Consider the following 124,337-nt stretch of genomic DNA (forward strand, 5'->3'; position numbering starts at 1 on the left):
TTATAGTGAGGAGATAGTCTTGTTTAACTTCTAATTAGAGACAAAGATAGCGGGGAAAAGGTAAGATTTCACAGAAGAGTTCGTTCACTAGCTCAAAGGCACANCTTTAAAGTAGAGCATATAAAGTTATATAACATAGAAAATGACTTTCAGTTTCTGGAATTATATATAGTTTCACATGAATTCTCCATCATCTTAGGAAAATATGATATATATCACTTCCATAATTCTATCAAGAGTTAATACCTAATTGCATTCAAAATTTGTTTACTAAAACATGTTATTGTAATTAAGCTTTAGGTCATGTCCACAAGATAGGGAAACATATTTTGGGAAAAAGTAATAAAACGATAGACATTTATAGTGAGGAGATAGTCTTGTTTAACTTCTAATTAGAGACAAAGATAGTGGGGAAAAGGTAAGATTTCACAGAAGAGTTCGTTGACTAGCTCAAAGGCACACAGTAATTGTCGTTTAACTCGAAGTAAAACTCGCATCTTCTCACTCTGAGCTGTTCACTATAGCACAGAGCCTAATATTTAAACACAATATTAAAAATGAGAAAAATTTTAAGATTTCCAGTGGAAAACCATAAATTTGTAATAAAGGGCCACCTGAGTTTTTCTGGTGGAAAAGAAACACAAATAACATTTTATTCTCAAATTCTATAGTTTATAAAGATTCATAATAGGAATAAAGTAATACTTTTAAATAAAAATAAAATGGAAAAACAACACAAATTGTTTGCTATATTTGAAGATATCAAAATTTAGTTTTCAACTTTTTAATCTTTGAGTCATTAGGTGTTTGATATGACAGTCCAGTTAGGACTGAAGGAGAAACAAGAAGGAGGAATAAGAGGGCCAAAGGGAAAGGAAGAAGCTGAGAGAAAAGAGGTTGAAAGAGAACAGATAAATGCTGCAGCCGACGAGAACATATTTAACACTGGGCCACTAGATGGTGATATAATGTAAGGTGCTACCTCGACTTCTTCCTTTTTTTTTTTTTTAAACAAGCTATTTGCTGATTTGTATTAGGTACCAGAGAGTGAGGCCAGGATGAAGCCGAGAGGATACTGCAGAGGTCTCTGGTGCATGTGTATCTGTGTGCCTGTGTGTATTTCTGTACGTGTGTTCTGTCCCGGTGAGACTGCAGCCCTTGTAACTACTTGGTCACCTTTTGCAAGAGGGAATCAGAATAATTGCAACTGAAGGCACATTGTTATCATCTGGTCTCTGGAAGATGCAGTTCCTCACTGCAGATGGGTAATTTTCCTTTTTATCAGGTAAGCTATCCGGTTGTTTCATTACGATGTTAGACATGTTCATTCCAGTTATTCCTTTGGAAAAGGGGCCCATGGAAATACATTTTGGGCAAAGCAGGAAGTCCATTTTTGTCTGTGAATTCTAACCAACTATCCCCCCTCCTCCCTCTCCCCTTTCTCCTCCTCTTCCCTTCCCCCTCCTCTCTCAACCTTCCACTAACTGAAATCAGGTTTGTTTTGCAGTTCAGCATTTTGATACAAGATGCAATTCTTTGGCTTGAAATAGCTTGGAACCCGGCCAGATCATGCCTTTGCTTGCTTTGAACCTTATTCAAGGTCTCCTTTTGAAGCCCCCTCCTTCACTGGTGCTTTAGAACTGGACTAGCTGTGAATAGAGGTCATAGTGTTCTTAAGTAGGGAGCAAAAATTAGATCTCTGTGTTCAGCCCAGGAAGAGACGGCAGTGGGGTTGTTGCTGGATCCTAGCATTGCAGGGGTGTTTAGCCTCCTCAGGCAGAGGCTGGGCTTTTGAGGAGAAATGCCTCATGGCTTGGGCAAGACAGGGCCAGTGATTTATTCCCCTTAACTCCAACTGACCATGCTAAAAAAAGAGAGAGAGAGAGAGAGAGCTTGAGAGAAGTGGGCAAGAATCTTTCTTCTGTAGAATGCTAAATGGGAAATATTGAGTTACTTTTAATTAGACAGAGGTCACTGTCAGCAATGATACTGCAGATGCTGTTCCGTTCCCAGTGTGAACCGTCTTGGTTTTCCAACTGGCACAAGAAATGCCTCTGGGTCGACAGGAGGCTTTTTTAAAGGGCTTCATTATCATGGATTCCCTCCCTCCTACCTGTTTGAGGCGTGTGGTTAACACCACCCTGTACCACGTTTGCTTCTCATATTTCTTATTGTCCCCTTCAGTTCCTCACTGACGGGCATCACTCCTCTTTAATAAATTCGTCCAAAGAGGGTGGTAAGGGCTTTTTATGTGCCTGACGAAACAGCTAAAGCCAAGGCAGGGTAATGTTCTGTCCATATGTGCATGTGACTAAATATTTCTGGGCTGCGGTAGCAAACTTGCAAATTGCCAGCCACTGTTGTTATTACACTTATAAAATGTGGCTGCTTTTTCTATGGATTCACAGGTTCACGTGGTGTTTCTGATGCGCTAGTGTAGTAACAGAACCCATTTCTCTATAAAACACTTTAAATCCTCCCAAGAGGATGTTGCCAGACAGAAATAGGAAAATTCCGTGCTGAGGTTGGTGATTCCTGCTTTAGGAGCAGTGGGGAGCTTACCTTTCATATTGGCTGCAATACCTGGCATGCCAGGGTGATGCAACTGGAGCTTCTGCACGTTCCCTGGGTGTCTGACGCTTTCTTTCCCCTCATCTGTGCATTTGGGGAACAGGATAACTGTGGGGAAAAACTCCCGTAAACCTTCCTCCCGTGGTGGTTGCTTCTGTACTTCCTATCAAACCATCGCACGCACCCCTCTTTAGAAGCAGTGTTGCAATTTAGGCCTTCCACAAAGCTCCTTGAAGAGAATTTTAGATGGTGTCTATTTTAGGAACATAATGTGTAGACAGGAATGGATGGCCACAGAGATTTACGGAAAACAATTTAGTGGAGAGGGTAAAGTAACATTATAAACCACTAGAACAGAGCCGAGTGGCTGGTTATGTATCACACCAACCCAGCAGCAGAATTAGTTTCATTAAACTCACTGCAACTCATTTGAAGACTTTTTTTCTTCCCACTTGACATAGTAGTTCTGTTTTTCCAAGTATCTTTTTAAGCAGCCAGTGCACCCAGAATGTTCATACTGGTGATTTCACAGCCGATACTAATAGTCTCCATTTGCTTGGTCCGACTTGCTGTGATATTTTCTATCTGGAGACTCATTTATTAGGGCAGTTTCCCTTTAAGGCATGGTTGAGAGGGTTTCTCCATCTACCGGAGGGGAGAGGAAGGCACAATTGGAGGCCTAGTTAATTATACAGTATCCAAGAAGGCACTGGGGATCTCAGGCAGAATTCTGCCTTACCAAGCAGAGATACCAGAGAGAAGGAACAGACTAGAGCCCCAGAAGCAAACTCTTTGGCCACCAATAGATGAAAACTCTGGAATTTTGCAGAGGAATCCAGTAAGAAGCATTCTGTCTCCTTGTGTAGAGGGCACTGTCAAGAAACCTGGAGATTCAGGGAGAGGAAAAGCACCTTCACTGGGGATTAAGGGGGAACCTGGGGCTTGTTTGGAGTTACCCCTAACACTCTGCCAACCATACAGTCCTCACCAGTGTATACTGGTGTATGCTTGACACATAATGGCATCCTTCCAAAATTTAGCCTGGAGGGCCCATACCAGGCATCTTTCTCTGTGTAGTTGGAGAGGCCAATCCTGTCACTTCCTTCCTGTAAGTGCCAAGACGTAATCTTCCAGCTACCAGGGAAGGGGAGAGGGTGAAAAGGGGGAGGAGTGAGGGAGAATGGGAATCAGCAATGAAGCTCTTACAATCTTCAACTCAGGTTCAATGGAGCTGTGACTGTGAAGTGATCACTTCCCTTTGAAATTCTGATTGGTCAATTAAGCAATTCCACAGCTCAGTTTAGATTTTATTGGTATAGGGCAGAGGTGGGGAAGAGTTATTATGAGAGTAACTGTGGTCAGAAAAATAGTGAAGCCATATTCCCCCACACTGTGCCTTTCCAACGTTTGGGGGCCATGTTTTGAAGTTCACATTATTCATTATTTTATATAAGAAAGATATATATATAGCATTTATTTTCTACCAGCCACTATTCTAAGCAGCACTTACAAATATTTTCTCATTAGTTCATAGATGAGGAAACCAAGGCGCAGTGAGGTGAAATTAACTTGCCCTTGGTCAGACAGTTTGTTAGTGTCAGAGCCCAAACTTGAGCACAGGCATCTGGCTGCCTTGTCTGAGCTCCTGCCGGTCCTGTCACCAGAGTGATGGTAGAGACACAGCTGACTTAGCCCTGACTCTCAGGACTCAGGGTGGTGCACTCTGTACCTGGTGGCTGTAATTTCATCTCTTTTCTTACATGCCGCAAATTACAAAATACTTTGGTTTAGAATGATTTCCCTAAATCTACTATATTCATTCATTAAAAAGAAATGATAAGTGCCCTCCTGTGGTAAAGGACAGTCCCTCTTCTAGCTGCTGGAATATGGTAAACAAAATTCCTGCCCACAGGGTGATTTCAGTATAGTGATAGAGGTAGGCAATAGACAAATCACTGTGTAATGAAATAATAGTGAATATATGGTATCTGAAGAAAATGTAGCAGGGGAAGGCAATAGTGAGAGCAAGAGGGCCAGGAAGGAAGACAATGCTACTGGACTAAAGAGGTCCATTTGTCTGCTCACAAGACAAGCTCAATAAGACAAGAACGGAGTTTGCAGCACAGAAAGTAAGGGTTTACTTTTCAGAAGTGGTCTTCGCCAGAAGACAGGTGAGCTGATGCTGATGACCTGGCTCCCGGGGGCTTCCCCTTCCTTTCCCGGGGGATGGGTTACATCGTTTATCCTGATGACTAAGGGAGTTAGGGTTGTGCTCGGGTCATGGCTTTTACTGCCTGGTGGGCACTAGGGTGGGGGATAGTTGATCAGTGCATCTGGCCCTGATGTCAGCCATGACTTCTGGTTTTGCCGCTTCTCTGGGCCTGGAGCCGAAACACAACTGAAACCAACTCCAAGTTGACTGAAACTCTGTCCCTAGGGTGAAAAAACCTCAGGCTTTGTTCCTAAGATTGTTTGATGTGGGTCAGAACCTCATTGTCCTGAAGGATTAATACTCAAAGGAGTGGACATACCAGGGAGAAGGAGGCAGGTGAGTCAGGGTGTTGGATGAGGCCAGTTTGAATAGCAGGGAAAGAAAGGAGAAAAGGTCAGAAATGAAGTTTCTATGCTGTTATAAAAAATGCTATTTAGGAGGCACAGAAAGTGATTTTTTTTTTATCTGAATGAGGTGAGAGAAGAGCATTCTGGGCAGAGAACAAGGAGGAAACAGCAAGGCCCCAAAGGGCACAGTGTCTCGCGGGTATAAGGAGTGGCACCTGTTTTATGACCAGTCACGAGAGCAGGCGAAACAGGGGACTGGCCAGACCTGTGGAGTTGGCATGTGTGCTCTAACCAATCCTGGCTCTTACAAAAAACAACTCAAGGAGCAATTTAAGTCTTATATTTAATGGTGACAAGTTCCTAGGTTAAAAAAAAACAGTCATTTTCACACACAAAGTTTTAACAGTTTTTGTAAAGTTCTTTAAAAAGTGCTACGATTCCTGGAATACAGTGAAATGGACTGAAAAGTATTTAAAAGACACTGTTGATGAAGAAAGGTATTTAAAAGACACTGTTGAATGAAATTATTGATTAGATTGATGCAATTATCAGTTGAAATAAAAACAGCCCCCTGTGACCCAGTCGGTCTTCCTTGCACCGGAGGACTTAGCCTGAAATGACTGAAGGGAGAAGGCGCAGAGCACAGCAGATGCTGAGGGTGGGAACCAGTTTGTACGTCCCCTGGAGTGGCCAGGGCCCTGCAGGCCTGACCTTTATGTCTATTTAATATGTTAGTAGGCCTGACCTAACATGTTTGTTAATTTTATTAATATTAATTTGATTTCAAAGTAACGTGGTAAAGTACAAACATTAGCTTTCATTTTTGTCTATATTAAACCTTTTCTTATTATATTTCTGTTTGTTCAAAATTTACGTTGGAATTAATTTTTTTATCTTTTCTGGCTATTTGCTCCCACTCCTTCTCAGTGGCCTACCAACCTGCTGGTTCCTGTCTAGCAAATATGAATTTCTATTCTAATTTAGACCTTGGGTCTTGTTTTATCCCTGTAAGTGGTCAAAAGTCCTTGACCTCTGGTAGGGCCTGTTCCGTGAGAAACAGGTGCTCCTCCTACAATCTTGGCCTTAATTTTGATGAAGTCTCGATCATCTTCAGCTTTATTTTTTTCCTTTGTCACTTGTGTTTTTGATATTATGTATAAGAAACCATTGCCTAATCCAAAGTCATGAAAACTTACTTTTATATTTTTTCTGCAAGTTTTATAGCTTTACCTCTTACATTTAGGTCTGTGGTCCATTCTGAGCCAATTTTTGTGTATAATGTGAGGAAGGGGTCTAACTTCGTTCTTTTCCATATTGGTGTCCAGTTGTCCTAGCACTGTTTGGTTAAAAGGCTGTTCTTCCCCATTGAGTTGCCTTGTTCGTGTTGTTGACTATGCCATATTTATGCGCATGCATGTTTTAGCAAGTTACTTTAGCAATGCATTTATACACCGGGTGCTAGGGACCACTGTATTATTTAGGAAAAGAGCAGTGATAGTCTCCTTTTTTTGAGAATCTGCATAGCTTTACAGTAAGAGAATATTGACCTAAATGCCCTTAACTGTTAAATACTTTTTTGACCTGACTTCATTTCAAAAAATTTTAATTTAAATTATATTCATTTTTTACTCTACTGGAAGTTTAAGATGATAATGATGTGCAGTTCAGTAATGAGCTAATTTTTTAGAGAAAGAGTACTAGTTATTTCGAAGACACATCTGTACTGTATTGTACCTGCTTTCCAAAACTTATGCATAATTATCCACATTCTTTTTGAAATACATTGCTAGTCTGCTTTGTTTCATAAACACCATCGGAGGGAAACCATAGGACTTAACATAGAGGACTTCCATTCAAGTAGCTCTGATTGTTTTATTAGCTTTCTGGGGCTGAGATAACAAAATATAGAATGGATAACTTAAGAAATAGAAAAAATCCAAGATCAAGGTGTTTGCAGGTTTGCTTTCCTCAGAGGCCTGCCTCTCTTCGGGATTACCAATGGCAGCATTCTCAATGTGTCCTCACGTATTTTTTCTGTCTGTGTGTGTGTGCATCCCTAGTGTCTTTTTGTATCCAAATTTCCTCTTCTTATAAGGACAATAGGCAGATTGTAATAGGACCCACTCTAATGGCCTCATTCTACTTTAATCACCACTTTAAAGGCTCTAGCTCCAAATATAGTCACATTCTGAGATATAATGGGTTAGGACTTCGTCATATGAATTTTGAAGGGATCACAATTCAATCCATAGCAGTTGTCTTTGGCTATGCTTATGGCTGCTAAAATAATGAGCATGAAGATTGAAACTGATAAGTCATTTTTGTTGCTAATAAAACTGTTATTATACTATGGTGTTTCTTCATTATTTTATAGCTCCCTCCCACTGGATAATACAGAGTTGTCTGTGTATTTGTTAATAGTCCACTGAAGGCAGTTAATTAGGTTTGTATTAAAGAGGCTTGACGGATAACAAAGTGAACAGAAGTGAAATGGTAGTGACAATGAGATCACTTACACACCTCTAATGTCCTGTTTATATTTATAATCTATGATAAGTTTACTGACCTAAGGCTCATATTTGTTTCAATGAGAAAAGTGACAAAACCATATAAAGTATTGGGTAGTTGCAAGGAACGTGTATATAAAATAATTAATTTCAAAGTACTTTAAAAAGCAACTGAAACAGGGTAATTTAAATATAAAAGCAATGTTTGGAAATTTATTGCATCTCAGACTTGAGGGCCTTAAAATCTAGGCACTGGAAATGGTAAAAGTAAGGAGCATTGTGATAGGCAGCCTAGATTTTGGGTGTTTTGGCAGTTTCTGCAAGGTGCTGCCATCTCCTGAAATGAATCATTTCTGTTGCTTTCAGGATTTTTTTTGATATTAAGGTTGAAAATTAAAATGCTAGGAAGTGAGTATCTGGAATGCTAGGAAGTGAGTATCATTCAAGTTTGGATTATGAACTTGAACTGGGCCCCTTGACTGACAGTCCCACCAAACAAGTTCCCCACGCAGGAAGAGTAATTCCACCCAAACAAAATTGAAAATAGTCTACATACACAATGTTAGTAAAAATCAACCTCCGATTGAGAACACTAAAAAACAAAAACAAACATACCTGTAAATACTACAGGGTGCACATAAATTTTTTAACTATATAAAATAAAAGGAATCAAATTAACAACATCAAGTTATAAACTCACAAATGTTAGCAAATGGAATGACAAGAGTGAATGAACAGTGTTGAGCCAGAGGAGGCAGAGTGGGGCGATGAGGGTAGTCAGTGTATGGAGTTGCATTTGTAGATGTGAATTATCTGTGTTTAGGGTGTAGTGGGAGGAATATGTATGAAGGGAAGTAAATGGTTAATGACAAGGCTTAGATAACAATATCTGGCTGACAGTGACCAGAGGGGAGAGGGGAGGGAATTTCAGGGGAAATAAGGGAGGGATTTAGAGGAACCTATATAAAGGATACATGGACAACAACTGAGAAGGGGGGAAATGGGAGGGAGGGGGGAGGTTGGGGGGTGGGATGGAATGGGAGTAATAGACAGAAAACTGTACTTGAAAAATAATTAAATAAAAAAATTGAGAAAAAAAAACAATATCTGGCTTATTTTAAAGCAGTTATTAATAATTTAAAATAAAAAATGTTGAATAAACAAAAGAAACCAGAGTCCAGGGGTTTTCATTACTTAATCAGAGAGAAGGGAAAACTAAGGGAATTCTGTTACATAAAATATTCCAATCTAAGGAAGTGAGGGAATTTGAAAACCCTGGAAAGGGTTACTTTGAGGCTTGACAAATGCTATCAGGCAGCAGTTTTGATATTACCCTGGAATGTGATATGCCATTTAAAAGGCCAGTGGTATTTTGGCCTATATATGTCAGTTTGGGGGGACAAAACCAGAGAGGCAACAGACTGGTTTCACATCTAGAATACCATAATTTCAGTGGTACCTGGGCTTTGGTATTTCAGGCATCGGGTGATTTGAGAAATCTGAAAGATTACACACCAATTTTTTAAAGCATTTGGAAGATTGTAGGTCAACCTGTATGAATGTAGCCAAGAGTACCTTTTGAAAAAATTCCCCCCAAAAGGAAGTGTAAACATAGTGAGTAAATTAAAAAGAAGTAAGCAAAGAAAAACAAATGAGAGGGGGATCTCCTAAAACTCTCTATGGAATAACAAAGAATGGAATCACAACTCTGTCTTCTCTCGGCCAAACCTTATCTTACTGCTCTCCTTTACTCTTATTATTTTTTTATTCTGAGGCATTTTGTTTTATTCTGTATTTTTTCATTTCATTTCAAACTCTTCTTCTGCTCAGTTGGTTATGTACAAATTTTCCACAGTTGTATTCTTCCTGTATTTGTAGTCTTTGCATAAAGACTTTGCATAAACTCTTTGCATTTGTATACAATGCATAAAGTATATAATCCAAGAAATAAAAAATTATTAACCTGATTTCCACAGCTATTTTCAAAGCATGGTCCACAGACCACCTTGGATTCCCTTGAAACCTTTCAGGGAGTTCACCACATCAAAACAATCTTCATAATTACACACATCTTTGTACCCTTTTCACTATATCGGCATTTGCATTTACGGTGTAAGAACACTTAAAACTCCTAGCCTTAACACCTTAACACTTGTCAAGACCGTAAAACCCAACCTAGTAATAGCCATGGTAATCTTCACTGTCATTCACTCCCTGTATAAATAAGTCAGTAAATTAAATTAAAAGCCAGTTTTACTAAAGAAATGTCTGATGAAGCAGTAAAATGTATTAATACTATTTCATCTAGACATGCAAGTACACATTTTAAGCACTCTGTGTGCTGAAATGGAAAGTACACATAAAAATACCTGTCACATGCCAAAGTATGACAATAGTTGACTCAAAAAGAAAAACAAAACAGGAAAATGTGTGCAATTGTTTGAGGTGCATGCTGAGCTAGCTGCTTTTCTGTGAGGCACATTTTTACTTGAAAGAACGACTAACAGACAAATTTTGGTTATTCAGACTCGGCTATTTGGCAGATGATTTTTGTGAAAATGAATGAAATGAGCCTGTAGTTAAGAAAAATAATGGACAGTATTTGTTACTAATGAGAATGTTTGAACTTTCAAGAGAAGAATACAAATTTTGGAAAACTTGTATCTGTCACCATGAGCTCAACAGCTTCTCAAAACTCAAAGGATATTCTGATGCCATTAAGAGTGATGTTAGCAGATGGATGATGAAATAATGAAATATTTCAACATTTCAAAGATCTACATAATTCAGTCAACTGATATTTTACAAATGAGCAATGGATAATGATACAAAGTCATGCATGGATAATAGATCCATTCAAAGGGCAACATCAATTAATAGATATTAATGTAGTAGAGAGGAGTTTATTGATTGTTTTACAAATTCCACTTGACTATTTTTGGAAGACCATCAGAGATGACTATTCTCAATTATGTGAAAAGGCTATTAAAATTTCTCACCTACATATCTATGTGATGCCAGATTTTCCTCAACAAATGTTAATCATAATAGAATGAATGCAGAAACAGATTTAAGGTAATAGTCATTTTATAAAGAATAATCAGCCCTAGCTGGTGTAGCTCAGTGGATTGAGTGTGGGCCTATGAACCAGAGGATCGTGGTTCAATTCCCAGTCAGAGCACATGCCTAGGTTACGGGCCAGGTCCCCAGTGGGGAGAGGCAGCCACACATTGATATTTCTCTCCTTCTCTCCCCCTCTGGAGATAAATTAAAATCAGAATAATCATTCTTGACTTCATTCAGATGTTGTCATCATTATTTTTACAAAATTCTCAACTTCTTGAAACCTTAAGAAAAGTAATAGATAAAGATCAAGATACTGTGATTCATAAAAAAAAGTAAGGGAATCAAATAATTATCACTGCTGACATGATTACCATTGTGGTGTTAGCTTCTTTTATAGTTCCGTACTTTTTAGTGTATTTACAGAGTTGTACAGCCATCACTGCAACTTGATTTTAGAACATGTCCGTCAAGCTGACAAACAACATAATGCCCATCTGTAGTCACTTCTTACTCCCATTCTCGGCCAGGGGCACCATTATTTAATTTGTCTCTATACACTTGCCTTTTGATATTTCATATGAACGGAATCGTGCAATACATCATCTCTTGCATCTTCTTTCACTTATTAGCATATCTTTGAGGCTCATCCATGCTGCAGCATGTGTCAGCACTTTATTATTTTTAGTTGCCCAGCAATAATCCATTATGATGAACATTTTGTTTATCCATTCACCAATGAATGGATATTTGGAAGGTTTCTATTTTCTGTCTATTATGAATAAGGCTATATGAATATTCCCATACAAGTTTTTATATGTATGTATATTTTCCTTTCCCTTGGTTAGATATTTAGGAGTGAAATTACCAAGTCATAGAATATACTTATGTAAGATCGTGAGAAACTGCTAAAGTGTCTTCCAAAATGGCTGTACCGCTTCACATTCCCACCGGCCATGTATGAGGGTTCCAGTTTCTCCACATTCCCAACAACATTTGTTATTATCTGTCTTTTTGATGATTGTAATTCTGGTGGGTGTGGTGTGGTATCTCACTGTGGATTTTTTCAGTCCTCACCCAAAGATATGTTTGTTGCTTTTATTTTATTTTTTTTCTCACTGTTGAAACTTACAGATATCCCCCACTTTTCCCCTTTGACTTCCTCCACCAAGCCCCTGCCCCACCAAGCCTTCACCACATTGTTGTCTTTGCCTATTGGCTATGCATATATTCATATATGTTCTTTGGCTAATCTTCTCTAGTACTCTCTCCTTTCCTTCCTTCTGAGATCTGTCAGTCTGTCCCATGTATCCATGCCTCTGGTTTTATTTTGTTCATCAGATTCTACATATGAGTGAAATCTTATGGTATTTGTCTTTCTATGGCTGGCTTATTTTGCTTAGCATAATATTCTTCAGATCCATTCGTGCTGTCACAAAGGGTAGGAGATCCTTCTTTTTTTCTGCTGCGTAGAAATCCATTGCGTAAATGTACCACATCATTTTTATCCACTCATCTACTGATGGGCACTTAGGTTGTTTCCAGACCTTGGTTATTGTAAATAACACTGCTATGAACATAGAGGAAGGGGGAGATACAGAGACAGAGAGAAACAGAAACATTGATTTTTGTTTTACTTATCTATGCATTCATTGGCTGACTCTTGCATGGGCTCTGATTGGTGATCCAACATGCAACCCTGAAGTATTTAGAGGGCATTTCAACCAACTGGACTACCCAATCAGGGTATTACTCATATTTTTCAAACAATGTTATAATTTTAGCTTTAATATTTATATCAATGATGTATTTTGAACTAATTTTGTATGGTGTTATGCATGGTTCCAAATTCTTCCTTTTAAATGAAAATGCTTAGTTTTCCAGCACCAATTTTTGAAAAATTATTTTCTCATTGAATTATCTTTTTTGAAAACTGTTGACTAATGTTCTATTAGTTGCTAATTAAAAACTCAACTGATAATAATTCTTATCAGTTATGTTTTCTTATTTATTAAAGAATAAATCAGAATAAGAAGCACTGCTACTTCCATATGTGTGTGTGTATCAGATGTCTAAATATAAAAAAAAACGATTTGGTCACTATAAAATTGAGACCCTCCAACAAATCATCCATTTCACCATAAAATATATTTTACTCTAAAATGTTCTGTATTTTAGCTTTTGATTTTGTTATAGCTGTTGGAGTTTAAACTCTTTTTTTTACTTTATTGATTAATTCAGCAACTATTTATTGCATGCCTTTCTTGAATAAAGCACTCTTCATAGGGAAGAATAAAGGTGTGTGCTGCTCTTGAAGTGCTCATGGATTCAAACAGAAAATGAAACATTCAAAGGTAAATATAATGGGAGGTAAAAGTTAGGTAATGTGAGAGTTGCAGATGAATGTCTGTTCAGATTTAAAGATGATGTGTTTTTTGTTTTGGAAAGATGCCAGTAGATGAAGGGATTAACAGTCTATATGACAGCAAATTTGGATTCACATTGGGCTGTGAAAGTAGTTAGGGGGTTCACAAAGAATAAGCACTAAGCATCTGATTGATGCAATATAATGAAATATATGTAGCTGTTAAGTAGTATGGTCTGTGATAATAATAATTATGAATAACAATATTCATTGTATAAGTGTTCTCATTCTCAAAGTCTCTGGAACATAACCTAAAATCAAGAATTGAATGCAAAAGCTTTTGAACATCCAAATATATTTTTATATTTCTTGTTTCAAAATGAAGCCTAGGTGACCTCACGTATGATTATTTTTTAATGGATTCCCATTAGAAGCAGGTCTTTCAAACCCTGGCATTTGGAAAGAGCAAAGTAGTAGGGAGTAGAAGTTGAGGTGGAGATGGATGAAGATTCCTAGAATCAGGCATTCCCTTCTAGAAAAGAGGGGAAGAGGACAACTAAAAGTTGAAACAAAATATCATTACTGTACACTTGTAAGATATTAAACAACAAGACAGAAAAAGTATATAGTATTTTTAAGAGACTTTTGTCAGTAATTGTAAAAATATCATTGTTCTAGTGATAAACTGCATGAAAAGGCAACTTTGCTGGGTTGTCTTTGAGAAAAGTGATTAAAAGAGCTTTAGGAACTTTGTCTTAACTGAATATCCTTAAATATATTAAAAATAAGAAAGCAAAGAAAAATGACAAAAATCATACTTATATTGAAATTGATAGTCACCAAAAATAGTATAGATAAAAATCCCTATGTGTCTTGTCTGGACAGCTCAGCTGGTTAGAGCATCGTCCCTGTACACTAAGGTTGCAGGTTCAATCCTCAGTCAGGGCACATACAAGAATCAACCAATAAATGCGCAAATAAAGGGAAGAACAAATCAGTCCCTCTCTCTCTGCATCTCTGTCTCTCTCTCTCTTTCTCAAGTCAATCAATCAGTAAATAAATAAATAAAAATAATAGATATCACTTATCTGTGCTTCAGGGAAGCTCTTGCATATCTGTACAAGATCTTTCATCATTGATTCTCAACTTTTACCCAGAATTATGAAAGATCACCACACACAAAAAGTTAAACTTTAGTGTCTATTGATGGTAACAAAACTCTGTCAAAAAGTTTTCTGTGAAAGAATTATAAATACTACCATATATATATATACTTTTAAAAAAGATTATGGTATGAATGTGCATAAGGCATGTATTCAGTATAAAACAAAAGCAGGAGTGGGCAATATAGATTCTTGTGATCTTTAGAATAGCTTTGAACTTGACTTCCGGCAAAGGTTGGTCTGAGTCACATTGCCGTTAGGGTGATGTGTGAGTGATTCAGAATGGTTAACAATGATTTCATGATATCCTGGAGAAACATAGTGATTACACTTCACTGAAATCAATCCAGAGAATATTACTGTTGAATAACTTTTTGCTGATCTAGATGTTGAAATGGACAATAAAAGTTTAAGTGGTATGTAGGAAATGATGGTAATAGCTCTGAGGGATGTAGGAAGCAGAATCACTTTGAAACCTTTAGAAACTGGTTCATTAAGCCAAGAGAGACTCTAATGTGTAAAATTAAGACAAAGTGTGGTATATTGTAAATAAACAACATACAAATAACAAGATATGGAAAACCTAGTCACGAGTTGGTGGAATCAACAAGGCCTTTGTGTTTAACAGGAAGTCAATAACTACATTGTTTCTGATTAATTGCAGGAAGAATTGAAGAAACATGGAATTTTTTCCATGCAAAGATCCATTTTATCATTTCAATCTTTTTTAAATGCCAAATTAATTTGTATAAAGACACAGGCTAAATTTAAAAAGTTGTCCTATTACTAGAAGATGACAGTCATTTGTACTAAGGAAAATGTATGCAAAATTCCAGCATCGTTTCTATGCTATTTTATTGCCATTTTTCTATTGGAGTGTCTAAGCAGATTAGTGATGTTGGGAAGAAATCAGAAAGGAGTAGATGAACAATGCAAATAATTATATAGTATTGATGATACTGGATTGACAACTTTTCATTTTGGTAAAGAGAGAACAAAGGGAGACAGTGCCTGCCTTTAAGTGTATGCAGGTTTGTCTCAAGGAGAATATGCAATTGCATCTTTTATCACAGGAAAGATAGATCACTGGCAATGGGCATATATTGTAGCAAAGGAAAGCTTCATTTGGTTTGTTTCTTTTCTACTTCCAAACATGATTTGATCTGAATTACAACATCAAATGCAGTATAAATTAAAATAATAAAAAACAAAAAGTGTGGCAAAGTTGTTGCTAGGTGCTGAAGTATAATAGTAAATTTTGTTGGACCTTGAGTTTAGCTTTGCACTTCTAACCCCTAAAGGGACAGGGCCAGGGAACATAGTGGCTTACATAGACCATTGTTTACACAGGAAAGCTGGAGATTAAAGGGAGCATACTGCAAGTCTCTGATGGCCTTCTGTCCTCCAGTATGTAATTTAGCATAGTTGCAGTTTAATAGTTACTTTGGTGATTGACTGGCCAATTGTTATTTAATGATCTTTTTTATTTTTTGCTAAGTTATATTCTACTATATCTATGCCTAGCAACTGTAGGCCTATGCCAACTGAATAGAAATTTCTGGTATTCTTACCATGTCCAACTTATTTTCTGGCCCCACTTTGAAACATCTAAAACACTAGATATTTTTATACCAAGATTCTTTGAATTTTGAAGTGCCATATTCTGAATGTTTGTCCTTATTTCTGCCAAAAGATTATATAACATGTAAAGCTGTGACTTTATGTGGAAAATAAATTTGGCACAATTTGATATTATGAGCACAACTTAGTGTCAGCTGCACTAACACTGGTTCCCTCTGGCAGATATGATACAAGAGCTGAGTGATCATTTAAAAGAACTCTTTCAACCTCCCAACTCACTAAGTGGGTCAGAGCTTCCAGGTGTAGGTTGTGCATCTGAGAGACCTATCAGTATACTGTTCTTCTCAAAATCAGTCATTCTCCAAATGTCATTCTTTTTAATGTTTAAGGTGCAATAATAATGGCTGCCTTTTTTCCTGGTAACAATTTTACCCATTTTTTCTAATGTAGAGAGAGCTCTGATATTTCAACTAAATATTTGTCCAAGTGCTTGAAACTATATTAACAACTATTTTTCAGGAAGATTTGTCCTGGAAGGATTCTTTTAGACTATTGTTATGAAAAAGTAGATCACTCTATTTCTCAGTGAGAAAGCATGTATGAACAATAAATGATTAAAATAAAATATCAGCCTTACTGCCTGAATTTCTGGTTTGAAAACAAGAGCACTGAACTGTGGAACAATAAACCCAAATGCAAATGTCAAACTTCCCACAGACTCTCTGAGTGGGAATAGTGTGCTCATCTGTGATGCTTAACTCTCTTGAACCTCCATTTTTTCCTCTGTAAATTAGGCAGTTAAAATCTAAGAACCTTATGAATGAAGCCTTTTTACATTTTTAAAAATTTTGGCCAGGGAACACTGATGAAATTTCAAGAAATAAAAAGACACTCAAGCCAGTATAAGTAAAATCGGTTATGTACTGTATGAATACAAGCGGAAATCCCATTGACCAAAGCACAGCTAAGCCATGAAGAACCTGAACGGGAACTGGGAAGTCAAGAACCAGATCAGAATAGCCCATTTTTTCTCAGCGGCTGCATGCTTGCTTTCTGTTTCTGCTTATCTCTCTTTTCCTGTTTTGGCTGGTGTCCTCTGCTTGCTCATGGCTAGGTATCACTTTCCCAGCTTCAACTTTCGATCACTCAGTTCAGGTTCCCACAACATTCTGACTCACTCAGTCTTACTCCAAGTGTAAATATTCTCCAGAAAGAGAATGGTCTTGGCTCAGCTAAGCTTAGGGGTTGGTTCCCCTGTGGTGTGTCCTCATTTAACCTCTCAGGCTCAGGTCATGGGAATGGGAGGGGAATGGGAGGGATACACACACAGTTGTCTAGGTTCATCTTTCAGTATGAGGTACATGTGGGGCACAATTTCCACAAATATATGAAGGCTGGGAAGTGCCTAAAGTCTGTTCAATCATTCACATTTTATAAATGATGGAATTGAAGGTGAGAGAGATCAAGAAGTTATTTATTGTCACAATTTTATTAAGAATTAGAACAAAATTTGAGCTAGGATATTCTCATTTAAATGTAATGATTGTACCACCAAACTTTCATTAGTAAGAAAATAAATCTCTGGGTTAAAAACAATCTCTTCTGAAACTTATTTATTTATTTATTCGTTCATTTTATTTCATTATTTTTCGAGTACAGTTTTCTGTCTATTACTCTCATCCCACCCCCGTGCTCCCCCCTCCCTCCCATTTCCACCCTTCTTAGTTGTTGTCCATGTATCCTTTATATATGTTCCTCTAAATCCCTCCCCTATTTCCCCTGAAATTCCCTCCCCTCTCCCCTCTGGTCGCTGTCCCCCTGTTCTCTATTTCAATGAATTGAATCATCAATTTATCTTTATGGTTAAAGATAAATTCAAACCAATACTTGCATGAATTAACTAAATTCCTTAGGTACCAAAAGCCTTTCTTTTATATTTGTTAAGGGTGCTTCCCTCAGACCATTCTTCTATACCATTATTTCTCAATATCTGCCCATTGGTAAAGTACAGGCCCTGTGTCCTAATCACCTGGACAGGTTGTGGGCCCAACTTCAGAGCTTTAAAACCCACTCTTGGGGTGGGACCTTAGACTATGCATTTTCAAAGAGCTACCCAGATGATTTTTATGGATGTGGTGGTTTATATCCTCAAAGTTCAGTGTTTATTAGAAAAGTGACAAGCAATATGCCATATAATTTTAGTTCACAAGTCTAAAAATCTACACTTAATTGCAATTTTATGTCACATTCTAGGATTTCTTTCATTTAAGATTTTATTTATTTATGTTTAGAGAGAGTGGAAGGAAAGGAGAAAGAGAAGGAAAGAAATATTGATGTGAGAGAGAAATATCAATTGGTTGCCTTTCATAAATGCCCCAACTGGGGATCGAACTTGCAACCCAGGCACGTACCCGGACCAAGAATCAAACTGGTGACCTTTCACTTTGTGGACAACATCCAGCCAACTGAGCCACATCAGTCAAGGCACACTTTTGGATTTCAGAGAAAGGAGAATTTTAATCTGAATGAATTCTGACAATTTTATTGTGACTGTATGTTTTTATTCTCTTTGTTTGGTGATAACATGCATTCTAGAATAAGATGGGAGAGAAATGGTGTTGCTATCTTATGACCTGTGCACTGAGCAGATGGCCTAGGATAAGCCACTGATTATGAATTCATTCATTCATTTAAAGAAACATTTACCAGACACAGTGTGGCACACATTTTGGTTCAAAAATGTAATTATGCATACATTTTTAGGGGGATTGGAGGAAAATATAGGACTCAAAAGATTGAGTTGATTTAGTTCTTATTGAATATTTGCATGATTTGCCTTTTCCTTAATGCTGAAGTTGCCTTTTCTCCATCCTCTTTGGCGGAAAAACAAATAATGGAGCAGCAGTGAAAAGGGTCTTGACTTGCTTATGCAGCTGGCAAGATTTGTCAGTTGATGAAAATGCCCGGAGTGCTGAGGAATGCCTGAAAATGTAAAAGGACAGTCAGCCCCTGAAAATGTAAATGCCTGAAAATGTAACAGGACAGTCAGCCCCTTCTCTGTAGCTCAGTTAATGTCTTCTACCAGGGCTATTTTGTCCCTAATGCTTTCACAGCCCTGTTTCTAAACTCAAAATGAATCTCAGACTAAATAAAGCATACAATAAATTTAGCACTCATTTCAATCTTCAAATCAGTAGCATCAAAGTCCCCCTTGTAAGGCCCTTCTGCTTTGGTTACTAGGTAGGTTAAAATACGTGAAAGTGCTACGTCTCTAATTTCTAAAACTTGCTAGACAGTTTCTCGAGGTTAAAAAATTCTCGTAGCCAGTNCCTAATGCTTTCACAGCCCTGTTTCTAAACTCAAAATGAACCTCAGACTAAATAAAGCATACAATAAATTTAGCACTCATTTCAATCTTCAAATCAGTAGCATCAAAGTCCCCCTTGTAAGGCCCTTCTGCTTTGGTTACTAGGTAGGTTAAAATACGTGAAAGTGCTACGTCTCTAATTTCTAAAACTTGCTAGACAGTTTCCCGAGGTTAAAAAATTCTTGTAGCCAGTGTTTAAAGGAATTCATGTTAGATTAGTTATATGGGCTTTAAAAAAATGAAAGGAAAAGAAAACCTCTGTTTCGTCTCAGCTGAAAGCAAGCAGTGCCTCTCCTGAAAGAAATGGTTCCTCTCCGACTCTCCGCAGTATCTCTCTAAGGCATCAATGTGTAGCTGCAAGACTGCATTGTATACCTTCCCCCACGAGGGGATCGGGTTAGTGCTTTCCCATGAGAGTCATTGTTCAAGAGTGGACGAAAAATAAAAATATAATGCAGTTTAGCTCATTATGGCCTGAGCTATGCAGTTTAGTTCATGTAGCCTGTGGTGCATAAAATGCTAGCACCTGAAGTAAAAGGTAATTGTAGTTCAAGTAACTTGGGTAAATTGTGTTATCTTAAGCACAAATCTTGGAAAAATGAAATCTTAAACTTGGATTATTTGATTAAGAGTAGCAAATATCAATGTGAATTAACTAATATATAATATAAAATATTACATTTTAGAATTTATAATATGTTTGGGAGATTTTTCTTAAAATATGAGTTTTAATGAACAATTGTCCAAAATATTTGGAGGGCCTGTCAAGTACTTACTACTCTTTTGGGTGTTATTGGAGGTTAAAAAAAGAAAGGTTTGTAACTATGCCAAATGTAGCATATGTACAACATAGGTACATTTTATACAAAAAAGTCTGTCTCCTGCCCAGTGAGTAGTCAATACAGCTGACTCTTGAATAATGTGGGGTTGGGTGTACCAAACGCCCCCTGCAATCAAAAATCCATGTGTAGCTTTTGGATCAACTACTTAAAGCTTAAACTACTAATAGTCTACTGTTGATAGGAAGCCTTACTGATAAACACTTTATTAACATGTATCTTATATGCTATATGTATTAAATACTGTATTACAGTGATTAAAGAATCAGTGTATAAGTGGATCTGAGCAGTACAAACTTGTGTTGTCCAAGGGTCAACTACGTAACCTGTCGACTGTGGTGACTAGGGAAGAGTTCATGGTTGGCCTGTGTTTAGGGAAAGCTAAATGTAGCCAGTTCCCGTTTATCTTCTGGCTTTTGCTAGGAATTTATTGCATCACCTCTGAAACTGAAGGGAAAATATAATGGCTTTCTCTCTCAAGAGTGTATGTAGGTTTATAACGTACAAAGGTGTTTAAGAGCATTTTTCTTTTTATTATATGACTGTCCAGGTTTAGCAGTTTCTCTTTCCCTGTGAAATTTGCATGTATAGGAGAACCTACTGAGTCAAGAGTGAAGTGATAAAATAAAAAAAGGAAAAGGTCATGGACGTGGAAAGATACACACCCAATCCTTAGAAGATAGTTTTACACTGATAATTTTTGTAATAAAATAAACCTGACCAATTAACATGTGAGCAAACAAATATCCTCCATGCTAAGAACTGGGTTTTCAAAACTGTCTATATGAAATTTCTGTTAAAAAGGTGAAGCCAATGTTATTAATAAAAACAGGATTATTTACACATATTGAAGCCATAACAAAATTAGTTGGCCTAATTTGCCCTGCCATTTCATTTTTCCTTTCCTCCAGATATGCCTTCCAAAAAAATGAACTGTGGCTTGAGGGACTTTAGCAACCAATAAATTGGTAGATTAAGATCCAGGCAACCTAAACATATACGAGGTCTGCCCAGGTTTCCAGCCGCATGATATGAACAATAGAGACATTTATTAAAGAAGATACAAGATACAAGAAACAGTGTATATAGGACAATGACACCTCAGTCCCCTTCAAAGCAGGCACCTTGGGACCTCATGCACTTCTTCCAGTCACCACCAGCTACCCCATCTTATTTTCCTGAATTGAACAATCTGAAATCTCTTCCATTTCAAAGGTGATTTAAATTTTGGAAAAAGCCAGAAGTCACTGGGCACCAAATCTGGACTATCTGGGGGTTTTGCCAAAAAACTCTGCATGAGATGGGATGCATGAGAGGACACACTGTCATGATGAAGCTGCCAATCACTGCTTGCCCATAACTGCAGCCTTCTGAATTGTCCAGATAGTTTCTGTGGATGAATGTTAAGATTAACTCAAAATTTGATGCAGAGTAGTTCTACTCAGTCATTTTGAATGCAACAGCCACACAGTACACGTGCTCACTCAATGGTGTCTACTGTCCCCACTGACTAGTGCAGTAACATCGTCATCATTCATCCAGGTGCATTCCAGTCCACTCTCCTCGGCTGCCAGTTTATATCAGTGATGCTAAATTGTTCTCATTACAGTAACGATGGCTGGACTTTTTCCAGACAAACCTAGCATTCCTAAAGAGCTCTGTCTAGCCATCCCTCTACCACACTTCCTGTCAAGAAATATTTATTGTTTCTGATGGGCCTGGAACTGTTTGAGTCTTTTGAAATGGAACTAGGATAACACAGCTTCTTTTGCTGTTCCTTTGTTCCTAGTTCCTTTGCTTTTTTGACTTCAGAGGTGGGTTGATTGAGTTTTAACAAGTTCAGTGTCCTTCGTAGGTAGCACAAAGACAGAGCTTTCAATGCTGGAACAAAAAAAAAAAACCCTTCCACATTTTATCTGAAAACACTGCTTTAGTTACACACTGAAGTTCATAGGAAACATTATTGTCAGCAAGGTTCTTGTTATATTAAGTAAATGTGTTTTTTTCACATATTGTTTCCTTAATCCATCAGACATAGAGCCAAGGAAGTCAAAGGTAGGAGTTTGATTTGTTTCATGGTAACGTACTGAGTTTCTAACCACAAGCATTCATCTGGATACTGTGTGTATAGATGACAGTGAAAATGTATCTCCACTACTTAGAAAAAAAGCTCTTTTACCTGGAAAGAGAGTCCCTACTATGGGCTCTATGACCCAGTTGTAGGACCCGCAAACATAGTACTCACTTCACCTTTGTAAATGGCGTTCTGCCTCTAAGTTTAATGCAAACTAATCCTTAATCGGCTCAAATAACCATAGTTACCTACTCCCCAAAGAAAATGATTCTCTTTTAAAATGGGAAGTTGGATAGTTTCATTAGTTTATTGTGACATCTCTACCATTTGTCAAAATCTGCTTGCCACTGGTTTTAACAGTTACCATTATGCATATTCAAAAAACAAATCCCACCACTGATTTCCCTTCATTATTTAAGCATGTCTTCAAGAATAATTCTGGAATAAGTGAGTTTTCTCTGGCACTACTACCTTACACTCGATCCTCATTCCATCCTTTTAGTCAGTTGCTCCTTGTGTTTGTATAATTTTGTCAGAAAATGCCCACTAAAAATAGTTCATCCACAGGCATCCTTCCACTGAAATGAAGTTCTTACCCAACCCCACAAAAAACCTCTACCTCTTTCCACCAAAAAAGAAATTGGAGACCCTCAGTCTAACCCACTTTGATACTGAGCAATAAGTTAAAGTAAGCAGCAGTCTCTTTAAACTAATTAACACTGATGTATGAAGGACCCGTATACTTCCCAAACAGGAAGAGGCCTGACGGAGGATCTGTTGTGACAGGCACACTGGACATCTGGCGGTGCCTACTCTATACAAACCTGTGATAACCAACAGTTGGTGGGCACTCAGTCCAGGTAGAGGGTGACTTTAACCAAAACCTGTGTACAACACTATTTTGCACTCTGAATTGTCCAGGCAACCCTCACGAAAGTGAAGGGTGAAAGTCATAAAAATAATTAAAAGATAACTGAGACTTTAAGAACACTAATGCTTAGACATCCAGTAAAGATGCTATGGAAGAGAGGTACTATATTGTTCTCAGGAACGAAGTCCAATGGTAGGTGCCAGGAGTCCTGAAAGGGTTTATACTCTGACTGCATCATTTCACCAAAATTGTTATCAAGGTAGATAGTCCCAAAGGGAGAATGTTACCAATTTTCTCTCATTATCTCATAGTTTTTCCTAGCCTGTGTTCTTTTTCTCAATTTTATTTTTCGATTACAGTTTATATTCAATATTACTTTGTATTAGTTTCAGGTGTTCAGGGTGGTCGTTAGATAATCACACGCTAAATGCAACTGCTGGCTCCTGTTTCCTTCACGGGGAATTGTAACAAGTAAGCCCACTTTTCTGCCTCCCATTATTCCCACAGCACTAAAAGGACAAATGCTGACTCAAGCACTATTTCCGCTGGCTGCTACTTATAGCCACAGGGCTCCCACCTTCACCAGCCTTGCCAGCACAAGTGACTCGCATTGCTGAGAGAGGGCAGAAGGAGTAATGGTATTCATTCTGGCTGCATCTTTGTGGGGTCTATATTAAATTACTTTTAGACAGTGGTTTATAAAAAATAATTGCGTGCACTCCTGACATTTCTATAGAGGCAACGGGAGGGTAGGGGTTGTGGGGAAGATGAGCAACAGCAGTGAGTTGGGGGCTGAGGAAAAAGAAAGAAATGGTGACCCAGGAGGTTTGGGGGAAAAAAAAGATGAGCAGCGAGGAAGGAAAGAGTGAGCAGATAAACAAGACCGGCCACCACACATTTTGCTCTCCAAATAATCCCCCTTGCTCAAAACCTGACAAATATACCCCGAATTCAGGCAGTGCCTTCCTCATTCCTAGCTGAACAGGCCTGCGAGGCCTACTTTCGGCTTTTCGTGCCTTTCACTTCCACTCGGGTTTTCAAAATCGGCAACTGCAGACACGGCCATGAGCCCTTGGACTCCTGCTCTTTATATCCTCCCCCAGTGCTGAGACCCACCGAAATAAGATCAGTATCTAACAGGGAAGAGTTCTTTACTAAAGAATTTGACATACATAACTTCTATTTTTAATCCCCTTTGAAATGTTTTATTTATCTATTTTTAGAGAGGGGGTAAGGGAAGGAAACATCAATCCGTTGGCTCTTCCACGCGCCCAACTGGGGACCTGGCCTGCAACCCAGGCACGTGCCCCGACTGGTAAATCGAACCAGCAACCTTTCAGTTCACAGGCCAGCACTCAATCTACTGAGCCACACCAGCCAGAGTGATAACTTCTTTATAATTAAGGCCATTACTCTGGTCTGGATACAAACCAATCATGGTTGTCAAAGCAATTCCCTTAAATTATTCTGAGTAGGATTACCAAGAAGAGACCCTGATTTTCCCAAGGCTTATAGTGTGGGCTATCCATGATCCTCCTGCTTGGAGGACGGTCTTCCCTGCAAGGAAAAAAACATCCTAATGATACCGTGTTCTTCATGGCAGGGCTAAAGGCAGAACTTAATATAGCACCGCATGAGGAAATTTTAGTCACATGTTTAAGAGAAAGTACGTTTTCTTATTATGTGTTTAATCAATTTACTTATCCGGTCATTGATTAGTGGCTTTCACTGACAGGTTAGTTAGCTTCACTGTGTTAACCCCAAAGTCTCAGTGACTGACAAACCTGTTAGTGGCTGCCCTTTGGCTCGGGTGGCTCTGTCCCACGTGTCTTCTTGTTCCAGGACCCAGGCTGAAGGAGCAGCCTCTTTTGACACATGCCATTCTCAGGGCAGAGGGAAAAGAGAAGAGACTGGGTGGCACTACAACATTGCCTTGAAAGTTTCTGTTGGACGGAAGACTGTGTTCTCCCAGTGGAGAAAGCATGTCCCGTAGTCAAACGACAATGGGGCAAGGATGTGCATTGCAGGAACCCCGCCTACCAGGAGAGCATGCAAATCACATAGCAGTTGCTGGAGATGTGCAAATCCCTTCCCGGGAGCAAGTTTTGAGCACACAATGTCTGTCTGGGGAAAGTCCAGCCATTGTTAATATAGTGAAAATGCTTTGTGTGACATCGATGTAACCTGGCAGCCAAGGAGAGTGGACTGGAATGCGCATGCATAAATAATGACAACCTCACTGTACTAGTTAGTGGGGGTGGTAGACACCATTCAGTGAGCATGTGTACTGTGGCCATCACACTCAACATAACTGGGTGAGGAGAGCAACAAATCTCCATCAAATTTTGTGTTAAGCTTGAACATTACTTCGCACAAACTATTCAGATGATTCAGAAGGCCACAGCTTTGGGCACCTGGTGATTGGCAGCTTCGTCACGACAATGCTCCTGCTCATGCAGCGTGTTTTGTGCAGAGTTTTTTGGCCAAACATCAAATCCCCCAGGTGACTCAGTCCCCCTCCAGCCCGGTTTTGGTTGCCCTGAAACTTCTGGCTTTTCCCAAAATAAAAATCACCTTTGAAAGGGAAGAGATTTTAGACCATCAGTGAGATTCAGGAAAATACAATAGGGCAGCTGATGGCTTTTGGGAGACCTGTGTGAAGTCCCAGGGTGTGTACTTTGAAGGGGATTGAAGCATCATTGTCCTACGTGCAATGTTTCTCGTATCTTGTATCTTCTTCAATAAATGTCTCTATTTTTCACATTACATGGCTGGATACCTTCTGGACAGACCTCATGTATCCCACTCGAATATCACCAAGGTTTCCCTTTAGCTGCTTCAAGTCCTTAAGACCACTGCGTGGTGCTTAGTGCATAGGAGTTTTGAGTAAGACTAAGATCCTCGCTGTCAAGGATCTAGCCTCCCAGCCTCTGCTCTGAGATTTTATTGCCTGTCTAGGACACCGCCCTCTCCCTCCCCATCCACAGACCCTCATTACTTGGCTGTTGCAGCTCTATCCCCAGTCTCCCCTTCTCTGGAAACTCTACCATCATATCTCTACTGCATTTAAGATTTTACTAAGAGAAAAGCACAGACTTTAAACAGCTTCCCTTTACTGCTCTACTACAATTCCTGAGCTATTAAAGACCCAAGAATTCAAATTGCTTCGACTGATAAAGGAAAAAATATAAAAAGAGCACACATCAATTTATACTGCAGTAAACGACGTGGCTGCATAATGACTTTCTAATGGCTATGGCTCTCCGTCTAAGTGAGGGCACATACACCTTAGTACTTCATGCTATCAAAGCATCATTTTTACTTCTAAATATGTTAGGTTTAACATATGTCTTACTGGGCTGATTGGTTTTTGGAGTTTGGGATACAAATTGATGTTGTAATAAAGGCATTATCTGAAAATCGGAATTGCACATAAGACTGGACCCAAGGAATTATTTTGCCAAACAAAATTTACCATAGAGCAAAAAAAAAAAATAGGGTTAAAGACATGGTAATATCTACGATAACTAAATTTTGGGTATAATCCCAATATGCCCAGGCCACTGGTTTGGTCCCCAGTCAGGGCCCATGCATGCATCAACCAATGAATGCATAAATAAGTTGAAGAACAAACTGAAGTCTCTCTCTCGCTCTCTCTGTCTCTCTGTCTCTCACCCCCACCCACTTCTCTACCTAAAGAAGAAATCAATACATTACTTGTTTTGAAATATAACTACATTTGTGTAGGAAAGTTCCGCGTGAAGCAAGAGTATAAGCCTGTGGGCTACAACACCATATGCATGGTCAAGCACATTATGGAACTGATTTGAGTACTCTATTTATTTTTTAAATTCATCAAATACTACCTCAAACATTTTTCCAAGCTAGTGTCATATTTAAAGTTAACTTCAACTGATATGACTGGAATATTAGGTTCTATTTTGTTTTTCTAAACCTTTAAATCAATACTTACACAGTGAGGCAAAATAATGCCCTAAATTGCACAGTTTTATTAGTAAAAAAAGTTGTTACTTATTTCTTCATTCCAAATGTGCCTAGAATGCAGTGTTTTATTTTAGTTTAGCATACAGTACATTTTATCATACTGTTTGAGTTAATTTTGCATTAGTATCTGAAGTATAGACCATCTATTCAGCAGAGTAATTAATTGTGTATTCAATTTGAATGAAGTAATTTATTGATATTAGATTGGCAAAGGGAGTAGTGAATTGAATAAATGTTGTAGTTCATAGTTTATTATTAGGGTGTCCTGAAAATGCTTTTAAAATACAGAAATATAGATGTAGATATATGTTAGATATGTGTTCCTATTTTAAGTGTAATCTGCATATAGTATGGAAATTTAGAGGTGGGTAATACAGTTAATAAAGAATGTAAATGTTTTAAATATGTGTGTGAACTATGTTGTTTAGTGAATCCCTAATTATTATACTAAATATGGATATTATTAAAAACTAAATGAAATAAAAAAATTATCATAAACATACCAAACTAAATTATTTCTAGAAAGAAATTTATAAAACAATATTTTTAAGCTTGTGAAAATCTATGTAAAGCAATTCTTTTCTTGGGTATTAAAAAAAGAGTTATGTGAGATCACAACTGTAAGAATAGAGTTGTACCTAGTTATTTTTATTGTTATTGGCAGTCACAGTCTTTTGTAAAGTGGGTGGCAGAAACACCACAAAATCAACTCAAACACTTCTCCACACATTGCCATGCCCAGGTGGTTTATGTCCCCAGGATAGTAAAGGGACTTTACAAGGAGCTGGCATCCTTTCTGGCCGGAGTCTCTATTTTCTCCTCAGCATGAAAATCAACCCCTTTTAAAGATAGAATTTCAGATATATAAATGTTCCCCACCTCAAATTATATGATATAAGGTGGTGAAAATACATGAATATTCTATGATGATGTTACAACTTTAGTGTTGGAAATTTGTAGGGAGATTAAGGGAAAGTTGTAGGAAATTTGGGGGGAGATTAAGTTGGGGCCGGTGTAATAGGTAAAGTGATCTGCTCAGTTGTTAACTAGAAATAACCAGGTTTAACAAAACTTTTAAAAGTTTTAGAAGTAAAATATAAATTGTGGAAATATATTTTATCAGGTTTCAAACCAGCATAATACAATTTCTGTATTTAAATATTATGAGCATTTTTCTGTGTCCTGTTATTCAGATTTTTTAATGGGAGTGCAATTAATGGTGTTATTTATTTTTTTAAGTTTTTTCAATTGTTATTCTATTACAGTTGTCCCACTTTTTGCCCCTTTGCCCTCCCCCAACCCTCCCACCCTCTGCTTTCACAGTCGATTCCCACAATGCTGTCCAAGGGCATGGGTCATTCATACACATTCTTTGACTAGTCCCTTCCCTGCTTTCCACCATTATCCCCATGCACCTTCCCTCTGGTCACTTTCAGTCTGTCCCATGTGGTGCTAGTTTGTTAGTTTATTTTGTTCATGAGGTTCCTCTTATAGGTGAGATCATATGGTAATTATCTTTCACCAACTGGCTTATTTCATTTAACATAATATTCTCTAGTACCATCCATGCTGTTGCAAAGGGTAGAAGTTCCTTCTTTCTTTCTGCTGCATAGTGTTCCATTATGTAAAGGTACCTAGTTTTTTGATCCACTCATTTACTGATAGGTCCTCAGGCCCTTTCCATCACTTAGCTATTGTATATAGCACTGCTGTGAACATGGGGGTGCACAGGTTCTTTGGAACTAGTAACTAAGGATTCTTTTTTAAAAAATTTATTTATCTTTAGAGGGGAAGGGAAGGAGAGAGAAAGAAAAATATCAATGTATGGTTGCTTCTCATGTGTCCCCTGCTAGGAACTAAACCTAGGCATGTACCCTGACTGGGAATCGAACCATGATCCTTTAGTTCGCAGGCCCACACTCAATCCACTGAGCTACACCAACTGGGGCAGTAACTAGGAATTCTTTATTCAGATTTTTTAAGATTGTCTCTATTTCTGCCAAAATATTTCATTTATTAGAGTTGTTTTGCATTTCTCCCAGGAATATAATTCATTGAGTGCATACTAATTTAATATGGTTATTTGTGATATATTTGTGTACATTTTATTTAAAATCATTTAACTATTTAAAATTATTTCAGAATTATTAGAAACTGGAAGGCACTAATTTGGGAATCAGGAAATAAAAGTTCTGATTCCACTTTGATCATTAAGGAGTTGTGTGGCACTGGACAAATCACATATTTATTTGGGAAGTAGAAAGTACACAAATTCTGAACAAGGAGATGTCAAATTTACTTTGTGTGATTCACTTTGTTCTCTATTAAACAGGAGTAATGGATTCGATGATATATTACTTTTCTTTCAGTGTTTGCTTTTTTGTTTTTATGATTTACTTTGATTTTCTTGGAGTAATTCACTTAACATTTCAGAAGTTCAGAGGCTGAGGCCGACTCAATCTTCTGTTCCTAGAAGCTCGTGTTGGAAACTCTCATGGCCGGTTCCACATCCGCATCAGAGTGCTCTTCTTACATTACATACTCTTGTCAGTAAGGACACACTTAAAAGCCACAACCTGTGACAACCTAAGACAGTATATTTAGTTCACTTATGAATTAGTCCATTAGTTTTTTTTCCTTATAAATTTCTTGCGGGGTCAATAAGGCATAAAATAAGAACAATTATCTTAATAGGTCATAATGACAACAGTTGAAGCTTGAATGAAAAGATGAGAGAATTACAAACAAATGAGCAAAATAGAGCCAGAGACACGGAAATAAAGAACAAACTGACAGTGATCAGAGAGCAGGCAAGAGGTGAATAACAAGGGAAAGAAGGGGAAGGCGCAAGTCAAGGAACATGTGTAAAGGACCCATGCACAAGGACAGCAGGGTTGGGGGAGGACTGAATGTGGGAGAAGGGGTTTGGGCAGGACAGGGGAGATTAATGAGGGGGGAAATGGGGACAACTGTAATTGAACAACAATAAAAAATTTAATAAAAAAGAAAAGATGAGAGAATTGTCTCAGCATTGTTGGGGAAGGGGATGAAGAATGGAATTATTATTATTTTTAAATCATCTGGGTTAGGCACCACTAAACTGCTAAATGAGAAAACCATTGCTGCCAGGTCAAATCTAATCTTTTTTTTTTTAAAGATTTTATTTATTTATGTTTAGAGGNGAGGGGGAAGGCGCAAGTCAAGGAACATGTGTAAAGGACCCATGCACAAGGACAGCAGGGTTGGGGGAGGACTGAATGTGGGAGAAGGGGTTTGGGCAGGACAGGGGAGATTAATGAGGGGGGAAATGGGGACAACTGTAATTGAACAACAATAAAAAATTGAATAAAAAAGAAAAGATGAGAGAATTGTCTCAGCATTGTTGGGGAAGGGGATGAAGAATGGAATTATAATTATTATTATTATTATTTTTAAATCATCTGGGTTAGGCACCACTAAACTGCTAAATGAGAAAACCATTGCTGCCAGGTCAAGTCTAATCTTTTTTTTTTAAAGATTTTATTTATTTATGTTTAGAGGGAAAGGGAAGGAGAGAAGGAGAGAAATACCAATGTATGGTTGCCTCTTGTGAGTTCCCTGCTGGGAACTGGCCTGCAACCCAGGGATGTGACCTGACTGGGAATCGAACCATGATCGTGTGGTTCACAGGCCAGCGCTCAATCCACTGAGCTACACCAGCCAGGGCTAGAATGGAATTATTTTTAGACTTTAAAAACAACATCGAATTTGAAGACATTGTTAAATAAAACAAAACAAAAACCCCCCATGTGAAGTAACTAAAAATGTTATTGGCCTCCTAAATCCACAATAGCATCAGAATGCAGAGTTTAGGATGTTGCAAGTCTCTTAAGAAGAAGGGAGACCATCCTGCCTTCTCACATGGATTCTGAACACAAAGATAAAACAGAGGACTAAGACAGATAAGTAACACCTTATAACCTCACAGAAGTGAGTTTGGAGAGCGGGGCTTTGTGTGAAAACCCACAGGGGCTGTTAACCAAACCCCATAGTTAGGCAGACCAACCCACCTAGGCCTGAGTGGTCATGGCCCATACGCTCCTCAAAGACGTAGCATAGTAATTAACATACAAGGTGGAATTTCTTCAAGTACAGAAACGTCACAAGACTAAGACTTCTGTGCAAAATGCTACAGTGAAAATGAAATGTTCCATTCTAAGCTATTACAGATATTTCTGTTTGGGTGGAAATGACAGATGCCCAAAGCAGCCTGAACTGTGAGACCTCTGAGTCAAAGGTAGGCTACATGAAGCAGGTCCATCTGCACTATGAAGATAACTGAAACCGTATTATTCTCCTGGCCACCCAAGAACGAAGTCCTCTCACTGTGCTAAATGCTTTCTTAAGTCCAACACGCAATACATGTGTAATCTCTGAAAAAGGGGGACATGAAATATCCAGAAACAAATAAAAACATCCAGAGTATTACATTTATTATAATAATATATGTAAGGAATTTGGAAAGTGTTAGAAATAGTCAGAATATTATCATTAGTAACTTTTTGATCTTACAGAGCCCTCCCAAGGATGTATGGTATAACTAAAACATCATTCTAACACGACTGATTTAGCCGCTCCTTTCTTATATTAGTTTGATATCAACAGATTGGATTGATTCTTTCAGTTACTATTTGTACATTCCATTTTACTTTCCACTCTTATTCTTTTCTTTCACCCACACTAATTAGCATTGGTCACACTATTGCTATTTCTTTCCACTCACAAATTCTACTTTGCTTTTTTACAGCCTCTTTTCCCACAGCTTTTGGCTTCCATTTATTTTCTTTTGGCTTTTTTTTTTTTTGTAGGAGTTCTTATATAATTCATTTCTACTTTAGTTTTGCTTGTCTTTCTAAAAAAATTCTTCTTCCATTTTTCTATTGTCCAGTATACTACACCCAGTATTTTTTCTAATTTTTCAGATTTGCTGTCTTAAGTGTTAACATGGACTTCCTGTTATTTTTTTGTTTCTAGGCATGGTTACTCTGTGTGTGTGTGTGTGTGTGTGTGTGTGTGTGTGTGTGTGTCTTTTTCTCTCTCTGTTTCCTTTTTTATTTTGTCTATGCTTGTCATTATTCATCATTAAAGTATGTCATCTCTGAAGTCTTCTCTCACCTAGCAAGTTGTGTTGTCTTATCTCTTGAAAGAAACCAGGGCTCCTCTGTCAACCAAAATACATATTTAGAAGCTAGTTCTTATGTAAAGAGAAAGATGTATACCAAAATCACAGATTCTGTCAGATTCCTCTCTCCCACATTGAATGAGGTATAGTTTTATAAATTAGGACCATTTGATGCATTCAGTTATATATTTTTATACTGAAGAGTGGGATTCCCTTTTAGGTGTAGATGAAAAATTTGTGATTTATTTCTATAGTTTTTAATAAAGTATGTACAGGTTTCAAATATAATTTAGAATTTTTTCTATAATATTACTGAAAAATAATTATTTGACAGTTTTTTAGATATTCCATAAGTAAACCCATGAAATCAGTTATTATTTTTAATTTTTTTATTCTTAGATGTAATATAATATAAGATTTATTTTAATACTATTTTAATATAATGTATACTTAGAGTTGAAGAAACACTTTCATTAACATTGGCCTGATATCATTATAATATGTATTAAATCGCTCACTTATAAATGTAATTCCAGTGTCTGAATTAATTTATCATTTTATACACTTGTATCTGAAGTGAGTGTGTCTGTCAGTGTAAAATTCTTCTACCTATCTTATTTATCATATTTATTTTTTACTTTATCTTATTCACTATACCAGTTTGCTTAGATAGCCAGTGATTAGGAATATTTGCATAGAAGGCTTTCTCAAATGAACTATTTCTGGAGAATAGGAAGGCTTTTAGTAAAGTATTTCAGTTCCATCCACACAACTTCATGGACAGTGATCTCCAATGTGGCCACTCCCTTTGAGAGGCAAAGATTGGCCATAGTTGTTACATATATTTTAAATATGCCTGTATATAAATTCTGAATATGTATGTGTATATGTACATATATAGGAAAGCACTAAAGCAGTGAAATAGAAAGGATGAAGCCAAATGGATGGACAAAAACATACCAGATAAATGCAAATGAGAAGGTAGGAGTCATTTTATGGTAGCAAGTTGTCTTTGGAAGAAAGAAATTAAAGCGATACAAGAGCTACTACATACAACCCCTGGGTGGTGTAGCTCAGTGGATTGAGCACGGGCCTGTGAAGCAAAGGGTCGCTGGTTTGATTCCCAGTCAGGGTACATGCCTGGGTTGTGGGCCAGGTCCCCAGTAGGGGACACATGAGAGGCAACCACACATTGATGTTTCTCTCCCACTTTCTCCTTCCCTTCCCCTCTCTCTAAAAATAAATAAATAAAATATATTTGAAAAAGGAGCTACATACAGCAGTAAAGGGTTTAGTTCTTGCCAAAGACCTGACCATAAGCAATATCTATACTCTAAATAACATATTATTAAAATTCACAGAACAAAAATTACAGGAACTACAAAAATAAATAGAAACACATTAAAAATAGACTTTAATTTACCTCTTTTAACTCATAGGAGATCAAGAAGAACAAAAATAGGTGCAGATATAGGAGGTCTGAGTAAGATAAGAAAGAAGGTAAATTGAATTGAAATATATTGGATTCTGTGTCTTTAAAACAGAGAATAAGCTTCTTTTTCTGTGTTCTGAAAAAGTCATTTAAAAAAACAATTTCAGTCAGGACAAAAGGGAAACATCAACAAATTCCAAGAAGCAAAAATGGTGTAAATTACATTATTGGATTATAATGCAATGAAACTAAACATAAATAAGCAAATTAATGGGGAGAAATCTATCTTTTGGAAATTTTAAACACTTTGACTTACACAGCTTCTATAATAAAGAGGAATTTGAAACCAGATTTTAAGAATTTTCTGGTTATTTTTGTTTGTTTAATTTTCCACATGAAGTAGTTTCAAATATGTTTGTATAACTCTAAAATTTTCTTATTTTTGTGGGGGCTGCATCTAAATTGTTCATTAATTTAGTGGAATTTCTTATCTTTATTAGATTGTATTTCTATCCTAAAACAGTATATGCCTTTTCATCCATTTATGGTTTTTTCAGTTTACTTGAAACTTTAAAAACATCTTAAATTTTATTCATGAAATTTTCATCAATTGTATTTTCCCCTTTTAAATAGATGTTTTTAGCCCAGGCCACTGTGGCTTGGTTGGTTGGACACTGTAAGGTTGTGGGTTCAATACTGGCCAGGCTACATACCTGGGTTACAGCTTTGGTCCCAGGTTGGGGAACATATGGGAGGCAACTGCCTGATATTTCCCTCTCACGTATGCCATCTTCCCCTTCAAAATCAATAAATGTATCCTCAGGCAAGCATTTTAAAAAATAGACTTTTTAAAGGTTCATAGCAAACTAAGCAGAAATTATACAGTTCCTATATATGCCCAGCCCCTACAAATGCACAGTCCCCCATCAACAGTGCATGCCAGAATGGTACATTCATTAGACTGATGAAACTATGATGATACATCAGTATCACTCAAATCCACTCCTGGTATTGAGCATTCGTGGGGTTTGGACAAATGTATAATGACACCTATCCACCACTATAGTATCACACAGAAAACTCTCACTGCCCTAAAAATCCTCTGTGCTTTACCTATTCTTCCTTCCCTCACCCTAATCTCTGGCAATCAGTGATCTTTTTACTGTCTCCATAGTTTTGCCTTTTTCAGAATGTCATGTAGTTGGAATCGGACAGTAATAGGCTTTCAGTTTGATTGCCTTCTTTCACTTAGTAATGTTCATTTAAGGTCCCTCCATATCTTTTCATGGCTTGATTATTCATTTCTTTTTAGCACTAAATAACATTCTATTGCCTATATGTACCTCAGTTTGCTGATCCATTTATCTTAGAGAACATCTTGATTGCTTGCAGTTTTAGCAATTATGAATAAAACTGTTAGAAACATCCACATGCAGGTTTTTGTGTGGACATATGTTTTCAACTCACTTTGGTAAATACCAAGGATGGCAATTGCTGGATTGTTGGTAAGAGCAAATTTTATTTTCTGAGAAATTGCCAAACTGTCTTCCAAACTGGCTGTGCTATTCAGTGACTGTATTGCATTCCCAACAGCAATGAATCAGAGACCCTGTTCTGCCACATCCTTGCCAGCAAGTGGTGTTGTCACTGTTCCGGATTTTGGCCATTCTATTAGGTGTGTAGTGGTGTCTCATTGCATTTCCTCGATGACATATGATGTGGAACATCTTTTCATATACTTATTTACCATGTGTATGTCTTCCTTGATGAGGTATCTCTAAGGGCTTTGGCTCACTTTTAAATCAAGGTACTTGTTTTCGTATTGTTGAGTTGAAGAGTTCTTATGCAAATTCATTGTTTCTTGTATGTGCCCTGACTAGGGATGGGAGCCCCAACCTTGGCATATGGGGATGATGCTCTAACCAACTGAGCTACTAGCCAGGCAAGAGTCCTTTATCAGCTTTACTTTTGCAAATATTTTCCATGGGTTGTCTTTTACTTACTCGATATTGTCTTTCACCAAGCAGATGTTTTTAATTTTTATTAAATCTTGTTTATGGAGTATTCCTTTAATGGGTTGTGCTCTCAGTGTTTATTTAAAAGTCATTGTGAAACCAAAGATCATCTAAATTTTATCCTAATTTGTGTTCATAGGAATTCCATTGTTTTACATTTTACATTAGGTCTGTGATCAATTTTGAGCTAATTTTTGTGAAGGGGGTAGGTTCTGTGTCTAGATTGTGTGTGTCTGTGTGTGTGTGTGTGTGTGTGTGTGTGTAGGTCCAGTTTGTTCAGTACTAGTTGTTGGAAAAGACTCTGCTCTATTGTAATGACTCTGTTGCTTTGTCAAAGGTCAGTTGACTATGTTTATGTGGGTCTATATCTGGTCTCTTTATTCTGTTCTGTTGCTCTGTTTGTATATTATTTTGCTAATACTGCAGAGTCTTAATTATTGTGTTTTTAAAAAGTTATTTGTGTATATACATGTGTTTTTTTAATCCTTACCTGAGGTCATGTTAATAGATTTTAGAGAGTGGGGGAGAGAGAAGAGAGAAAGGAAGAGGAAGATTGATGTGAGAGAAAAACATCAATCAGTTGCTTCTTGTCTGTGCCCTGACCGGGAATGGAACCCACAACCTAGACACATTCCCTAACCAGGAATCAAACCCAGGCCTTTTGGTTTACCACTGCAGCCAGCTGAAGTGCACTAGCCATGGCATTACTGTGGTTTTATAGTAAGTCTTGAAGTGGGGTAGTGTAGGTCATAAAGCTTTGGGTCTTGGTTGTTCGTCTTTCCACATAAACTTTAGAATCAGTTTGTTGATGTTCACAAAACAACTTGCAGGAATTTTCATTGAGATTGCATTGATCCATAGGTCGGTAGACCAACAGACACCAAGTTGAAAAGATCTCACATCTCAATAAGTGTCTCTCCATTTATATTGTTCTTCTTTGATTTTTTAAGTTAGTTTTATAGTTTCTGTCATATTGACCTTGCACATAATCTGTTATATTTATACCTTTTTCATTTTGTAGGGTAGTGATATAAATGATTTTTTAAATTTCAAATTCCAAGTTCATTGTTGGTATATAGAAAAGTGGTTGACTTTCGTCTATTACCATTGTAGCATGCAATCTTGCTATAAATGCTTATTAGTTCTAGGAATTTTTTTGCTCCCTCTTTTGGATTTTCTACGTAAATAATTATGTCATCATCTATAGACACACTTTTGTTTTATCCTTCTCAATATGCATACCTTTTCTTGTCTCATTGTTAGCCAGGACTGCCTGAATGACGCTGAAAAGGAGTGGCGAGGGGCCATCCTTTTTTTGTTTCCAATCTTAGTGAGAAAGTTTCTGTGTTTCTTCCATTGTATTCTTAAACATGTCTTGTTCCTATAAAGTACATTTATTGAGTCTTTTATGTTACTTTTCAAGTTATACAACTTGGTTGTCTTACTGCTCATAGGTATTTTTCAGATGTTTCCATTGAATTTTCTTGGCATATAATCCTATATATGCAAGTGATTATAACTTTACTTCCTTTCTTCTTACATTTAAAAAGCATGTATTGCTCATATCTAATTGTATTGATTTGTACCTCTAGAAAAATTTTAAGAATAGTGTTGATTCTTATCCTAAATGAGAGTACATCTGGGATTATTTTGTAAAGTGTGTTGCTGACATTAGGGTTCATATAAATAAGTATATTTACATTTTTAACATACTACGAAGGTAGCGTTATGTATTGGTGGAGAAAAGTTATTTATCCAGTAATAAATGTTGGAATTACTGGAAAAAATCAGATCTCTATTTCAATAGAGAAAACAAATTCCAAATAGGTTACACAGTTAAATTTATAAAATTAAGCCATAACAATGTTAGAAGTTCAAGAAAACACAATATGTGATATGGTCCCCTAGCATCTCCAGGGATGTGGGTGCTTTTCTAAGTATGACACAAAATCTGGAAGCTGAAGAAGAATTAGGGTAAGATTATCACACTAACATTCTGAAATTTTTAATTAAAAATTTTAAATCTGCCCTGGCTGGTGTAGCTCAGTGGATTGAGCGCGGGCCGGTCCAAAGGATTGCAGTTCGATTCCCAGTCAGGGCACATGCCAGGGTTGCAGGCCAGTTCCCAGCAGGGGACGAACAAGAGGCAACCACACATTGATATTTCTCTCCTTCTCCTTCCCTTCCCCTCTAAAGATAAATAAATAAAATATTTAATTTTTTTAAATCTGTAGCACAAAAACATTATAAAGCCAAAGAATATATACTTTTTAAAAAGGCCCCATATCACAATATTGTGTGGTTCCTGTCATATCTGAAAAGGTGCTACAGATTAAAAAGGAAAAGAAAAAGAAAACGTGGGCTGTTCCTCAAATGGGCAGTCACAGAAAAGAAAATGTAGCTCTTAAGCAGATGAGAAAAACTGTTCAGCTTTGCTCATAATAAAACAAGTACAAATTAAAACTAGGATATGACTTCGTTTTTGTCCCAACTACATTGGCAGTGTTGAAACAGTATTAACATTATATGGTGTGGATGAACAGGCACTGTGTTACTTTGCTGCCAAGAGAATCAACCGGTGCCAGCTTCATAGATAGTAATAATGAAAGTATATCAAAATTACAGATTCGCTTTTTGTACACCTAAGTTTACCTTTAGAAATTAATACCACAGATACATCTGCATATATGTTAAAGTATGTGGATAAAATATATTCATTGCAGTTTGAGTTTGAATAGCAAAAGACTGGAAACAACATGAATACCCATGACTGGGGAATTGATTCAATAAATTATGGTACATACAAACAATGAAAACGTATGTAGCCAATAAAGAGGAAGAGTTGAAACTGTAAAAACTGAAAATAAATGAACTCTAATACGTTTAAGTGAAAAATGCAGAGTGCAATACAGTTTCTATAGTAAGATACTGTGTGTGTGTTTTTAAATAGAACATGAGTGTGTATACGCATGTGATTAGTGTGTACCTATTACATTTTTTTCCATCCCATCCCCGTGCTCCCCCCTCCCATTTCCACCCTTCTCAATTGTTGTCCATGTATCCTTTATATATGTTCCTCTAAATCCCTCCCCTATTTCCCCTGAAATTCCGTCCCCTCTCCTCCCAGTCACTGTCAGCCTGTTCTCTATTTCAGTGTCTTTGGTTATATTTTGCTTGCTTGTTTGTTTTGTTGTTTAGCTTCCTGTTAAAGGTGAGATCATATGGTATTTGTCCTTCAACACTTGGCTTATTTCACTCACTATAATGCTTTCCAGTTCTATCCATGATGTTGCAAAAGGTAGGAGCTCCTTTTTTCTATCTGCAGCATAAAATTCCATTTTTAGAAAAAAACGAGAACCAGAATTGAATGCTGGACAAGAAGATAGAAGGGAGAATTTACACTGTATTTTTGTTAAATGGTTTGAAGATATATCATTTATACATTTTTTCTATAAAAAATTAATTAATTAAAAATAAAAATCACACACATCTCTGCCACAATACCTTCCTTGTGAGAAAAATGCACCAATTTGTTATCTATAAAGTTTTATTTACAAATAAGTAAATGCCTTATTTTCTTGATGTCATATTGGAGAAGAAGAGTTTCCTTTGATTTAAATTTACTGATGTAATTATTTATATTCTTTCACTGATTGCAGGTAGATTGTAAGAAGCTCTGAAAGGTTTGTTAGATAACTCAATGAACTGAACATAAAAATGTGAATTTCCACTTCCTTCTTGTCACCCACTGAAAAATATGTTCACAAACCTCACAACAATGGAAACCTCTTTCAGTGAAATTTGAGGTCCCTATAGGACTCTTCACAGAATAGTTACAGCTGCAATTTTATTATTGCAATTCATATACACCAAAGATGCAATTAACTGGATTGTAGCTTGCTGACCTTAATGAGTTAATGCAGTGTACAAAAAAATCTTGTGTCCAAGCAGTAGCTTAGGCTCTGGGAAGTTTTGGCTCAGTAATATCTATGAAATTTGAGCTCATATTAAATATGCCTGAAAACAATACATTTGGGATTTGGCCTCTGGCATCACATCAGGTCTGACTCTGCTATCTGGAGTTGAGAGTTTCGCCTCAGGTTCTCATAATATGTTTAGCACTATAGGACTATAGTATCAGCAAGAATATTATTATTGCTTTAGTGGGGAAAAAAACAGTATAGTTCCTATTGAGCTTGTGGTATCCTGTCTTCTTTCTTGTTATTTTTTTTCTGAAATGGGAGAACTCTGCCATCTCCTGAATCTTTACCTGCCTTCTTCCTCCACTACTCAATCTGGTCATTTCTTTCTGGTCTAGTCTTTCATTCTCAGTCATATCAATGGCATTTGTTCAGTGTTGAGTGTCTCTTTCTGTATGTGTTCAAGTAAGCCAGCCTCAGCATGGGTAATGACATGAGCAGGTCACAGTTCTGGTTGTCTCAAACTCGGAATAGATGAAGACCCAATCGCGACAGCAATGGTTATTTGAGATCATTAAATCTGGCTGCAGTAAACTCTCCTGAACCCCTTGGCCAGGAGCCACTAGTGGGGGCTAGAGAGTTGGATTTTGTATCCTCTTCGAGATGGATCCCATTTCATTTCATCCTCTTGATGAGCTAACCCTTGTCTCCATGGGACTCCATCCTCATCTGCTTGTCTCACAGAGTGAAGAGCCCATTAGGGACATGGTGGTATTTAGCCTAATGTACTTTAATTAAGGCAAGACTTGAACCACTTTCTTAACTTATGGCACAGTTCCTGTATCTGCAATGCACAAGAGTGATTAAACAGGGTTGGTACACTTAACAAAATCCTAGAGAGATAGCATGTCTGTTAAGCCAAACTCACAGAAGCAGAAAGTGGAGTGGTTGCCAGGGCCTGGGGGAGGGAGAAGCAGGGACCTGCTGCTTTTCAGCTCTGCGTCTGTTCCCGTGTTCTATCGATTCTCGTACAGTCAGGGTTTGCTGCAGAAAAGTCGTGGCTTAAGACAAATTAGTGGGCTTTCTTCATTCCTGAAGTAACTGGAATAAGTGCTTAAGATCTGCTGTACAATTTTGTCCTATAGTTGACAGCACTGTCTTCTACACTTAAAATTTTTGTTAAAAGTGTATATCCAATACTAAATGTTCTTACTACAAAAAATCATTACATTTAGTCATTACATTTTAACTTAATTCAATACAAAAATTTCAATACTCTAATACTGAAACACTCTTAATCACCTTAAAATATCAGCATTCTTTTTTTTTTAGGACTTACATATGAAGAGTAAATGGTGATTAAAATGTGCAGGATGACAACATGGAGCAAACAGTGCTTGTACCCCCAGGACCTGACAGCTTCAACTTCTTTACCAGAGAATCTCTTGCGGCTATTGAAAGGCGCATTGCAGAAGAAAAGGCTAAGAATCCGAAACCAGACAAGAAAGATGATGACGAAAATGGCCCAAAGCCAAACAGTGACTTGGAAGCTGGAAAGAACCTTCCATTTATTTATGGAGACATCCCTCCGGGGATGGTGTCAGAGCCACTGGAGGACCTGGACCCGTACTATATCAATAAAAAAGTGAGTGTTTTTTATCAAGCATACTTTGCTGGTAATTTCCTACTGCATACCTTGGACTCTTATAGCACCAACACAGGTTGAATTAGCACAGTCTTAAGGATCCTTCTGTTTAAGAAATAAAACATATTCACATGTGTTTATTTCAATACATGAGAAATGAATTGATTATATTATAACAGGTGGGGCTGTCCCAAGTACGCTATGACAGATACCTAATAACAAATTTAAGTTATAGGCAGTTAATTTAATGAATGAAAAAAATCTCCCCAGAGAATGTGTTTACTATAGAACTTTAGATGTTTTCTGCATTTGAAAATTACAGTTTATGAAGACTTCAAAAATATCATTATTAATTTCTCATGTAACAAAATGTGATGCCCCAAGGGTTTTCAATTTTTTTATATTATGTAATATAAATAAATCAGTTAATTTCTGGAATATTTCTATACAAACTCCAATTTGAAAAAATTTATTCAATTTTTTGGTAAGAATATATTTATATTGGTAAGAATTAACAAAACTATAGTATTCAGAAGAACGTATAAATGAAATTTTAATGCCTGCATTTTCTGTGTGTGCTGGAAATGAGTACCTTGTATTAAGCACCCAACTTTTCATTAAATCACAATTTCACAAAAACAAGAAGAAAAGCCTACAGAAAGGTTAAAATAAAAAATATATATTCTATTGATTTTAGATTGACTAGTTAAGGTGCAACATTTTATTATCTTTTCATCTGACAGTACATTTCTGAACTCTTGGTGGAAGGATACAACATAAAGGTTTTACTTAAGAAAATGAAATAGTGTAGTAGGACATAAGCCTTAAAATACCCTAGACTCTTGTTGCTGGCACAGTTCTTGACAGCACGAAGTTAGTCCTTGTCAAATGCCTAAGTTTGGCAATTTTAATATGTGCATTCGAGGCAGTTTTACTATACTTTCAGAGATAAAACCTTGCAGTAGGATGACGAAGGCTATGTTTAGTTTTTCTTTTTTCTTTTAACTTCCAAGATATAGCTGGTTTAAGTGTAACACACTTTCCCTTTTTAAAAACCATTTTCCCACTTTACAGTAAAAAAAGAGATGATCATTTTGCAAAGATTTCTTTGTTCTTTATTGAACATTACTTGTAACATAATATCGCCAAATCTTAGTTGGTAAGAGATTCTCCATTTCATAACTGCCTTTCAAGTTATGAAAAAAGTTGCATTTATCATTAAACCAGTCCTTTGGAATACAATTGACTATACTGTTTGAAATGCTACAGCTGAAATGAAGCAAACTGCCAAGGGTTTATTTGTATAGGGAAAGTAAAAATGCGGGTGGCCAAAACACTTAAATATTGTAATTTATTTAAAATTACTTCATTACTGAAGTAATGACTCTGCTGTGTTCTAGACAGAAACTCATTCATCCCATGAAGTACGTTAGTTTATGGGTAGACATTGGGCATAATCAGTCTGTTCAAAGACTGCTCTTATTAGGGAGTCGGGGGCTTGATCCTCACAAGGCCTTTTGCTACTCCCAGGCACCCAGTCCCTGTCTCTCTGGTAGTAACCACCTTCTAAAGATTGTCAAAGCCACCAGAATCTTCATCAAACAGGGCTGGAATTTAGCATCCCAGCTCATGTGCTGTGCCCTTGATTTGTGAAACAGTAAATGGATGCTTTGAGAAAGACTGAACAAATGCATGTTGATAAGAACAATGATTCTTCCTGTGAAAACCAGATCATCTAATCAATCTTTTCCTTTAAATTAAAGAGTTTGAAGACTAATAAAAGTTCTTGTCTTGAGAAGATTTACCAAAAAAAAATGATTGGTTCATAATGAATGATAACAAAGGATATAAAGCCAGATGAAAAACTAACTTATGCAGACCCTTTTAATATTTAAAAGACAGTCCTTAATACAGTGCTAGAGACCAACTCTGATAGAATGACTAGTCAGCTAGATTCTTGTGCTGACACAACCTTTATAAACTTTGTTAGGTTCACATTCAAACTTACTATTAACGTCTTCTATCCTTATCTTCAAATGCACATTGTGTGAGAAAGGAAAAACACGTTGGGATTTTGGAACAAATCATAGTGTGCAAGTAGAACAACCAGATAAGAAAAAATATTGTTATCAGGAAGTTTTCCCCAAGGTAAGGCACATCCATTGCTTTCACATTCAGCTGACATCAAAGGAGTCTTCAAATGTAAGTCATTCAACAGCAATCCAAATGGAACTTTCTGCAGGATTGAAGTCCTTCAGAACTAATATGGCATGCTTAAGACACCTGATTGAACTTTGCACTTAAAATTTTATTCTTTTGCATTATCATGTTTCAAAACTTTCTGTAGTTGTCTGTAAACAGTTTTCTAGTCTTAAATTTTCTTTCATAATTAGAGTATTCCATTGTGAAGAAATAGTCTTAGATTCTGAATTAGTTTGCTCTGATTAAATTTGGAATTCTTAGCAAAATAACCTTCTAAAAATAATAAATTTTTATTTTCATAATTGATGGCTAATTTTATTTTAGTGACTCCAGTATCTAAGATTGGCAGGGTGATCTTCGTTAAAACAGGGCAGTGCCCGCGCACAGCACTCAGGCATAGCTGTAGGGCCTAACAGAGGAAATGTCACTGGAGAAAACACTTCTTAGAATGAGATTTCCCACTATTACTGATATTGAGGATGTGGGTTGTATTGCCTGAGTGAGCTGGAATATGCCAACATCAGTTAGGCCAGCGACTCAAGTATAATAATTAATTAGTCATTTGTATCTACATAAAAAGCCTCTAGTTTCTTTCTTAGTAATATATAGAATAAACACAGCAAGACTACTATAAAAATGGTTGCAGAATCTATTCTTTTTGTTATACTTCAGATTAAAATATATATGTAAGGAATGTGTGTGTGTATATATATATATCAAATAGATATATGTGGCATTTATGTATAAGGAATAGAAATGACACTAAGTTCTCTGTGATCTTCTACAAAGACAATGGCAGTGTGCTTATGCAAATGTAACTGCCAATGTTGTATTTCCAGATGGCATATGCCCACATATTTTTATCCTCTTTGCCCCAGTTTAAAATGTGCAAATTATATAATGTTAAAAAAACTCTACTAAAATTGTTAAACTAGTTTAATCCATGATGAGTGGCACTGTAGTATTAACTGAAGCAATAGTGGCAACCTTCTCCTGAGTATTCCTTGTGCATGGAAGCTTTAGGAACTTTCCAAACTCTCAGATGCTGGAAGCCTTTAGAAGTCCAAGGTCAGAACTAAGGAATAAAATAGCACTACTGGAATACTGTCACAGAATTTTACATACCACATGAGCTCTGTCCAGTGGTCTTCAGAACACCGTTCAAAGTGGGGTTCCTTTTGCTTGTTTATTTACTTTAGCTGTGTGGCAAGGTACATTTAACTTGTGAATGCACCTTTTTCTTTCCTTATGGGACTTTTTTTTTTTTCAGTTACCTTTCATAGCTTAGGGTTATTTTGTGCCATTTGGCTATGCATTCAAGTTCTTCACCCATTCTTTATTACAGAAAACTTCTTCCTTCTCATGTTCTCCTTAAAATTACAGATGATTCACTAGTACCATGGAAGGAAATATCCTTTTGACAGCGTGACAGTGTGCTGGACATAGAATGAGGTATTTTAGATCTGTAGTGCGAATGGATGTTTGTTAATTATGGAATGTAGAAATGTACCATTTCAAAATGTACCTTTTCCTTGATTGTCTCATGGACCGTTCAAAAACAATTTATTTGCTCTTTTTACCATTGTTAAAATGTTTATTGATTTTAGTGAGAAAGGAAGGAGGAAGGGAGAGAAAAAAAGAGAGAGAGAGATGTGAAGGAGAAACATAGCTTGGTGGCTGTGCCTCCTGTTTGCACCCTGACAAGGGCTAAAACCTACAAACTTTTGGTGTACAGGACAGTACTCCAACCAACTGAGCCACACTGGCCAGGGCTTTATCAGCTCCTTTTAAAAAAGATGCATACCACTTCTTAAATTTGTGCCTGGTCTGTCATTGCTAGAGAAATTTTTACTGTTATATTAAAGGGAGAGTAATTTGCTTTGTTTTAAATTGGGTTTAGAGGATTTTTCTTGCAAAAGTAATTTATAAAAAATCAGGAAAGTAGATAGTAATTGAAAGTTTATAATTTTATGAATTTTCATATGGACAGTCCCCAATTTACAATTTTTCTTGGCATATTAACTCCTCTGGATTTAATAGTCACTCTTTTTCTCCCTGGCATTCAAGACAGTATAGTTGACTTTCAGATCTTTCTCTTCCCCAGGCATCATTTCTTCCTTAAGCCCTTTTTTTTTGTCACCTCTAAGCCTCTGTCTCAGAAACAGTCCCAAGATTATGTTATCAGTGATAAAATACTGGTTAGTATATACTGAGTACCTGCTATATTAGTAAGAAACTATTCAAATTCAAGTGACCAAAATGCAACAGAAACCAGTTAAAAAAAGAAAGAAAGAAATGTGTAGGCTAAATCTGGTTTTAACACTCAGGGATTTAGTGCCTAAAACAGCATCATGAGGACACAGTCCTTTTCCATTTTAGGTTCTCCTTTCCCCTACACTGCCTGCACTCGTAGGCTGGCCCTTCCCACAGGACAGCAAAAGTAGCTCCCAGCAGCACCAAACTAACAACCTACAGTCCAGTAACTTCATTTTTTCTTCCAAAGCTCTAATAAACACCCTGGAATCTGTTCTGACTAGGTCCCATGGCCTCCTCTGAACCAATCCTGGGCAAGGGTTTTGTGATGGTCTCACTGGCCAGAGCAGTGTCACACACTGACCTGTGTTGCGAAGTCGGGGTCAGCTCCACAAGGGCAGACACTGGGGCAGTGGTTTTTCTAAAAGAAAGAGATGGGGTCTGTTAAAGAAGGTATGCTAGGCAGGCAAAAGCAATAGCTGGTACTCTATACACCATGCATCATGGTATTTACAGTTCTTATTTCATCCATATGTCCTTCCAAGATAGCATGTGTCTATATTTAAAAATAATGAACCTGAGGTGAAGTCATTTCCCTAAGATCACAAAGCTATTAAGTAGCAGAGACTAGATTGAAAATCTGATCTGTCAGCTTCCATGGCCTGTTGCCATGCTGTTACTTTGAGTCTGCAGTCGGGCTAATGATACCAGTGGAAAAGAAAGCCAGCGACAGAATCTTCATCAGCCTGTTACTGCCTTTGCCAACCTCTGTTCGTGCCGCTTTGCTAGTTGTATTTCTTCTCTCTCCGGCTGGCAGCGTTTCCCAAAGCTGACTTGTCTGTTCACCATTTCTGATCCATCAGGAGCATCACCTGATACTGTTAAAACTAAATTCTTAGAGACTCAGTGGGTCTGGATTAGCGTCTAAAATAATTAGAAGATTACATTGGCCACTGGATTCTAGTTGTATGATCAGCACCTGTTTGTTTTTACCAAAGAGGATAGATTCAGAAAACTTTAGTTGGGTGCTTCTATTAAAGAAATGGTATTCACATTGGGATCTGAAGGACGGAAAGGAGAAGAGGAAGAAGAATCTCCCAGGGAATGAGAACAAGCAGGCTATGGGATGATATGTAAGGTAGCTGGGCTGTACTAAGGAAGAAGAGCGCAGGATGAAGTTGGGAGGTCGGCCCAGGGCTAGGGAGAAGGCTCCCGTTAGTACATCTGAAAGAGTTTGAAGCTTAAGGGCAAACTGAATTGTCAGAAGGCTTTGGGTGAAGGAGCGTCATGGTCTACTTTACATTTTAAAAGATCAAATTGGCAGTCTTTCTGGACACTTTGTCTAGATGTTTTACAATGGGGATGGAGAATAATGGATGGGATCAGAATCTATTTTGGAGGTGTGACATTTAAGTAACAGAGGGAACCAGCCAATGGCCTTGTTTTTGAAATAGGGAATTTGGGAGGAAATGTATTGAGTGGGAAAGTTCCAATGTGCAAACTGGCACTCCTGTCGGATACGGAAATAAATGTTCACCTGTGTGTATATTTGAAAGCCAGACAGACACACATTTTTAATTGTTTATTGCTTGTATTTACATGGTGTTTTAGAACTTATTGAAATGATAGAATTTAGTGAAATAAAACATCACATCCTCAAAACAAGTCTGATGCTAGTACTATTATATTTATTCTCCCTTCAGCTGTAGAAATCGACATGAAATAATTAGCTCAAATTTCTCACAAAAATCTGCACTGAAACTGGGACTCAAAGTAGTTTTTCCAGTCAATGGAAAGTTAACTGAGTCTGTAGTGCCACGCCATGGTATGGGATAAGATACAGAGCTGAGAAATATTTAATCCCCAGACTTGATCATTTCACCTGTGGTTTTGTTTTTTCCTCTGTCTGAGGTAGAGGCAGAGGCATCAGCACCCCTGGCTGGTGAGAGCCCTGTTGGCCTCTCCTATGAGGTTATTTCCTGCACTGGCCACACCCCCGCTGCTTCACCCAGCCACAGGCCAGGGACAGCAGTTTTACAGACTCTTCTCTGGGCACCTACTCTTCCCCTTTGCAGGAGCTTAGAGCAGGGAGAACAACTGACTGGGAGGCATACAGCCCCCAGGCAACACTTTGTTGACCCATGCAATATTGCTTAAAATTTTGAATCAGTGTCTCAGATTTATAAATCTGGAGATTGTACACACACACTCACGCACAAACACATACATAGCCATGCATGTTTGGGATTTATAGTTTGCATACCAAAAATTGGCAGGTGCCTAGCCTCTGGGAGCATTTTGATTTCTGATTGCTAGCTTAATGACCACATGTGTAATGAGTTGAAGGCTATAAATTAAAGCTCAGTGGGCCCCACGCAGACAGATGCCACTTGTTTTTTTTTTTTTTCAGGTTGATTATCCCTAGTCTAAAGCAAAAAAACAGAACGAGTCTGGGAGAGTAAAAAAAGTCTTTTTCACGTTGCATGCTCACTTCAGAGTCAGGTAGAGAACCTGGGAGAAAACTTTCCATCCCTTAGTGAACCAGAAAAGGAGGGAAATCTTGGCTTGAATCCACAGGTTATGACAAACAGGCAGGGAAGTAGGTGAGACCATTTCAAGAGCCCACAGGAAAAAATAGAATTGGTTGCCATGGAATTTCCTCAGTGTGAGAAATGTCTCCAGAGATATGTAATAATAAGGATCTCTTGACTTTCTATGCAGTTCTTTACACCCAAAGCTCTGAAGCATCTCTCCTCCTGCCACACGACTCTTACTCTACCCCTCCCTGCTGGAACCTCTTCTTAAGCCAGCAGCCTGGAGCTGGAAAGGGTTTGATTCCACTTCTGGCAGGAGACAGAGCCAGGGAATTCTCCTAGTTCCAATGCCAGGGCACCATCAGGGGGGTAGAGGTATACCTTGCACCCCAACCTAGTACTCTGTTATGGGAAAATGTGTTCAACACTCTAAACAATTGACTTCCAAATAACGTTTTTTGGAACACAGTGTATACACAGGTTGAAAATTGTTTTAGATTTTGAAGCAAAGACATACTTTTAATACCAAAGTGTGCTCTGCATTTTTCTATTGCTCATGATCAGTGTGAACCTTTCTCTGTAACTTACAGCTTTTGCCATTTAATCCATGTGTACAGCATAATTATTGATAATTTGGGCAACTAAAAAAAATCACTGGTTAACCAAAACAGATTCATGCCCCTGCTGTTGCAAAATCACCTATTTTTTAAAAGTACAGAATGCTAAGCACAAGAATCTCTACTGGACTGAAATAACACCATTGAGAGCTACGTATACCTATTCATATTTTTTCAAAAAGGCAAGTGAGTCACAGGGAAGTCAGGTAACTTGTCTAGAATTTCACTGCTGGAAGGCACCAGAGCCAGATTTTGAACCAGGCATCCAATTCCAAAGTCTGCACTCTTAATAACTACACAAGTAAAACAAATCCTATTTATATTTTCCCAGTGTTTCTTTACAGGTTATTAAGCTGTTGACTACTGGAGGTGTTCACCTATTTTTCTTGATTTGGCCTTAAAGTGAGAAATGACATTTTACCTGGCAGTCTTGCTGAAGAGAGTCAGACCTCACGGCACAATGTATGGTTTACGTCTGGGCCTGTGCTGCCCAGCATAGCAGACACAGCCAGGTGTGGCTCTTTACATAAAATGTGGCAAGTGCACACCTGAAGACTTAGTATTGTATGAAAAGGATGGAAAATGTCTCAATGTTTTTAACATTGATTTCATCCCTAAATGGTAACATTTAGGAACTTTTGGATTAAAGAAAAGATTATTAAAATTAATTTCACCTGCTTGTTTTTACTTTTTTTAAAACATGGCTATTAAAATATTTAAAATCAAGCCCTGCCTGGCTTGATTAAAATCAGGCCCGCGCTCAGTGGATTGAGCGCGGGCCTGCGAACCAGATGATCGCGGTTCGATTCCCAGTCAGGGCACATGCCTGGGTTGCAAACCGGTTCCTTGCAGGCTACCAGCATGGGATGCACAAAAAGGCAACCATACATTGATGTTTCCCTCCCTCTCTCCTTCCCCTCTAAAAATAAATAAATAAATAAATATTTAAAAAAAGCTTATTTAAAAAATAAAATAAAATAAAATATTTAAAATTACATACGTGGTTCAGATTTTTAGTTCACATATTTGTTTTAAATGGCTTTGATGTAGGTAAATGTTCACTTATCCTTCTAGACTTCATTCTATTAGTAGAGATAGTGGGACATTCATTAGTTTATAAGCTTTTTGGAATAGTGACTTGAATATCTTTGTTTCCCCTATAAACCGTGGCACCGAGCTGTGTGAATCTTGTGCTAAGCAAAACACATCTTTATGTTGAAATCATCAAAAATTGGACCTAAAACTAGTTCCCTGCTACTTCCCAAGTATCTGCAATGCTCATACATTTTAACAGCTGATAATAATAATAATAATAATAATAATAACATAGGGCTCAACACATGTTACTTTCATTTGGTGACTATATATGAAGAGATAAATGACAAACTTGGCTAATATCTAATAAACAGGGTCCATCACAAATAATGCCCCTATTTTATTGCATAAAAATATTTTATTACATAATCATGAGCATATAATTCTGTAACATAAAAATATTGAACTCAAGCACACCATGTGACATTTTAGGTGAAATGTTCAGATTGCTGCCCATCTCAGGGAAGCCATTTGCATCCCCTACCAACCACACTCCTTACTAGTTCTGCAGGATAGACCCTCTATATAAAGAATGTGTTCCTGAAAATGAATTTTAAAGTGATATTTCATTTATAAAAACTCACTTTTCTCATTGATTCTCAATAATATGTTTTGAAATTTTTTCTCAGGCACAAAATTATTCACATGTTGAAATGATTTCATGAATTTCCAACAGCCTTGAACTATAGGGAAGCCAGTTTCAAGCTAGATGACTTTTGTCCTCCACCACCAATTTTGAGCTTTTTCTTTCATCCTGAAGTGACTTCGGGCAATAAAAATTATCCTGAGTTGTGTTAATGAAATTTTTGTAGAACTAATTTAGATTTACAGGATGTCAAGACACTTCACTGTAATAAGCCCTTCAGTACATTCTGTAAAAAAAAAAATCAACTACTGAGCTGTATGTTTAGAAATGGTTAAGACAGTAAATTTTATCTTATGTAGTTTACCACAATAAAAAATGAGCAGAAAAGTAAAAAAAATTACACTCAGTTGAACAGCTTATAAATCTTGATTTGCTTAAAGTTATATAATACAGGGTGGGGCAAAAGTAAGTTTACAGTTGTATGGAAAATAGTTTAATAATTAATAAATAATAACACAAGAACCAACTCTGTTTCATACACTCACAACTGTAAACCTACTTTTGCTCCACACTGTATTTGTTTGTACAGCCTGAAGTACATAACATCTTCACTAGTCTTTGAATTCTTCCTACTTTGAGCCTTTTCTTATTTGTTAAATGGCGAAGGAAGTATCTATTTATGTGTTTGAAAATTCCAGTGTTACTTGACTGCTTGTAAGTGAACAGTGTTCCCTTCTGTCTTTTCCCTTCAACACCATTAATACCATTATTTGGAGAAATATGTATCTAAGTCCTTGGGGTCAAGTACCTTTCCTTAATTTTTAGCACTTATAAATGAAATATTTGGCCTTTTGAACATGTAATCAACTTTAAGGATAGATACAGAGATGAGGAAAGAGAAGCCAAATCAGTTGCAAAGAGTAAATTTAAAGTTCTAAATGAAACTTAAATAAAAATAGTAACACTCAAGATTCTGTGTATTAGATTGCTCAATAAGTCTGCTTTATTTGAAGGCTGTTTAAAATAAACCCGTAAGTACTTTAAAGCAACATTGATGAAGTTTTTTGATAAGTGCCATATTTTGCCGTATATAATGCACACCCATGTTTCTGGCCCAAATTTTCAGGGAAAAACTCTTTTGTTTTAATTTTTTAATTCATTTTTATTTATATTTAGATATTTGTTTTTGTATTATAAAGAATTCTAGCATTTACTTTTGAACATATTATGGTGCAAGAAATTTTATGGAACAAATAATTACAAAACACAAGGACAGATACAAGGTGTTTTGTGTACTATCCATGTATAATGTGCATCCTTATTTTTCCCTCAAAAATCTGGGCTAAAAGTGTGCAATTATAGTCAGCAAAACACAGTGTATAAGTTTTAACCTGCGACAAGTGGGGGAAACCTCACAGAGATAATTCTCTGAAGTGCCCACTGAATGTCCTTATTCTCAACACCCTGGGGAGTTCTAGCTAGGACGCCCTGGCCATTCGTATATCTTGTGAAAAATTAAAACATAATAAACATTGGTGTATGGTAAAACCTTATTAATTTTACTATAAATTTAAATTGCAAGCACCTATACCACATGGACATGTTTCTTGTAAATATTATTAAAAATAATTATCTTTCATACATCTTTGAAATAAAGGAAATAATTTATAAATAAATATTTATAAATAAATAAAGGGAATAAAACCTAAAGTCAGTGAGAGTTCCAACACTGGAACAACGGGAAATTACGTCCCTTGCCTTTAAGGGTTGTGTCCAATTATTGAATCCTCTATGTGAACTGATTTTGAGCCTTAGCAGCTTCAGGGGTGCAGTGGCTTTCATTCAATTCACCTTAGTGGTTCCAGACCTTTGTACTGCTGTTTTGGGCTCCTTTCTGTTCAATTTCCGAGCCTTGCTTCTTTTCTGTTTTAGTCCTTGGGACAGCGTTTTCCTCTCCCTTTTTTAGCCCCTGTATGACCTCCACAGCCTCGCCTAAAGCTTTGCCACCCCTTTTGCCACCCACCTCCTTCTCCCGTTGGGCTGGAAGGTGTACAGAGCCAGAGTCACAGGTGGTCTTTTCTGCACATGGTCCCCGGTCCTTAGGATGAGCCAGGTGATTTGTCCTTGTCCACTGAGCTACAGTCAGTACCTTCATCATCCCCCTTACCCAAGCCCATGATTTAGGCTACCTATGAATTGTAACTTCCCTCTCAATATCTTTTTGAATTGCTAGTATCTATTTTAAAATTAACTAGTAATGTTATTTGATATAAGGAGATTCTTATTTTTTAAATGTACATGCTAGGTTTTATTTCTACTGGCTCTTCTATTCTTAGCCTCCAATATTTCTATCGGGTTTTGCTTGGCACACTTTCTGAGAAAGGAAGCATATGCTGTAGGTTTGCAAGGTGGACCATACTCAGTCCTGAATTAGCTCACTTGGGACCATTTTGTGTCCTTGTATGCATGTACTCCCCGAGGCAAAGGCATTTGTGCTGCAAATGCCTGTTCGAACACAAGTCTTCGTGTTTTATGATAATCTCATAGTGTCACTTAGGGACAGGGACAAATGAATCAGGAAAAAAGGGGGCTAGGTACTGTCGACAGAGGTGATTGTTCTCCCCTCCTACAATGGACTTGATATACCTGGTTTTTGATTGGTTTGGTTTGGTTTGATTTTTAACATTCTGAACTAGAGACATTCTTGTGCCAATGAGGTCACAATCCTTCTAAAACACAATAAAATTAATTGCTAGAAAATTGAAAAACAGACCTATAAAATGCACCGCCTTTTTATTATTGTGTTTGACAGATACAAAATTAGTTTGTTAAATTGACTTACGACTTTCTAAACACTTTCACTGTCTTGTCACAGACCAGCAGCACCTTGGACGCCAGCCCCAGCTGGGTGACCAGACTCTCACAGCCCTGGCTCTGGGCACGCTACACACACCAGACAAGAAGTGCTTGCTGTCTTCAAACAGCAACTCAGCCAGCATTTTGCAGTGATTACTCTACTTGAGTTTAGAAAACACTCAGGGTAGAGGGAAAAGAACTGAGTCCTTTATTAAGGGCCTGAAGACAACGTGTAGAGAAGAAACCCTTATCAAATATACTTAGTGGAAAGTAAACATAAATTTTGTGCTTGTCACGTCATGATGGGATCTGCAGGTATGCATCCTAAGGCAAAAAGATGAAACTTCTGAAGGATGGGTGAATATCAGTTATAAAGTGTGAAGATCTCTCTTCCCATGAGGCATTCTTCACAGAGAAAATGGCTTTCCCCACCCTCAACTCGGAGTGATTATAAGTAAACATCCTAACAAACACTGAGTTGGAATTCTTCCTATGCTGTTATCTGTTGCTTCTTTGCTCTTTTGTCTGCATACTGCTAATTGCTCTTAAATACACCTAATTTGTAGAATTCAGCTTCATTCACCGTCATGAATCCTAGGTTGTACAGGGCTTTGAGCTTTTCCTCTGTGCTAAAAAGGCACTGGAGGAAATAGGCAGGCAGTTGGGATCAGAATTCAATGTGTCAGCTAACGCAGAAACCCCAATACAGAATTTAGCACTCCTGGTCAACAGATACTCCCTGGGGAACTTGGACTCCAGAAATCAATGATTGGAGTATGTCCATCTAACCCAAGTGTAGGTTTGATGGTGGCTGTTTCTAGTGTCTATTACAAATAGAGTGATGATGTTTATTTTAAAAGCATAAATGGTCAAAGCATAGATATTTCTTTAAAGTATTAGTTTTGTTGAATGATTTTTGCATTCCACAGGATTAATTTTCAAGACATTTAAATTGGAAAAAGCTGAAATCACTATAAAAGGAATGTAGTGTTGGGATTTTTAGAATGAAATTGAATATTCACCCATCAAAGATGTTCATTTAGCCTAGATATTTAAAATATTCAGGAAATGAATTCTCTTGGCCAAATGTCTTATGTGTGAGGAAACGGCAGGTCAGCACTGGGGAAAAGGTAAGTGACGCCTTCAGGTGCCTTCGCGGGGTAGGAAGAGCAGGCCTGGCGGTTTGTCTTCACGGCGCACATCAAAATGACATTGGGAAAACTCACTGTGACAGATAACAGAAAGTAGGCAATAGCGTTCGAATGGTTTGTACTTTTATACTTCTGTGTTGTGTTCCTATCTTACAGACGTTTATAGTATTGAATAAAGGGAAGGCCATCTTCCGGTTCAGTGCCACCTCCGCCCTGTACATTTTAACTCCCTTCAATCCTCTTAGGAAAATAGCTATTAAGATTTTGGTACATTCATATCCTTTTCAAGTGATCGATATTAACTATTTGTACATAATCTATAAGTGCTTTGTAGCTAAATATAAAATTAAGTTGGAACATATACATATTTTATGCCTCTTGTCACTCTAATTTTGTATCTACTTTTGTCTTATAAGCCTTACTCTTTTTTATAAGCCATATTCTTAAAGTTTATTAGTCAGTAGATGTTACTGAAACTTACAAAGCCTTAACATTATATATCTACATATATCTTTCTAATACTATATACTTGTATATATTGAGTTCTACAAATCTAGTATAAGATATATACTATACTTATCTTTACCATCTGTGTACACAGTTTGTGATTATCAGAAATTTGCAGCCAAGAGTGACATAACAAAGAAATCTACTTCCAGAGCCAAGTTTAGATATCTTTATAATAAAGAACATTTTAGTGTACCTTAGAACAAACCTTTAAGCATATTTTCCATGAAAAATGGTCAGGGGGCTTGACCAATACTTGAGCTTTCTTCAAGTATTAGCTCAAGCTAATTCTTGAGCTTTCTTAATGAAATCTTGAAGAAAATACTAGGATATTGGCTGAATTTCTAATTTAAGTTATGGAATTATGACTCTGCCATGCAAAACTAATTGCTTTTTAGTAAAGACTATGGAAATGAATGAATGAAGTTTAGATTGTATTTCCAAATGGTCTTTAGGGATATAGTGCATGATTCCCATGCTGTTAAAGAAAAAAAAGACTTTGCACCTAACTTCATCTGTTCACATTCATTTGCAAAGACTTTGTTTCTGTTGATCTCATTTGACAGCTTTGGCAACAATAAATGTAGAAATACTTGTATAATGATAATCAACTCATACTACACGATTTTTTAAAACAGGATCATAAAACTTAAAAGGCCACTCTATTTTTAAACTGATTACAACAAATTCCTTACTGGTATAAATATGTCATTATTAAAAGATTTGAAACATAAAAATCATGTGTTCAGCATTTTTACCTGTATGGAGGTTTCCTTATCCCAGTTTTTGTTTCTACTGCCATCATGTGGTCATTTGATGAAAACTTCCCTTTTTTACTCGGGGAACATTTTTGTTTTGGTAATAAACTATAGTAGAAAGAATACTGAATCTGAATGTAGGAAACCTGTGTTCTAGTTCTTGGCCAAGTTACCTAAGTTCTCTAGGGCTTAGGCCTTATTTTTCTTATTTCTAGAATATAGTGATTACACTTTTGTTTTTCAAGGTCTGTTTTAGCTCTATAATTTTTTTTAATGTCTTAGTCATTTGCTTTAGCTACACATAGATCGGATCTACCAATATACAGGCCTGTTCCAAGTACTTCATATTAAATCATTTAACTTACACCTTGAACTAATGAAGTCTCCAGCTCATTAGGTCAATAAAAAATTAGCTCCATTGTATGAAAGTCAGTGGAGGCATAAGAAGATTATGTGGCATAGAGAGCCTGAGTGATTTGCCCAGGACCACTTTTAGGCTGTATTTTAATTATGGCCACATCATATTAAGTCCTGGTCTTCACAAGTATTCATTTTTAATCATATGCAATGCTGCTAAACTTAAAAAAACTCAGTCAAAATAGAGCAACCCAACACTTAGCATCATGCTGCACTTTGTACATAAATTTTTCATGTATTAAACTATATTATATAATATGTATTTAAGAAATCACAATATTGCAGGTATGTGCCCTCTTCAATAATTTCCTGTTTTAATCACTTGAATTGGCTCAGTCAACCTCTGCTCAAAGACGGTGTGACTCCAGATTGCACACAGTCTTCCCACTCAAGTTCTCTGGGGGGGGGGGGTAAATATATTGATTTAATAATAGTAGCAAAGGCAACACTTTGTACTTATATAAAGCTTTCTTGTACATGATCTCATTTAATCTGTATCACTCCTTTGTGAGGCTAATGTTATTATCACATCTTACCGATGACAAAACCAAAATTTAAAGAGATTAGATGACTTGCCCATGGTGTTTTTGTCACTGAGCCCCAGCCAGACTGCATTTCAAGCTTTCCAATGTTAGTTTTATATAATATAATACATGGACTTGGATTGTTCTCTGTGTGTGTTCCTTAACAATAATCCACATTATTCAGCATGCTCATTATGTGCACTATTTTGACTAACTGTGTGTTTATGACAATGAGTAACCCTCCAGACTGGACAAAGAATGTAGAGTAAGTTCAACTTATATTTTAAACTACCTACTATGTGACCATATATACATATATGTGTGTGTGTGTATGTGATAGACATAAATATAGAGATATGTAGACATACATATTTAGGATTTTGAAACAATATCTTAATACCTTCTAAATAAAACCAAAGAGCATCTTTATTAAGTCCATTTCCAGACACAATTACAAACAGGAAGATGATACCCATTGACCCTCAGGCCTGTGGGTGTTGAGTCTGACATCTCCTCCCCTTTTCCTGTACTTGGTGGTTACCAGAAGCCCACCATGCTTGGACACTTACACTTTTCCTTTAGGGTCCACAGTGGCTGAAGAAAATGTAATGAAAGCAATTGCACCAAAGGGCCAATGTAGTAGACCTTGGTTCCCGATAAATTTCAGGTGAATTCAGTAAGTTAAGAATTTACAGGGGCAGTTTACATATGCTGTAAGAAGACAATGTTGAGTGTCTTCTTACAAAGAAGTTTTCCCCCCACCAGCCACATCCTATTTGGGTCATACCTATATCCATTTCAAGCATAGTAGTCACCAAAAACATTTGCATAAAAAATATCCTGCTGGTTGAGATTTTAGAACTTGAAAATTCAATAGACAGGGGGCGAAATTTACTGAGGTGGAAGGGTAGCATTTTCGGAAACCAGAAGCACTCCTGACTACGTACAGGCCCTGTCGTGAGACACCCTGGAGAGTGTCGGGTCCAGGTTTGTGATGAGCTGCTGGGGCCGCTCGCACTGCCCAGCATAGCCGCTGCTACCCTGCGCCTGTTGACCTGTAAAACTACAACCCGGAGCTGCTCCCAAGAGCTTCGTCACAGACTGTTCCAGATTGGAGCCAATTAGAAAAGGGATGAAAATCATGAAGGAAAGAAAATTATATGCAAAGAATACCTAAAGTATCGAAGTTAACATGGAGGCCCAAGGGTATTTAGTCACCCTGGGTTTTGTGATTGTTTTCCAACTTCTGAGTAAAAGATATAAACTTTGGAAACACCCGCATTAGCCTACTATTTTATTCTAAATTAAATTTTCTTATTGTACGACTCCAGAATTGTCCACTTTGATGTTTTTTTTTCTTGTTTTTTATTGTTGTTTAAGTACAGTTGTTTCCGCCCCCCCCCACCACCACTCTCCCCACCCCAGCCATCCCCACCTCCCACCCTCAATCCTAACCTGCTTTGGCTTTGTCCGTGTGTCCTTTGTAATGTTCCTTGATGACCCTTCCCCATCTTTCCTTCCCCTCTGGTTACTGTCAGTTTGTTCTTTATTTCAATGTCTTAGTTCTATTTTGCTTGCTTTTTGTTGTTGTTGATTAGGTTCCACTAATAGGTGAGATCATACGGTATTTGTCTTTTACCACCTGGCTTGTTTCATTTAGCATAATGCCCTCCACATCCATCCATTAACAAAACTATTTTTCCAAGTAAATTAACCTGTCTTGTGAAAAGAGAACAATAAAGACTGGCTAATTTGTCAGTGTTTTCTCATTCATAAAACATGGTCGAAATTTAGTTTTTTACTTTCTAAAGGAAAATTGTTTTATGCCTCTGAAATATTATAGATTGGCCACTCCATCACTTGAAAGTACTAGATAATTCTCAGGAGACTTTTTTTATTTATGTCAATGCTAAGACGTGTCAGACAGGAGCTGCCTAGATTTTACGCAGCATTTATTTCTCACTCTGCAACCAGGATACTCCTTGTGTGGTAGAGAGTTGAATTGAGATTTAGGGCTGTATTTTATTTCCATGAAAATAACATCAACCCATGTAGATTTATTTTACAATATTCATATATTTACCAACAGAGTGATAAGAAATTAATATGTTATGAAATAAAATTATTCTTTTATCAATTCTTGTTGGATACTGTCTCCAGGTACACCTTCACAGGAATATATACATTTGAGTCACTTATAAAAATTATTGCCAGGGGCTTCTGTATAGAAGACTTCACTTTCCTTCGGGACCCATGGAACTGGCTTGACTTTACTGTCATCACATTTGCGTAAGTTCCTTTTCTGAAATTTCCAAGGAGTTTGTTCCGGCTTTCTGTGCATGCTTATGCTTGGAAAGAATAATCTCGTTTGAACTGTAGAATATTTTAGTGTGCTTTCTACATTTAAGCTTCAGATTTTAATTTAGTACAACAGAGGTCAAAGTGGCATTTCGCTGTGGCATAAAGTCTTTGCAGTGGTTGAAATTATAATTTCCACATGTAGGAAACATCTGTTGGCAAATTTCACACATACTATTTTTTCAACACACACACACAGCCCCGATATGAAATCAAATGTGTATTCATAATGCGTCTGTGGAAATGGACTTTGAAAAATACAGGCACAAACAACTCTGCTGCTGCAGAAATTTTCATTGGCCTCACTCGAAGTGTGCACCCTTTCCATCTTCTTTCATTCGTTTGACAGAACAATAAAAAGTAAACACCTGCTAGCACTTGGTTCTGACAAACTGTATTAATAAGAAAAGTAAGATATTTACTATATTAAATTTTTATTTCATCAGCAAATAATTTTAAGACTTGTAAACAGCCATACTCTCTCTGCCACTTCCTATTTCTAAAATGATTCCTTTTCTCTCTTCTTTCCCTTTCTAATCGTCATCTTCTCTTTCTTCATCCTCAACATAAACACAAACCTTCTTATTCTTACCTCCCTTCCAGGTACACTCAGTATGTGCACAATATATGCATCCCTGAACCCCCCAGACCTTTTTTCTGGTGGTGAGCTCCCCCAAGGAAGAAGAAAGTCAGAAGAGTAATAGAAGGTCACACCACTTGCCCTCGTCATACTTTCAGGAGCTAACTTCTTTAACCTCTAAGAGGTGTGATGAGGTGGACAGGAGGAGCAGCGGGGCTGGTGTATTCAGGGGTCCCAATGCTGCCTGTCTCGTCTTAATTCCTCATCTAGTCCTGCAAGCCAGTTCTTTACCATTCCCTCTGACCACGGTTTCAAGAAGGCATATTGAGACTACTGTTTAGTGGGGGTGACTTTGCCTGCAAGTCCCCCTATCCACCAGGGATGAAAGTAACACTACCAAAACATGATCTGCTTGGGGAGGAGAGACAGCCAATCTCTCAGAGGAGAAAACCCAAGAGCCCCTTCCTCAACAGCTTTTATTGGGTTGTAATACACAGGAATACAGGCAGTAAGGATCAAACAGTAGTTAACATTTCAAAGAAATCTGAGGGCTTAGTCTGAGTCAGTGTCTGTCAGGAAAGGGGGCTGCAGAAACTTTGGGAGACATACTCATTTCCTGCTTGGACCCTTATCATATGAATGAAAGCACTCTTGGCAAAGCAAGCTTCACAGGACTTTAGGAATTCTTTCTTATGCGTGATCACCGTGGATCCCACTCTAGCTGGGTAGAGGGCTGCACCGCCTCCCCCATCACAGATTTTCAGGCTTAAGTGGATTAGAGCCAGGAAGTACTTCTCCCAGAGGACATGGGGACTTGGGCTATGTCAGATTAGCCGGGGTTGGGGGGGGTGAGGGTCTATCACTTGTTCTTTGTTTCAGCCCCCCAAGTCCTTCCATGATGGCCTCCCAAGTGATCGTGTCTGGCCTAGGTTGCCCCTCCTCTGAGGGGTCTTACACATCATGGACTATCCAACCATGCATTGGGGGCAGGCGAGGAAGCAGAGGCAGCGCTTGCTACCAGAGACAAGCTTTGTCTCCTTAGTGGCTCACATTCTGGAGGTCGCTCACTCAGCCTTATCCACGGGAGGCAATTACAACTCCTGAAACCAGGCAGAGCGGTTCCCAACACTGTTTTCTGAGGATAAAATAGCAGGAATGTCAGGGGCATCATCAGGCCCCCATACAATATTGTCCTTAATTTGCCTACCAACTTTGACTTCAGAGCTATGCTGGGAAAACTGTCATGTGCTCATAGTCCATCAATCTGACTTTTCGCACCGAAATTTTTCTTGGATGATTTTATGCATTTTTTTCTAACTGAAAGTTTGAAACTATAGCCAAGGTTTCTTTCCTTTTTTTACTTAACTCTCCTAAATTACACATGATGCTAATTGTATAACTTTTCATAATGGCAACAGGGTTATGTAGTTTCTAAAGTTTACATCTAGTTGATGGCATCAAATTACACAAGTAAGGAAACCATGGCACTAGACTCTAATTTTTAAATGCCACTTACAACCACCAAGAAGGTCTTTATAAAAATCAAAGCAAATATATAAAATCCCGCTTAAATCTTGAATAACTCTGATTTAATTCTACAGGTATGTAACAGAATTTGTAAGCCTAGGCAGTTTTTCAGCTCTTCGAATTTTCAGAGTGTTGAGAGCTTTGAAAACGATTTCTGTAATTCCAGGTAAGAAGTGATTTGTGTAAAACATAAGGCTCCCTGCAGCTACAACTCTTTCTTTGTGTTCTTTCTTTCTTTGTATCTTTGTATTGTGTTTGTGTGTGAACCCCCCATTGCAGATATGTGACAGAGTTTGTGGACCTGGGCAATGTCTCAGCGTTGAGAACATTCAGAGTTCTCCGAGCCCTGAAAACAATTTCAGTCATTCCAGGTGAGAGTTAAAACCCATCATGTGTTGTTCAGCAACAGCTTCTTTTGCTCAATATTTAGCATCACATAATATCAGAACCATAATAATCAAAATCATAACAATAAGAATCAGGTATTTCAGCCCTGGCTGGTGTAGCTCAGTGGACTGAGCGTGGGCCTGCGAACCACACAATCGTGGTTTGATTCCCAGGCAGGACACATGCCTGGGTTGCAGGGGACTCACGAGAGGCGACCATACATTGATATTTCTCTCCCTCTCTCCTTCCCTTCCCCTCTAAAGATAAATAAATAAAATCTTTAAAAAAAAGAATCAGGTATTTCAAAGAAAACAATTATTATTGGGACATAAGTTTTTATAGTCTCACATTTTCATCAGCCTTGGAGTTTAACAATTTATTGAATGAGACACTAATAATAGAGTCTGTGTGATTTCCACTTAGAGATGTCATTTTTGTTCTATGTCAATTGTAAGAATTTGGTCCTTAATTAATTAAATTAATTAATTATCTTTATTTTAGAGAAAAAGAGAGAGGAAAGGACAAGGGGAGGGGAGAGAGAGAGAGAGACACTGATTTGTTGTCTCACTTTTGATACATTCATTGATTACTTCTTGTACATGCCCTGACCTGGGATCAAACCTACAACCTTGGCATATCAGGATTAGCTCCAACCAACTGAGCTACCCAGTTAAGGCCTGGTCCTTATTGAGTGTACCAATCTGTAATTTCTAATTTATTGTAGTCATTGATGACTATGTCTATACAATGTAACCTTTATATTGCTCTAAAATACAAGGGAATAAGAATATAAAGACTAACATGACTCTGCATGGAAGTTTTATTATATAAAGTATAATTATACTCTAAACCACCCCCTAATGTATAAAAATCTTTTTTACTTATAAGTAGGAATTCAAAACTATTTATTCAGTTAATCTATTATAACACTGACTCAAATAATGGGCCAAGTTTCATTAGCAAAAAGAGAAATACAAGAGCCTCTCTTAATATAAGTTTCATGAAGACCATGAATCTCCCATTATTTTCCCTCCAATGTCCTGGGATGTGGATCTTCATTTCGTTATGTAGATCATTACATTTCCGGAGGTCACCTCCATAAGCACTTCAGCCTACAATGAAAGTGCTGCTCTTTCACTGACATTGGATTCATTTTCCAACTTCTGCATGGAATCTGTTTTTATGCAAATCGTGTGAGGCTTTTGTTTTTTCAGACCTTCTAATTCCTTATAGTAATGGCCTTCTTTCTTTCTTTCAGGCCTAAAGACCATCGTGGGGGCCCTGATCCAGTCGGTGAAGAAGCTCTCCGACGTCATGATCCTGACTGTGTTCTGTCTGAGCGTGTTTGCACTGATCGGGCTGCAGCTGTTCATGGGCAACCTGCGGAACAAATGTATACAATGGCCTCCCACCAATGCTTCCCTGGAGGAGCATAGTATAGAGAAGAATATAACTGTGGATTACAATGGCACACTTGTAAATGAAACTATCACTGAGTTTGACTGGAAATCATATATTCAAGATACAAGTAAGAGTTACTGTTATGTAGATTTATTTTTTCACTGTTGATCTGCCCTCCATTTAGTCATGGATATTTTTTAAATGACTGTGTAACAGTTTTTAATCTCTTAATCACCATATCAATGTATGTGCAATGATTTGCACATACATTTAATAATTTTATTAATAACTATTCTAATTTTGATTCCTAAATGACATTTTCTGTTGTGTCATTATATGGGAGGCTGAAGAATTCAGCTAGATAAAAAATTTCCCAGGGTCTTTGGTTGCTGATGGAGACAATGGAATAACATAAAAATTTCTAAAACTCTTTTTGACTCTAAAGGACTATGCAAATGTAATCCATTAAACATTAATTACAGAATGCCTTTTATATACTAGAAACTGTACAAGCTGCTGGGAAAACAAGAATAATGACACATGGCTTCAGGGTGCTCATACTTTAGCAGGTTATTTTATTGTCATTTTATGGAAACCAAGTGATATGTAAAGGTAAACATTATTCTTATATTTGTAGAATAAGAATAATACTACATCAGGTAGAATTTATGGGAATCAGTTCATTTTTTTTCAAGAGTATAGCCAAAATAGTCAAATGTTTAAATAATCTACTGAAGAAGGAGGGAAAAATAATTGGTCTAGTATTCTTTTTCTTTTGAAAGTGACAAGAAAAGTAAGTCAAATTTTCTCTTTTATTTAGTTTTAGTATATGACAGTAGCAATGTTTCAAAAGCAGATAGGGTTAGAACATGATTCACGGGGAAGAGGAATATACTTTTAGAGAAAAACATTAAGTACATAAAACTTAGACTCTAGATGTACTTAAATTTAGCTATATCTTTATTATGTTAAGGTTATGCCTAATATTTAGGGGAAAAAAGTCAAAGAAGAATGAAAACCTTAGTAACTGGTTGTATGGACCAAATAGGATTAATCATAAAAGGTTATTAATGGTTTGATAATTCTTAAAGTAATGATAATATAATAAAAAACTATCAGCATTTTTATAGTTGCAGACCTAGAAAATGCATTGGTTGCTACACATTAACTCTTCCACAATGTTAGTGATATGCCAACAAATAACTTGCAAACAGTTATAAATCTCTAGATTAAGAAAAATACTTTCATTAAGAAAAATACATGTCCGACCAGAACATGGAGCATCCTTTATTCACTTTATATGTCAACAAGTCCACTGCCATTATCGACTCTCTGAAATCTGTTCATAAATCTGATATCAAGGAACTGACTATGCAGATGTCATGTAGGTTTTATTTTCTCTAGTGAAAATTTAATGCACACCATTTTCCCTACATTCAAAATCAAAGATGTCTGAGGTCATTTTCAGGTGTAAAAATCTACTCCCTAATAATATTTCATTGTTGAAAAGTTCATTTTACACCAAGGCAAATATAAACAAAGTATTTTGTCTTTGAAAGTACTAGAATATCAAATTTATTAAAGTTAAAGATAAATATGACTGAAAGTTATATTTTCTTCAGAATAATCTTATAGGTCATTGAATTTAATAGATAAATCTTTACTTATAAATACCTGTATCAAAAATTTATCCAGAAATGACATGTTGCTTTCACTTTGTTTAATTTTAATTAAAAGTTAAATTCTTTCTGAGTTTTTCTGTTTGTGTTCAAATAAGTAATGATGTTGGAAATGGAGATTAGGTTTCCCATTATGTTCTGTATCCCTTACAGAATTATGCATAGGATAAACTTCTCTGAAAGTTTAGCATCTAGAAAATATTTCTTCTTAGTAAATCTAAAACTTTTCTTCTTAAAATTTTCTCTTTCAAAATGATTATCTAATTTCACATGTTTCTCTTCTCGTTATCCCTTTTCTTATTAATTCAGTAAACTTTATTGAAAGATGACTGTGTTTTAAACACTATAATATGGAAATAATTAACCATTTGATTTTCTTTTGAGGAGAAACAATATCTGTAAAGAAATAATTGCACAATAGGACAATGAGCATAATAGTAACAGAAGCATGCACATTAGTGGTAGCCCAGTGGGCGTTCCCAATTTTGCCAGTCTTTAGTGGGAAGGGAGTAGAGAATGTCCAGAAGTAATTCACAGAAGTGACACTTCAACTGGATATTGAAAGAATCTAAAGAATTTTCCAGAAACAGAAAGCTTTGAGATGATGGAGTATTCACCTATAGTAATTATTTAAGCTTTAGTAAATAAGATTATTTTTTATTTCATCCATTTTAGTAGTTGACATGACTTATGCATCCTTTACTGAAAGCCACCTATAATACACTCTGGAAGTTGGTAGAAGTAAAAATTATTATACACTTATAAATTGTGTTTAAAAATATAGAAGATAAAAAAATGATCCCTTTAAAGTATGTGACTGTTTAGAGAAAGCAAAGATATTCTTATTTATTTTATAGAATGCAGTTCTTATTTTTAATGAGAGTGGTGGAAAAACACTGATACCTTTTAAATACTGTGTTAATACCTGTAGTTATTACTACTTTTATTTTCAAAGAAAAATGCTTTGTTCTGCCCTGGCTGGCGTAGCTCAGTGGATTGAGCACAGGCCTGTGAACCAGAGGATCGCAGTTCGATTCCCAGTCAGGGCACATGCCTGGGTTGCAGCCCAGTTCCCTGTGGGCCAACTCCCAGCAGGAGATGCATGAAAGGCAACCATACATGGATGTTTCTCTCCCTCTCTCCTTTCCCTCTAAAGATAAATAAATAAATAAAATCTTTAAAAAAAAAGAAAAATGCTTTGTTCTATGAAATATTTAATCCCTTTAATATAAAATCTACTGTTCGGAGGGGAAAAGGGCAAATACCTGCATCTTTGAATTGTATAATGTACTTGAAATTACTCATTGAACTCTAAAAATTATCACCTGATCTTCTTGTTCTCATTTTGCAAGGTAATGCAAATATTCATCATATGACTTTCTTTTTTGTAAACAGGATATCATTATTTTCTGGAGGGTTTTTTAGATGCATTACTATGTGGAAATAGCTCCGATGCAGGGTAAGCCAATAATTGGTGTGTGTGTGTGTAAATTGAATATATATAAAATGTGAAAAATTGTTTTATGTTTTTATAGAAACTGACAGATAACAGCCAACTAACTTTATTTATACTAATTTACTATAGTTATGTTTACTTATAAGTCAAGATATTATTTAAATATTAGGCAAGCATTTGTGTTTTATAAAACAAGAAGTAGTCTGGCTGGTGTGGCTCAGTGGATTGAACACTGGCCAGTGAAGCAAAGGGTCACTGGTTCGATTCCCAGTCTAGAGCACATGCCTGGGTTGCAGGCCAGGTCCTCAGTTGCAGGCCAAGTCCCCAGTTGGGGGCACACGAGAGGCAACCACACATTGATGTTTCTCTTCTCTTTCTTCCTTTCCCTTCTCTAATAAATAAATAAATAATAAATAAGTAAATAACATTTAGCACAAATGCTTTTCTTCTTAGATGAGCGTATGTGAGCTGGGAGCCAACTCTGGAGGCTGTATGGTAGGGACAATGAACAAGATATGTGTTAAAATGCTAATTATCAGCAGAAAATAATTTTGTCAAATATTATTAGAAATTCTATGCAATATTTTAATGATGACATCAAGTGGCTAGTAAAGTTACATCAAAAGTTGAGAAAGAGAGTAGTTACTTACTTCTCATACTTCTATTCCTTGAAATAGACGATGGTATAAAGACAGCATGCTACCAGAATAAAAAGCAGAATTTCTTGTAAACTTCCTTTTTTCCCATTTACAGCCAATGTCCAGAAGGATATGTGTGTGTGAAAGCTGGTAGAAATCCCAATTATGGCTACACAAGCTTTGATACTTTCAGTTGGGCTTTTTTGTCCTTGTTTCGACTGATGACTCAGGACTTCTGGGAAAACCTTTACCAACTGGTGAGAACCTGAGGATACACACACTGCATTTAAGTAGAAGTACTTGAGAAAACCAAGTTGGAGATGAAATTCACACCCCACATGATGTGGTACAAAGAACACAACTTGAGATCGGAATATTTGAGTTTCTTCATCCTATTGATTATAACGTGTATTACGCATAGTGATTAAGCTCGGGACAGCGAATCTCTCTCAGTTCCCTTCATCTCAAAACTTACTAACCAACTTTCCCAGACAGAGATCTTCCCAAACAGGTGGCACACCCTCCCCTCAGTCCCATTGTCCCCTCAAGTATTATCCCTCAGGGGGCAGGTGATAAAAATAATAATCAGATGTAGAAAGATGGCTTTGGTTTCTCCCTTGATATTCACTTAAGACTAGCTCTTTGATGAAGGTCTCCATGGTATTTTACTTAACTCTGTTTTATTCTTGGTAATTCTAAGAATTTCCTTGTGAATGTATGAGTTAGGGGAGAAGAAGATGAGGCTTGAAAACTGACAAAGATGTAGGAGGGGTGTGAACATCATAATTATTGTTTATGTCAGAGTCCTGCAAAACATAAGTAAGTTGAAAGTTGAAGCCACCATTTGATGAAACAACATAGAAAAAATAATGCTGATGTTGTTGTTCCCAGACATTGCGTGCTGCTGGAAAAACGTACATGATATTTTTTGTGCTGGTCATTTTCCTGGGCTCATTCTACCTGATAAACTTGATCCTGGCTGTGGTGGCCATGGCCTACGAGGAACAGAATCAGGCCACCTTGGAAGAGGCAGAGCAGAAAGAGGCTGAATTTCAGCAGATGCTCGAACAGCTTAAAAAGCAGCAGGAGGCAGCTCAGGTAAATTCACCAAATGAAGTATATCCTGTCCCATGGTACCATATTTTTTATTGTATGGTTAATACAAAAATATTGGAGAGAACATGAGAGAAAGGTAATTTGGTTATACTCAGGAGAAACTGAGTATAAGAGATTAAAAAAGATTTCTGTATTTTAATTATCTATACAGATAGTTTAATTTATTCTAAGATGTTTAAAATATTCACCACAGTAAAACTCATTCATGCTATTTTAATCATCTGAAGATTTTTAGAATAAAAGGCAAAATGTGAGTTTTGGGTTTCTTAAGTGAGAGACAGTTATGAATAAGTATACTGGCATTAGAAGAAAATCCTAAGAAATCATCTTTTCTTTAAAATTTATTGATTATATTAAAATTTTTACCTGGTTATTAGAAAATAGTCCATTCTTTTCTGTAACCAAAACTATATTAGTTTTTAATGTGGTTCTTAATTACCTTTCTTATATAAATAAAGAATTCATCAAATCAGTATAGTATTATCTGATATAGCAATATGCAATAAGCATATGAAAGTTATCAATTTTGTAAAGATCAGGTAACCTAAGGATTACTTGTTCTTATAGTGAGGTGTCAGTACTCCTAGTTCAATAAAGTGACCTTTCTATCACTTCCATTTTTCCTCACTCTCTAGTTTAGCATACAAATTCATTGTCTTTACCCAAGTTGATTCAGTAATATTAAATTTTTAGAGGGATCTCTGTATTGAAGGTACTCTGGGGACAATAATAATAATAATAAAATTTCCACCTTGGTACCAGTACAAGATGCAATCACAAGGCCCTTCCATTCCCCACTCACGTGGCCAGCACGCACCAGGGCTGGGTTTAAGAAGGTAGGGACAGTATTGGGGAACTGAGTGTCTTGTCTTGCTTAGCAGAAACTACTGGCCCTCCCTGCTCTAGTTTTCTGATAGAGTATTTTTTTAGGGCCAAGGAAAGAATTTTTATCACCTTCCATAAATATTATTGAGGATATTTTGAGCATATTGTAAAACTCTCTTTCAATAACTAGAGAGAGGACATCAGCTCTTTATCTCACTCCTCCTACTTTTAGATGTGACCTCAAGTAACTCATCAGCTTTTTTTCCAAGCTCCAGTCTCTTTTTCAAAGGAAAGAAGGCCATGCCCAGTAAATATCACTTTTTAGAGTAAATCAAGTGCCCCAAAGTACAATGAATTGCTGTGCTTGTTGATGCCTGATTGATCATTTAGAATATGCAGTGTGTAAAGCATAATACAAATACAATAAATGTTAGCCCAGAGAATGCCAGGTTAATGCTGAAAGTCTTCATCAGGAGCAAAGAAAAAATAATTCCCCCTAATAATTGCAGAGCTTCTTCTATGGGAGATGAGCTCGAGTCAGCTAAATGTATTTTTGAAATGCTATGCAAATACTCGGGCCGTTTGTTAAAAGGATAAAGTCTTCTCTAGCGCCCTGCTGAGGCCGTTTCTCCCCAACACAGCAGGCGGCCGCTGTGACTGCCTCAGAGCACTCCAGAGAACCTAGTGCGGCGGGCGGCCTCTCCGACAGCTCATCTGAAGCCTCCAAGTTGAGTTCCAAGAGCGCTAAGGAAAGGAGAAATCGGAGAAAGAAAAGAAAACAGAAAGAGCAATCTGGTGGGGAAGAGAAGGATGAGGATGAATTCCACAAATCTGAATCTGAAGACAGCATCAGGAGGAAAGGGTTTCGCTTCTCCATTGAAGGGAATCGCTTGACCTACGAAAAGAGGTACTCTTCTCCGCATCAGGTATGCACCACTGAGTTCCCTGACGCAGGAGGGGGGAATTGGAATGCTGGAGACGGGGTGAATTAAATCAGACTGATGAATTTTCATCAGCAGAATTGACTGCTGTGTTTATCATATTTAAACCCATCCTTTCTGCATATAGCTATGTGAAAATTTTCACTCCACATATGTAAGTTTACAGCTTGGTGTAGTTGAGACAACACTGAGTTGAAAGCCAGGTGACCTGGATTCTCAGCCTTGTTTGTGCCACAGCGAAGACTGTCTGCTGGTATTTGTAACTAATGACGTTTCATCTTTTTGGTCTTCAGCTGATCAGTAATGTCTTTGTGTGTAATTTATGTTGTCCTCTCCCCAACTTCCTTATAAACCACCCAGTGTGCTTCTAGACATATTAGTCCTTGTATACGTTACCAAAAAGTTCATCACTCTGGTTTCAGAAATTTTAACCTCAAGTTCTAAGAACACAGAGCCTTACAGACGAAAAAGAAATTATAATTAATTTAAAGTGATTTTAGAAAAACAAACAAAAGAAATTTGTGAAAAGTGACAAAATTCCTTGAAAGGAAAGAGCAGCGAAGACAAATGTAGCCTTATGACGGTCAGGACGTTGGTGTTGAGCAAGTGCTTACAGTGTCCATAGTAATGTTCCAAGGATGTTTCATTTTGAACTTGACAAATGATAGCCCAGGGTTTTAAGTTGCAATATATCTCCCCATTCATCAATCTCAAGGACTAGAAGCCTTCTCCTTAAGTTAAAATAATTTAACTTAATCTGAATGCACAGAAAATAAAAATATTGTTAACCAAAAGGCATGAATCATGTTCTGTTATGAATGCTGAAAGCTCCTTCAACTTAATCATGAAAAATTAAAGCACATTTCAAATGGCTATATTAATATGATTTTATTTATTTTTTCATTTGGTTTCAAACTTTTAGTCTTTGTTGAGCATCCGTGGCTCCCTATTTTCTCCAAGGCGAAATAGCAGAACAAGCCTTTTCAGCTTTAGAGGGCGAGCAAAGGATGTGGGGTCAGAAAATGACTTTGCTGACGATGAGCACAGCACCTTTGAGGATAATGAGAGCCGGAGAGACTCCTTGTTTGTGCCACGAAGACATGGAGAGCGACGTAACAGTAACCTAAGCCAGACCAGTAGGTCATCCCGGATGCTGGCAGTGTTTCCAGCCAATGGGAAGATGCACAGCACTGTGGATTGCAACGGTGTCGTTTCCTTGGTTGGTGGACCTTCAGTTCCTACATCACCCGTCGGACAGCTTCTGCCAGAGGTGATAATAGATAAGCCAGCTACTGATGACAATGTAAGGAAGTTTTAAATAGTTCAGGCATGGCTGGCCCATTATTACTGCACCAGCCAGTGTTTCTACAGAATGGAACCCCTTGAGAATGATTCCTGGTTGGTCAAGCTGTGAATGCACCTGCATCTTCTAATACTTTTATAGACTAACCAACTAAATATTAAAGCCTCAACCCTCTCTTGCATAACACCTGAATGTATTTACTTATTAAACATGCTAAGGATAAATTAGGCACAGTAATACATTACTGCCTCCAGTTGGAGGATTTGCTATATACCCATGCTGAACTTTGAGAGCATGACATCTTCTAAGGCCGTGGTATAAACATGAATGAATGATGTCCATGTTTAAGTGTAAAGGGTGTATAATAAATCTTTCCAATGGGTTCTTCAATATAGCCCTGCTTTAGTTTAGAAGATTTTTGAGAACACTGTGCCTAAATAGATAGCTTCATTTTAATCTTAAAATTTCTACTCTTACTTAAAAAAATGCTGATATAGGTCTTCTCCAAACTAATCTAAATGAAAAGAAACAAATTATTAATATAGACAGGTAAAAAAATTGCCTGTGTTCAAAGGTATGTTGTATGCTTGTGATATGTACCCGGATGAGGAATTTCTAAATAGATGGTGCCTCTCATTAGACTGTTAACTCACTTGGAAATATATCAGCATGATAAGGCATGAATAAGAATTAGTGACATATTGCTTGGTACCCTGGATAAAACTGTTGTCCATGCAGCATGTGTATGTGTGTGTTTAAATACACATGTTGGCACCAGCCGGTATGGCTTAGTTGGTTGGAGCATTGTCTCATAACTGAAAGGTTGTGGGTTTGATTCCTGGTCAGGGCACATACCTATGTTGCGGATCCATCTCTGGTCTGGGCACAGGTGCATACGGTCTTCAGTCCAGGCACCTACAGGAGGCAACCAATCAATGTCTCTCTCTCTCACATTGATGTTTCTCTCTTGTATGGATGTTTCTCTTTGTCCCTTCCTCTGCAAAATAGCAGTTAGAAAATGTCCTCAGGTGAAGATAAATAAATTAATTAATAATAAATATACCTTTTCTGTTATCAGTGACCATATATTTCTTGCACCCAGAAAATGAGATGTGTCACAATCATTTGTATTTCTTTAAAAATAAACAGCTACCTTGTTCAAAATAATATGCCTTGACAATTTGTACGACTTTTTCATGTTGCTAATTTTTTACTGTTAGTTCCAAAAGGGTAACTGTTAACTATGTTTCACAAGAGATTATCAACTATATCTAAATTATATCATGTTTCATAAAATTATGAAATCAGAAAGTTAAAAAACTCAGTTTTTTGCCGTGTGACAAAGTGGTTGACAGTTTGGGCATTCCAGGTTACGAATACAATAAGTCGGCAGTATCTGCCATTGCCACTTAAATATGAAAATGCATGATGCATGTGTTTCAGGAACTGTATGCGTCACGTTGCCTGTCTCCTTGTCGTACCGCTCAAGTTAATTATTTAATACGTTAGCATTTTCTTTGCAGGGAACAACCACTGAAACCGAAATGAGAAAAAGACGGTCCAGTTCGTTCCATGTGTCCATGGACTTTCTAGAAGATCCTTCCCAAAGGCAAAGAGCAATGAGTATAGCCAGCATTTTAACAAATACAGTAGAAGGTTTGTAACAAATTCCACTTCAATTTCAATTAATTTTACCAAACTTATGTTGTCTCTTTTGAAATGAATATCTCTATTTGTGCATTGGAAACTGTACACTGGGGTGGCCAGAAGTAGTTTCACAGGGTATTTGTGTGTGTTTGTGTGTGTGGAAAAAGACATGCAGACTATGATTATTACAATAGCTTTATTAACTGCATTTCACATACTCACAATTATAAATCTACTTTGGCCCACCCCTGTATTCTAAATATATAATAGGTCTTATTCAAGAGTTGTTATTTGTTATACCTACTTATAAATTCTAGGAGCTTTAAAAACTATTTAAATTCAATGATATTGGACCTCTAACAAGTGTTTTTCTGTGTGTAGAAACTCCTTGGAAATTAAGAATAAGCATTTCTCCTAGGGGTTTCTAATCTCATTAGCCACAGTGATCCTCTCTTCTGTTTTACTTCGCTTAAGACTTCCAACATGAACCTAAATACTCTCAAGATTGGAGGACAGAAGTAGGTCATGTTCACAAAATAAAAACATTAAGATGACTCTTGGCTCAGTTCATCCCTACCCTATCTTTTACAGCCTGAGGATGCTATCTTAGCTGGATACTAACAGAGAATTACACATAATATCTATACTCTCCCAACCCATGTTTCTATTGAGACTTCATTTAAAAGATCACTCACTTAACTTAAGGCCAAGTGTTGAGCCACATTATCAATGCACACAAGAAAAAAAGCTATTCTGCCCTGGCTGGTGTGGCTCAGTGGATTGAATGCCAGCCTGCGAACCAAAGGGTCACCGATTCAATCCCCAGTCTAGGTCACATGCCTGGGTTGCAGGCCAGTGGGGGACAGATGAGAGGCAACCACACATTGATGTTTCTCTTCCTCTTTCCTTCCTTTCTCCTTTTTAAAAATAAATAAATAAAATCTTTTTTAAAGCTATTCTTTGCTACCTCTATTCTATGTATATGTCTGAAGATGTATCTTTGGATATCTAAAGAATACATATTTAAGGTTTTTTTTAGTGAAAAAGTGGTTGAATCTGTAGCAAAGGGAAATGTATTGATCACTGAAAAAAAAAAGTCTAGTAGATCTGAAATAAATAAGTATATGTGTGTGTAAAATATAAATTTTTGTGGTTGTTATTTTTTTTAATCTAGAACTTGAAGAATCCAGGCAGAAATGCCCACCCTGTTGGTACAAATTTTCCAACATATTCTTAATCTGGGACTGTTCACCATATTGGCTAAAAGTGAAACACCTCGTCAACCTGGTTGTGATGGACCCATTTGTTGACCTGGCCATCACCATCTGCATCGTCTTAAATACTCTCTTCATGGCCATGGAGCACTACCCCATGACGGATCATTTCAATCATGTGCTTACAGTAGGAAACTTGGTAAGCATGTTGGAAGGTAAATGTGTGCAGTCTTCAATTTTGTTATTTAAGTAACTGTTTACATTTAATAGCTTATAGCAGTCTTTTCACCAGCATTGACTCCTGACTCCCCAAAAGATGGGAATTATACCTAGCTATCTGCACTATACATTTTGCTAACAACAATAGTCCTTAATATCAGAGAAAACTCCAACAGAGTAATAGACATAGGACTATTGAAAAGAAAATATTGATAGTTATAACTTTTTCAAGATGCAGAAGCAGTTTAAGGACACAGTTTTTGAAATGACATTATCACAGTTCCCCTACTTGTATTGAAGTAGAAGGCTAAAATAAAATTGCTTAGTCAGTAGTATTAACAATAATGCAAATACTCAAAAAATGTCTCCAGCTTTTTTACTCCCAATATCTTGGTAGGATATGTGTTGCTTTACCCATCTATTCCATACCAAAACTGTAAAATATTGACACCTCCATATTGTATATTTTATGATGTATATATTTATGATTATATAATTTTATGATTATATTATATGATTATATTATATGATTATAAGGCCATTTTTGGTGCAGGTTGCCACTAATTTTTTTTCTGTGCTTAAAAAACATAAATTATTAAAGTATTTGTCAGTTGACTCAAGTTAGGAATGTTAGCTTTTATTTGCCAAAAGAAAGAGGGTTCTAAAGTAATATATGCATTTTCCATAATATTTGTTTCATGGTTTAACATTTTTAATGGTAAAAAGCAAAACAGGTAAAACATCCTGTATTATAGTATATGTATTTTAAAGCCCTAGTATTTATACTATAGAAACAAATTTATTTTTTCATGTGCATAAGAAATTGATAATAGGGATGTACATATTATAATAATAACTATATATGTAAAATAACTATCTGATTTGAAGGAAATGAGGATAAACTTATAGAATAATAAAATTTTTCCTGGGCAAATTCTTGCCAATACCTTTGCTGTAGAAAATTTGGAGGAAAAACAGTTTGATGTAATGGGTAGAACACTGGCTAAAAGTAGAATTGCACTCAAATCCCAGTTTTGCCATTTTCCAGTTGTATGATATCAGGCAAGTCATTGAACCCATTGGAAGTCCTCTTTCCTCATCAGTAAGGTAATTATAATACCAGTAAGGTAATTATAATACAGGTAAGATATAAAGGTAAATATGGGGAAAGCAGCATAAACATTTTGTTCTAACAGCAAATAATGTGTTTTTCTACTTTATGATTATGAGATAGAACTGCAGTAATTTTCTTTTTGGTTTTAGGTTTTCACTGGAATCTTTACAGCAGAAATGTTTCTGAAAATCATTGCCATGGATCCATACTATTATTTTCAAGAAGGCTGGAATATCTTTGATGGTTTTATTGTGACACTTAGCCTGGTAGAACTTGGCCTCGCCAATGTGGAAGGATTATCAGTTCTCCGTTCATTCCGATTGGTAAAAAACAAACAGAACAGTAATAACAACAAAAAATATGTCCAGTAATAAGGGTTTGGGCATAATGTTGTCATAGGTTTGAACATACAACAATTAACATTTTAAGGTTTTTGTAATATTTGCATTGTCAAAAACTGTTCCTAAATAGATAAAATGTCCCCATTTATCAAAAAAGAAACTTTATTGCAAAAAGCATAATCATGAAAAGTTACCATTTTGACTAATTATTTTTCCTAGAGATGACTACAGTTAATAGTTCTGGATCTAAAAAGTATTTTTAATAAAAATATATCACATTTTAGTAGTAACTTAAAAATATAAGCAGCCCTTTGTTGCAATGGATTATCATCAGATAACAGATGTGCATGCAAAAATTTTTCCTAATTCTACCTCTGAAAAAATACATTCCTTGCCAAAAATCACAAGAGAGAAATCTGTAGGATTACTTAACCTGCCCATTGATTCACATGTATGTTCTTGCATATCAGACAAAAAATTGTAATCATGATAAACATTCCAACTTTTAAAATGCAAGCACATGTAGCTATGTCAGTGCCCAAAAAGAGCATTAATGAATATTAAACACTTTTCCCCACCTGGGGTCCAATATGATATCACTTTGCATGCTATTAAAAACTAAATATCAGTAGAGGTCATTGCAATTCAAATGTTAATATTAGTGTCAGGTTTGGTATGTCTTATAACCACTTTCACAAAACAAATTAAGGACAGTTAGGCCCCAAGTTATCATTAAACATTTACTCTCTGGGAAAATGATCTGGGTTAAAATATGGAAGAACCAGATTCTTGTTATGTGGTCCAAAATTATTTGTGAGCCTGGGAGGGGTCAAAGGCAGGGTAGATATAATGGATTCAATATGAATCATTATTTTTGGTAGATAATAATATATGTAATACTTTTAATGATCATGATTATATATATATATATTTTTTATTTACCAGCTCCGAGTTTTTAAATTGGCAAAATCTTGGCCAACATTAAATATGTTAATAAAGATCATCGGCAATTCCGTGGGGGCCCTGGGAAACCTCACCTTGGTGTTGGCCATCATCGTCTTCATTTTTGCCGTGGTCGGCATGCAGCTCTTTGGTAAAAGCTACAAGGATTGTGTCTGCAAGATTGCCAGTGACTGTGAGCTCCCACGATGGCACATGCACGACTTCTTCCACTCCTTCCTGATTGTGTTCCGCGTGCTGTGTGGAGAGTGGATAGAGACCATGTGGGACTGCATGGAGGTCGCTGGGCAAGCCATGTGCCTTACTGTCTTCATGATGGTCATGGTCATTGGAAACCTGGTGGTATGTGCCCATTTAAGATATGTATTTCAAAAATAGATTAAAAACAGAATAGAATGGTGACCACTTTACCCAAAACAAAAAGTATGATTAATAATTTAAAAAGTCTCTTGCTTTTGATATGCGTTTTAGCTCATTTTGACAACATAGCAATATAGCGGGGACCCTATAGTAATTATACTCAACACCACTTTATCAACCATTTCATCACATTTACTATGTGAATTCCAATATAGTATCATATTGAAAACAGGCCTAATATGCTTGGGTACCTTCAGTGACAAAGGAAGAAGTCTAAAATCAATTTAGAATAGCCCAATCTAATATGCTAGTTTAGGACTAAAATGGGGTGCCTTTAAGCGTTCATAATGATTTTGCTATTTCCTTGTCCCTTTCGCAGTAGTGTTCAGTGGTTCTCTGTCATATGGCAGATGCATTAGCCAACCTGGGTTGGTCACTTCTCTAATGGCTCTCAGTCAAAATAAGGGTTGGCTCATCAAACCTGAGATTATGTAAATGGAGTAGCTGATCAATTCTGCTCTCTCTCTCTTAAGTTTGGAAAATTAATTAATTTTATAGTACAGAAATATATAATACATTCAAAAATGTATACATACACATATATAGTAATATGCCAGTCTTATGAAAATATTAGGGATTTTTTATAAATAGCTCTGCTAGTTAGTCAATTAGTCCAATTTGTGGGGTATGAAAAATACAATAGATTAAGAAAACAAGTGTCCCCCTGGCTGGTGTAGCTCAGTGGATTGAGCGCGGGCCTGCGAACCAGAGGGTCGCGGTTTGATTCCCAGTCAGGGCATATGCCTGGGTTGCAGACCAGTTCCCAGCAGGGGGCTCAGGAGAAGCAACCATACATTGATATTTCTCTCCTTCCTTTCCCCTCTAAAGATAAATAAAAGTAAAATCTTTAAAAAAATAGATAAATAAAAATAACTAAATAAATAAAGAAAGAAAGAAAGAAAGAAAAGAAAACAAGTGTCAATGCCTATGTTAAACCCCTAATTCTTATCTTGGGACATATGGTCATTTTTCAATTAATGTCCAATTATCACTCTTTATCAAAATGAAACTATAGAATACATTTAAATTCATAATTTCAAATACTAATAATTTTTAACTTTAGGATTAATATACATACATACTCATTCTGTTTTCTTATAATCATGCAGTTTTAAACCTAGCTAAATCTTAGGGCATTTCACTCAACTTCTTCATTTTATAAGTGAGAGAACTTGTGATTAACAGAAATCCTCTCTTTGCACAAGGACATATGTATAGTGAAGTAGCTACTGGGCAAGATCACAGATTCAGATCACAATTTCTATTCACTATGGTATGGCGTTCCTTTCTTATCTAGTTGTTAGAAGTTATAGTTCCCTCTACACCGAGAGGATTAAATGAACTCATTCTACTCTTTTTTACATGGGGGTGAAATTATAATCATGTTTGCATTATTTTTAAGGTCCTGAACCTCTTCCTGGCCTTGCTTCTGAGCTCATTCAGTGCAGACAACCTTGCAGCCACTGATGATGACAATGAAATGAACAACCTCCAAATTGCAGTGGATAGGATGCATAAGGGAATCGCTTATGTGAAGAGAAAGATATATGAATTCATTCAACAAGCCTTTGTTAGAAAAAAAAAGATTTTAGATGAAATTAAACCACTTGATGATCTAAACAATAAGAAAGACAGTTGTATGTCCAATCATATAACAGAAATTGGGAAAGATCTTGACTATCTTAAAGATGTAAATGGAACCACAAGTGGAATAGGAACTGGCAGCAGTGTTGAGAAATACATTATCGATGAGAGTGATTACATGTCCTTCATAAACAACCCCAGCCTCACTGTGACTGTGCCCATTGCTGTAGGAGAGTCTGACTTTGAAAATTTAAACACAGAGGACTTCAGTAGTGAATCAGATCTGGAAGAAAGCAAGGAGGTAAGATTTTATAGTGGTTGGTAGGAATAGATTTGTATGGGTATACATGCATTATATTGCTTGTATTTATGATTATATATTATTTAATTTAGAATTTTTTGCCATTATATAAAGTTTTATTTCACTGAGAACTCACACATTTAGGCACAGGAAAATGATTGATAAATTGAAGAATAATGTAGTTTTTAGATGAGTTTTCTTATCTTTATTATTGATTATTTGTTAGATGGTGAATGAATGAATGATCCAAGAAATGAATAAATATGATCTGATTTAATAATTATAATAATCTTAAAAGGAATGTGTATAACTTTTCAGATAAAAAAATTAGCTTAGGGAGCTTAAGGGCATGTAATATAGCTTAGGGGTATAGCTGAGAACGGAACTGAAAGCCTTTGTTTACAGTTCTATATATCTTGACTAACACTGAGTATCACAATTAGTAAGAACAATTTAATATTTAGTAAATATGAGTAATCCACTATAGAGTGTCAATTCTAACATACAGACTGAAGAAGGAATCATCTGGGTTTATGGATGATGTGGGAATTGAGTTAATATTAACTCTTCTAGTACTTTGTGAAAATGCTAAATGTCAGTACAATGTCTTTTTCTTTGATATTATGTGGGTGTTTTGTTGAAAGTCATTAATTGAGGTCATTTTAATTTTTAATATGCTTAGTGTACATTAGAAATATTTACTAAGGTACAATGTGCACATTAAATATTAATATTTTAAGATTTTAGAGCATCTCACTTATGTATGATTTAACATATAAATATATCTTGTAGATATAACAATAGTAGTTCAATTTTAAAATTGTACATAAGTAGCTTTAAAGATAAGAATTGTTTTCAAAAATAATATACAAGGTCTGTCTGGAAAAAGTCCAGCCATTGCTATTTAATGAGAATGGTATGTACGACATCATTGTAACCTGGAAGTTAAGGAGAGTGGACTGAAATATGCATGCGTAAACAATGACAACTTCACTGTGCTAGTCAGTCGGGGCAGTAGACACCACTGAGTGAGCATGGGCACTGTGTGGCTGTTGCACTCAAAATAACTGAGCAACCAGAGCAATGAATCTGCACCAGGTTTTGCGTTAAACACGAACATTTCTCCACGGAAACCATTCAAATGATTCAGAAGGCCACAGCTATAGGCAACTGGTGATTGGCAGCTTCATCACCACAACACACCTGCTCATGCATCACGTTTCATGCAGAGTTTTTTGGTGAAACATCGAGTCACCCAGGTGACTAAGTCCCACTACAGCCCAGACTTGGCACCCTGAAACTTTTGACTTTTCCCAAAACTAAAATCACCTTTGAAAAGGAAGATATTTCAGACTGCTGATGAGATTCAGGAAAATACAGCAAGGCAGCTGATGGTGACTGGGACAACTGTGTGAGGTGCTAAGGTGCCTACTTTAAAGGGGAGTGCGGAGTCATTGTCCTATGCACAATGTTTCTTGTATCTTGTATCTTCTTCAACAAATGTCTTTATTTTTCATAGTACATGGCTGGATACTTTCTGGGCATACATAGTATATGCACACATTCATATTTTGTTCCTTTTGACCCTTAAATTCCAATTTATTTTTAATATATTGTAGCTTTTAGTATATTTTGAACTCCTATTGCCCTATAAACTATGGTCTCTGTAACAAATCCAGTCTAAAATAAAAGCAGAAACATCCTAAGATCAAGTTAGACAGCAAGAAAATACCATTTAATTTCTTACCCTTAAAAAAATATCATAGAGTATTTTATTTACTTTGCTTTGTTTTCACACTCAGGATCACAATCATTTGCTTCAGTAAAGGACATTTTTAAAAAGAAAAGATGTTGCATAAAGCCATTGGGTTGTAGTTACTAAATAGTTATGTATCAGGCAAATTAGATGCCTCAGGTGTAATGTGGAGCCTACTTGTTAAGTCATCCTGCCAATAATATGTGGCTAATACAAGTCAGTTTAGAGTTAGTTGTTGAGAGTCACATGTGAAAATATACATATTTTCAAACGAACTAGCTCATTTTGGAAGTTAGTAAATTAAAGGTTCATTAATGGTTTAGTAAAAATTAAAATGGATTTTTAAAATAGCCTATTAATTTCAAAAACTGTGAAAACCATTTGGTTTATTAGGTGAATTACAAAGTAAAATTGAATTTTAATTTAAGAACAAAAAAGGAAAAGGTAAGTGACCTTATTGATTTTTAAAGCAATAAAATACTTATTTGAAAATGTTTTAGTTTTACTGTTATCCCATTACTTTAATATTTTATCTGAATTTATATCTAATGTAGTAATGTAGAAACAGACTCCACACATGTAAAATTCTCTCCCTTCCATTTTTGAGTAATAGTGTTATTCTCCAATTAGTTAACCTACTCAGAGCCAAATTACCTTTGATTTCAACAATGAGAAATATAACAATACATTGATAAAACATATGAGTTATGAGGGCCTTAATAACATTTAGTTAGCCTGTGATAAAATGGAGAAAAATTTAAAAAGGACTCTGATAATTCAAATGATATAAATAATAGAAGTAAATATGCTCTAACTATATTATCTCAAAAATTATGTTTATAGAAAATTATTATTTTCAAGTATGCATGACACATTTATATATATTAATAATACATTGGATCTCAAAGTAAACCTCAATAAATTCAGAACAGCAGACACTGTATAAGGTTATTATCTTCATAAATTCAAAACAGAAGACATCATTTAGCTTATTATCTAATCACAATACAGTAACAGAAATTAATAGTGGAATAATAGAAAAAAATTTAATCACTTGAAAATTAAGAGATTTTCTCCTAAGCAAATATTGAGCCTTTTCTAATTTATAGAACAGTGGTTTGCTTAGTACATCTTTCTGATGGCCGTTTGTAACTTCATTAGCAACCCAACTTCATATCCATTGTGCATTATGGTGAAAGAGTTAACATAGATGATTTCCTTTTTCCTTTTCTTACTCAATTTCACTTGGGCTCTAAACTTAAAATCTATTTCAAAGAGAATTCAAAATCAGTTGAGAAAACTAGTCCTTTCTAGCGAGGGTACTTATTAGTTATCCAAATGAAAATGATTTACTTTTTAATTCCATCTTACACACAGAAACTTAATGAAAGCAGTAGCTCATCTGAAGGCAGCACTGTGGACATCGGTGCCCCTGCAGAAGAACAGCCTGTCGTGGAACCTGAGGAAACCCTTGAACCTGAAGCCTGTTTCACTGAAGGTGAAGAAAATGACCCTCATGATAATCTTCCACTTATGGAATAAAGTTATTTTTAGTTTTTGATCACGCATAACAGAATACAATTTTGTTGTAGATCTACTTTAATTACCTCTAATATGCTAAGAGATTTGTGATCTGTTGTTAGGTTTTTATTATTTCTACCCATTCTGTGGAAGGGACCATAAACATGGAGGAAAATATTTTAATATAAATAAAACTAGTGAATAATTGATCATTTTTAAAAGTAAAATGATTTTACAAGTTAGCATCTTAAAGACTAGTCAAAATTCCCATAGGCTGAATTTATCTTGAAAATAACTTTAATTAAATGAGTTGCAAAGACTAACTTGGATTTTTTAGTGAAATCATCATTTTCCAATGCTGTTAGATGAAGCAGAAAATAAGCTCTGCCCAATACCCAATAACTGAACCAGGTATCTAGGTGAAAAATAAGTATCTAGGTGAATCTGCTATGGAAAATAGGCCTAAAAGCTTTGTTTTCCCCATGAGTAGTATTTCCCACAGTCAGATTTTCTGGGGAATTTGAGTTTTGAAGAGATGAATATATTTGCATATTCTATACTTAGTGATCTCTTCTTCAAAGGCTTGATATATAACGTCTCCCTCTATTTCCTATGTAAATTATACACAATACTCAAAGTCCTTCTCAAACTACCTCCTCTGACTATAGTGAAAAAGAGCTCAACAGTTATAATAAATATATCCATTTAATTCTCCTGATAACTAGCCGTATATTCTTTCATGGGACTTTTTCTCTCTTTTGAAATGTTATATATATCATCCCAGTTTTTCTTCCTCTCTTCCTCCCTTTCTTTCTCTCTTCCTTCTCTTCCCTTTCCTTTACAGAATACCTGCATTTTTTTTACCCCCTTTGAGGCAGAGTTCCTGTGTTTTTATCTTTTCTTGAAAACCAGGTTGTAATGTTCTTAGGGGCAAGGTCCATATTCTTTCCCTCCCTCCCTGTCTCCCTCCGCCACTCCCTCCCTCCCTCCCTCCCTTCTTTCCTTCCTTCCTTTCCTTTCCTTTCTTCCCTTCTTTCTTTCCTTCCTTCCTTTTTTCTTTTTCTTTACCCCTTTCATCATTTCTTTCTTCCTTTCCTTTCTTTCCCCTTTTCCTTCTTTCTTTCTTTCCTTCCTTCGTTTTTCCTTCCATCTTCCCTCCCTCCCACTCTTTATTACTTTTTTCTTTCCCCCTTTCCTTCCTTCCTTTTTCCCTTCCTTCCTTTTCCTTCCCTTTCCTTCCCTTTCCTTCATTTCTCTTCTTTCTTTCTTCCTTCCTTCCTTCCTTCCTTCCTTCCTTCCTTCCTTCCTTCCTTCCTTCCTTCCTTCCTTCCTTCCTTCCTTCCTTTCAGTTCTCCATGGTGCTTACTAAGGTATTCACAGATACCTTTGATTTAATTGTTATGTTGACGTGAGTAAAAGCAGTGTAGAAAGGGAATGACAAATCAAAGCGGGACCCTGCTGATCAAATTTTGGTAGACAAAATTAATTTTGGAAATTAAGTAAGCTCTTCTAGGAGCACCACAAGAAAACCTTAAAGTAACACACCAGTATTGTTGGGAGAAATCTATGTTTTTACTCTATATCTTTTTTAAAAGGGAAGTTTTCTGTTTATTATTAATTTGTAGTTTGAAGTCCTTTTCTACAGTGATTTTAACAGAGTGCAATGGGATGATGGAGGACAAGGCAAAACTACTTCATATTGATCTGTGCTTTACAAAGTTCATTCTTGGAAAGTAACAGTTTACTCAGAAAAAGCAGGTGTTATTAGCCAGGGAACCATTTAAAGATCCTGAATAATTTTTGCAACTTCACACAGCTAACAAATGGGCTCTTGCTACTCCAGGCCTAGAGATTTATCCTAGCAAGAGAGAAATGGCAATGGGAAAGAGAAGATGGATCAGGGACGTGCCAGAAGTTACTGTTGAAGCTGTAGAAGTTATTTTATCTATTTAAACATTGTACTTTCAGGCTGTGTACAAAGATTCAAATGCTGTCAAGTCAGTGTGGAAGAAGGGAGAGGAAAGCAGTGGTGGAACCTGAGAAGAACGTGTTTCCGAATAGTTGAACATAACTGGTTTGAAACCTTCATTGTTTTCATGATTCTCCTTAGTAGTGGTGCTCTGGTGAGTGAATATGAAGCAAAAGTGGTAAAATACTAAGTTTTAGAATAATCTAATATTGATGACGTATTAATCCTTTCTGTTGCATTGCGTTAGGAAATGCATGTTTTCCTCTGAGCGCTCATTGTGCATCCATTTCCATTTCCACAACATCAGCCATCACCCCTCTTTGATAACTCCCAAACTTATCTCTACTCATGACTTCTTCCTCAAACATACATACATTTTCATTTCCATCCACCACACATCTACCCACCATCCCACCCTTCTACCCAATTCCAGTACATGTTAATTACCCCACTTCATACCTTCCAGACTATAGACATAATGAATAACTATTCATTTCTGAACTTACTATGTATGCATACATTTCTAATAAGACATTTATTAATTTTGCTTATTCATTAACCCAAAAATTTCTCCTTTCAGTTTATTCATTATAACAAAAAATATGAATATTCAATTCTTTATATTTTAACAATAAAGTAAGCATGGCAAATACAGTGACATTTATGGTCATCCTGTGATTGGGACTCTGTAACTTCTAAACTCTGATGAGTTTTGTTTCTAAATGGGATTATTATTATCTCTTTATGGACAGTCATTAAGTCCTTGGGAACCACTTCTCTGCTCTTTTTTGAATTGTGTAACTATTTTTATGCTACTCATTGGTAACAAATACTGGGCAGTGTGCCTAGGTGCCTCATTTAAGGATTGTTTTTTTTTATATGAAGGTTTTCTTTACATCAGAATCAATTTACATTTACATAAAAATAATTTATGAAAATATAAACTATAACATATAGATAGCATTTCAGAAAACATTGACACAAATGGAATACTTAAGCCACAATATAGATGCTAGATAGATGCAGACAATTGATAGATGATAGAGAGATAGACAGATAGATAGATAGATAGATAGATCTTTCCTGATTGAAACAAAATTAGTTTCTTTAACTTAAGTTCATGATTAGAATATAGGCTTATATTTTCCTGGCTATTTCTCTGATGAAATAAATTTCTCTACATGCTACTTAAGACAAAAAATAATCCTTTACCTTTGAAATGAGTGTGGGACTTAGATATCAAGTATCAAGAAAGGTTCATGTTAGAAGAATACTTATTGTGGTCTAAATGAGAAGTCATTTTATCTTACCATTATTGTCTCTGCCGAGAAGCGTAAACTATCAACAAAACGAAAGGGAAAGGGGGCAAATGAACCCAACTATGTAGTAAATTTGGAAAGTGTGATGATCAGTTTCTGCTTCATGAAAAGTATAAGCTTCACTTTTTATTTTTTCAACCTCCTTTGTATGGCAAAAAGCCAACAAGAGGAAGCAAAATAAATTAAACAGAAGGAATAAATAACTTCAACTTGGGGTAGCACCATCACGATATGACATTAATAACTATTTCCTAATAGATCAAATTAATACATTGGAATTATGCTGTTACTTTTTTCTTTCAGCTATAATATAAATGGAACATATAACTTTCCCCTTGTTTCATTAAAAGATCTTTTTTTTTAAAGACTTTATTTATTTATTTTTAGAGAGAGGCGAAGGGAAGGAGACATCAATGTATGGTTGCCTCTCATGCACCCCTTACTGGGGAACTGGCCTGCAATCCAGGCATGTGCCCTGACTGGGCATAAAACCAGCAACTCTTCCGTTTGCAGGCTGGTACTCAATCCACTGACCTACACCAGCCAGGGCCTATTAAAAGGTCTCTAAGAGCCCTGGCTGGCGTGGCTCAGTGGATTGAGCACGGGCCTGCGAACCACACGATCGGGGTTCGATTCCCAGTCAGAGCACATGCCTGGGTTGCAGGCCAGTTCCCAGTGGGGGACACATGAGAGGCAACCACACATTGATATTTCTCTCCTTCTCTCCTTCCCTTCCCCTCTCTCTGAAAATCAATAAATAAAATATTTAAAAGGTCTCTAAGAGGAAAAAAAGTAGCAATCACTATTCTTCCTCTGTCCTCCTATTCTAATTGATTATCATATATTTACATACATATATGATCAGAAAAATAGCTTATAGAGTATAATGGTTTTAGGAATCTAAAATGTGTAACTTTTCTTTATAGGCATTTGAAGATATATATATTGACCAGCGAAAGACAATTAAGACAATGTTGGAATATGCTGACAAGGTTTTCACTTACATTTTCATTTTGGAAATGCTTCTAAAATGGGTGGCATATGGCTATCAAACATATTTCACCAATGCATGGTGTTGGCTGGACTTCTTAATTGTTGATGTATGTATTCTCCGTATCTTTCTCTTCCATTCCAGGTGGTTTGTCTTATGGATATGCTAATTCTCAACTAAGGAAACTCTGACCACTATGTTGGGTTGACAGGATATGCTCACAATACCTAAACTGATTCCCTGAATTAACTGGAGTTTTTGTAAGAAAAGTTTTTGTAAAATCAGTAATAATTTAGCATTGGAGGAATGAGACTTATGGTCATTATCTAGGTAAAAGCTGAATGAAAACAAAAACCAACAGTGTGTAGGGAAAGTGGTAAAATTGGGTATTTTGCTTAAATTCCTTTTACATATTGTGAATCAGACAGATGAGTTTGAATCCCAGCCCCTCCACTGATTGGTTTTATGCCACTGAGTAGGTTACTTAGCTCCTGACCCTCATAAATGCAGATATTCGTGCATCAGTTTTAAAGGTACTCAGCAAACGATCGTGACGGTGGGAGCTCCTCTCTCCTGTCAAGAGAATTTTTGAAATTCTCTTTGACCTACTCAAAGTTTTTAAAGGATAAGTTTAAAGAGCATATAATGTAGATTATAACGTCATTATAGGAGGTAAGTTATACAGAGTGTAAGGGAAAACTAGTTTGTGAAGTGGTAAGAGCTTTCCTAGAATGGTGCCTAGTAATACACCAGACCTTCACAGATTTGTATACCAAACGATTAATACTTCATTTGCCCTAAAACAAGTGACTGCCCTGAAATGTGTTAAAGTTCAACATCATGTTTCATGTTATGAATTTGGCATAATTTCAGCTTCAGAGGAGTATATCCAAATTATCACAGATTTCATAGGCAACAGTTTTATCCTCCAAAAGATAATAATCCAGGAGGTCTATGCAGGCCTCTTGTGGAATGTATTTCTGGAGCTAAGAGTCCTGCATACATTATATCTTTATAAGACAAAGTTAGAGCTATTTGAAAAGCTTAATGATGTTACAATGAAGTAAATGAATTTAGAGAAAACCTCAAAATTGTTTTATCGTATCATTAAGAGAAATAGTTTCTACTATTGAGGTTGCAAAAATTAGAAGTTATATTTCAATACTTCATTATTATTAACAAGTTAGTTTTTAATATTCATCTCTGAAATATTTTAAGAATGTAATTCTCTATAGCATTTTCTGGTTTTGCAATAGTAATATTTTTATTTTTCAATGTTCTATTTTAATTATTTTATAAGGATTAGTAAATCACTCTAAAAAAGGCAAAAGGAATTATAGCACATCTAAAGTAAAGCAAAACTATAATAAATATAAGGTGACATACACTTAAAATAGGAAATTTTGCAAAAAATATATCAAGTATTTGGAACTTGCCAATAGTAGCCACTTTCAAATGAATGAAATTATAACTGTTTAGATAAGAAGTTTTGGTAAATTATTTGTTTAGAGAATTAAACATCTGAGATTTTCATTTTCTCAGTCAAGGGAGAGGAAAGCATATTTCATACAAATGAAATAAACTTATTTATTTATTTGTAACTACTGATTGACAATTTTGGACCAGGTACTATGACAAAAGCTGTAAATTAGTATAGAAAAAATGAGTTTTATGATGAAATAACATTTTAACTTTTATTTACTTACATAGGAATACATGTTAGACGAGTAGAAACACAAGGGATTAACAAGACAATGAATCCCCTTTGGAAAATCAACTGCAAAATTAATGTGATATAGCACATTAATTTCTAAGAGTGTCAGTTATATTTAGTTGAACATACTCTTGCAGGAGAGAGATTTCTTGCTTTTTCCAATACAGTAGCAGTTTTTGTGTTTTATTTAGCCATAGGCAAAGCCCTATATTCAGCAGCAACCTAATAAAATAAAGAAAGAATAATGACATTTTCTTACAGTTGGATTTTTCTTTTTAAATTAAATTTTATTTAGTTTTTTAAAAACTAATTGGTCTTAATAAATTAATTGAAACACTAAGAAATTACATGACATTTGAGGTTCTTATTCAAGTAATTTTAATTAACATTTTTAAAGTTCTTTGCCTCAAACTGAAAATATTTTCTTAAAATTTTAAAAGGTTTGCTGAAAAGATACAACTATTTACCTTCTGAGTATTATAAGCAAAAATCGTATTTGTCGTGTGTCATAGTAACTCCAAATTGGATGACAATTCCGTTTATTCATTATTTATTTATTTATTGGTGCAGGTTTCATTGGTCAGTTTAACAGCGAATGCCTTGGGTTACTCAGAACTTGGTGCCATCAAATCTCTCAGGACACTAAGGGCTCTGAGACCTCTAAGAGCTTTATCAAGATTTGAAGGGATGAGGGTAAGAAAACTGAAAGAACTGGAAGTATTGCCTATAGCCTAAATTAAATTAAATTTTAAAAAGGAAAAAAAAAAACCATGCATGCAAAGGAATGGCAAATCCTTGCAAAATTGCTACTTTATCTTTTGCATATTTACTTCTAGGTGATATGCAAGAGAATTTGGGCCTCCCTTGAAATGATACAATATCATTTATCTGCTGTGCTTATTAAAATGACTTTATTCCTAATCTGTCTTGGGAGTTTCCTTACAAACCTGTATACAAAAAAGCAAATGCACTATTAAAGTACTATATGTAATAATATATGATAATAATAAACTAAAGTGAATTTGACATGTGCTTTTCAATTGTGATGATCTAAACTGTACTTTACAAATTTTATTGAAAATGATATGAATCATACATATGTCTGAGGATAAATATAAGGAAAAAAATTTAATTTGTCAGAATTTTGTTTGTATAATGCCAAAATTTGCGTAATTTAATATATTCAAGGGTAGATACTAAACATTGACTAAATTTAAACATTTTAAAGTTATATTTAATATAGCCTCAATTTGCAATTGGATTTTTGTATTACTTTTAATTTATACAAACAGTAACTTAAAATTTTTTATATATAAATGCACACAATATTTTATGACAATGAAGTAAAACATCTATAATATAATAACACAAAATGTAATTTTGACTTAATATATAGATAACTCTTAAATTAACCATAACTTAAATTTCATTTATCAAAGTTATATAAAATTTTATATTACTTCTTCCAAGGAAATATTAAACCATTCCCTATGATTCATAACTGATTAGAAATGTTGCTATTACTTAATTATTTTCCATGTCTGTTTTAAAAGCACAAAACGTTTATAGATGAGATGTACAACATAAAAAGTAATTGTTGCTCTTTTGTTGCCCAAGCTAGTTATGTTTAGAGGAACTAAGCTATATTATAGATTTCCATTTGCATTTTCTAGGTTGTTGATAGCTATATTATGTATTCCTCTAAAATAAAATTTATTTTAAATGTCACTTTTTAAGAATATCTGACTTGTCTTCAGTTTCCCTAACATATATAAAGAATTTTCTCATTAGAAATAATTTAATATAATATAATATAGTCTTATTTTATTTCTCACAGAGATCCCTACATTTTTACAAAAATATTAAACCAGATTCTCTCCAGGGTATGTGAAATTAAGATTATTTTCTAATTAAAATGTCACCTTTTGTTATTTCAGATTTCCAGTTTCAGTTCTGGAGAAAAATATCATTTTAATACATTCTACTTGAAAACTTGTCACCTGAATCAAAGTATAACGTTTCCCCCTTCTTCAAGTTTTCACTCCATTGTTTCAGTTATCCACAGTCAACCATGATCCAAAAATATTAAATGGAAAATTCCAGAAGTAAAGAGTTTATAAGTTTTAAATTGTGTGTCATTCTGAGTAGGGTACAAAAACCTCACACCATCCTTCTCTGTCCCAGGCAAGACCTGAACCATCTCTTTGAACAGTGATGTAGGCACCTAGTAGCCATCTTGGATATCAGACTGTCTGTCATAGTACCACAGTGCTTGTGTTCAAGAACCTGATTTGCTTAATAATGGCCCCTGAGTACAAGAATAGTGATGCTGGTAATTGGAATAAGCCAAAGAGTGCCTTACAGCGAGGGCTTCCTTTAAGTGCAAAGAGAAGTACACTACAGTAAAATATTTGGAAAAAAAGAGACCACATTCACATAACTTTTATTATAATGTGTTGTTATAATTGTTCTATTTTATTATTAATTATTATTATGCTCCTATTGTGCCTAGTTTATAAATTAATCTTTATCATAGGTTTGTCTGTGTAGAAAAAATACAGTATATATAGGGTTCAGTACTATCCATGGTTTCAGGAATCCACTAGGGGTCTGGGAATGTACCCTCCTCAGATAAGAAGGGACTCCTGTTGCACATTTTCAAAGTCTCCTAAAATCTGAATGCTCCTAAGCATTTGGAGCTGTTACCCACATTTCAAAATTGGCCATGAATCAAATGGCCAGATATGACCATAGTTAACACATCATTTCATCACAATGCTAGTCCCGTGGGTCTACCTGCAGTTTTTACAGAAACAACCTTATCTATAATTACTGATCAGTAATGCTTTTTTTATATTGTAAGGAGAGATTAATTTTTGAAACTTGGAGTTTTAAAAGCACAACCTCCTTCTAAATGCTGGTAAGAGATGGGCTAATTGTTTAAATTAATAGATTTGTGAATATGGTCCCTTGCCTCATAATGACAGCATATACACAACCCTAAGATGCTGACCGTCCAATGCATATTTGGCATTGTAGAGACAAAATAACCTGATTATGGATTCTATTTTTCATGTTTTAAGTGTTTTGATTTTTCGACTTTGTAAAAAAATGTAATCATGGTTGATTGTGAGGGTGAAGATACTAATGATGGTTATAATTGGGAAGTGAGATTTAAATATATTCAGGAACTCTCATTTTATTCTTTTCCCTGGCAGCATAAAATCACAATAGCTGCGTAAAAGCATAAATCAGGCATTCATTTTAGTTTTGCTGTTCGTCACATTTTCAAAGCATGTGCTTTTATGGAACATTTCCAAATAAAGCATGTTGTACAATGCTTGACAAGAAGTTAGAAAGTAATAAACAAATTATCATCATATTGCCCTTTATGTTTTGCATGTTTCATGCACATTCTGGCTGAGAGCTTTTAAACATGTATTGTATTTCAAATTTCCAGTCCAAATTTTTCAACTTGTAAAATTGAACTGAATGAATTGATGTCATTGACTATCTAGAGTAAAAAAAATTTGTACTTAAATTTGTGTTTTTAATTTCCTAACCTAGGAAATCGTAAAGACCTTCTTTTTTTCAAAAGAACTCAAGTTTTGATTGATAGGGAAACAGACAGAGAGCATCATATACAAAAAGTAACACCAAATGTTCTGTCATATCAGATTTCTAACTAATAACAAACTATATATTTCTATTTTATATAGGATAATCTTGCTCCAACTTGGATGGGGTGGAGCGCTGGTTCCTCCCCTCAGCCCTTTATTATGGGTACTGTATTACCCCTTTTGCTACCTTTCATCCTTTTCACTGTGACTTTGTGTAGTGGGATGAGGGAGGGATTGGGAAGGGTACTATTGCACCACTGTAGGGAAAATGCAGTATTTACATACCATTCCCCTATTTTCAACTGTCTTGAATTTTCTTTTGAGAAAAATACCTCTGAGTATTTACCCTCTGTGGATTTGAACCCCAACTGTTGATATCTTTATTAAGTTTCACTTATTCTGATTTAGTTATGTGTATGTTGAGTTATTGATTGACGGGGAGATTGACTGATTGGTGATGATGGGGGACTTTGGTTTAGAATGGTTCGGTGAAAATGTTAGCTTGTCAAGTTGATGATGCTCTCTGAGCCATTTTTCTGCATTGGTCTGGGTCCTGAAAATTGCCAAAAAGATAGCAGCAGTTGATTTTTTTCTTGTTGACATAGGTGAGCAAATGGTAAGGTGCAATATTTCTGGTTTCATGAGATTAGCATTGATTGTGTGACTATTCTATTTTTTTATTAAGTATAAATTTATAAGGGTTATTTTCAAAGTGTAACAAGGCAAAATATATTGAAAGGTTGAATAAGCACATGTGGTTTGTATTTTCATGAAAGTACATTAATATGCAAGGATTTATTAGAATTATGCACCTAGATATAAAACAAAAGCATTTTATCATATGTATTAATAAGATGTTTTAGTTAATGAATTTAAATTAAATTTCTTAAATTGAATTTAAATTCATTACTTAAATTAATTTAATGCATAAACTCACTCTTAGAGTAAATCACTCCCAACTTATGACTTACGATCTTAGAAGATATCACAGTGAAAACATAAATGAAAGTAACTCTATATTTTATGTATTCTTGAAGTTTAGGAATGATGTACAAGAAGGAGAGTTTTTATTTTTGAGGCAGAAAAAGTTTAAAATATTTATATGGATAATTGATGTATCACGTCTTTCAAAAATAATTACCTTAAATAAACTCCACAACAAATATAATCATTAGATTTTTATAAGTTTCTCTTATTCTTCTTAATACTTAATGTATGATTTATACTTTGCCTCTTTCTGATTTTTATTCACATGGTATTTTTTTAATATTTCAAATACAGAAACATTAGAATCCATGGGTGGTATTGATTTGAAGTTCAAAGACAAATTGTTCTGAAGACATTTCTGTAGTTATCAAAACCCCTCACATGAATCTGAATATGTGTGTCTTCCTCACTCCATATTGATTTAATCACAAATGCAGTTGATAAACTAGAAGCAGTTTTCATAAGAATGTGTTGTGCTAGAATAGGGACATTCTATTTGATGATGTTTTACAAAGCATTTATGGGAAGAACCTCTAGTCTTAGTCATTAAAATAATGCCTATCTTCGATATCTCATTGCATGCAGCCTGACACTTGAAATTGTTCTTTCCAACATATTCAGGCTAGTTCTGCCTGGCGCCTTCACCACATGGGAGCCAATTACCACAGTTCCCTCGAGGGCGAAAAGAGTTAATACACCTCCCTCTGTGCTGATTGAAGAACAGGCTTGGGCTCTTGGGAAAAGACAGTTTTTTCCCAAACCCGTCATTGCCTAATTTAATAAAATTTTAAATATGAATGGACCTTTATATAGTAAATTCTCTAACACTATGTCAAAGTTTTTCCAAAATATAATTATTTTTACCTTCGTAAAAATAAACCTTTCTGTGAGCCAAATGGATGCCAACATTTCAATCATACCTAAAAGGTACTGCTGCAGAGGACTCACATCATGAATTTCACAGGGTTAATTTTAATGCCAAACAAATCCCCCGTTTCAAAGTAAACCACAGACATTTTTGTTGAGGTTTAGACTAACCTCCGACTTTTTGTTGTGCCCAGCTCTTTGTTCTCATTCCATACTCAGAATTAACATTTAACAATTATTCTTCAATCAATCAATGCTAAGCTAAGCTTCACTCATTCATTCAATGAACCATTTTTTTGTATCCTTCTGTCCAAAGCACTCTGTTGTACTTCTATATTCAAGGCACTCAATGTCTTAGAAAATTCACAAATATATTTTTGCATCTTAAATTTCAAAAACCAAAGCCTGTCATCTTTGAGGATTACAGGAATGCAATGAACTCTAATACAGAGCAATATGGATACCAAATAAGTACAAATAACTCCAAGGAAATTTAGAGAAGCTGAGTACAAAGAGCACTGGATGCTACTTCTGTCTGCTTTCTGAACTTGACCTATATCAGCCTCATTCTTCTCATTTGCCAAATGAGAACACAATACTAAATTATCTCCACGATTCTGACGGAACTGGAATTCTGATTCTTGAATTCAAAAAAAGATACATTCATTTTTATTTGGGAAGCTAAACTGAGGGGGTCAAGTTAGGTTCCATAAAAGAAAGTGCTGCTTGATAGAAAGCTTGTGAGAAGAAAAAGTATATCAGAAAGGGTGATTTTGAAGCTACTTCAAAGGAAATGGCATCTCAATTCTAAGGTAATTATATTGGTTGGATCGGAAAGAAGAGTAGGTGGCAAGGGAAGTTAAAACTAGAAATGTAAATTATAGTGTGTTTTGAATACCAAGGTAAGGAAAATATTTGATCATGAGTGAGGAGCCATTAAATTATTTTAAAGTGAGACTTGGAGAAGATTAATTCATCTAATGTGGCTCAAAGGAAGGCGAAAGTTAGAAGGCTCCAACGATAGCGCAAGTATGAGCAATCAGAAACCAAAACTAGAATGGCGAAGGTGGAAATGGAAGAGAAGTGTCAGAGATGAGAAGGGCTTTGAAGAAAGAAATGTGATACCTACAAATTGATGTGAAAAAAATTCAAGAAATAGGTAAGGTAACCGGTACTTTGCTCATGATCTAAATTGGCTGTTTTAGGTAAAAAATATATACATTTTTCAACATCTACTCTTGTGTATACACAATAGAAATAGCTTTTTTATCCAGATGGTAGGCAAAATATTTAGAAAAGGAGGCAAATAAATAAAAACTTGACTTCAGCTTTCAAATTTTGAATCCCAGGGAAATCTAAGTGTATCTATACATTTAAAATTAAGTATAAACAAATATTTCTTCAATCAGTTGCATTAATGCAGACAGCCAAGAGAGATTAGGCAAGGTGCCATGTGTCAGTGTGGTAAGCTACATAGGCCATAGCATTTGGATCTTCCTGGTTAACTCAACCAACTTAATTTTTTCATGCTCATTTCTCCACCTTTGTCATTAGTGGTTTTATTATTTCCCTTGGCCCACTTATGTACTGTTTTGTAACCCCAGAAAGCCTATAGTTTTTTACAGCCATTAAGCAGGACTCAGAAGCAAATGGAATTCACTCATGTATTTGTTTTTTCAAACAGGCCGCCACAAAACTTTGTTCTAAAACTGTACTGACATCGAATGACATATAGAAGATATTTTGATGCCTGTTGTTTCTTTTGAATCAGATTGACAAGAATAAGAGAGATACCTAGGTAGAACTGATTTGGCTGTTAATTTTCAAGTCCGAGGCATCATCTTCCACTTAGGAGCATTTTAGGGCCTGGTTTATCTTCCCTCTGAAATACTCACATGCAGCTCCAATGGGCACTGTGGAGGAGGGAGAAAGGACAGTCATCCCTACAATGTTGCCGAATATAGAACCTCAAGTTTTTTATTTATGATTCAGAAATAAAGACAAAAGTGGAAAATACTTCTAGGAAACTAAGAGTAGATAATTATTTAATACAAATTTGATGTGATCACATCAGATTTGGGAACTTTATATGGCATCCCTCCTTTTCTTATTTTCCTAAGAAACCAATTACTATTATGTTTCATTTAAATTAAGTTTATTGAATTAAACTCAGTAAATGAAACAACTGACATGACTGGAGCTTGAAATAAAGATGTGATGATCTAATGAAATACATAATGCTAAATTGTCTTGCTTCCTATGCAAAAATTATTAGTCATAGCAATGCATGAATAATTAAGGACAAATTATATTAGGTATTTAATATTTTTATATTTATACATCTTAATTTTTAATTTATTAAAGTATATTAGTCAAATTAACTAGTCCAGAGATTTTAGTTTTGTTCTTTAATATATTGCCTTTTTTTAAATGAGTTAGCCTGTAACTAGGATTTTGTTCTTCTCTTTTTTCTAATAAACAACACATATTCTGATTTCCTCTGGCAGCAAATGCCTCTAATTTTGTTCTCCTACTTCCATTTCTCTTTTTTTAAACTTTTTTTGTTTCTTTGTCCTATTGTCTATATTCGTTTTCCTAAATATATTGCTTAAGAAAGAATGGATCTCACTGTAAGATTCTTTTTGCTTTGTTTTTACATACCCTAGTGTAGTCTCAATAGTGAAACCATTCAGAGAGACTAAGGATTAGTAGGGGAATGTCTTATAATTCTTAACCAACAAGAATTCTGACTTTTGTCTTTTTCCATTTGTGTACTAGGTGGTTGTGAATGCCCTTTTAGGAGCAATTCCATCCATCATGAATGTGCTTCTGGTTTGTCTTATATTCTGGCTAATTTTCAGCATCATGGGCGTAAATTTGTTTGCTGGCAAATTCTACCACTGTATTAACACCACAACTGGTGATATGTTTGAAATCGAAGAAGTGAATAATCATACTGATTGCCTAAAACTAATAGAAAGAAATGAAACTGCCCGATGGAAAAATGTGAAAGTAAACTTTGATAATGTAGGATTTGGGTATCTCTCTTTGCTTCAAGTTGTAAGTGAAAACTCTTTTTCTCTGAAATTTGTTTATTGTTTGGAATAATAACAAAGTAATGACATACATCAATTACTTAGTTACTGAAAATAAAGTTTATACCATATTTTTTCTGACTTTTGATTTATTACCAGTACCAGTTTATGAGCCCAGATGGATATAATAGAGATATAGTTGGTAATGGCCAGTTCTTTCCAAAGGTTTTTCTTCTTTCTTTTCATATTGCTTTCTTTTCCTCCATGAAAAAGTTGACCAATACATCAATAGGTTTATTATTCTTTCCACTGCATTTGAGAAGTTTGTTTCACTGAGGGATCACACCCCCCACCAATCCCCAAAGCACACAAACATAACACACCCGATTGAATTGGCCCTAATTGGCGAGAATTAACTGTTATTGAGTTGTTCCATTTATACTGAAGACTGAGAAATGATATTCAGGTTTCAGGATCAGATTCTCACAGTGAAAGGGAAGTAGTACTGGATACAAAGATGAAACATAAGCAGAGGTTGTTGTTTCGCCTCCAATGACCTTTCAATATAATGACTTAAGCCTATTTTATCTTAATAGCAATATTTTCACTCCTGAGTCTCTAAGACTGATTAATACAAAAGAAAAATAATTTACAACTTACAAAAATGCAAAATATGGTGGCCCTTTAAACATTTTCATATGATGCTGCTTTTAGCTCCAGCCGCGTCACAGCGAAGCAGTGGATAGAGACAAAACCTAGAGTGTGGGAAAAGCACTGTAAACATACTGCTCTGTTTTGGCCATTGAAACTTCACTTAACAACTTTAAAAGCTGAATGAGTGCCTCCCTTGCGGTTGTACAGAGTTCTTAGGGCACAAATTTGTTTCTTTTCACTAAGGTTATGATTTCAGTTGTTCCACCAGGAGACTAGCCAAGCAAACAAGCCTGCAGTGGTCAAAACTCTCTTGCATCTCTTCCCGAGATGCCCATACTATTTTTACACATTCTCACCACCTTCTTGTTTGAAATTCTTATTTTCCTTATGGATATTGCTGACTTACTCTGCATGCTCATGCAATTAAAATAGGGATTTAAACAATCTGGAGAGTATAACTTCTTTAAATATTATAGTGGACACATGCTACTTTCTTGAGCACTTATCCTAAGGTTTAACTAATAACTACAGTTATAAATATCATCAAAGTGTCCCACTTCATAAAATTGAGAAAATAAAATTTGAAAATTTCAAGAAATTCCTTAAATCACTAAACAATTCTGGAAATTTAGAGTAATGATCCAGCACAAACCCACTGAATAAATTCTGCTACTAAGGAAATGCTAAGCTTCATCTTTGGCTTTATTCAGAATTATTCACTGAAATGGTTCTTTGAATCACCTTTATTTGTTTCTGTACCTAATGCTTTTAGGGACTTGTTCTATCACTGACCCCAGCCATTGACACATTCAAAATTTTTCTTTGATATACAAATAACTTCTATTTTCTAGCTAACAATCATTACTTTCTCTTCTCTGCCATCAGACTCACCCTTATGTGGCCTTTCCCCCACAATATCCACCACCTCACAAGTGTTAGTGTTATGAAAATGTGTGTGTGTGTTATAATACAGATGCTGAAAGCCTTGTTAGACTTGCTTACCAGCTAAGGAACAATCCTCTCAGGCTCGTAGGGCTCAAAATTCATGTCCTGGGACAAATAAATTACTGTAAGTGATTAGTCTTAGGACTCTGCTTGAATTTGTGAATGCCAAGTGTCTACCTTTCTTACCCATATTAACTCACTCTCATAAGAAACTATAAAGAATGGAATATAGGAATTTTTCTGGATGTTATGCTTTGAAATTCTTAAAAGGATAGTTGCATGTCTGACTTTATATAAAGGGGAGTCCAAAAGTAGGTTGACAGTTGTAATACAAATAAACAATACAATAAGTAATAAGTAATACAAGAATAAACTTTCATGTGCTCACAACTGTAAACCTGCTTTTTTCCCTCCCCTTTATCTCTGTGAGATCTTTAGAGTGTTACAAAGCAAGAGAAATCTTAAACTTTCAATCACTTTGACCACCTTGCAGATAGAGTTCAGCAGATAGAGATCAGATCATTGTGATTCTTTGGGTATTACAGATATTGCCAAATATGCTGGTATTTGTAAATCTTTCTTAAAATATTCTACCAAATTTTGATAGCACTTTGAATTGCATGATTTTATTTACTCTAAAGAACTGAGAAGTATTTGTGATTTGTTATCAAGCAGGAGGATATATGAAATGACCATTCTGTTCACTATGTGTTCCAGAAATTAAGAGACTTGTTAAGAGATATTGTGTTGGTCCAAAGTCCCTACAAAAGTTGTTTTGAAAGTCTTGTGTTACTCTTTTAAAAATACATAAGAATATTTATTTAAAGTCAGGTATCAATTATTTTTATGCCAAAGTAAAGCATGCATGTCTTTCTTAATAGGCCACATTCAAGGGGTGGATGGATATAATGTATGCAGCGGTTGATTCCAGAAATGTAAGTATTTCATGCATCCTGTCTTTTTATGATATTGGTTGGGTGCTAAAATTAATTCAGCAGAGCCTAGCAGCCAAAAAGAAGGATTCTATAATATTAAAAATAAAGGAAAAATATGACTCAAATTAATATTTAAGTATATCAATGTTTATCAAAAACATCTTACACAGATAAATAAAAACTATTTTGAAAATCAAACTAAAGTAGCACATTCATATATTTAATAACTAACAAATATCCTTCTATTAAATGTTTACTGTTTTGTTTGCCCTTATCTACTAATTATAATCAATAATATGTTTGGTGTGCAGGAGCAAGTGGGAAAATATATGTGATTGCCATTAGTAGTTGAAATATAGAGTTACCCCCCATATTGAGCAGTAGGAAACTTAGGGATATTAGCCAGGCAGTCTTCAATTTCTGTAACAGTTTATATCAAATTCATTCTTTTATATAATTTTAGTATCCATAAATTTACTGAAGCTTTTACTAATGCTGCTGTCACTTCTATGACCAACAGACTCTTAAGTTTCCAAGCATATCACCATAGTAAAGACCCACTTTATCTGATTTCTCCTATAACAGCTCCTTTCAGGCTTCAAGAAAAGAACTTATATCCATGCTCATTCCAACTTTGCTCCTTAAGTTTTTTAGAATTATTTACTATTAGTCTTGATCTTCCCATTCTGGAGCTCAATTCATTCAAGCTATGATCCTAGACTGTCCCTGTAATCTTTAAACTACCCGATAGAGCTCACTTTTCTATTTCTTGCTATACACTTCCCATAAGTGGCTTTAGCTTTATGTTAATTACCTTCCTGATATCCTGCAGAGTGGGTTATTTCAATTACTTCTATTTCATTTTGTGTGTTTGGTTGGCTTTTAAAACTATTATCTTTAGAAGGACATAAACCTATTATTAGTCAACTGTCCATAATGACTCCTTTGCACCTTTACCTAGTGATAGATGATACTTCAATGCTAATTTACAACAAATACAATTTAGATACTAAATTATTAACTGAGGATTTACAAGATGTCATGCTAGTTATGTCTACTCAATCTGAAAATTTCAATGAATGTTATAATGTTAAAAATATGCTGAAAATCTAAATGAACAATTCAATTCATGTTCATTGAATAAATTCATATATGTACAAATGGTTGTTTTTAAATAGTCTATACATATTTACTCAGGTAAAAACTTTTCACTAATTGTTCATTTATTAAAATTCAGTACATTAAAAAATTGCCAAATTTTGCATACCACTTTCCAAAAATCAAGATGTTAGTTGTATTTACGGTTCTAAAAATAGATACAAATTTTTAAGTTTCTTCATAACCATAGTTTTTACATGAAGACATCCTTAAAGGCTACCTTCGGTTATTTTTTAGAGGCAGTATATTTGGGGGGTTGAAGGGAAAGTACGCTTAAGTATTACTAGGAATTTTCTTTTATATTATCATGAAAAAGTACCAATAACTTCTGGCACCAAAATGTATTGTGATATTTTACAAAACATTTCCTTTGGTAGGTGGAACTACAGCCTAAGTATGAGGAAAGTCTGTACATGTATCTTTACTTTGTTATTTTCATCATCTTTGGGTCCTTCTTTACCTTGAACCTGTTTATTGGTGTCATCATAGATAATTTCAACCAGCAAAAAAAGAAGATAAGTATTTCTAATATTCTATCTCCCACTAAAAATAGTAAAAGTATTTGAAGTGTTCTTACCAACAATTGGCACTTTAATTCAGAAGCCAAAGGGGTGTATACAGGGTCTGGTTGAAGTAAGGCTTGCTTGAGTGTGGTTGGTAGGGTGCATGAATGTCTCACATGAGATGGATACAATTTGAACATTTCACCTAAAATGTCATATGATATGCTTGAGTGTGCTATTGTTATGTTACAGTATTACATGCTTGTGATTTTGTAATAAAAAGAGTTTATAATAAAAAAGGGCATTTTTGTGCCAATCCTGTATATTAAAATCCCTTTTTGTACTCTACCCCTCTGTCGTCCACTGCCCGTCTCTTTTAGGTTATAGAAAGCCAAGAACGTGTCCCATATTCCTGGATGTAGGCTTGCAAAACCTCTCACTTCTGTTTTTTTTTTAAATCAGAGACTACATTTTCTGTCTTTTGAGAGAGAACAATTAGAAAAGAACTAGAAAAGAACCCAGGCATATGCCCCTTTCCCAAAGTCCACTTGTTTTATTTCCACAACTCCCCTACTGAAAATATATTGTCCAGCTAAAGATATATATGCCTTCATTGGTTCCTTTTATATAATTCCACTTCATTCTTCCTGATACTCACTTATAAACTACCAGTTCCAGTCTTGAATTAAACAGCTATTTATATTATGAAGTATCATCATTTTAAATATAAATGCACATTATAGAAAATATGGAAGCCTTGGGTGTGTAGCTCAGTGGATTGAGCACAAGCCTGCGAACCAGAGGATGGAGGTTTCATTCCCAGTCAGGGCACATGCCTGGGTTGCAGGCCAGTCCCCAGCAGGGGCCAGTTCCCAGCAGGGGCCAGTTCCCAGCAGGGGGCACACAAGAAGCAACCATACATTGATATTTCTCTCCCTCTCTCCTTTCCTTTCCCTCTAAAGACAAATAAATAAAAATTTTAAAAAAAGAAAAGATGAAAAGTAAAGAAATATCATTACTCACAATAAACCACTATTCACATCGTATGTTTTCCATTCAAACTTTCTCTATACATATTCTTGTTACTGAAATTATTTTATCTATAATTACACATTTTATTTTTGACTTTACATATTTTGTTAAGTCTTCATATGTACATCATCATAATTTACATAACCATGTCCCAATATATTGATGATTTAGGATGTTCCTAACCTTTAATGGTTTAAATACTGCCTTCTCAAAAGACTTTGTGCCAGAAAATGAATTTTTAATTATTTTCTTAAGATAAATTCCCACAGGAAAGTAGTTTGCTTCCCAAAATAATATTCTCACTGATACTGCCAATAACAGTGAATGGGTGTGCCCAGGTCAGTGCTCATTCTCTGACATCAACCATTCTCTTTGTTTTTAATCCTTGATATTTGACAAGTTAAATTTGTATCAAGAGCTTTTTTGTCATTTTTATTTCTTTCTTTGTGTATTGCTTTCTCATCTCATTTGCTCAGTATGTTTTCTTACTATATACTTATTAATGCTTTCATGACATTAGACTCTTTTGCTATTCAAACATCCCTGCCCATCCCCTCTTACTATTACTAATATTACTCAGTAGTCAATATCAGGCTACTTTATTTCATTTATTAGGGCTGAGTTCCAAGTCCTCAGTTCCTACTGGTCTATCACATACCTGCCATACTTAAGACCTCTGACTTACCTATAACTCTTCTACCAACTTGTCTGGTTTTCCTTCTATCTTTGTGTACCAATCCTTGGAAGAGTGAAGTGCCTTTTTATGAGTGCTCTAAATCATCTTACAATAAACATACTCCAACTTGTTACCACATTTAAATTTAAATCATTATCTTTAACTTCAGAAAGCAGTATGTATAGTGTAATGAACCAAGTATTTCATTTCTCAAAATCAAATTTTACCATTCATGTAGTATATGGTCTGGAATAAATAGTTAACCTCTCAGTTTCTGGGATATTTTTGCTCCATAAAATAATAATGAAAATAATAATTAAGTCAATTTTGGACAATTGTAAGAATTAAATAAGATTACAGACCCTAAAAAATACTTTTCATTTTTCAAATTTAAAATTCTAGGTATAATTATTCATTACTTTTTTAACTGCCCTTTTCATGTTTTAAGATTAATACTTAATAGTGTTATTTTCAATAACATCAAAAAATTATGTGCAAAGGGACACAGTTTTAACCAGTTTTGATTTTTCTTTTCTATACTTTGGAGGTCAAGACATCTTTATGACAGAAGAACAGAAGAAATACTATAATGCAATGAAAAAATTAGGATCAAAAAAGCCACAGAAGCCTATACCTCGACCTGGAGTAAGAAATATCAAATGATATGGGAAAAATATACAAAAACTTGCATGGGTTTCTACAGAAGAGAGAGCAGCTAATGTTTCCAGTAGCAAAGATTTCTTCAATTTTTAGAGTATCCTTAATTCATATTTTTATGGCAATGGTAGAAATTGTTTAAAAAGAGAGACACAAAAAAATAAAAGAAGAAGCAGAAAATGTAGCCTTAATTTCAAGAGATTTAGAATTACACACTAGAATTCAAACTAAATGACAAAGGACACAAAGCAATGTGATGGGCACATGATAGAGTTGCTCATAAAATTCAAGAGTATTTGCCAAATAATGTTAGGGAAAGGAGTAAATTTTGGATGTGGTTACAGTACATGCAGGTGTCTGCTAGATCAAATGATGTGTTGAGTGAAATAGCATATTATTTCCATTTTATTTTTTATTAGAGGCACTGAGTGTTTTGGAGAAAGAAAGAATTCTAGTATCTGTCATTCAAATATATGGCTATAAAGTTAGAAATTACTGATGTCTATACAAGTCAGTCAATAAATACAATTCATACTCACCAATGACATTCATATGTTTCCATGGCAAACCAACCAAACAGCTGTTGTGAAATGTGCCTTCTCCCACACTGTATGGGTTTTTATGATGATGATCTACTACGTTAAAATAATTCCTAGAATGTACTGGGGAGCAAAATATTAGGACATTCATAATATGCTAGCCAGCAGTTGCCTCCTTAGAATGATGAATAACATATACTTTCCTTCATTAGGCTGTAACAGTGGAAGTAGACATGAGTCACCCGTGTATAGGAAAAATATGAGATAGAAGATATCCTCAGAGTTCCTCAGTGGCCTAGGGAAATGACCAGACAATAGCCCGCATAACTGGCAGTGGCAACACTGGGGAGCAGAACCACAGATCAGCGACAAGAGATTTGAATTTTTGAGATCAAAGCATAAGGAGCACTTTTCTGCTCTGACTATCACTGTGTAGGCTCCGTCAGAATTCCGTGTCTGACAATGTCAGCAAAGACCGTGTGGGGAAGAACATCAGTACTGTCATACATGCACTTTGAATGATAATGGTATAGGTGTCCTGAAAATTCCAAGTTCCCTCGAACAGTTCTTTGAGAATAAGACAACTGAAATGTTCATAGATACTGTATTTTGAAACAGATGCATGATGTAGCTGATCATGGGACATATTGGTAGAACGAAATAAAGCAGGTTTCTTAACCTCTCTTCATCTCACTATGTTAATATGCATTTTGTGTCTCTGAGAGAAGTGTATTAGTATACAATGTTTCTTATGAGAAGTCTGCTTTTGACAGGGATTGCTATTCTATGTAACACACATGGTAAATAGCAATTTAGATAACTGAAGTCAGACTATCTCTTAGAAACTCAGGACCACTGGTTACTCAGTACAATATCAGAGAGTCAATGGAGGAAAGTACTTATATAGATGTTAATGCACACAGAAAAATCCTGTTGCTAAAAGCATTTCTGTTTCTCTACAGAACAAATTTCAAGGAATGGTCTTTGACTTTGTAACCAGACAAGTTTTTGACATCAGCATCATGATTCTCATCTGTCTCAACATGGTCACCATGATGGTAGAAACAGATGACCAAAGTGAATATGTTACTAGCGTTTTGTCACGCATCAACCTGGTGTTCATTGTGCTGTTCACCGGAGAGTGTGTTCTGAAGCTCATCTCCCTCCGCCATTATTATTTTACCATAGGCTGGAATATTTTTGACTTTGTAGTTGTCATTCTTTCCATTGTAGGTAAGAAGTATTTAAAGTTTCTTACGTCAGCTCAATAAAAGTAAAAGTGGGAATAATCAAGTTTAAATTAGGGGTCATCCCAGTACTCACAGATAACCACTCTGAGCATCTTAATGTATTTCATCCAGGTGTGTTTGTTCTTCTTAGAAAATGAAGCTCCTGATGTATATACAGCATTGTATCCTATTCTATCCATTTTAGACACTGTGTGTACTATTTGTCAGTATACTGAAGATTCATTCATCTGAATTACAAATATACTATTAACTAAGATTAAAATGTTTTGACATGTTGAGATCAAACAGGCTGTATCTAGATTCTAGATAGCCGTGTTTAGGAGGGGACTAGAAATTTAGTCTGATATTTAGGAAATATATTGCATCAGAGATAATGGGCATAGAATCATCAACATGTAGGTGGGAGTGGAAGCTGATGGCAAGATAAGGAAAAGCATAGAGTGAGAAGAGAATAAAAACAAGAATATGATGTTAGCAAATGTATATAGTAGGTTCTTTAAGGGTGTCAGGTAGAGATTTTCTACATTCCTCTGAAATGTGCTTATAGTGATGATGCACAAGAGAAGTGAGGTGGCATGGAGTAGTGTTTCATCAGTCATATATTTCAAAGCCCAGGATGTGCAACAGGTCACATGAGCAAGAGCTCATTTCATTCCAGGTACAATTCTAGCTCCAGTGACATGAAGTTTGTCTGTAGGTATGAAGTATTCATTCTTTCCTAAACCAGATGAGATGAGTGGGTTAACATCTAACCATTCTTTTGGGGGTAAATATTTGTCATTCCCCTCTCTGAAGAAATTGGCCCTATATCCAATTCTTATGTTGTATGTAGCTTTTGATTTCTACACTAATCCATGGTATGATCAGTTTTGGATGGGGTAGTAAGGTTGTATGCACCTCTTTTCTCAATTTCTTTCTTTCTCTCTCTTATGCACACAATACATACATAATACATATACTTATGTAGGCTTACTTATTCTTTACAGACTAAGACAGTCTAACTCATAGGCACTTGGTTTCTTCAGCTCCCCTTCAGTACAACTATTATTTCATGGTTTAAAAGGCAAATGGAGTGTTTTTTTATGTGCCCATGAAAGAAGGAGCTCCTACCCTTGGCAACAGCATAGATGGAACTAGAGAGCATTATGCTGAGTAAAATAAGCCAGGTGGTAAAAGATAAATACCATATGGTCTTGCTTATAAGTGGAACCTAATCAACAAAACAATGAAATGAGCAAAAGAAAACCAAAGGCATGGAAATAAAGACCAAACTAACAGTGACCAGAATGGCAGGGGGAGGGGGTTAACAGGGCAAGTCAAGGAACCTGAATAGAGGACTCAAAGGCATGGACAGTGTGGGGAGGATTGACTCTGGGAGCTGCAGGGGACAGGGCAGGGGAGAGCAATGGGGAAAAAGGTAGGACAACTATACCTGAAGAACAATAAAAAATAAAAAGCAAATGGAGAAAGAAATTTAAAAAGAGAGGACTGGGAGACTAATTTCAGATACGAGAGGTCAGAGAGAGCATGAGCCTTGGATTCTTTTAGAGAATCACCAGAGCATATATAAAAAAATATATAAGAATATTATAGACAAAACCTAAGAAAGTATTAAGTTCATGGAGAGATGAAAATAGCATCAAAAACTGCAGATACTTTTAGATGGTTATGGACTGAAAAGAGAATATGTGATTGGGCATTTTCAGAAAAATAATTGTCTTCATATAAACTTGTCCTTATATTTTTAGCTAATGCTGATTCAGTCAAAATTGAACATTTCTAACTTTTTATTTATTTTAGAATCAGTCTTGGAATTTAAATAAGCTAAAAATAGTTTATAAATACCCCTCAAAGGCAAAAAGTACTGTAAAAATGTTTATTGAACTGAATATAGTCTTAACTCAGACTACAATTACAAGTTACCACAGAATAGGTGGCCTGAACAACAGAAATGTATTTTTTCAAAGTTCTGAGGTTAAAAGTCCCAGATCAAGGAGCCAGCATGGTGGGCTTTTTATAAGAGCTCTCTTCCTGGCTTGTACATGGCCACCTTCTTGCTATGTCCACTCAGGGCTGGGGAGAGGGTGGGGCTTGGAAAGAGACAGCAGCTCTGTAGTGTCTCCTCTGATTAAGGCACTGATCTACCTTGAGGGCCCTGCCCCTATCTATACCTCCCCTGACCTCATCTATACCTAATTATTTCCCAAAGACCTTATCTCCAAATACTATCACAAGGGGAGTTAGGGCTCTAACATATGAATTTAAGATTGAAAAAGTTGTGTATAGCAAATATTGAGTTAATTTAATGTTGAATGTCAAAATTATGGTTTATTTATAACATGTAGTGTATGTTATATGTATATCAAATTTGAGATTATGTAAATGAATTTCAGTGCTCTGAACTTTACCTCAGGGCCTTGACAAAAAATTAATTATTTTCATTGTAACTTCTTCACTGATTGGCATTGTCATTTTCTTCTTATTCGTAGGCATGTTTCTGGCTGAGCTGATTGAAAAATATTTCGTGTCCCCTACCCTGTTCCGAGTGATCCGTCTTGCCAGGATTGGCCGAATCCTAAGGCTGATCAAAGGGGCGAAGGGCATCCGCACGCTGCTCTTTGCTCTGATGATGTCCCTTCCTGCCTTGTTTAACATCGGCCTCCTGCTCTTCCTGGTCATGTTCATCTACGCCATCTTCGGAATGTCCAACTTTGCCTATGTTAAGAGGGAAGTTGGGATTGATGACATGTTCAACTTTGAAACCTTTGGCAACAGCATGATCTGCCTGTTCCAGATTACCACCTCTGCTGGCTGGGACGGATTGCTAGCGCCCATCCTTAATAGTGGACCTCCGGACTGTGACCCTGAAAAAGATCACCCTGGAAGCTCAGTTAAAGGAGACTGTGGGAACCCATCTGTTGGGATTTTCTTTTTTGTCAGTTACATCATCATCTCATTTCTGGTCGTGGTGAACATGTACATCGCTGTCATCCTGGAGAACTTCAGTGTTGCTACTGAAGAGAGTGCAGAGCCCCTGAGTGAGGATGACTTTGAGATGTTCTACGAGGTGTGGGAGAAGTTTGATCCTGACGCCACCCAGTTCATGGAATTTGAAAAGCTATCTCAGTTTGCAGCTGCTCTTGAACCCCCTCTCCATTTGCCACAGCCAAACAAACTCCAACTCATTGCCATGGATTTGCCCATGGTAAGTGGTGACCGGATCCACTGTCTTGACATCCTGTTTGCTTTTACTAAGCGGGTTCTGGGGGAGAGTGGAGAGATGGATGCTCTCCGAATACAGATGGAAGAGAGATTCATGGCTTCTAATCCATCAAAGGCCTCCTACCAGCCAATCACCACAACTTTAAAACGAAAACAAGAGGAGGTGTCCGCTGTTATTATTCAGCGTGCTTACAGACGCCACCTTTTAAAGCGAACTTTAAAACAAGCTTCCTTTACATATAATAAAAATAAAATCAAAGGTGGGGCTAATCTTCTTGTAAAAGAAGACATGATAATTGACCGAATAAATGAAAATTCTATTACAGAAAAAACTGATCTGACCATGTCCACTGCAGTTTGTCCACCCTCCTATGACCGGGTAACAAAGCCAATTGTGGAAAAACATGAGCAAGAAGGCAAAGATGAAAAAGCCAAAGGGAAATAAACAAAAACAAGTACAAATAATTGGGGTACTATTTGTTTACAGCCTGTGAAGGTGATGTGTCTTTGTCAACAGGACTCCTTTAGGAGGTCAATGCCAAACTGACTGTTTTTACACAAATCTACTTAAGGTCAGTGCCTACAATAAGACAGTGACCCCTTGTCAGAAACTGTGACTCGGAATAAAGGGGAGACAACCTTGACAGGAGGTTACTGTTCTCACTACCAGCTGACACTGCTGAAGACAAGAGACTAAATGGCTACTCAGACTGTAGGGACCAGTTCCAGGGGTGCAAACCTAGGGTTTGGGGTGTTTAACACGAGACACTTTAGTGTAGTAATTGTATCCACTCTTTGCATTTCAACTGCCACATTTGTCACATTTTTACAAAATCTGTTAGTGGATTCATCTTTTTTTTAATCCATATGTTGTTTATGAATGTGACTATTTTTGTAAATGGGGTTTCTGTTGGGAAACAGATTAAAGGACCTCTGTAACAGGTACGCCACTGGGACTCAAGGCAATCATGTGGCCCTCCCATCTGAACAAAGACATGGTTTGCATGAGGGCATGCTGCACTTAGAGATCACGCATGAAAAATAAGTCACAAGGAAAACAATGAGTTCGTAAATTCCATCCATGTTTCTGGGAGGAGGAATTAGTTGATCGTTGGAAGTGCTTTGCTCATCTTGTTTTTTTTCTTCTTCTTCTTTTTTTCAAATCCAGCCCCTAGACCAAGTAGATCATTTTGGGGGGTGGGGATTGGCCGTTAAATCTTAGCAGGTGCAAACTTCATTCAAATGTCTGGAATCATAAATGTTATGTTTCTGTTTGTTGTATTAAAAAACTGAATGATGAGCATTGCTTCTCCCCTGAAGATTGAATTGACCAAAAGAACCCTTTATAAATTTCTGCTTAATCTTGCACTTTGTTTAGCCATCTTCAGCTCAGCAAGGTCAACACTGTATATGTTAATGAAATGCTATTTATTATGTAAATAGTCATTTTACCCTGTGGTGCACGTTTGAGCAAACAAATAATGACCGAAGCACAGTATTTATTGCATCAAATATGTACCACAAGAAATGTAGAGTACAAGCTTTACACAGGTAATATAATATATTCTGTACCATTATAGGTAGTTTGGATGCTATCAATGCATGTTTATGTCACCGTGCTGCTGTTTCTGTCTTCTCCCACTGCTCAGAATCTCATCTATGAGAAACTATAAGTCAGTGGTAAAGTCAAGGAAATTTTTCAACAGACGTCATTTCTTTAAGTCATTAAGCAGTAGTTTGCAGCAGTTAAATAGCCTTTTGGTTCTTTTTAAATTCGAAGCGGGTAACATACAGTGTATAGCCCAACTGTACAGACATGTTTTAAAAAAGAATCACTGCTTAAGCTGTTTAAAATGTGTTTAGAATTTTATAAGCAAATATAAATACTGTAAAAAAGTCATTTTATTTTATTTTTCAGCATTATGTACATAAATGTGAAGAGGAAATTATCTTCAGGTTGATATCACAATCACTTTTCTTACTTTCTGTCCATAATAGTACTTTTTAAAGGAAGAAATTTGCTAAAAAAGAAAACAAGAATGAGTAGTTGTGTATTTTGGCTTTTTATTACATTTGCTAATTTTAAATTATCTCATAATTTTAAAGGGCATAATAGGTTCATAACTCACATTCAAATTATGCTTTGAGATTAGAAAAGGGCATAAAATCTTATTTCCATTTTTGGTAGTGCCTGCACTAAAGTAGTGTTTATTTTTTTCATTTTTGTTCTTTTTTCTAACTGTTTATTTTTTTCATTTCTTTGGAGTCATGATGCTTTAGATTGCTCTAAACATGATGTGGATTTCACATTTCCCCCACTAAAACAGAGAGTAGTAAACTTATATAGTCAATTACATCAGGACATTTTGTGTTTCTAGCAGAAGAAGCAAATCATAGGCTCCTCTTTTCTTAAAACTACTTAGATAAACTGTATTCGCGAACTGCATGATGGAAAATGCTATTATTACCCTAAAAATGCTAACCAACATAAAAAATGTGCAAAACTAATAAAGATTACACTTTTTATTTTATTGTTTGCCCAGTTACTTTTTGTTGGTGTTTTATAGCAAGATGCAGATATTTTTAGTCTAGAAATTGGGGGGAAAGGGGTGCTGAACACACACTAACACACATACATACATGCACAAATGGGTCCACCTGGGCTGACAGTAAGGTGTGTCTCTGTTAGGAGAAGGAAGTAATGTCAGAGCATAAGCTGGTAGCTGCAAAGAAAAAATCTGGAAACCCAAGTCGAGGTGGATGGCCACTTGAGGCACAATAAAAAGACCTTAAATCTGTATTCCAAAAGTAAAAGTTGCTGTGTGCGAGTTGGCTCTTGTGGTCGCACCTCCAGAGTTATGCTTCCATATGCTTCTCCACCCTGTTCTGGGTGAAGGTAATTAGATGCCTTGTATCAGTCTCATCAATCAATCTCTTTCTCTCTAGCTCCCAACTGCTTTGGCCAATGATAAGCTCCCATAGGAAAGCACCCATGAGAGAAGAGATAATTGGGTACTTACTCCCCAGATCCTTCTTTCCTGTGTTGCTCTTGGCTGGCAGTGGCCACATTTGATCAACAGTAGTCATACTTTGGGTTGGAGAGCGCCCTCTTACGATGAGAGCTATTTCCTTGGGGATCTGCTTGTTCATCCCCCCTTGCTCCCTGAGACCTGTGGCAGGACTTCCTCGTTTCTTGTAACTTTTCCCTATTTAAAATGAATATTTTCTTGCCATCACCTTTTAAAATGAATATTTTCTCTGTAGCCTCATTTTGAGATCCCTTCTGTCTCCTGCCTGGACAATATGGTGATGAAATAGTTTTTGAAAGTGAGCAAGAGGCAAAGATTTGCCTTGAGTCAACTTGGAGGCCTAATCTAACTGGCTTTGTATAGAGAAACAATGACTGGGGAACTACAATGGAGTGGAATGCAGAATTCATGGAGATCATGGAAGATTGCTGGAGTGGTCCAAGCAGTAAAATGACAGTCTAAAGAAGCTTGGCTAAGTTGGAGTCACATGATCTAAATTCTGGAGCTAGGGGTTATCACAGCAGCACAGTCTCAGGCACCAAGCCCAACGGGAGAACACGGCCTTGACGAGAAACCGGGCCTCTGTGCACAGCGCTTCTGTCATCCTTCTACAACCTCCCGACATCATCTCCTCATAACCTCATAGCCCTAAAGCAACGTGACAATGAATTCCCGTTTATCAATGGCTGAACAGAATTTCCCGTTTCCAACCAACATAAGTAAGGATTATAGAAGAGTTTCTACAGACTTTTTATATTCCATCTTCATACGGGTACTCACGAAATACAAAGAGAACTGATGAAACATAATCACATAAATCACCACATTCTTTTCTTGTATTATTTTGCATAATATTTTTATGCTAAAAAGAGTAGTTTAATGCTCATGGAAGGGAGTGATGTTAGTAAAACATAGTAAACAGCTTGAAGGAGGCTCTGACTGGCCCAAATGGGCAATTTGACTTCAAAATAAGTAGCAATGGTAATAGGTTGTAACCAGTTGAATAAAATAAGAATCCACCAGTATGTACTGACATAATTAGATGGAGAAAAGAAAATCTCTCTTCCCCACAGGTGAATGTTAGCCAACAAATGTAGTAGAATTAGTGGAGTTAGAAAGTCACTATCTGGCCATCATCATGACCATCTATTCATGGAACAATAGTCAATGAATACTAAAACTCATGAGTGATTTCAGTGAAGAGTGAGAAATTTACATTGTCTCAAAGTACCTCTTCTGAACTAATTTAAAATTTTTTAAAAAGAAGAAAGTTTACAATGGAGAAATGTAGCAGACACTACCTTTATAGGTAATATCATCAATTATGGGGCTAACTGTACTGAAAAAGACATATAATTTTTTGGTATCCAGTCAAAATTGCGTAAACAGAATTTAACCATAAGGAGAATCAAATTGAGGACATTCTATAAAATAATGACTGAACTCTTCAAAAATTTAATGTCATAAAACAACAAATTTTAAAAAAGGCCAAGGAACTGCTTAAAGTTAAAGACCCATGAAAAGTAAACATAATGTTTGATTTTGATTTTTGGATTGGATGTGGATAGGGAACATAATAGTGATTATGGATATTACAAAGAAAACTGACTAAGTGTGAGTATAGCCTATTGATTAATTATTAACCTTCTAAAAGAGTTAATTTTCCTGTTTTTATTAAATGTAGAGTGGCTATTACATCACTGTAGGTAATATCCTTGCTCTTGGAAAATGCACACTAAAGTATTTAGGGGTGAATGGGATGATGTCTGCAACTCATTATTGCATGGGCTCAAAGGAAATTATTACCTCTGTGTGTGTAAATACAGATACATAGATGTAGATATAAATATGTGTATCTTTAGGGAAGGAATGATTTTTTATTGCTGTTGTGTCATTGAAGTAGTGTATGTATTTGTGTTCACTCCATACAACATGTGTGTTTTGGTATCCTAGAATTCATGACTTCTACCCTCAAAATTAGACATAATTTTCCAATTACCTTAAAGAACACTATTTTAACCACTATTTTTGTTTCCTAGAAGTCATCTTTCTGAAGATCACTCAAACGATTCCATTCTTTACTCTTCCTGATAATTTTTATATTGCCAAAAATAAGACTATTTTAGGAGAAATCTGTGGTTAACACCTCAGTATTTAAAGCTGGAGAGATGTAAATAGGAGCCATATCATCTGAATTCTGGTGTTTCTGTCCATGTCATAATGAAGGGAGGGGGCTTACTAGCTGTCAGAGCAGGGCCCCAGGCATAGTTTGGGGGCAGACTAGTCACCCCAAACATAGATCCATAGACCAGCACCCCATGTCAAGATTTTCATAGGCCTACAGTTGACCCTACAGAATATTAAGAATAATGTTATAAATATTCATAAAGCTGAATATTTCCATTTAAAGATGTATATTGTAAAAGTGCATTTTTGAAGTTATTTTTTAAAGACTAACATTATTTATATGTTATAGCCGGTTGTTTCAATATTTTATTTGGCCAAATTAAAAACTGGCAACCTTGTGTTGGCCCTCCTATTTGTATTTTACTGGTGCCCACAGTCGAGGGTCTAGAAACTGCTGGGTCAGACAACTACTGCACCTCTTAGGTTCATATGATTGTGTGTGTGTACCACAAAGTATTGAAGTTAGAATTATATAAACTGTATTAAAGACAGAACACATGCCCTATAATTGTATATTCTCTCACATATGCACTGAAATTTCAAGTTATTATATAAGAAAATAAATGTTTCTGAATCACTGTGAAATTATTAAAATGTTCATAATCAAAAATATGAGTTCAATCAGGTGCAGCTGAGAGCACATTTCTTCCTGGCACATGGGAATAGTCTACGGAGCTGTCAATTAACATGGATCCAGTCAGTTGCGGCAGCGAAAGGCACTAGAGGAGGAAAATATTCCAGGCAACTAAATATTGCTGGGGAAGTTGCATCACTAAGAAATTCTTAACATCACAAGAGGATAATCTGCAACATCAAATTAATGTTGCTCAAGTTCCGTTTCATCACCTCGGAACACCCAAATTAGCAAATAACTCTGGCTTTTACTTCACTAAGAAACATGAGGACATTGTCATGAACATCAACTTCCTTCCTTCCTTCCTTCTCTTCCCTTCCTTTCTGTTTCCTTTCCTTCCCTTCTTTGCTCTTCTATTTACTGTCCTGTCTTCCTTTTCCCCCACCATTCCTTCCTTTTCCTCTCTCCTTCTCCCTCCCTCTTTCCTTTCCCTCGCATATTCCCAGAGATCATTTTTCTCCATTTGTTTCTACAGACACTGATAGCTTGCTCCATGAGTTATTCTCTTCTCTTGTACCTCTTCCCTGCCTCTCGATCAGTCCTTTCTGCCTGGATTTGCACTTTCGAACTTTTTCTGAATCTCAGAAAATAACTTTGCTCAACCCTGATGGATTTTTACCCACTGCCCAATTATCTCACTCCTTTTAAAAATTATCTTCTAAAATCAGGGTTCTATACTTACCACCACCTCTTCCTTGAAATTTAAGTAAATATAGGTCCCAGTGATATTTATGAGAAAATTGGGCTGTGAATAATCTTGTTGACATAGCAGGTTGAGTTTTCAGCAAAATGCTATGCTGGCTATTATCGTTCTCAATACCATTAGGAGGAAATGACTGGAAAATACGTAAGGCAGATACAAGAACAAAGAATGTTACCCATCTGAAACAAGGCTGGTTATCATGAGTTACCGCTCCTCTGTTTAATGTTTATTTAGAAAAACAGGATGTTCATAGAGTTATTCAATACCAACTGCAGCATTTTTTGTTTGTCTGTTTGTTTATAAGGAATGTAACCCTTATTTATGGGGGCATGGAGATCAGAAATTTACTAAAATAAACTTGTAGGAAAGTACATTTTGTGTAAATTCTTTGTGAAAAAAAATGTGTCATCATAGAAAATTTAATTTGCCCACTAACCTATTAATGACTTCCTTACTCTGTATTAAACTTGCCACAATATATATGTATTTCATGGGACAGCATTAAGATACAGGTTTTTCTTTCTTTTTTTCATGCTGTGCAAAATAAATGGCAACTGACAGGTTCAAATATCAAATCAATGCCAAATTTAATTCTTTCAAAGCACTTTCTTTCTCTCTTTAATGCTTTCAAGTCTGGCTCTTACTAACATCATCCTACAATTAGCCAAATCCAATGATCTTTTCTCAGTCATCATCACATTTCATGGATTTTTAGATTTTGATGGTGATGCTCCTTCATTACCATTACCTCCTTCATTAAATTGTATCTTCCTTTGCCTTCCATAAAACTAAATAACTATTCTAGGCCTCTTGCATTTTAGATTCTTTGCCTTTACTGTTTCTTAATTTTCCTCTCCTTTTAGATTTATACTGTTGCACTGACCTTTTTGCTGAGCTTATGCTGCAATTCCAACTGTTAGTCATTTATACTTGACTGTTCAGCTATTCACCATCAATTAAATATGTCCAAAACTGATCTGACTGCATTCTATTCCTCTCAGCCACCAATAGCACTAACATGTTTTCTCAGTATGGTGTTGTTTGGTTATACTTCTAGCTCAGCAAAAGAAGTAAAAATTTACTCTGTGGGAGAATGTGGGGATGATTATAACGTTAGTTCTGATCTAGGTTGAAAGAATCAGAGGGCAAGGGATCTAGGTTGAAAGAATCAGAGGGCAAGGGCAATGCCAACACCAGGAATATTATAGAAATATGGTACAAAGTATGGACTCATATGCCAGATTTTTCTGGGTTCAAATATCAACGAAATTACCAGGTAAATAACTTTGAAATTTCCTTAACCCCTCTATGCCTCAATTTTTCATCTGTAAATGGTAATAATTTGTGTGAGGATTAAATGAGTTCATACAAGCAAAGCTTTCAGATCGACAGTTCCAAGCATATTGTAATTACTATGAGTATTTGCCCTGATGGTGATGACCAAAGACATATATATGAGAAGGAGAAACAGGGTGGCATGTTCAGAATATCACAGTAGTTCAATATTGCTCAAGTGAAAAGTGAGCATTGACAATGAGCAAGAGGCAAGCTGGGGCCAGACACTGAAGAATCTTAAATGCATGTCAGGATTTGAACCTTAATGTACAGTGATGAAGAATCATTAAGGCATTTGTAAAAAAGCGAAGGTAGAAGGAAGGTGCTAGTTAGAGCAGATTTTGACTTTTGAAAAAAAGGAAACAGAAAGGGGGGACATAATTTAGAAAGCTACCAGGGAAAACAAGCAAGCAAAGATGAGACATAAGCTTTGACTACCTTCCTCATCTCTCTTTCTTCCTCGTGAAAACCAAACCCACCCGTCGGGATTCAGTGACAGCTTCCTTGTTTCTTTAAGATTTTATTTATTTATCTTTAGAGGGGAAGGGAAGGAGAGAAGGAGAGAAATATCAATGTATGGTTGCCTCTCATGAGTCCCCTGCTGGGAACTGGCCTGCAACCCAGGCATGCGCCCTAACTGGGAATCGAACCGCGATCATGTGGTTCGCAGGCTCACGCTCAATGCACTGAGCTACACCAGCCAGAGCAAGCTTCCTTGTTTCTCATCACTGGAAGAGAATTTCATCTCCTATGAACCACATGGGCCTTCGATGTTCACATGCACACTCGAACACTTTTGGGAGTGAAGGAGTGGGACTATTACTAATTACTCTAACACAGTGGGCATAAGCAAGGACTCTTCTAGGCAAACTAGGACCTCACATGTGCCTTGTGTAGGGCATTTAAACTGCCTTGATGCAGTGTTTGGAATATGGGTTTCTTCCTCTTATCACACTTCTCCTCCAATTCTGCCACAAGAACACACACACCAGATAATGTCTGCTAAGCAAAAACCAGCCTTAAATACTTTGTATCTTTTATAGTGCTTTGTGCACAGAAGGTGCTGGGTAGGTAGTTAGTAAATGATCAATTAGTTAATTATTTTTAGCATTGCTTTAAATTGTTGTTTTTTTAAAGTTATGTACTCCCCTAACATCTTTTATTCTTGTATACTATATCAGAGGGCTGTCATTATATGTCATTACTTTATACATTATATGTAAAATGTATAAAGTAATAACATATCACAAAAGTTACAGATAAAATTTGGCCTTACTATACTATAGTGGTATATGCATACAGGCATATACTATGTCTGTCCAGAAAAAAATCCAGCCATTATTAATATGAGAAGAATGGTTTGTGCAACATTGATGTAACCTGGCAGGCAAGGAGAGGGGACTGGAATGCGCAGGCATGAAGGATGATGACTCCCCTGTCAGAGGGCCGTTGAGTGAGCACGTGTACTGTGTGGCTGTCTCATTCAAAATGACTGAGTGAGTAGAGCAGAGAATCTGCATCCAATTTTGAGTTAAGCTTGAAAATTCCTCCACAGAAACTATCCAGATGATCCAGAAGGCCACAGCTATGGGCAACTGGTGACTGTCAGCTTTATCACAACAGTGCACCTGCTCATGCATCATGTTCATGCAGAGTTTTTTTTGGCAAAACATCAAATCACCCGGGTGACTCAGCACCCCTGCTGCCCAGATTTGGCGCCCTGTGACTTCTGGCTTTTCTCAAAACTAAAATCACCTTTGGAAGGGAAGAGATTTCAGACCATCAGTGAGATTCAGGAAAATATGGTGGAGCAGCTGATGGCAATTGGGAGAACTGTGTGAGATCTTAAAATACCTACTTTGAAGGGGACTGAGGCATCATTGTCTTATGTACAATGTTTCTTGTATCTTGTATCTTCTTCAATAAATGTCTCTATTTTTCATATTACACGGCTGGACACCTTCTGGATAGACCTCGTATAAATAACAAACATTTAAATGAACATATAGTACATCCATAAGAGCACATATACTTTTTCTGTATTACCTATAAGAAATAAGCATATGTATAAGTGTAGGTATAGGTATACATAGATACATAGATATATATTACCAAGGTATAAGAGTCTATAAATTTATTTTTAACCCTTTAGAATTTAAGGGTTATGTAAAGCTTATTCTTTGCTATGGTAGAACAATTGAGCTTACCTTTTTAAGTTTATTCCTCTAAAAGGAATTCCGGACCTTGTTTTCTCTTAGGCTTCACTTGGCCTGATTCTAATTTACATTATTAATGTTCATCTTTCATAGAGGATGGTGAAGAAATGTCTTGTTCAGCAATCTCTCTTGAAGTCATAGAAAATACAAATTTCTAAAGGCAAACAGATCGGACCTTTGCTCAACCTCAGTGGCAAGTGCATCCTTTTGCTTCACTTTAGGGAGAGTGTCTATCGAGTTGTACTGATTGATGACCTGAAACAGGTTCAATGCCAGAGCAGAATATAGTAATTATAAAATTGTGAATGTATCAGTATGTAAGAAGGTAGATGCTAGAATGTGTGGAGAATGGTTAGAACACCTAGACAGGTTTTACTCAGAGGAAAGGTGAGGTAGGGCTTGATCCAAAAACCAGAGGCTGTCCTATTTCTTATGTATTATGCTTTGCTAAAATAAGTCATTCAGCAGTCGATTTCATGAAATATGGTATGAAACTAGCCAGGTATGTCTAGGGCTCTGTGATATTCTGCTTTTCCCCCATGCTAAAACTTAAGTATTTTCTTTTCTTTTTCTAAGATTTTATTTATTTAATTTTAGAGAAAGAGGAAGGGAGAGAGACAGAGAGAGAGAAACACCAATGTGCAATTGCCACTCACATACCCTCAAATAGGTATCTGGCCCACAACCCAGGCATGTGCCCTGAGTGGGAATCGAACTGCTGATCCTTTGCTTCGCAGGCCAGCACTCAATCCACTGAGCCACACCAACCAGGGCCAAATCCTAAGTATTTTCATGGCATTCTCCCTGGCCATCCATTAAATCTCCAAACCAATCCAAGGATAACTTCAGTATGGTGAGCTCTAATTCTAGCATATTACACAACCTCTTTCTTACTTTTCAATAATCTTAGAACAATAAAATAAAACAATCATCTAATTTGAAAAACGTATCCAGGACAATAACTAAAAATACGGTTCTAAGTCTCACCTTAAATTAAATCAGAATCCCCAGAAAGGGGCTTGATAGTGTCGGAGTGGTACTGAGTTGGAATGGGATAGAAGGAAGCTGGAACAAGCTCTTGGGGCAATTTTATGATCAGCAAGTCTGGGAAACCCTGACTTAGTGGTAGGTAGCCTGGTAAGATTCAAGGCCTTCGGGGATTCATCATTAGCTGATTATAGTACTATATTTACATTTACTACCTTTACAACCTCATGCTCTCTCATGCTTTTAAATATCATCTACAATCTAAAGATTCCAAAACTTGTATATTCTGTCCAGAGTGTTAACCATGCCCCGATATTGGCCTGCCTCTTCCATATCTCTAATTGAAGGTATAATGGATATTTTAAACTTATGTGCTCACCTGAACTTCTGAGTTTCCACTCAGTCCCGCTATTCATGGCCTTCACCAACTCTACTGATCCCATTTTCAGGCCAGCTGTTATTACAGCACCCAGATTGTCCTGTGTTCCAGATAATCCCCTAAAGATGAAGCCTGGGTGGTCAATAGTATTTTAACATCCTATTTTAATTTTTTTTTACTAAAGCAGTGGTGTTCATGGCATGGTTCTAGACCGACAGCATCAACACCACTTGGCAAAGTGTTGGAAATTCACATATTTGCCCCCCACCTCAGGTGGCAGACCAACTATATGTATTTTAACAAGGCTTCCAGGTGATCCTGATGGATCTCAAAGTTTGAGAAAAACGGTGTTAAAGCATTTCTTAGGTGCAACTGATGAATTTAATTTTTAATTTTCACTAACTGCAATACAAATTTAAACCGTCTTATCTGGCTAGTCGCTACCTTACTGGGTAGCTCAGTTCTAAAGATTTTTGCTTCCACCCTGCTGCAAAAATACTAAAGGCCCAGTGAGCTGCACGCATCAAGGAAAAGGGAAAACACGGAGAGCAATACCAGATAGCAGTTCAAAAATGTTCTCTGCTGATGAGCACTGGGGTAGTCATTGTACTCTTCAAATTCTCTTTATATTTCAAAGGTTTTCCAAATAAAATTTTGGGTAAAAACATATCCTGCCACAAATTTAAGCCCAGTTATAAATAGATTTATGCAGAGGGATCTCGAGGTGTGAGCGCCAGCTGTTCTGACTGAGCCAACACGAACAAATGGCAGGGCCAATGAATGAGAAACCAGGAGCTCAACGTGAAGAGAGAAAGCGTGGATACTTTGTGGTGAGAAAATGAATCTCCAGTGTCAGAGAGAAACATCAACTCTGCCTCCAGACATGACTCTGAATGGGAAAGCTCTTCCTGAGGACCATGGAGTTGGGTGCCTTCAGGGAGGAGGGAATGCAGGTGAGTCAGTGTGAAGTGATTCTCTGATGAGTACCTGGCCTAATTTCTTATAAATAAAGAAATCAAGTTGGGGGAATGAGTGGTGTCTAAGGCAAGCATTTTTGGGTGACCAGCTGGGAGGAGGCAGTTGAGTGGGGCACAGGCAATTGACAAAGAGATGCTGAAACAGATGCAGGGAGGGGGAGATGAATGAAAAAGGCAAAGAAAGTAAGATCAGTGAGGAAAATTTTACCCAAGGAAGGTCATAGTAGAGTATAGCATCCTTTATAACCTCAAGTCTACTGGGCCTGAAGTCCACCTCCCCTTCTTTATATTTGCAAACTCACCAATTTACATTATGGCAACACTGCCATAAAACAAGCTATCAAGAGTCAGACACCTAGAAAGCCAGGGACTGGTATGTCTCAACCTTAAAACAAAAATGAGAGCAGAGCTCTGCTATCTCACATCCAGAAATAATAGATGTGCCATGTGAATCTGTGGTGGGTAAGATTTCTCAGATGTGAACTTGGACCCAAGCGAGTGAAATAAAAAACTATGTACTGTCTGCCTTAAAGTCACACCAGGCAAAGGGGTAGTTAGCACTGTTCTTTGTTACTTTTTCTATTAACTAGAAAAGATTCTTTAAAGGAATAGAAAGAAAAGCAGGTGGCATTTTATCAAGATGTGCTATACATCACAGTTGTAAACATTTAATAATTCATTGTTTCTACTTCAAACTACCAGGCTGTTTTGAAATGTATTTTTCTGTGCCTTCTCTCTCCTACTTTTGCATGGATGAAGTGTCAAGATATTGCCAAGAAAATCGAGAAAATATAACTTTCCTGGTAAGTCCCCCTCATGGTTTCTGAGGTAGAAACATTCACTACATCTGTTAGTTCAGGGGAGGAGGAAGCAAATTTCCTGCTATCAGAAGTTCTTAGCCATCAGATATCTGAGCTTTGGAAAAGAAAAACAAAGTATCAGAGAGTCACCTAAAAGAAGCCAGTTGTAGGAACTGAGTGGAAGGACTCCCTGGACCATATATATCAAGAAATGTGGATGTACCATTCCTGAACCTGGGCAGAGGCCATTCAATTCAGCCTCTTGTTTAATTGCACTTCCTTAAGCAGCTATTAAAGCTGTCACTACTTGTAATTTATTTATTTCCTTTTGTGAATGCCTATTCCATATATCTACCTACATTTACCACATTTTAAACTCTAGGAGAGTGGAAGGAGAATTTTGTTATTTGCCCCAGGGCTCTCAGGAACATTTGATGAGTGAATGAAGAAACAATTAAACATTACATTGTTAGAACTTAAGTTTACTTCCTCAACTTTTTCCATAGTGTCAGTTAGCAAAAGAAATGTGAAAAGCAAGTGACTGAGCATTGTTGCCTCATCCCTAACTTAAATGAGTAAAATTGTAGAATTTTAAAGGGATGAATTACAATAATCATCTTATTTTTTACATCAGCTTAATACACGACTCTAAAGTATGGTACCTGCGTAGCATGTTATTTGGAAAAGACAAGAACACTGGGTAGCAGATAGAAGGATGAGTCCTAATCTCAGAGGTAAAATGACTTGCCCCATTCTCCAACAGTTCTAAGGAACTGGCTTGTAACCATGCCATGAAGTTTTCTTGAAAATGTGCTATGATCATTAAAATAGTGCTTTTCAATTTTTGAAATACTCTCACATAATCTCACTTAGTCTATACATTGACAAAGCAAATATGACAATCATATTTGCAATCCCCACTATAAATGTACAAACTAGAGGAAAATTAATAACTTGCCCAAAGTTATCAAAGAGCCTTAACTCAAATTCTGCAATTCTGACTTCAGTTAACCTCTAATTTTCCCATGATGCCGTATCTAAGACTAACCTACATGCTAGTTTATTTGAATTTCATACATTTTTACTCTCCACATCTCCTGTTTCAACTTCATAGTAAAACAGCCTTAAAAAAGAAAAGACAAACACTTCATCATATTATCATTCATACCTGTCTTAAAGGTTAGACTGAGATTAGAAAACCGGGGTAGATTATTTAATAACTTTGGGCTTTATTCTGCTCCTTTGTAAAATGAAGAACAATAGTCTTTAAACTTCTTTCCAGCTCCCAAATTCAAGAATGACATATACTCTAATTGCCATATATAATGTGCACTGTTTTGCCCAAATTTTTGAGGGAGAAATAAGGATGTGCATTGTACATGGGATAATGAAAATGTACCACGGGTGCGATACTCCTGTGTATGATGCAAAATGTGGGTATGCTTTTATACACAGCAGAATGTGGTGTTGATCTTTGTTTTATATTTTGTCTACTTACTTTTACTGTCTTCACCAGAACCACCTATTTTTCCTAGGGGTTTTCCTTTAACTTATTAAATATATGATAAAACATATAGATATAAGTAGACCAGTGCAAAAATTGGGGAGAAGAAAGTCAAACAAAAACAGAACTGAAATGCCTCAATAGTTCTATTTTACTAAATACTTATGAGATCAATACTTATACGGTACTCTGTATTTGGACCAGTTGGGAGCAAAAATAATTACAGGTTCATTCAATTCTTACCATACTCCTAATGCTGCTCTGTCCATGAAATATTAACTCATTTAATCTTCTTTCTGGGGTATTAGTCTCCTTTTACAGCTGAAGCACAGAGGTAATTTTTCCAAGTTGACAACTAGTAGACAGTGTTATTGGGATTTGATCACAGATGGCCTATCGCCAGGGACCAAACTGTTACCTACTATATTTTACTTGGAGGCCTTAAGGTGATTACCATTTAGTAGAGAAGATTAAACAGACTAAAAAATACACCATAACTGTAATACAAGGAATATACAAATTGTTAAGTCTTACAGAGCACTATGTATACAGTGGAAATTATTGGTTATAGAGTGCCTATTGTGTGTCAGAAAGTTTTCATATGTTGTTAAGTGTTTAATCTCCCTACTAAATAAAGAAAATCAGGCTCAGAAAACTACTTCCCTGAGTCATAAACGTAAGTAGCACAAGAGGAGCTCCAAGTTAGGCGTGGAAGACCATGTTTCTGCCACTGTGCCATGCAACCTCACATACCCTTTCAGTTATGGTGATTCCCGAAGGCTTCATAAAGAATACGATTTCACATGCACTCCAAAGAAGTAGTAGATTTTCTCAGTTGGAGAAAGAGCTCAGAGCAAAGTTGGGGACAGCAGTCCTAGAAGAAGGAACAGCTGTCCTGTTTACCTGGAATGAAGGCTCTGTAGAGGGAGAAATACGACATAGGCCTTGAATAAACAATAAGGTAAGGGGTCTTTAATATCGGACTGAAAAGTTGGTAGCCCAAAGTGAGTCAATGGAAACGTTTAAGCTAAGGAACGTATCTGTTTTTTAGGGAACACAGAGTTTTTCCTAGCCTGAGATCAGAAAGAAATTTTTCATGAGACCTTAAGCAGGCAACATCAGATTACCAGGAGTGTCAAAGAAAATTCCCCTGGTAGTTTTAAATTAATAAACACTCGTGGAGTGCCAAGCACGGTGTTTTTGGCTAAATAATTTCACCTCAGAACAAATTCAATTAAGCAAATTATATAAAATTAGTATGGTCTAAGTGTGTAACTTGCCATTGGTCTGACAGTCCAAGTGTAGACTTTAAAGACCTCAAGAAGGTAGCTTGATCCTGTGTCCTTTTAACCATGTTCCTTCCATCTTTTCTCTCCAATGAACTTTTCACTTGGAACCAGAAGAATGCAGTTCAAGATTATACACTTTGATGAGCTCCTTGGTTTGTGGTGTGCTCTGCTCATACCAAGTGTAGATTAATCCGCTGCTCTTAATATCAGACCAGCAGCTATTACTAGTCGTCCATTACCACAACTATTTCGTGTGAATAAATGTTAGAAACGAGAAATAAAATCCCCATGAAAATAA

The 124,337-nt window shown here is 36.2% G+C and overlaps 1 protein-coding gene across 1 annotated transcript; it reads left to right on the forward strand.

Annotated features, from left to right (window-relative positions):
- Nucleotides 1-1,058: 1,058 nt before the first annotated feature.
- LOC118985760 (sodium channel protein type 1 subunit alpha) lies at nucleotides 1,059-110,506 on the forward strand. The gene is made up of 27 exons (XM_037044561.1): nucleotides 1,059-1,285; nucleotides 40,826-41,138; nucleotides 54,589-54,707; nucleotides 56,814-56,903; nucleotides 58,799-58,927; nucleotides 61,383-61,474; nucleotides 62,749-63,018; nucleotides 65,966-66,029; nucleotides 66,780-66,921; nucleotides 67,556-67,762; nucleotides 69,247-69,531; nucleotides 70,469-70,816; nucleotides 72,373-72,505; nucleotides 73,671-73,909; nucleotides 75,193-75,366; nucleotides 76,330-76,686; nucleotides 78,167-78,649; nucleotides 81,783-81,903; nucleotides 83,895-84,049; nucleotides 86,141-86,314; nucleotides 88,490-88,612; nucleotides 96,172-96,453; nucleotides 98,909-98,962; nucleotides 100,498-100,635; nucleotides 102,872-102,976; nucleotides 104,490-104,760; nucleotides 107,267-110,506. Exons 2-27 carry the CDS (start codon nucleotides 40,875-40,877, stop codon nucleotides 108,442-108,444), a joined length of 5,997 nt encoding a protein of 1,998 aa, XP_036900456.1. The 5' UTR covers nucleotides 1,059-1,285; nucleotides 40,826-40,874; the 3' UTR covers nucleotides 108,445-110,506.
- The last annotated feature ends 13,831 nt before the right edge of the window (nucleotides 110,507-124,337 follow it).

Source organism: Sturnira hondurensis, unplaced genomic scaffold (assembly GCF_014824575.4).
Source record: "Sturnira hondurensis isolate 20B ecotype Veracruz unplaced genomic scaffold, ASM1482457v3 Scaffold0004136, whole genome shotgun sequence".
Taxonomy (NCBI): domain Eukaryota; kingdom Metazoa; phylum Chordata; class Mammalia; order Chiroptera; family Phyllostomidae; genus Sturnira; species Sturnira hondurensis.

What these genes read in the sequence shown, in the direction of transcription:
- LOC118985760 (XM_037044561.1), top strand. Translation starts at nt 40,875, where the DNA reads ATGGAGCAAACAGTGCTTGTACCCCCAGGACCTGACAGCTTCAACTTC. An exon ending in TGAAGCCTGTTTCACTGAAG is followed by an intron (nt 81,904 to 83,894) that starts GTGAAGAAAATG and finishes TTGTACTTTCAG; the next exon opens with GCTGTGTACAAAGATTCAAA. An exon ending in TGTCATTCTTTCCATTGTAG is followed by an intron (nt 104,761 to 107,266) that starts GTAAGAAGTATT and finishes TCTTATTCGTAG; the next exon opens with GCATGTTTCTGGCTGAGCTG.